The sequence below is a fragment of the Grampus griseus genome (genome assembly GCF_964374135.1).
Source record: "Grampus griseus genome assembly, chromosome: 7".
Lineage (NCBI taxonomy): Eukaryota > Metazoa > Chordata > Mammalia > Artiodactyla > Delphinidae > Grampus > Grampus griseus.
The window spans coordinates 46,768,976-46,894,368 of NC_139001.1; the positions used below are offsets into that span (position 1 = coordinate 46,768,976).

At 37.2% G+C, this 125,393-nt stretch overlaps 1 protein-coding gene across 1 annotated transcript; it reads right to left on the reverse strand.

The window, feature by feature from the left end:
- Positions 1-58,126: 58,126 nt before the first annotated feature.
- On the reverse strand, positions 58,127-120,395 carry FAM171B (family with sequence similarity 171 member B; the record flags this gene model as incomplete). The annotated part of the gene is made up of 8 exons (XM_082658870.1): positions 58,127-59,471; positions 59,716-59,839; positions 65,156-65,272; positions 68,436-68,606; positions 76,939-77,097; positions 80,067-80,159; positions 85,009-85,242; positions 120,173-120,395. 8 exons carry the CDS (start codon positions 120,393-120,395, stop codon positions 58,127-58,129), a joined length of 2,466 nt encoding a protein of 821 aa, XP_082514996.1.
- Positions 120,396-125,393: the final 4,998 nt, after the last annotated feature.

Genomic DNA, 125,393 nt, shown 5'->3' on the forward strand with positions numbered 1-125,393 from the left:
TTAGGATTACTTGTTCTAGTTCTGTGAAAAATGTCATGGGTATTTTGATTGGGATTGCATGAAATCTGTAGATGACTTTGGATAGTATGGCCATTTTAATAATATTAATACTTCCAATCCAAGAGTACAGGATATCTTTCCATTTCTTTGAATCATTTTCAATTTCCTTCATCAATGTTTTATAGTTTTCAGAGTATAGGTCTTCCATCTTCTTGGTTAAGTTTATTCAAAGGTTTCTTTTATATGATTTTAAATAGTATTTTTTTTTACTTCCTGATATTTCATTATTAGTGTATAGAGATTTCTTGTATACTGCAACCTTGCTGAATTCATTTATTCTAATAGTTTGGGGTTGGAGAATTTAGGATTCTCTATATAGAGTATCATGTCATCTGCAAATAGTGACAGTTTTACTTCTTTCCAATTTGGATACCTTTTATTTCTTTTTCTTGTCTGACTGCTGTGACTAGGACTTCCAGTACTATGTTAAATAGAAGTGGTGAGAGTGGGCATCCTTGTCTTATTCCTGAATTTAGTGAGAAGGTTTTCAGCTTTTCACCATTGAGCATTATGTTGGCTGTGGGTTTGTCACAAATGGCCTTTATTATGTTGAGATATGTTCTCTCTATACCCACTTTGATGAGAGTTTTTATCATAAATGGATTTGAATTTTGTCAAATGCTTTTTCTTCATCTATTGAGATGATCTTGTGACTTTTATCCTTTCTTTTGTTAATGTGGTGTGTCCACTTTGATTGATTTGAGTATGTTGAATCATCCTTGTGACACTGGAATAAATCCAAGTTGATCCTGGTGTATGATCCTATAGTTGAATTAAGGTTACTTATAGTTTGTTGAAGATTTTTGCATCCATATTCATCAGAGACATTGGCCTGTAATTTTCTTTTTTTGTAGTGTCTTTGTCTGGTATCAGAGTACTGGTGGTCTTGTAGAATGAATCTGGGAGTATTCCCCCCTCTACAGTTTTTTGGAATAGTTTGAGAAGTATAGGTATAAGCTATTCTTTATATGTTTGGTCAAATGCCTCTGTGGAGCTGTCCAGTCCTGGACTTTTGTTTTCTGGGATTTTTTAAAATTACAAATTCAATTTCACTTCTAGTGATTGGTCTGTTCAAATCGTCTTTTCTTCTAGACTCAGTCTTGGCAGGCTATCTTTTCCTAGAAATTTGTCTATTTCTTCTAGGTTGTTCAATTCATTGGCATATAACTGTTCATAGTATTCTTATGATTTTTTTGTATCTCTGTGGTATCAGTTATTATTGCTCCTCTTTCATTTCTTATTTTGTTTATTTGGGCCCTCTGTCTTCTTCATAAACCTGGTTAAAAGTTTATCAATTTTATCTTTTTTAAAAAGCAGCTTTTGGTTTCATTGATCTTTTCTGTTTTTTATCTCTATTTTATTTATTTCCTCTCTCATCTTTATTATTTCCTTCCTTCTGCTGACTTTGGGCTTTGTTTGTTCTTCTTTTTCCAATTATTTTAGGTGGTAGAGTAGGTTGTTTATTTGATATTTTTCTTGTTTCTTGAGTATCACTATGAACTTGCCCCTTCTATGCTTTTGCTGCATCCCATAGATTTTGGAAAGTTATGTTTTCATTTTTATTTCTCTTGAGGTATTTTCTGATTCCCTTTTTGATTTCATTGTTGATCCATTGATTTTCTAGTAGCATGATGTTTAGTCTCCACTTTTCTGTTCTTTTCCCATTTTTCTTTCTGTAGTTGATTTCTAGTTCATACAGTTGTAGTTAAGAAAAATGCTTGATATAATTTCTATCCTCTTAAGTTTGTTGAAGATGGTTTTGTGACCTAGAATGTGGCTTATCCTGAAGAACATTCCATGTGCACTTGAAAAGAATGTGTATCCTAGTTTTTTGTTTGCTTGTTTGTTTGTTTGTGTGGATGTAATGTCCTGCAGATGTCTATTAAGTTGAACTGGTCTACTGTGTCATCTAAGAACACGGTTCTCTTACTGATTTTCTGTCTGGATGATCTATTATTGATATCAGTGGAGTATTAAATTAAGTCTCCCACCACTATTATTGTGTTATTATCAGTTTCTCCTTTTATGTCTGTTTGTATTTGCTTCATGTATTTAGGTGCTCCTGTGTTGGGTGTGTGTATGTTAATGAGTATAGTATCCTCTTCTTATATTGATCCCTTTATCATTATAGAATGCCCTTCTTTGTCTTTTGTTATAGCTTTCGTTTTAAAGTCTATTTTGTCTGATATGAGTATTGCTACCCATGCTTTATTTTGTTGTTTCCACAGGTTTTTGATTGGTGGTTACCATGTTGTTCACATATGCTAACCCATAATTATATCAACTTGCTTTAAACTGATAATCATTTAAGTTCAAACACATTCTAAAAGATCTACATGTTTTACTCCCCTCCAGCACATTTTGTGTTTTTGATGTATCTTACATTTTCATCTTATCCCTTTACTGTTTATTGTAGTTATAGTTGCTTTGCTATTTTTTTTTTAATCTATGTACTGGCTTATTTAAGTGACCTCAATCCTTATTATGTATTTACCTTTCCCATTAGGATTTTTCCCTTTCCTGTAGATTCTTACTTCTTTTCCATTTAGAGAAGACTCTTCAACATTTCTTTTAGCATAGGCTTAGTATTGCTGAATTCTTTTAGTTTTTGCTTCTCTGGGAAATTCTTTATCATTCCTTCTATTCTAAATGATAATTTTGTTGGGTAAAATATTCTAGGTTGCAGGGTTTTCCCTTTCAGGACTTTGAATATATCATGTCACTCCCTTCTGGCCTTTAAAGTTTCTACAGAGAAATCTGCTGATAGCCTTATGGGGTTCCCTTGTATATAGCTCTTTGTTTTTCTCTTGCTGCCTTTATCTTTAACTTTTGCCATTTTAATTACATGTCTTGGTGTGGGTCTGTTTAGGTTCATATTGTTTGGGACCCTCTGTACTTCCAGTACCTAGATATCTCTTTCCTTCTTTAGGTTTGGGAAGTTTTCAGCCACAATTTCTTCAAAAATATTTTTGATTCCCTTCTCTCTGTATTCTCCTTCTGGAACCCCTATATTGTGAATGTTGGCATGTTTTATGTTATTACATAAATCTTCTCTGTTTCTTGTGCTTTTTTTATTTGTATTTGTCTGCTGTTCTGATTGAGTGATTTCCATTATTCTATCTTCCAGATCACATGTGCATTCTTCTGTGTCATTTAGTCTGCTATTAATTGCTTCTAGAGTGCTTTCTATCTCAGAAATTGAATTATCTATTTTTAATTAGATCTTCTTTATAGTCTCTTATTCCTTGTCAAAATGGTCTGTGCTTAGATTCTCTTTCTTAATTGTTGACATTTTTATTACCAAATTTTTAAACTCACTGTCTGGTAGGCTGATTATCTCTTTCATTATTTGTTTTTCAGAGTTTTTCTATTGCTCTTTCAATTGAAAAGGCAGGTAGTTCCTCTGCCTCTTCATTTTACTTAACTTTATCTGCCTTTATGAATTTAGGTGAAACAGTTATTTATTTTGGTCCTGAAAGAGTTTTTATGTGGTAGCATTCCTCTGTAGACTGCTTGTGACTAATGACATTGGTGTGAGTGCTGGATTTGACATGGATGCCAGCCATGTCACTTCTCAAGGTGTACTGTCCACTATCACCTTGATAGGAGGTGTGGCTGGTGTTAGAGGAGCTGGAGTGTGTTCAGGGTCTCAGGAGGGACTTCCTCTCTGGTCAGTGACATTTGCCACCCTGTCAGGAGTGGGGTCTGCTCCCAAGTTGCTGGAATGGAAGCCCTGAGGGTCAGGCTTGAGCTGACTCTATTCCCTTTAAGTGTATGTTTTTCCTTCTCCCCACATTGGGACATTTGCTGGAAAGGAGGGGAGTGCTGAAACAAGTGGGGCTTGTGCACTACAGAGTTCCAATGCACTGCCTGTATAGGCATCTTCAGCTCCACTCAGATACAGCCCAAAGTTGCATCTTTTCCCCTTGTTGTCATCTGACATCAAGTGTGAGGTTGCAGTGTAGAGTGGGTAGAGCCCAAGGATTTGCTCAGCTGAAGGTGGGATCATGGTGTGTTGGTCACAAGAGTTCAAGCAGCCATGCTGCTTCAGAAGTCTGGGCTGCTTCTGAGGCACAGTCTGAGAAAGTGTCAACAATGGCCACAGCTGCCCCACCTGGACCACTCCCTGGGCCCCCAGGTTGCCTCTGCATCCCTAGATCAAGTCTTTTCTCAGGTCTGGCTGCCCTAGATCCAGTGCCAAGCTGTGCTGTGGAGTAAGTGGGGCCCGGGTATTTGCTCAGCTCAGATTGGGGAGTGCAGCAAAGTGGCAGCCACTAAGGCAGACCTCTCTCTGCCATATCTGGTGGCAAGCCAGCACTCACACACTTCTCACAAGTGGAGTCTAGACTTCTCCAGCCTTTCTCTCTGTCCCAGCGGTTCCCCAAGCAGCCGAGAGTGCTTTTCTCCTCAGCATAGGGCCCCAGGACTGGGACTTGACCCACTCACTCCCAGGGTGGGTGTCTACCCATGTGATCACCCTTTTCCTCTTAGTTCCCTTGCAGGGACACAAGTCCTGACCCAGTGCTTTTCTTCCCATCCTACACAATTATGTGGGAATCTTTCTTGCAACCTTGGATGTATAGGAGTTCTTTTGCCGGTTTCCAGTTAGTTTTCCATGAGAATTGTTCCACATGTAGATGTATTTTTGATGTGTTTGTCAGGGGAGGTGAGCTCCATGTCCTCTTACTCTACCGTCTTGATCCCCCCCCAAAAAAATTTCTTATTATACAATCACTATTGAAGGATCTGTTTTTTTTTTAACTGGCTCTATTTCCAAAATAATTAACCATTGTTTCAAAATGTTCATTTGAAAAATATAAGCCTTAGATTCTTACTTTTTCATTTTTAAATTTTGTGGCTCCGTAACTTTTTAATTTTATTTTTTTTTAAATTGATGATTTCATTGATTTTATTATCTATAGCAAAGGAAAAAAACCTTACATAATATTTGTCATGATGGTAATGGAATACATAGTTCTATGAAACAAATCTTGAAGAGATCAGAAAGGGAAAGTTCTTTGAAAACAGCATTTGAATTTAAAGAAATGATTGATTAAATTGAGGTTAATTACAAACAAATAGTAATTACTAAAATGTAGTTAGTCACAGTAACTAACTCTAATTAACAAGAGTTAATTAGAGCATGAGCAGAATTTTAAAAACAAATGGAAAGTTTGACTTGTTTCTGATATATAAAAGTAGGGCCAAAAATATACATTGTAAGAATTCTTTCTCACCACTGTCTCTTGAAGCCACTAGTGAGGCTACAGGGCAGTTGGCCCTCCATCCTCAATTTGTACCCACATATTCAGCCAAACCATCCAGAAACAAAGCCCAGATTTTTTCTCTGTCAGCTGGTCATAGATATTAGCCAAAGGAGGGGCACTGGTCCAACATTATCTAACATTGCTGGCTAAAATGGAGGTCTGGGCCCTCTGTCATGCAGCTTGCCTTCTGATACTGCTCATGCCGTCTGGATGTACCACTTCCATCTTATGCTGGATTGCTGCTAGGCCTAACCAACTTTGTGACATGATGAATCTGACCCACCCCAGCTCATGACTGGCTTTTGTGGATACATGATCCATCTATTGGTATCTCATGGTCAGGGGCTCCATGTCTATCAGGGCATGCTGTGAGTTGTTTTCCAAAAGGCAAATTTCATGGCCTTGCTCCAAAAACCTCAGGAACCCACATATGATTCCCCCATGTGGGCTTGCCGTGAGTTCCATAGGTCATCTGTATCATCACCAATACCTCTAACACCTCGAGACTGCGTGGCCTTAGCAGCAGAACTGCTTACATTATACTCTAGACCTGTAGCAGAAGTCCTTCCTGCTCTAGGTCCCACCAAAGCTGGCAGCCATTAGTGTCATCCAGCATATGGGCCACCAGCAGTATTCTCAGGTTTGGAATAGTGGAATATGCTGCCTCCAGAACTCAAAGATACTGACCAGGTTAGTTAAGCTTCCTTTTTTGTTGTGCAAAGTGCAACACGTGATAATTTGTCTTTTATTTTGGAGTGGATATCCTGGCATGCCTCTGTCCATAGGAACCCTAAATGAGAAGGCTTTGAATCTCTTTCAGTTTATCTCCCATCCTCTAGAACACATATATCTTACCAAGGAGCATGATAGCAACATCTTGCTTATCTTCCCCAATTAATGTAATGGCATCGATGTAGTGAATCAACTAGTAATGTTCTGCAGGATGTTCAAATGGTGCAGAAGGCAGGAGAACTAACATAGCCCTAGAGCAAAAGAAGAAATGTATATTATTACCTATTCCATGTGAATGAGAAGTCCTTCTGATCCTTTTTTCTCTCTGGAAGAGAAAGGATGCATTCACCATATCAATGTCTTTATATCATGAACCTGAGGACATATTGATCTTCTCTACCAAAAATATCACATCTTGGCATGGCCATGCAATTGGGATTATGACTTTGTTGAGTTTGCGGTGGCCTGCTGTCATCTTTCCAAGATTCTTCCAGTTTTGGCAAGGGTCATAATGGTGAATTAAATGGAAATTTGATAGGGACCAACAACCCTGCATCCTCTAGATTCTTAAGGTTGACACTAATTTCCACCATCCCCCTTGGGATGTAACATTGTTTTTGTTTTATTATCTCAGCTGAGTTTGGGGAGCAGTTTTAGAAGCCTCTACTTGGGTGTAATTATCCTTATCCCATAGACCAAGAACTCAAAGTGGAGCTTGTGCTAATTATTTAGTATGTTATTCTCAATTATACTGTCAGGGACTGAGGAAAATAACTGCTGGATAGATCTGAAGAAATAATGGACCCATCACAAGCCAGATGTTTTTCAGGACTCAATTAATTACCTGACCCCCATGTGCCCTCACTCTAATAGAAGGACCATAATAGGGCTTCAAGCTTCCAGGTATCACTGTCAGTTCAGACTGTGTCCAACAGTTCTTGAAATATTGGCTATTCCCCTTTCTGCAACATATAGTACTGAAGTGACCAGCTCATCCCAGCTTGCTCAGGACTTTTCCCAATTAAAAAAAAAAAAAAAGTTCAATGTCCCAAAAAACCCCTGAATTCTGGGAAATCTAACAGTCACCCAAGTAAACAATTTGGGGGCAATAGTGGGGAAATCATTACTGAGCATATTTTCTGTGCTATTGCAATTTCCTTCCTATTAGGGACTTGGCCTCCTCTTCAGTAGGGGGGTTCTGCATCTGAAAACAACCTCAGATCCAGAAACTTGGCACTAGATTGTAACTTGTAATTAAGGCAATTGCCCTTGGCCTCCTGGTCATCTGTTCTTCATTTCTTATGATACTGCAAGCTGATTAGGATACCTTTGTTGGATTCCCATCTATTTTGCCCCTAGTGACAAAACAGACATTTAATCTGATTAACCATCTCCAACTATTGTGTCAGGCCTCCTGGCTGCTACTTTGATGCTACCAGTTATTACAATATTTTTATCAACCTGGATTTTGGCAGTTAAGTGCTACCACCTGGTCTTTATTTGGGTCCAATCATCCCCATTGGTATAAGTGATCCTAATAGTAGGAGCCTATCCTACCATCAGCCTTGGGTTATAGAAGAGAACCACCACTGAACTCTTAGTGATCCTAGTGCCCCACACCAACACATTATTTATGGCTTTGGTAAATAATGTATTGCCTTCCCATAGAACATAACCATCTGGTAGGGTTCCTAGACTTACAAAGTATATTCATTCCAGCATGCTGGCTTCCATGGGTTTTTTAATCCCCTATTCTATTGTCTACTACGGCATTCTGGCATAGCAACTTCAATTAGCTTTAGCCATTGCTTTTTCTAGGCCTCTAGGAGTCATCTCAGTAGTGAGTATGCACCATCAGCTGGAGTCCTCACCAAACTGTTCAATCCAATATCAGTAGAAAGCTCCTTGACCAATCTTATTGTCTAGTCCACTTAATTAAGCACTCTTAGAATTCAGACCCACAGGTTCTCCTCCAGCACCTGACAATACACAATGGCTAAATTTTGTTTCTTCTTTAGGTTATTAGGTATAATTAACACCAGTGTATCAATGCTGAGTTATGCTATGACTTAACCCTAATTATATACACTAACGGCCACAACAGAAGGTAAAGGCAAATCCTGAAAGGCAGGAGGCACATGATATTTCTTGGGGAGAGAACTCTGCTCTGCCTTCAAGCAAGGGGGGGTGGGGCAGGCTAGCCCTCAAGACAAAGGAAGGAAGGGTGGCTCACTTCTGCATTACAGAGTTCAGAAGAGTCTGCAGGTTCAAAATGTTCAGGATCATCCACCCAGATGTTCTCTTTCCAAATGTCAGGATCCCATTTTATCCCAGCCAAGCCCTGATCTTGTCATAACCAACCTGCCTTGATTGGGCATTTAATCTTATCTGAAGCTCTACCACTCCATTAACTCCTGGTCTTCAGCTTCTTCTGCCTTCCTGCTGCAGGAGACTGTTTTTGTAAGCTATCAGGAAGGTTACTGCATTGACTTTCACACTTGGTGATCAATTGCCCACAGCTTTCCATGATCTTTTTCTAGGGTATCAATGGGCTTAACAATAGACATTCATTCTCATTATTTTTAAAGTTTGTTTCCCAGTTCTTCTCAGAGGTCTGATACTTTACACAAGCTAATGCATACTCCCCTCCCCCAGTGGTATACATCATAATTCACCAATGGAGAGAGTTTTAATAACTGGACATCCACCTTATGTCCGGACATGTCTGTGTTCCCCTTACCAGTGACAGGGTGCTCATCACCAGCGGGGCTGAAAGTGATCTTACTCCCAACCCTCATCGTATCATCTGTTTTCAGACACCTCCCATTACCAACTGGCATAAGTTATTTCATCCAAAAACAGATGCTTAAATAGAATCTGATGTACAAGCTATTTATTAAGCATTAACACCTGTGGGAAGGAGGCGTCTGATTCTGTTTTTATTTAAAACATTGTTGTTTTGTTCATCATCTTTCCTCACCCTAGTCCCTTCCCTGGGGAAAGAAAACCAGATTTGTTGGAGTAAGAAGTAGAACTGTAAAGCCTTGGTCATACTCCTGCCACAATCAATCATGGGATGTTGCCATAGCAGGAAGGGTGTGATCTTGGCCTAGGTAATACTCTGCAGCTGAGGCAGATTCGGGAGATGCTGACAGCTGCAGGCTGTCTTCTAACTGCAATCCCAGCAGCCCAGGCAACCAGTCCTTCCGGGAAGGCCGATTTGTGGGCAGTGCATCTCCTGTTTACTGTAAGTATAGATGGAGAAATTACTGAATTAAAGAAACATTTAGAGGTTGTTGGCAAGGGAAAGGAGGAAAAAGAAGTCTAAAATAATTCTTTTTGTGGTAGATATTACTCATGCTCATCAATATCTGGTTCCTTTCTGGGCCTTTGGGAAACCCTACTCCCCAGCCCCATTGTAGTCAGGTAGAGCTCTGTGACTAGCTCAGGACGAATGAAATGTGAGAAAAGCTGAAGTACTGCTTCAGTACTGAAGTACTGCCAACCAGAGACAGTCTCACCATCCAGTCTCTCTTCCCCAACTACGGTATTTGGGAAGCCACATATTCCAGGTGGTACAGCAACAAAAGAGTGGATCCTTCAGCAGCCTGCGTCCTTGAGGTAAGCACTTAAATGTAAGTTTGGAGCTCAGAAGAGGTCTGGGTTGAGATTTTAAATTTAGGCGTTATAGGCATGTAGACGAAAATTGTAAATTGTGTGACATCTAGTGTGTCAGGATCAGCTATCAGCTAAGGAGTGAATACAGAGTAAACAGAGGGCATTGGACAGAGCTCTAGAGAGCTCCAACATTTAAAACTCAGGAGAAGGGCTTCCCTGGTGGCGCAGTGGTTGAGAGTCCACCTCCCGATGCAGGGGACGCGGGTTCGTGCCCCGGTCTGGGAAGATCCCACATGCCGTGGAGCAGCTGGGCCCGTGAGCCATGGCCGCTGAGCCTGCACATCCGGAGCCTGTGCTCCGCAACGGGAGGGGCCACAGCAGTGAGAGGCCCGCGTACCACAAAAAAAAAAAAGAAAAAATCTCAGGAGAAGACTGTAGCAAAGGAGGCTGAGAAAGAGTGACAAATACTTTAATCTGGGATCTAATATAACTATTCTACTATTTTCATAACACTTTTGAAGGCTATATGACATTACTTAATCTCTCCTCCCTTAAAATATAAGGTACTTAGGGGCAAGGGTCTGGTTGTTTTCGCTGTTAACATGCTCAACATACATGCTTGACATACATGGATATTCTATAATATTTGTTGAACTATTGAATTATAAAGAAAAATGGCCAGATAAGAAGTGGAGGGGAAAGTAAAAATATGTGGTATTAGAAAACCAAAGAAAGAAAGTGTAGTCAGCTAGCAGGGACTGGTCAATAAGAACAGCACTGAGGGATGCAGTTTTGCTTTAGCCATTAAGAGGGCATTTCTGATCCTGGCTAGGAGACTTTTAGTGGAGTGGTGGGAGCAAAGTCCAGGCTGGGTTGGGGTGAAGACAGAATGGCAGGTGTGGACACAGAACAGGATGTATAGATAACTATCATTATGAATAAAGGGATAAAAGTAACTGGAAGAGGGTGTTTGTTTCAGGGGTTTTTTAAAACTGAGACTCAAACGTTTGAGTCACTGAAGATACAGCTGGTGATAATTGATACTAATGAGGATCTAGAGCACAGGTGCTGGGGTAGCCTATGGTAGGATGCAGGGACGTATCCCCTATAACAGAAGGAAGATGGGGGGCAGGGGGAGGGTATTACAGATGTAGGCAGGTTTGGATATTTGCTGGCAGGAGGTGGTAAAGTTGTAATCTAGGTCAACAGAGAGTGAGTAAAGAATGAAGAGGTTCACAGTCATCGAAAAAGATTAAAGAACCTTTTACTTTCCTCAGAGAAATAGAAAGTGAACTGACTACTGACCCATGACAGAAATTCACGCGATTTTAAAGTCCTTTTAAGTTTGTTGGCTATGAATTTATATAGTTACCAATTTGACTTCCTTGCAAGATTTTTAGCTGCCGAAACAATCTTTGTGCAAGCACAGAGAAGTTGAAGAGTTGGAGTCACTCACAGTTGCAGTTTTGGTAGGCAGTTGGAATTAAAGGAAAATGGACAAGAAAGTTTGGGGCCTCAACAAGGGAGTGATTGAAGAGAGAGACTCAAAATCTAAACTGGATTAGAAGAGAACCCAGAAGAAGGCTGACCCATAGGTAAAATAAATGAGCAAATGAATCAGAGGACAAAGATTGGTCAAAAAAGAGTGCTTAGGCAGGCAAGCTGCAAAAATAGGAAGTTTGGATCAGAGAAGGTAATGCCTGAAGAAGAGGTTTCAGTGGTGGGGCAGGTTTGAGTGAGGTCCCAGGTGTGGCCATGGGTTGGGGGAGGTAACAGAGAGAGGGCTGCAGGGGTGAAAACACAAAGGAAACTGAGCAGCAATGGCGATAACTGGGTCAGCCTCTTGGACATTACATCCTTCTTGATAACAGGAGTTAGGGAGGAAAGAAAGTTTGTAAACAAGTTGCCAAAAATCCTCAGTGATGGAATGTCTATAATGTCTACAGATGAGGGGATATAAAGGGAGAGTAAAAAATGGTAAACCCCTCAAAGGAACTGGCTTTTTTCTTTTCTTTTTTTTTTTTTTTTTGCGTCACGCGGGCCTCTCACTGTTGTGGCCCCTCCCGTTGCGGAGCACAGGCTCCGGACGCGCAGGCTCAGCGGCCATGGCTCACGGGCCCAGCCGCTCCGCGGCATGTGGGATCTTCCCGGACCGGGGCACGAACCCGTGTGCCCTGCATCGGCAGGCGGACTCTCAACCACTGCACCACCAGGGAAGCCTGGAACTGGCATTTTTATAAGAATGTCTGGAGCTGTGATCTGAAATAAAAGGAAAGAAGATGGGACTTAACTTGAGAAGTGACGGAGAAATGGGAATTTGAGGCAGAGAGAACAGGTCATTTCAAAGATTATTAAGAGTTTTAGCCCCTGCTGGGTTGTGGCTAGGTGGAGAGATCCACAGGTGGATGTGAGCTTTAGCACTGTATGCTCCTGACCCTCAGTCTGTCGGCAGCAAATATGAGGCCCAGTTGTGTTGCCAAGTGTTACGGCAGAAAAACATAGAGAGAGACAGCAGGAGCCTAAGTGAACAGGAGGCTGGTGGTCAGCAGAGCTGAGCAACGGTAAAAAGGTCCAAGAGAGGATCACAGTAGGAGACTTGGGTGAAAGAAGACTGGAGGCCAGCGTCTGGCTCAAACCCTTTTCTGTGGTCTCCTGATTTCCCTTAGCCTTTCGCCAGAGTCACAAAGTTTAAGAGCTGAAAGAATTTTTGGAAATCCTGTTTTCTTTATGAGGAAAATGAAGTTTAAAGGGCTTTAATATTTTACCCAAGATAAGTAGCCAAAACTATACCCCAAAAATCCACATTTCCTTGCTCCTAGTTTGACGTTCTCTCTCTCTCAACTTTTTCCTTCTCCCTCTTTCAATCTCTCTCAGCTTTAAATTGAGGGAGTGTTGTATTATCCCATTTTAAACTAATCTTTCTTATTATGGCTAGATAATGTTTTCTGGAGTTTGTAAAGGCAAAATTTTGCTCTTAACAGTGGTGTGTAGTTAACTTTTATAGAGTCAGTTTTATAGTGAATAAATACCTTCATTATCATGATTAGTAACTACATATATATATATACATATATATGCTTGTACATATGGTAATAAATATTTTATTCAAATAAGCCACTATAATGAAATATTCAGTGACATGATTGCAGGAACATTTCAAAAAAGCAATTAGAGGATTCAAAACTGAGGGAAATGCTTTTTTCTAAGTGATGACTACTGTGAAACAAGTTCTTTTAATGTGTTCTTTAAAGAAGATGACCAATTTCTTTTAAGTTAAAATGTCATTATTATTGGGTGAGTGGCTAATCTCCCTGGAGTAGAGGAAGCATTTTCAAATTTGAGTAGAAAACACTGATTCATCTAAAAGACAATTTGGCCTACCACAGAGGTTTAAATCACTGAAAAGGCTCTCGTGTTTAAAAGCTGGATTTCAGTTTCTAAATAAATTATACTGTTTTGCGGCCATCTGTTTCATAATTAAAATACATTTCCAAAATGTATGCTTGTTCAAACATTAAAATCCTCAGAATAAGGACTAGAAGATGTAATACTAAGGATGAAATTGTGCTTCAGATACAACTTTAATTTAGTAGTTATGTACTAGTATATTATTCTTATAGTATAAAGGAGCAAGATAAGAAAGGAAATGTAAATTTTTTAAAGTAATTGCTTTTATTTGAAAAATGTCAACCATGGACTAGAGGTATGTTTCAATGATATTTCAGTAATATCTGAGTAAAACAATCAAAGTATACTAATAAAAATTCCTCTCTCCAAAAAAATACTACTATATGAGTTATAAATTTAGGAGAAACATGTTCAAGCTAGAAATAATAACATATGTTCCTTTTATACCTTATAAAAACACTAGACTATAATAGTTAATTTTCCAAAAATTTACATGCCTGTCACTGGTTAATTAAAACAGAAATAATTTGCTTATTAGTTTTTTCTCATTATTATGAATAATTAATAACTAAAATGCTAAAATTCTAAATGTTCATTACAGAAGAAAAATAGAATAAGAATCTAATAGTCAAAGTTTTCAAACACAAAATTTCAAAAATCAGTTATTTTGAACAAAAGATTATTAAAATACTAGATGCTGATTATTTCAATTTGTAGTACTAATTATATAATTACTTTAAAATAAAATAATAAAACCATTATAAATACGACACAGATTTTGAAAATAAAATATGGAAACAGCACTAATTTGTATACTTTTGTTTATAAGAAAACTTTCAAAAAATGTAATTTAAAAAATCGCAATTCCTGATTTTACTGTACACTGTAGACTGCTAAGGGATCTTGCGTAAAAAAAAAACAAAAAAAAAGAATATGATCATGATAATTCTCAAATGTAATATTTTTAACCTTCCATTGATTATTTTGGCAATAGGGAGTTTTAAAATGTATTATTTTTTTGAAATATAGTCGATTGATTTACAATATTATATCACTTTCAGATGTACAACAAAGTGATTCAATATTTTTATAGATTATAAACCTTTTAAAGTTATTATAAAATATTGGCTATGTTCCCTGTGCTATACAATATATCCTTGTAGCTTATTTATTTTATACATAGTAATTTGTACTTCTTAATCCTCTGCCCTTATCATGCCTGTCCCCTGCTTTCCTCTCCCCACTGATAACTACTAGTTTATTCTCTATATCTGTGAGTTTTTTTCTGTTTTGTTATATTCATTCATTTGTTTTGTTTTTTAGATTCCACATATAAGTGATAACATACAATATTTTTTTTTGTCTTTCTCTGTCTGACATATTTCACTAAGTGTAATACCCTCCAGGTATTATGTGGACGGCCACATTGTTGCAAATGGCAAAATTTCATTCTTTTTTATGGCTAAGTTGTATTCTATTGTGTACATGTGGTATGTGTATCTTTATCCATTTATCTGTTGGACACTGAGGTTGTTTCCATATCTTAGCTTGGCTATTGTAAATAATGCTGCTACGAATATTGAGATGTATGTATCTTTTCAAATTAGTGTTTTCATTTTATTCAGGTGTATATCCAGGAGTGAAACAAAAACAAACCTATTTTTAGGTTTCTGAGGAATATCCGTAATGTATTCTACACTGGCTGTACCAATTTATATTCCCACCAACAGTGTACTAGGGTTCCCTTTTCTCCACATCCTTGCCAACATTCATTATTTGTGTTCTTGATGATAGCCGTTCTGATAAGTGTGAAGTGATATCTCATTGTGGTTTGATTTGAATTTCTCTGATGATTAGCAGTGTTGAGCATTTTTCATGTGCCTTTTAGCCATCTGTATGTCTTCTTTGGAAAAATGTTTAGTCAGGTCTTCTGCCCATTTTTTGATTGTTTGTTTATTTGATACTGAGTTGTGTGAGTTCTTTATATATCAAGGATATTAACACTATATTAGTTATATCATTTGCAAATCTTTTCTCCCATTCAGTAGGTTGTCTTTTCATTTTGTTGATGGTTCCCTTTGCCATGCAAGCTTTTTTCAAAATTTTTATTGAAATATAGTTGATTTACAATGTTGTATTAGTTTCAAGTATACAGTAAAGTGATCCAGTTATACAAATATATATTAATATATACTTTTTTACATTCTCTTTCATTATAGTTTGTTACAAGATATTGAATATAGTTCCCTGTGCTATACAGTAGGTCCTTTGTTGATTATCCATTTTATAGATAGTGTGTATATTTTAATCCCAAACTCCTAATTTAACACCCCATTTTTGTAACCATAAGTTTGTTTTCTATGTCTGTGAGTTCTTCACAACTATATGATTTATAATCTATCATTTTATAATCTGACCTTAAACTACTTGTTCTGCCTACATTCCCATCACTCATTTTCTCAATCAGCCTTTATTCCACTCCTGTTTAACATCTTATTATTTCCAAATATTCATTGTTCATGTTTTAGCATGTGCTACTCTCCAGGGTTTTCACTGCCCCTTTTGTTTTGTGTGTATATTTTAATCCCAAACTCCTAATTTAACACTTTCTACCTCCCCTTTGGTAACCACAGTTTGTTTCTGTCTGTGAGTCTATTTCTGTTTCGTAAATAAGTTCATTTGTATCCTTTTTTTAGATTCCACATATAAGTGATATCATATGATATTTGTTTTTCTCTGTCTGGCTTACTTCACTTAGTGTGATAATCTCTAGGTCCATCCGTGTTGCTGCAAATGGCATAATTTCATTCCTTTTTATGGCTGAGTAATATTCCACTGTATATATATACCACATCTCCTTTATCCATTCATCTGTCAATGAACACTTATGTTGCTTCTGTGTCTTGCCTATTGTAAATAGTGTTGCTATGAACATTGGGGTGCATGTATCTTTTCAAATTATGGTTTCCTCCTGATATATGCCCAGGAGTGGGATTCCTAGATCATATGGTAGCTCTATTTTGACTTTTTTAAGGAACATCCATATGGTTCTCCATAGTGGCTGCACCAATGTACATTCCCACCAAGAGTGTAGGGGGGTTCCTTTTTCTCTGCACCCTCTCCAGCACCTACTGTTTGTAGACTTTTTGATGATGGCCATCCTGTCTGGTGTAAGGTGATACCTCATTATAGTTTTTTGTTTTGTTTTGTTTTAATTTTTATTTATTTTTGTCTGTGTTGGGTCTTCATTGCTGCACGCAGGCTTTCTCTAGTTGCGGCGAGCAAGGGCTACTCTTCATTGCCATGTGCAGGCTTCTCATTGCAGTGGCTTCTCTTGTTGCAGAGCATGGGCTCTAGGCATGCAAGCTTCAGTAGTTGTGGCTCATGGGCTCTAGAGTTCAGGCTCAGTAGTTGTGGCACACAGACCTAGTTGCTCTGCGACACGTGGGATCTTCCCAGACCAGGGATCAAACCCATGTTCCCTGCCTTGGCAGGCAGATTCCTATCCACTGCGCCACCAGGGAAGCCCCTCATTATAGTTTTGATTTGCGTTTCTCTAATAATTAATGATGATGAGCATATTTTCATGTGCTTTTGGCCATCTGTATGTCTTCTTTGGAGAAATGTCTTTTTACATCTTCTCCCCATTTTTTGACTGGGTTGTTTTTTCTTTTTTATACTGAGCTGTATGAGCTGTTTGCATATTTTGGAGATCAACCCCTTGTTAGTTGCATTGTTTGCAAATATTTTCTCCCATTCTGTAGGGTGTCTTTTTGTTTATGGTTCCCTTTACTGTGCAAAAGCTTTTAAGTTTAATTAGATCCCATTTGTTTATTTTTGCTTTTGTTTCCTTTGCCTCAGGATACAGGTCCAAAAAAAAAAATTGCTGCAATTTATGTCAAAGAGTGTTCTGCCTATGTTTTCTTCTAGGAGTTTTATGGTTTCCGATCTTATGTTTAGGCCTTTAATTCATTTTGAGTTTATTTTTGTATATGATTGAGCAAATATTCTAACTTCATTCTTTTACATGAAGCTTTCCAGTTTTCCCAGCACCACTTGTTGAAGAGACTGTCTTTGCTCCATTGTATATTCTTGACTCCTTTTTCATAGATTAATTCACCATAAGTACCTGGGGTTATTTCTGAGATGTCTTTTCTGTTCCACTGACCTATGTGTCTGTTTTTGTGCCAGTACCATGCTGATTTGATTACTGTAGCTTTGTAGTATAGTCTGAAGTCAGGAAGCATGATACCTCCAGCTTTGTTCTTTTTTCTCAAGATTGCTTTGGCAATTTGGGGTATTTTGTGGTTTCATATAAATTTTAGAATTGTTTGTTCTATTTCTGTTAAAAATGTCTTGGGTATTTTGATAGGGATTGATTGCATTACATCTATAGATTGCTTTGGGTAGTATGGACATTTTAGCAATATTAATTCTTCAAATCCATAAACACAGGATATCTTTTCATTTCTTTGTATCATCTTCAATTTCCTTCACCAGTGTTTTATAGTTTTCAGAATATAAGCCCTTCACCTCCTTGATTAAGTTTATTACCAGATATTTTATTCTTTTTGATGCAATTTTAAACAGGATTGTTTTCTTGTTTTCTCTTTCTGATATTTCATTATTAGTGTATAGAAAAGCAACACATTTCTGTATATTAATTTTGTATCCTGAACCTTTACTGAGTTCATTTATTAATTCTAATAGTTTTGAGATGGAGACTTTAGAGTTTTCTATATATAGTATCATGTCATTGGCAAATAGTGACAATTTTACTTCTTCCCTTCCAATTTAGATGCCTTTTATTTCTTTTTCTTTTCTGATTGCTGTGACTAGGACTTCCGATACTATGTTAAATAGAAGTGGTGAGAGTGGTTATCCTTGCTTTTTCCTGATTTAAGAGGAAAAGCTTTCAGCTTTTTACCATTGAGTATGATGTTAGCTGTGAGTTTGCCATACATGGCCTTTATCATGTTGAGATATGTTCCCTCTATACCCACTTTGATGAGAGTTTTTATCATGAATAGATGTTGAATTTTGTCAAAAGCTTTTTCTTCATCTATTGAGGGGATATGTGATCTTCATCATTCCTTTTGTTAATGCAGTGTATCACATTGATTGATTTAAGTATACTGAACTATCCTTGCATCCCTGAGATAAATCCCACTTGAATATAGTGTATGATCCTTTTTATATATTGTTGAATTAGGCTTACTAATATTTTGTTGAGGATTTTTTGCATCTAAATTCATCAGAGATATTGGCCTATAATTCTTTTTTGTAGTGTCTTTGTCTAGTTTTGGTAACAGGGTAATTGTGGCCTCATAGAATGAATTTGGGAGTCTTCCCTCCTCTTCAGTTGTTTAGAATAGTATGAGAAGGGTAAGTATAAGCTCTTCTTTATATGTTTTGTAGAATTCACCTGTGAATCCATCCAGTCCAGGACTTTTGTTTACTGGGAAATTTTTTATTACTAATTCAATTTCACTACTAGTGATTGGTCTGTTCATATTATCTGTTTCTTCCTGATTCATTCTTGAAAGGTTGTATATTCTAGAAACTTGTCCATGTCTTCTAGTCTGTCCAGTTTGTTGGCATATAACTGTTTGTTTTATTCTCTTATGATTTTTTGTATCTCTGTGATATAAGTTGTTATTTCTCCTCCTTCATTTCTTATTTTGTTTATTTTGGGCCTCTCTTTTCTTCTTGATGATCCTGGTTAAAGGCTTATCAGTTTTGTTTATCCTTTCAAAAGTCAGCTCTTGGTTTCATTGATCTTTTCTATTGTTGGTTTTTTTTGGGGGGGTACCTATTTTGTTCATTTCCTCTTTAATCTTTATCATTTCCTTCCTTCTGCTGACTTTGGGCTTTGTTTATTCTTTTTCTAATTCCTTTAGATTATATGTTAGGTTGTTTATTTGACATTTTTCTTGTTTCTTGAGAAAGGCCTGTATCATTGTAAACTTCCCTCTTAGAACTGATTTTTTTCACATACCATAGATTTTGGAAAGTTGTGTTTTTATTTTCACTGTCTCAAGTTATTTTTTGATTTCTTTATTAACCCATCAGTTTTTTAGTGGCATATTGTTTAGTCTCAACATGTTTGTGTTTTTCCCACTTTTTTTTTGTAATTGATTTCTAGTTTCATACCATTGTGGGTTAAAAAAAACGCTTGATATAATTTCTATCCTCTTAAATTTATTGAGACTTGTTTTGTGGCCTAGCATGTGATCTGTCCTGCAGAATGTTCCATGTGCACTTGAAAAGAGTGTGTATTCTGCTGTTTTGGGGTGGGATGTCATGTAGATATCTTTAAGTCCAACTGGTTTAATGTGTCATTTAAGACTACTGTTTCCTTGAATGTAAATTGATGCAGACACTATGGAGAACAATATGGAGGTTCCTTAAAAAAACTAAAAATATAATTACCATATGATCCAGCAACCCCACTACTGGGCATATATCCAGAGAAAACCATAATTCAAAAAGACACGTGCACTCCAATATTCATTGCAGCACTATTTACAATAGCTAGGTCATGGAAACCATCTAAATGCCCATTGACAGAGGAATGGATAAAGAAGATGTGGAACATATATACAATGGAATATTACTCAGCCATAAAAAGGAACAAAACTGGGTCATTTGTAGAGACATGGATGGACCTAGAGACTGTCATACAGAGTGAAGTAAGTCAGAAAGAGAAAAATGAATATCATATATTAATGCATATATGTGGAATCTAGAAAAATGGTACAGATGAACTGGTTTGCAAGGCAGAAATAGAGACACAAATGTAGAGAACAAACATATGGACACTAAGGGGGGAAAGCGGGGGGGTGGTGTGGTGGGATGAATTGGGAGATTGGGATTGACATATATACATTAATAAGTATAAAAGAGATAACTAATAAGAACCTGCTGTATAAAAAATTAAATTTAAAAAAAAGACTACTGTTTCCTTGTTGATTTTCTGGCTGGATGATCTGTCCATTGATGTCAGTGGGATGTTAAAGTTTCCTATATTGTTATATTATTGTCAGTTTCTCCCTTTATGTCTGTTAATATTTGCTTTATATATTTAAGTTCTCCTATATTAGGTGCATATATATTAACGAGTGTTATATCCTTTTCTTGTTTTGATCGCTTTATCATTACAGAGTGCCCTTCTTTGTCTTTTTGTATAACCTTTGTTTTAAAGTATGTTTTGTCTAATATGAATATTGCTATCCCTGCTTTCTTATTGTTTTCATTTGCATAAAATATTTTTCCATCCCCTCACTTTTGTGTGTCTTTCTCTCTGAAATGAATCTCTTGTAAGCAGCATATAGGGTCTTTTTTTTTTTGTCTAATCAGCTACTCTATGTCTTTTGATTGAAGCATTTAGTCCATTGACATTTAAAATAATTACTGATAGCTTTATACTTACTGCCATTTTGTTACTCATTCTCTTGTTTTTGTAATTCTTCTCTGTTCTTTCCTTCTTTTAGTTTCTTCCCTTGTGGTTTGATTGTTTTCTTTAGTGGTATGCTTCTGTTCCTTTCTCTCTAGTTTTTGTATATCTATTTTAAGTTTTTGATGTGGTTAATGTGGGGTTTATATATTTTGACATAAAACTATATTTGTGGTCTTCCCTGGTGGCGCAGTGCTTGAGAGTCTGTCTGCCGATGCAGGGGACACGGGTTCATGCCCTGGTCCGGGAAGATTCCACATGCAGCAGAGTGGCTGGGCCCGTGAGCCATGGTCGCTGAGCCTGCGCATCCAGAGCCTGTGCTCTGCAACGGGAGAGGCCACAACAGTGAGGGGCCCACGTACCGCAAAAAAAAAAAAAAAAAAAAAATTTGTTTTAAACTGGTAGTCATTTAACTTCAAGCATATTCTAAAAGATCTACATGTTTTTACTCCCTTCCCCCACGTTTTGTGGTTTTTATGTCATATTTTACAGCTTCAACTTTGTCCCTTCACTGTTTATTGTAGTTATAGTTGATTTTCAATTTTTTTGTTTTTTAATCCTTATATTAGCTTATTTAAGTAGTTGATCACAGCCTTTACTGTATATTTGCCTTTTCTAGAGGGATTTTTACCCCTTATATAGATTCTTACTTCTTGTTGTAGCCTTTTCTTTTCCACTTAGATAAAACCCTTTAACCTTTCTTTTAGAGTCTGTTTTCTATTGATAAACTCTTAGTTTTCTCTTGTCTGAGAAGTTTTTTATCTCTCCTTCAATTCTGAATGATAATCTTGCCAGGTGAGTATTCTAGGTTGTAATATTTTCCCCTTTTCACTTTAAATATATCATACCACTCCCTTCTGGCCTTCAAAATTTCTGCAGAAAATCAGCCGATACCTTCTTGGGGTTCCCTTGTATGTGACTCATTGTATTTCTCTTGCTGCCTTTACAATTCTCTCTTTAAGTTAGCCATTTTAATTATGAAAGGTCTTGGTATGGGTTTCTTTGGGTTCATCTTGTTTGGGTCTCTCTCTGCTTCCTGTACCTGGATATCTGTTTCCTTCTTCAGGTTCAGGAACGTTTCAATCATAATTTTATCATATATGTTTTCAACCCCTTTCTCTCTCTCTTCTCCTGGAACTCTTGTAATGCAAGTGTTGGTATGCTTGATATCCCTTGAACTGTTCTCATTTTTTTTTTAATTTGTTTTACTTTTTGCTATTCTGACTGGGTGATTTCCACTATTCTATCTTCCAGATCACTTATGTGCTTTTTTGTATCACCTAGTCTGCTGTTTATTCCTTCTGGTGTGTTTTTCATTTTGGTCATTGTATTCTTCAGCTCTGACTGATTCTTTTTCATATTTTCTAGTTCCTTATTAAAATTCTCACTGTATTTATCTATTCTTTTCCCTGGTTCAGTTAGCATTCTTATTACTAATGCTTTGAACTCTTTATCTGGTAAATTATCTCTGTTTCATTAGTTGTTTTTCAGGTTTTTTTTTTCTTTTTCTTTTATTTGAAACAAACTCCTTTGTCTTCTCATTTTGTTCCACCTTCTCTCTCTCCATGAGATTAGTTGAAAGAGTTACCTATCCCAGTCTCAAAAGGATGTCCTTGTGTGGGTACATCCCTATACAGTCTGAAAGTGCCCAGTGTCTTTGGTGGGAGAGCTGGATCTGAAGTGAGCAAGAGACATGTCTTCCCCCAGGGTGTGCTAGTGGCTATCACCTTGCTGGGAAGTGGGGCTGGAGATGGAGGGGCTAGAGCTAGAACCAGGTGTGAGTCAGGACTTCTCCTATGCTTAGTGGCTGACACCATCCTACTGGGGACAAGGTCAGGTCCCAAGGTGCTGAAGCAGAAGCCCTGAGGGTCAGGGCCTGGCTCTGTTCCCTCTGTGTGCTCTCCCCCATCCCAGCATTGGCACCTTTGCCCCAGAAGAGAGCAACATCTGGAGAAAGAGGGGCTGGATTGGGCACCCAGTGCATGCTACTGCACATGCTGGGGTGGCCCCAGCACACCAGTCAGAATTCCAGACTGCTCCTGATCTTCTGCCTCCTAGCATGCCAGCAGTGGCCACCCCTGCCCCCTTCAGATGTACTGCCAGGTCCTAGACAGCACTATCCCTCACAAATGAGCACTCTCATCAGCAGTGACAACCTTCACCCTAGTGGGGAGCTGCATCATGGAGCAGGAGGGGCAAGACTGAGCACTTGACATGGGCAAGAGCATGCGCTGGGGCTATCACAGGAAACTGGCCAGAGTCCCAGGCACTCTCAACCTGCTTCCTCCACCTTGTTTTGGGAACAAGCAACCATGTGTATGCTCTTTATGAATGAAGTTCATGTTGCTCAAGCACCCCTGACAATCCCACTAGTTGGCAAACTAGCCAAGGGGACTAGTTTCCTAGTGTTGAACCCCAGGGCTTGGGTACCCCATATGTGTTTCAAACTGCTCACTCCCCAGGGAGGATATCTGAACCCGTGTAATCCCCCATTTCTGTGACCCCTCCTAGAGGTGCATAGCCCTACATGATCACTTGTCTTCCCTTCCTACCTGACTCCAAGTGGATATTTCTTTACAGCTTTCTTTGTATAAGAGTCTTTCTCCCAGTTTCCAGTTTGCTTTCAGTAAGAATTGCTACATATGTAGATATATTTTTGATGTGGTCATGGGGGAAGGTAAGCTCAGCATCCTCCTACTCTGCCATCTTAATCTCCTCCCCTAAAATATATTAACTTTATGTTGTAACCAGTGTAAATTCACTCATATTACCTCTAGAAAATTAGTATTTTATCTGATGTTTAAAGCATTAAAAAAAATTAAATCTGAAATGCATCATATCTGCATGTATTCTCTAACTATCCAAATGCCTTCAGTATTTTTGAAGGATGGTATAAAAATGACAATACCTGATTTCCTAGAAGCCAGGGAGTCCTGGACTTTAATGAGAGAGTATTACATAATTTAATGGGAAAGAATGTTGTCTAGAGAAAAATATAACCAAAGGAATATGCAAGAACATATCTTTAATATTCTATATGAGAATTTAGCTATACAATTCCTAGTAGTTCTCCACATAATTCACTAAAGATTAACTTTCTTATTTTTCAGCTTTATTGAGATATAATTAACAAGTAAAATTGTAAGATATTTAAAGTGTACATCATATGTTTGTCAAGGTATATGTATTGACAGACATATATATTGTGAAAGGATTCCTCCCATCTAGTAATACATACATATATATGTATGTGTACATATATATATACACTTATGTGTATTTACATATACACATACATATATAAACATTTAAGTTCTACTCTCTTAGCAAATTTCAATTATATGATACAGAGTTATCAACTATAGTCACCATAACATGTTATTTTTGAGGAACCTCCAAACTGTTTCCATAGGGACTGCACCCATTTAATCCGAAAACAGTGCACAAGGGTTCCCTTTCTGCTACAACCTTGCTAACACTTGTTCTCTTTTTGGTGATAGCCATTCTAATAGGTGTGAGGTGATCTCTCATTATGACATTGATTTGCATTTTCCCTGATGATTATTGATGTTGAGTCCCTTTTCATGTACCTATTGCCCATCTGTATGTATTCTTTGGAAAAATGTCTATTCAGATCCTCTGCCCATTTTTTAATCATATATTTTGTTTTGCTCTTGAGTTTTGTGAGTTCTTTATATATTTTGAATATTAACCCCTTATCAGATATATGATTTGCAAATATTTTCTCCCCTTTAATAGGTTGCCTTTTCATTTTATTGCTGGTTTCCTTTGGTGTGCAGAAGCATTTAGTTTGATGTAATCCCACTTGTTTATTTTTGCTTTTGTTGTCTTGTCTTTGGTATCAAATGCAAAAAATTCATTACCAAGATCGATGTCAGGGAGCTTACCACCTATGGTTTCTTCTAGACATTTTATGGATTCAGGTCTTACATTCAGGACTTTAGTCTATTTTTGAGTTGATTTTTGTGTATGGTGAAATATGGTGTAACATAGTGGTCGAGTTTCATTCTTTTTCCCAACACCACTGATTGGAGACACTGTTATTTCCCCATTGTGTATCCTTACCTCTTTTTTCATAAATTAATTGACAATATATGAGTAGATTTATTTCTGGGCTCTCTGTTCTGTTCCACTTATCTATGTGTCTGTTTGTATGCCAATAACAAACTGTTTTGATTGCTATAGCTTTGTAATATACTTTGAAATAAGGAAGTGTGATACTCCATATTTGTTGTTCTTTCTCAATATTGCTTTGGCTCTTCAGGGTTTTTACTGGTTTTATACAAGTTTTACAGTTATTAGTTTTATTTCTGTGGGAAAAATGCCGTTTAATTTTTATAGGGATTGCATTGATTCTGTAGAATATTTTGGGTAGTATGGACATTTTAACAATATCCTTCCAATCCATTTGCCTTATCTTCAGTTTCTTTCATTAGCATCTTATAGTTTTCAACATACAGGCCTTTCACCTCTTTGGTTAAATTCATTCCTAGGTATTTTATTCATTTTGATGCAATTGTAAATGGGATTGTTTTCTTAATTTCTTCTGACAGATTGTTATTAGTGTATAGAAATGCAACTGATTTTTGTATATTGATTTTGTATCCTAAAACTTCACTCAATTTGGTTATTAGTTTTAACAGTTTTCCGGTGGAGTCCTTAGAGTGTTTATACATAATATCATTTCATTTGCAAACTATGACAGTTTTGTTGCTTCCTTTCTGATTTTGATGCCTTTTATTTCTTGCTTAATTGCTCTGGCTAGAACTTATAATACTGTACTGAATAAAAGTGTTGAGAGTGGGCATCCTTGTCTTGTTCCTGATCTTGGAGGAAAAACTTTCAGCTTTGCATCAATGAGTACAATGGTAGTTGTGGGCTTGTCATATATGGACTTTATGTTGAGGTATGTTGCCTATGTATCCACTTTGTTGAGAGTTTTAATTGTAAAGAATGTTGAATCTGATCAAAAGGTTTTTCTGTGTCTATTGAGATGATCATATGATTTTTATCCTTCATTTTATTAATGTGATGCATCACATTGATTTTGTGGATATTGAACCAATCTTGCACCCCTGGAATAAACCCACTTGATCATGGTATATCATCCTTCTAATGCATTGTTGAATTCAGTTTCTTAATATTTGGTTGAGGAATTTGTATGCCTTTTGTCCAGTTTTATTAAGATATAATTGACATACAACACTGTATAAGTTTAAGGTGTACAGCATAATGATTTGACTTACATACATGGTGAAATGATTACCACAATAAATTTTGATAACATTCATCATCTCAGATACAATAAAGGAAAGAAAAAGAAAAAATATTTTGTGCCTTGTGATGACAACTCAGAATTCACTCTCTTAACATTTTTCATATATACCATACAACAGGGTTAACTTTAGTCATCATGTTGTACATTATATCTCTAGTACTTTTTAATCTTATAACTGGAAATTTGTACCTTTTGACACCTTTCATCCAGTTTCCCCTCCTCTCACCTCTGGTAACCACAAGTCAGATCTCTTTTTATGAGTTTTGTTTTTGTTTTTGTTTGATTATACACATAAGTGAGATGACACAGTATTTGTCTCTTTTAGACTTGTTTCATTTGGCATAATGCCCTCTATGTCCATCCATGCTGTCACAAATTGCAGGATTTTCTCTTTTATTCATGTTGGATTAATATTCTGTCATATATATATATATATGTCTCACAATCTCTTTATCCATTCATTTGTCAAAACACTTAGGATGGTTTCATGTCTTGAAAATTGGAAAGAATTTTCCTATAAACATGGAGGTGCAGATATCTCTTCAACATAGTGTTTTTCTTTCCTTTCAGTATATTTGCAGAAATAAAATTGCTCGATCATATGGTAGTTCTATTTTTAGTGTTTTAAGTAACGTCCATGCTGTTTTCTATATTGGCTGGGATTGGCCACTTTGCAATCCCTCCAACAGGCATAAGTGTTCCCTTTCTTCCCCATCCCCACCAGCCATGTTATCTCTTGTTTGTTTGATGTTATCCATTCTAGCAGGTATTAGGTGATATCTCACTGTGGTTTTGATTTGCATTTCCCTAATTTTCAGTAATGTTGAGCATCTTTTCATGTACCTGTTGGCCATTCATATATCTTATTTGGAAAAATATCAATTCATGTCCTTTGCCCATTTTAAAATTGGATTATTTGGGGGGGGTCTTTGCTATTGAGTTATATAAGTTCTTTTTATATTTTGGATATTAAGCCCTTATCAGATATAGGCATACCCCAGAGATATTGCAGATTTGGTTCCAGACCACTGCAATAAGGCAAATATCACAATAAAGCAAATCACACAAATTTTTTCGTTTCCCAATACATATAAAAGTTATGATTATGATCCAGTAATCCCACTCCTGGGCATATACCTGGAGAAGAACATGGTTCAAAATGATACATGTCCCCCAATATTCACTGCAGCACTATTTAGAATAGCCAAAACATGGAAGCAACCTAAATGTCCATCGACAAAGGAATAAATAAAGAAGATGTTGTACATATATACAATGGAATGTTACTCAGCCATAAAAAAGAATAAAATAATGCCATTTGCAGCAGCATGAATGGAATTTTCATACTAAGTGAAGTGAGTCAGACAGAAAAAGACAAATACCATATGATATCACTCACATGAGGAATCTAATTTTTTAAAAAATGATACAAATGAACTTATTTACAAAAGAGGAAGCAGATTTACAGATATCGAAAACAAACTTATGGTTACCAAAAGGGAAATGTGTGGGGTAAGTGTGACTCAGGAGCTTAGGATGAACATACTCACACTACTATGTATATGATAGATAAAAAACAAGGATCTACTGTACACCACAGGGAACTCTACTCAATATTCTGTGACAACCTATATGAGAAAATCTGAAAAGGAATGGATATATGTATATGTATAATTGAATCACTTTGCTGTACACCTAAAATTAACACAACATTGTAGATCAACTATAGTCCAATAAAATTTTTTAAGTTATGTTTACACTATATTGTAGTCTATTAAGTGTACAATACCATAATGTCTAAAAAAAGTATATACCTTAATTTAAAGATATCTTGCTAAAAAGTACTAATCATCATGTTAGAATACAGGGTTGCCACAAACCTTCAATTTGTAAAAAAAAATCCATATCTCCTAAGCATAACAATGTGGAGTGCAATACAATAAGATATGTATGTACATGGGTTGCAAATATTTTCTCGCATTCCATAGGATGTCTTTTCATTTTGCTGATTGTTTCTTTTGCAGTGCAGAGGCTGTTTGATGTATTTCCAGTTCTTCATTTTTTATTTTGTTACTTGTGCTTTATATGTTATGTCTAAATTATCATTGCCAAAACTAATGTCAAGGAGCTTTTCTTCTTTTCTTTTTCTTTTTTTTTTTCTTTTTTCTTCTTTTCTACATTTTCTTCTAGGACCTTCATGGTTTTTCATCTAACATTTAAGACTATAATCCATTTTGAGTTAATTTTTGTAAATGGTGTACAATAGGGGTCTATTCTATTTCTTACATGTGAATATCCAGATTTCCCAGCACCATCTATTGAAGAGACTTCTACTGAGTATTCTTGGTTCCCCTGTCAAACATTAGTTCACCATATATACATGGTCAACTAATATTGACTAATATTATTTCTGTGCTCTTAATTCTATTTAATTGGTCTACATATCTGGTTTTGTACCATTACCATATTGTTTTAAAAACTGTTTAAAAATTGTTTAAAAACTGTGTTATAAAACTGTAGTTTTATAATATAGTTGGAAATAAGGAAGCATGATGCCTCCAGCTTTGTCTTTTCTTAGTATTGCTTTGGCTATTCAGGGACTTTTGTGATTCCATACAAGTATTAGAATTGTTTGTTCTATTTCTGTGAAAAAAAATATTGGAATCTTCACAGGGATTGTATTTAATATATAGATGGCTTTGTGTAGTATGAACATTTTAACTATATTAATTCTTCCAGTCCATGAACATGGTATAAATTTTTGTTAATTTTTGTCTTCTTTGATTTCTTTCATCAATGTCTTGTAGTTCTCAGTGTAAAGTTTTCACATTCTTGGTTTAATTTATTCCTAAGTATTTTATTATTTTTGATGCTCTTTTAAATGGGATCATTTTCTTTATTTTTTTATCAGATTATGTATTGTTATTGTATAGAAATGCTAATGATTTGTTTTGCTAATACTGTATCCAACAACTTTACTGAAATCACTGGGTAGATATAATACTTTTTCTGTGGAGTCCTTAGAATTTTCTCTAATAAAAATCATGTTGTCTGCACATAGACACAATTTTACTTTTTTCTTTCAAATTCTGACCTTTTTAAATTTCTTACCTGATTACTCTGGCAAGGGCTTCTACTACTATGTTGAATAGGGGAGAGTAGGCACCCATGTCTTGTTCCTGATCTTTGCAGAAAGGCTTTCCTACTTTCACCACTAAATATGTTAGCTGTTGGCTTGTCGCATGTGGCTTTTGTTATGTTGAGGTACATTTCTTCTATACATAATTTTTAAGAGTTTTTACATTAACTGATCTTGAATTTTGTCAAATTTTTCTTCTGCATCTATTGAGATTATATAATTTTTTTCATTCATTTCATTAATGTGATATCACATTGATTCTGTGAATGTTGAATCATCCTTACATTCCAGGGATAAATCCCACTTGATCATGGTGAATGATCTTTTAAATGTGTTGCTAAATTTGGTTTGCTAGTATTTTATTGACAATTTCGCGTCTATATCCATCAGGGATACTGGCCTGTAGTTTTCTTTTCTGGTAGTGTCTTTGTCTACTTTTGGTATCAACTTGCCTTGTAAAATCAGTTTTGGTGTATTCCTTCCCCTTGGTGTTTTTCTATGTCTATGAGTCTGTTTCTGTTTTGTAATTAGGTTCGTTTGTATCATTTGTTTTAGATACCACATATAAACAATATCATATGATTTTTATCTTTCTCTATCTGACTTACTTCACTTAGTATGATCATCTCTAGGTCCATCCATATTGCTGCAAATGGCATTATTTCATTCTTTTTTAATGGCTGAGGAATATTCCATTGTATGTATATGTATGTATGTATGTGTGTATATATATATATATATATATATATATATATATATATATATATATATACACCACATCTCCTTTATCCATTCCTCTGTCAGTGGACATTTAGGTTGCTCTCATGTCTTGGCTATTATAAATAGTGCTGCAGTGAACATTAGGGTGTATGTTTCCTTTCTTTTTTAAAAAAATATTTATTTATTTATTTATTTGGCTGTGCTGGGTCTTAGTTGCGGCATGCAGGATCTTTACTTTTGGCATGCAGGATCTTCTCTTGCAGCATGCAGGATCTTTAGTTGTGGTGTGCGGGCTCTTTTAGTTGTGACATGTGGGATCTAGTTCCCTGACCACAGATCGAACCTGGGCCCCCTGCATTGGGAGCACGAAGTCCTAACCAGTGGACCACAAGGGAAGACCCACATGAATCCTTTCAAACCATGTTCTCTTCTGGATATATGTCCAGGAGTGGGATTTCTGGGTTATACGATAGCTCTGTTTTTAGTTTCTTAAGGAACACCCATACTGTTCTCCATAGTGGCTATACTAATTTACATTCCCACCAACAGTGTAGGAGGGTTCCTTTTTCTCCACACCCTCTCCAGCATTTATTGTTTGTAGACTTTTTGATGTTAGTCATTCTGACCAGAATGAGGTGATACTTCATTGTAGTTTTGATTTGCATTTCTCTAATAATTAGTGATGTTGAGCATCTTTTTATGTGTCTGTTAGCCATCTGTATGTCTTCTGTGGAGAAATGTCTATTTAGGTCTTCTGCCCATTTTCTGATTGGGTTGTTTGTTTTTTTAATATTGAGCCACAAGAGCTGTTTGTAAATTTTGGAGACTAATCCCTTGTCAGTCACATCATTTGCAAATATTTTCTCCCATTCTGTGGGTTGTCTTTTTGTTTTGTTTGTGCTTTCTTTTGATGTGCAAAAGCTTTTAAGTTTAATTAGGTCCCATTTGTATATTTTTATTTCAATTAATCTAGGAGACGGCTCAGAAAAGATATTGATGTGATTTATGTCAAAGAGTGTTCTGCCTATGTTTTCCTCTAAGAGTTTTATAGTATTCAGTCTTACATCTAGGTCTTTAATCCATTTTGAGTTTATTTTTGTGTATGGTGTTAAAGAATGTTCTATTTGGTTTTTTACATGTAGCTGTCCAGTTTTCCCAACACCATTTATTAAAAGAGACTATCTTTCCTCCATTGTGTAGTCTTGCCTCCTTTGTCATAGATTAATTGACCATAGGTGACTGGGTTTATTTCTGGGCATTCTATCCTGTTCCATTGATCTGTATTTCTGTTTTTGTGCAGTACCATACTGTTTTGATGACTGTAGCTTTGTAGTATAGTCTAAAGTCAGGGAGCCTGATTCCTCCAGCTCTGTCTTTCTTTCTCAAGATTCATTTGGCTATTTGGGGTCTTCTGTGCCTCCATACAAAGTTTAAGATTTTTGTTCTAGTTGTGTGAAAAATGCCATTGGTAATTTGATAGGGACTGCATTGAGTCTCTAGATTGCCTTGGGTAGTACAGTCATTTTCACAATATTGATTCTTCCAATACAAGAACATGGTATATCTTTCCATCTGTTTGCAGCATCTTGGATTTCTTTTATCAGCATCCTATAGTTTTCAGAGTACAGGTCTTTTCCCTCCTTAGGTAGGTTTATTCCTAGGTATTTTATTCTTTTTTATGTGATGGCAAATGGGATTTTGTTTTCTTTAATTCCTCTTTCTGATCTTTCATTGTTAGTGCGTAGAAATGCAACAGATTTCTGTGTATTAATTTTGTATCATGCAACTTTTCTGAATTCATTGATGAGCTCTAGTAGTTTTCTGGTAGCATCTTTAGGATTTTCTATGTATAGTATCATGTCATCTGCAAACAGTGACAGTTTTACATCTTCCTTTCCAATTTAGATTACTTTTATTTCTTTTTCTTCTCTGATTGCCGTGGCTAGACTTCCAAAACTATGTTGAATAAAAGTGGCAAGAGTGGACATCCTTATCTTGTTCCTGATCATAGAGGAAATGCTTTCAGCTTTTCACTGCTGAGTATGATGTTAGCTGTGGATTTGTCATATATGGCCTGTATTATGTTGAGATATGTTCCCTCTATGCCCAAATTCTGGAGAATTTTTACCATAAGTGGTGTTGAACTTTGTCAGAAGCTTTTTCTGCGTCTATTGAGATGATCATATGGTTTTTATTCTTCAATTTCTTGATGTGGTGTGTCACACTGATTGCTTTGCATATATTGCAAAATCCTTGCATCCCTGAGATAAATCCCAGTTGCTCATGGAGTATGATCCTTTTAACATATTGTTGGATTTGGATTGCTAGTATTTTGTTGAGGATTTTTACATCTACATTTATCAGTGATATTGGCCTATAATTTTCTTTTTTTGTGGTATCTTTGTCTGGTTTTTGTATCAAGATGATGGTGGCCTCATAGAATGAGTTTGGGAGTATTCCTTCCTCTGAAATTTTTTGGAATAATTTCAGAAAGAGAGGTGTTAACTCTTCTCTAAATGTTTGATAGAATTTACCTATGAAGCCATCTGGTCCTGGACTTTTGTCTGTTTGGAGTTTTTTGTCACAGTTTCAGTTTCAGTACTTGTGATTGGTCTGTTCATATTTTCTATTTCTTCCTGGTTCAGCCTTGGAAGGTTATATACCTTTCTAAGAATTTGTCCATTTCTTCCAGATTGTCCATTTTATTGGCATGTAGTTACGTGTAGTATTCTCTCATGATCCTTTGTATTTCTGTGGTGTCAGTTATAACTTCTTTTTCATTTCTAATCTTATTGATTTGAGCTCTCTTGCTTTTTTTCTTGATGAGTCTGGCTAAAGGTTTATCAATTTTGTTTATCTTTTCAACGAACCAGGTTTTAGTTTCATTGATCTTTGCTACTGTTTTATTTGTCTCTATTTCATTTATTTCTGCTCTGATCTTTATGACTTCTTTCCTTCTATAATTACTAACTTTGGGTTTTGTTCGTTCTTCCTCTAGTTACTTTAGGTGTAAGGTTAGGTTGTTTGTATGTGATTTTTCTTGTTTCCTGAGATAAGATTGTATTCCTAAAAACTTTCCTCTTCAAACTGCTTTTGCCATGTCCCATAGGTTTCAGATTGTCATCCTTTCATTTTCATTTGTCTCTAGGTATTTTTTGATTTCCTCTTTGACTTCTACAGTGATCCATTGGTTTTTTAGTAGCATATTGTTTAGTTTCCACATGTTTGGTTTTTTTACAGTTTTTTTCTTGTAGTTGATTTCTAATATCATAGTGTTGTAGTAGGAAAAGGTGCTTGATATTTCAGTTTTCTTAAATGTACCGAGGCTCGCTTTGAGGCCTGGCAAGTGCTCAATTGTGGAGAATGTTCCATGTGCACTTGAGAAGCATGTTTTTTTGGATGGAATACTCTATAAATATCAATTAAGTTGATCTGGTCCAATTTGTTATTTAAGGCCTGTGTTTCCTTAGTGATCTTCTACCTGGTTCATCTGTCCATTGATTAAAGTGTGGTGTTAAAGTCCCCCACTATTATTGTGTTACGGTCTATGTCTCCTTTTATGGCTGTTAGTATTTGCCTTATATATTGCGGTGCTCCTATGTTGGGTGCATATATATTTACACTTGTTATATCTTCTTGGATTGATTCCTTGATCATTATGTTGTGTCCTTCTTTGTCTCTTGTAACAGTCTTTATTTTAAAGTCTACTTTGTCTGATATGAGTATTACTACCCCAGCTTTCTTTTGATTTCCATTTGCATGGGATACCTTTTTCCATCCCCTCACTTTCAGTCTGGATGTGTCCCTAGATCTGAAGTGGGTCTCTTGTAGACAGCGTATATATGGGCCTTGTTTTTGTATCCATTCAGCCAGTCTATGTCTTTTGGTTGGAGCATTTACTCCATTTACATTTAAGGTAATTATCTATACGTATGTTCCTATTACCATTTTCTAAATTGTTTTGGATTGTTTTTTGTAGGTCTTTTTTCTTCCCTTCCTCTTTTGTTCTCTTCTCTTGTGACTTGATAACTAACATTAGTGTTGTGTTTGGATTCCTTTTTCTTTTTGTGTGTGAATATTTATTGTAGATTTTCAGTTTGTGGTTACCATGAGGTTTTGATATAGCAGCCTGTATATAAACAAGATTATTTTAAGTTGCTGGTCTTTTAATTTCAAATGAATTTCCAGTATCCTGAATTTGTGCTCTCCTCACAGTTGCTGATTTTGATTTATTTTTGTGAAGATGATTTCCTACCTTTACTTTATGTTTGCCTTTACCAGTGAGCTTTTCCATTCATAATTTTCTTGTTTCTAGTTCTGGCCTTTCCTTTTCCACTTTAAGTTGCTTTAACATTTGTTGCAAAGCTGGTCTGGTGGTGCTCAATTCTCTTAGCTTTTGCTTGTCTGTAATGCTTTTGATTTCTCTGCTGAATCTGAATGAGAGCCTTGCTGGGTAGAGTATTCTTGGTTGTAGGTTCTTCCCTTTCATCACTTTAAATATATTGTGCCACTCCCTTCTGGCCTACAGAGTTTCTGCTGAGAAATCAGCTGATAACATTATGTGAGTTCCCTTGTATGTTACTTGTTGCTTTTCCTTTGTTGCTTTTAATATATTTTCTTTGTCTTTAATTTTTGTCAGTTTGTTTACTATGTGTCTTGCTGTGTTCCTCCATGTGTTATCCTGTATGGGACTGTGCTCTTCCTGGACTTCAGTGACTGTTTCCTTTCCCATGTTAGAAAAGTTTTCAGCTATTATCTCTTCAAATATTTTCTCAGGTCCTTTCTCTCTCTCTTGTCCTTCTGGAACCCCTATAATGTGAATATTGGTGCATTTAATGTTGTCCCAAAGGTCCCTTAGACCAGCAGCCCCTAACCTTTTTGGCACCAGGGACTGGATTCGTGGAAGACAATTTTTCCACGGACCAGGGCAGGAGGAATGGTTTTGAGATGATTCAAGTGCATTACATTTATTGTGTACTTTATTTCTATTATTACTACATTGTAATATATAATGAAATAATTATACAACTCACAATAATGCAGAATCAGTGGGAGCCCTGAGCTTGTTTTCACTTTCCACTCACTGATAGGGTTTTTATGTGAGTCTGCAAGCAATTGATTTATTATGGTCACTATGCAGTCAAACCTCTCTGCTAATGATAATCTGTATGTGCAGCCACTTGCCAGCACCAGCATCACTGCCTCAGCTCCACCTCAGATCATCAGGCATTAGATTCTCATAAGGAGCATGCAACCTAGATCCCCTGCATGCACTGTTTACCGTAGGGTTTGTGCTTCTATGATAATCTAATGCCACCACTGATCTGACAGGAGGTGGAGCTCAAGCGGTAACACGAGTGATGGTGAGAGGCTGTAAATACAGATGAAACTTCACTCACTCACCCACTGCTCACCTCCTGTTTTGCAGCCTGGTTCCAAACAGGCCACGGACTGGTACTGGTCCATGGCCCAGGGGTTAGGGACCCCTACCTTAGACTGTCTTCATTTCTTTTCATTCTTTATTCTGTTCCATGACAGTGACTTCCACAATTCTTTCAGCTCATTTATCTATTCTTCTGCCTCAGTTACTCTGCTATTGATTCCTTCTAGTATATTCTTCATTTCAGTTACTGTATTGTTCATCTCTGTTAGTTTTTTCTTTAGTTCTTCTAGGTCTTTTAAAAATATTTCTTGCATCTTCTCAATCTGTGCCTCCATTCTTTTTCCAAGATCTTGCATCATCTTCACTATCATTACTCTGAATTATTTTTATGATAGATTGCCTATCTCCACTCATTTAGTTGTTCTTTCAGGTTTTATATTGTTTCTTCATCTGGGACCTATTCCTCTGCCATCTCATTTTGTCTAACTTTCTGTGATTGCAGCTTGCATTCGGTAGACTGCAGGATTGTATTCTTCTTGCTTCTGCTGTCTGCCCTCTGGTGGATGAGACTAAGAGGCTTGTGTAGGCTTCCTGGTTGAAGAGTTCCTCCCCACTGGTGGGTGTGGCTGGGTCCTGTCCCTTTGGTGGGCAGGGCCATGCGCAGGAAGACTTTAAGGAGCCTGTCTGATGATGGGTGGGGCTGTGTTCTCACCCTGTTGGTTGTTTTGCTTGAGGCACCCCAGCACTGGAGCCTACAGGCTGTTGGGTGGAGCTAGGTCTCGGGAAGGAAATGGCAGCCTCCGGAGGGCTCATGCCAATGAGTACTCACCAGAACTGCCATTGCCAGTATCTTTGTCCCCACAATGAGCCACAGTCACCCCCCACCTCCACAGAAGACCCTTCAATGCTAGGATGTGGGTCTGGCTCAGTCTCTTATGAGGTCACTGCTTTTTTCCCTGGGTCTTGGTGTGCATGGGACCTTGTGTGCACCCTCCAAGAGTGGAGTTTCTTTTGCCCCCAGTCCTATGGAATTCTTGCAGTCAAACCCAGCTGGCCTTCAAAGCCAGCTTCTCTGGGGTCTCTTACTCCTGTTGCCAGAACCCCAGTCTGGGAAGCCTGATGTGGGGCTTAAGACTTTCACTCCTATGGGAGAACTTCTGTGGTATAAATATTTTCCAGTTTGTGAGTTGCCCACCCAGTGGGTATGGGATTTGATTTTATCATGGTTGTGCCCCTCATACCATCTCAATGTGGCTTCTTCTTTGTCTTTGCATGTAGGGTATCTTTTTTGGTAGGTTCCAGCATTTTGTTGTTATTGTTGTTGATGGTTGTTCAGCAGTTAGTTGTGATCTTGGTATTTTTGTAAGAAGGGGTGATCTCACGTCCTCTACACCACCATCTTGCTGGCCACTGTAGCACATCTTCTTTATCCATTATGTGTTGATGTATATTTAGGTTGTTTCCATGTCTTGGCTATTGTAAATAGTGCTTCTATGAACATAAGTGTGCATGTATCTTTTTGAGTTACAGTTTGGTCCAGGTCTATGCCCATGAGTAGGATTGCTGGATCATATGGTACTCTATTTTTAGTTTTCTGAGGAACCTCCAAACTGTTTTTCATAGTGGCTGTACCAACTTACATTCTCCACACCCTCTCCAGCATTTGTTATTTGTAGACGCTTAATGATGGCCATTCTGACCAGTGTGAGGTGGTATCTCATTGTAGTTTTGATTGCATTTCTCTAATAATTAGTGATGTTGAGCATATTTTCATGTACCTACTGGCCCTCTGTATGTCTTCTTTGGGGAAATGTGTCTTTAGGTCTTCTGCCCATTTTTCGATTGGGTTTTGTTTTTTTGTTGTTGAGTTGTATGAGCTGTTTGTATATTTTGGAGATTAAGCCTCATTGGCTGCATCATTTGCAAATATTTTCTCCCATCCCATAGGTTTTTGGTTTTTTTAATTGTTTCTTTTGCTGTGCAAAACTTGTAAGTTTTATTAGGTCCCATTTGTTTGTTTTGGTTTTATATATATTGCTTTGGGAGCAATTCCTAAGAAAACATTCATACAATTTATGTCAGAGAATATTTTGCCTATGCTCTCTTCTAGGAGTTTTATGGTGTCATGTCCTACGTTTAAGTCTTTAAACCATTTTGAATTTATTTTTGTGCATGGTGTGAGGGTGTGTTCTAACTTCATTGGTTTACATGCAGCTGTCCAACTTTCCCAGCACCACTTGCTGAAGATAATGTCTTTTTTCCATTTTATATTTTTGCTTCCTTTGTCAAAGATTAATTTACTATAAGTGTGTGGGTTTATTTCTGGGTTCTCTATTGTGTTCCATTGATCCTATGTCTGTTTTTGTACCAGTACCACACTGTTTTGATTACTGTAGCTTTGCAGTATTGTCTGAAGTCTGGGAGATATATGCCTCCTGCTTTGTTGTTGTTTTCTCTCAGGATTGTTTTGGCAATTCTGGGTCTTTTATGGTTCCATAAGAATTGGGGGATTATTTGTTTTAGTTCTGTGAAAAATGTCATGGGTAATTTGATAGGGATCACATTAACTCCACAGATTGCTTTGGATAATATTGCCATTTTAACAATATTAATTCTTCTAGTCCCAAGAGCGTGGGACATCTTTCCATTTCTTTGCACCCTCTTTAATTTCCTTCATTAATATTTTACAGTTCTCAGCATATCTTACCTCCTTGGTGAGGTTTATTTCTAGTTTTTTGTTTTGTTTTTGGTGCAGTTTTAAAAGGTGTTGTCTTTTTACATTGCCTTTCTGATATTTCATTGTTAGTGTAAAGAAATGCAACTGATTTCTGAATATTAATCTTCTATCCTGCTACTTTGCTGAATTCATTTATCAGCTCTAGTAGTTTTTGTGTGGAACCCTTAGGCTTTTCTATATATAGCATCATGTCATTGGCATATAATGAAAATTTTACCTCTTCTCTTCCAATTTGGATATCTTTTGTTTCTTTTTCTTGTCTAATTGCTGTGGCTAGGACTTCCAATACTATGTTAAATAGAAATGCTGAGTGTGGGCATCCTTGTCCTGTTCCAGATTTTAGTGGGAAGGCTTTCAGGCTTTCACCATTGAGTATTATATTGGCTCTGGGTTTGTCATAAATGGCTTTTATTATGTTGAGATATGTTCCCTCTATACCCACTATGGTTAAGAGTTTTTATCATAAATGCATGTTGAATGTTGTCAAATGCTTTTTTCTGCATCTATTGAGGTGATCATGTGGTTTTTGACTTTTCCTTTTTAATGTGGTGTATTACATTCATTGATTTGCTTTTTTTTGTTTTTCACGGTATGTGGGCCTCTCACTGTTGTGGCCTCTCCCGTTGCGGAGCACAGGCTCCAGACGCACAGGCTCAGCGGCCATGGCTCACGGGCCCAGCTGCTCCACAGCATGTGGAATCTTCCCGGACAAGGGCATGAACCCGTGTCCCCTGCATCGGCAGGCGGACTCTCAACCACTGTGCCAACAAGGAAGCCCGTGATTTGGATATTTTGAACCATCCTTGTGAAATTAGGATGAATCCCACTTGGCCGGGGTGTATGATCTTTTTTATGTGCTGTTGGATTCAGTTTGCTAATATTTTGCTGAGAATTTTTGCATCTATATTCATAAAAGATAATGGCCTGTAATTTCCTTTTTTAGTGGTATCATTGTCTGGTTTTGGTATCAGGGTGATGCTGGCTTCATAAAATGTCTTTGGGTGTGTTCCCACCTCTTCAGCCTTTTGGAAGAGTTTCAGAAGGATTGGTATACATTCTTCTTGGTATGTTTTGTAGAATTAGACTGTGAAGCCATCTTGTCCTGGAATTTTGTTTGTAAGGAGTTTTTTTGTTTGTTTATTACAGATTCTGTTTCACTTCTACTGACTGGTGTGTTCAAATTATCTATTTCTTTTTTATTCCGTTTTGGTGGGCCGTATGTTTCTAGGAAGTTGTCCATTTCTTCCAGGTTGTCAAATTTGTTGGCTCATAATTGTTCATAGTATTCTCTTATGGTCTTGTATTTCTGTGGTATCAGTTGAGATTTTTCCTTTTTCATTTCATTTATTCATTTTCATTTATATTGTTTATTTGGATTCTCTCTCTTTTCTTCTTGGTGAGCCTGACCAGAGTTTTGTCAATTTGTTTACCCTTTCAAAGAACCAGCTCTTTGATTTTTTTGATTTTTTTCTATTTTTTTTACTCTCTATTTTATTTATTTCCTCTCTAATCTTATTATTTCTTTCCTTCTGCTGAATTTAAGTTTTATTTGTTCTTCTTATTCTAATTCTTTAAGGTGGTAGGTCAGGTTGTTTATTTGAGATTTTTCTTCTTTTTGAGGAAGGCCTGTATCGCTATTAACTTCCCTGTACAAACTGCTTTTGCTGCATCCCATAGATTATGTACGGTTGTGTTTTCATTGTCATTTGTCTGAAGGTATTATTTAATTTCCTTTTTGATTTCCTCATTGAACCATTGGTTTCCTTCTTTTTAACATCTTTATTGGAGTATAATTACTTTACAATGGTGTGTTAGTTTCTGCTTTATAACAAAGTGAATCAGTTATACATATACATATGTTCCCATATCTCTTCCCTCTTGCATCTCCCTCCCTCCCACCCTCCCTATCCCACCACTCTAGGTGGTCACAAAGCACCAAGCTGATCTCCCTGTGCCATGTGGCCGCTTCCCACTAGCTATCTATTTTACATTTGGTAGTGTATATATGTCCATGCCACTCTCTCACTTTGTCACAGCTTCCCCTTCCCCCTCCCCATATCCTCAAGTCCATTCTTTAGTAGGTCTGTGTCTTTATTTCTGTCTTACTCCTAGGTTCTTCACGACTTTTTCTTTTTTGCTTAGATTCCTTATATATGAGTTAGCATATGGTACTTGTTTTTCTCTTTCTGACTTACTTCACTCTGTATGACAAACTCTACGTCCATCCACCTCACTACAAATAACTCAATTTCGTTTCTTTTTATGGCTGAGTAATATTCCATTGTACATATGTGCCACATATTCTTTATCCATTCATCTGATGATGGACACTTAGGTTACTTCCATCTCTTGGCTATTGTAAATAGAGCTGCAATGAACATTTTGGTACATGACCCTTTTTGAATTATGATTTTCTCAGGGTATATGCCCAGTAGTGGGATTGCTAGGTCATATGGTCATTCTATTTGTAGTTTTTTAAGGAACCTCCATACTGTTCTCCATAGTGACTGTATCAATTTACATTCCCACCAACAGTACAAGAGTGTTCCCTTTTCTCCACACCCTGACCAGCATTTATTGTTTCTAGATTTTTTGATGATGGCCATTCTGACCGGTGTGAGATGATATCTCATTGTAGTTTTGATTTGCATTTCTCTAATGATTAATGATGTTGAGAATTCTTTCATGTGTTTGTTGGCAGTCTGTATATTTTCTTTGGAGAAATATCTATTTAGGTCTTCTGCCCATTTTTGGATTGGGTTGTTTGTTTTTTGTTATTGAGCTGCATGAGCTGCTTGTAAATTTTTGGAGATTAATCCTTTGTCAGTTGCTTCATTTGCAAATATTTTCTCCCATTCTGAGGGTTGTTTTTTGGTCTTGTTTATGGTTTCCTTTCTTGTGCAGAAGCTTTGAAGTTTCATTAGGTCCCATTTGTTTATTTTTGGTTTTATTTCCATTTCTCTAGGAGGTCGGTCAAAAAGGATCTTGCTGTGATTTACGTCTCAGATTGTTCTACCTATGTTTTCCTCTAAGAGTTTTATAGTTTCTGGCCTTGCATTTAGATCTTTAATCTATTTTGAGTTTATTTTTGTGTATGGTGTTAGGGAGTGTTCAAATCTCATATGTTTACATGTACCCGTCCAGTTTTCCCAGCACCACTTATTGAAGAGGCTGTCTTTTCTCCACTGTATATTCTTGCTTCCTTTATCAAAGATAAGGTGACCATATGTGTGTGGGTTTATCTCTGGGCTTTCTATCCTGTTCCATTGATCTATATTTCTGTTTTTGTGCCAGTACAATACTGTCTCAATTACTGTAGCTTCGTAGTATAGTCTGAAGTCAGGGAGCCTGATTCCTCCAGCTCCATTTTTCGCTCTCAAGATTGCTTTGGCTATTCGGGGTCTTTTGTATTTCCATACAAATTGTGCAATTTTTTGTTCTAGTTCTGTGAAAAATGCCAGTGATAGTTTGATAGGGATTACATTGAATCTGTAGATTGCTTTGGGTAGTAGAGTCATTTTCACAATGTTGATCCTTCCAATCCAAGAACATGGTATATCTCTCCATCTATTTGTATCATCTTTAATTTATTTCATCAGTGTTTTATAATTTTCTCCATACAGGTCTTTTGTCTTCTTAGGTAGGTTTATTCCTAGGTATTTTATTCTTTTTGTTGCAATGGTAAATGGGAGTATTTTCTTAATTTCATTTTCAGATTTTTCATCATTAGTGTATAGGAATGCAGGAAATTTCTGTGCATTAATTTTGTACCCTGCTACTTTACTAAATTCATTGATTAGCTCTAGTAGTTTTCTGGCAGCATCTTTGGGGTTCTCTGTGTATAGTATCATGTCATCTGCAAACAGTGACAGCTTTACTTCTTCTTTTCCAATTTGTATTCCTTTTATTTCTTTTTCTTCTCTGATTGCTATGGCTAAACCTTCCAAAACTATGTTGAATAAGAGGGGTGAGAGTGGACAACCTTGTATTCTTCCTGATCTTAGAGGAAATGGTTTCAATTTTTCACCACTGAGTACGATGTTGGCTGTGGGTTTGTCATATATGGCCTTTATTATGTTGAGGAAACTTCCCTCTATGCCTACTTTCTGGAGAGTTTTTATCATAAATGGGTGTTGAATTCTGTCGAAAGCTTTCTCTAGATCTATTGAGATGATCATATGGTTTTTCTCCTTCAATTTGTTAATGTGGTGTATCATGCTGATTGATTTGCGTATATTGAAGAATCCTTGCATTCCTAGAATAAAACTCACTTGATCATGGTGTGTGATCTTTTTAATGTGCTGTTGGACTCTGTTTGCTGGTATTTTGTTGAGGATTTTTGCATCTATGTTCATCAATGCTATTGGCCTATAGTTTTCTTTCTTTGTGACATCCATTTCTGGTTTTGGTATCAGGGTGATGATGGCCTCGTAGAATGAGTTTGGGAGTGTTCCTCCCTCTGCTATATTTTGGAAGAGTTTTAGAAGGATAGGTGTTAGCTATTCTCTAAATGTTTGATAGAATTTGCCTGTGAAGCCATCTGGTCCTGGGCTTTTGTTTGTTGGAAGATTTTTAATCAGAGTCTCAATTTCAGTGCTTGTGATTGGTCTGTTCATATTTTCTATTTCTTCTTGGTTCAATCTTGGCAGGTTGTGCATTTCTAAGAATTTGTCCATTTCTTCCAGGTTGTCCATTTTATTGGCATAGAGTTGCTTGTAGTAATCTCTCATGATCCTTTGTATTTCTGCAGTGTCAGTTGTTACTTCTCCTTTTTCATCTCTAATTCTATTGATTTGAGTCTTCTCCCTTTGTTTCTTGATGAATCTGGCTAATTGTTTATCAATATTGTTTATCTTCTCAAAGAACCAGCTTTTAATTTTATTGATCTTTGCTATTGTTTCCTTTATTTCTTTTTCATTCATTTCTGATCTGATCTTTGTGATTTCTTTCCTTCTGCTAACTTTGGGGTTTTTTTGTTCTTCTTTCTCTAATTGCTTTAGGTGCGAGGTTCAGTTGTTTATTTGAGATGTTTCCTGTTTCTTAAGGTAGCATTGTATTGCTATAAACTTCCCTCTTAGAAGTGCTTTTGCTGCATCCCATAGGTTTTGGGTCGTTGTGTCTCCGTTGTCATTTGTTTCTAGATATTTTTTGATTTCCTCTTTGATTTCTTCAGTGATCACTTCGTTATCAAGTATTGTATTACTTAGCCTCTATGTGTTTGTATTTCTTACAGATCTTTTCCTGTAATTGATATCTACTCACATAGCGTTGTGGTCGGAAAAGATACTTGATACGATTTCAATTTTCTTAAATTTACCAGGGCTTGATTTGTGACCCAAGATATGATCTAACCTGGAGAATGTTCCATGAGCACTTGAGAAAAAGGTGTATTCTGTTGTTTTTGGATGGAATGTCCTATAAATATCAGTTAAGTCCATCTTGTTTAATGTATCATTGAAAGCTTGTGTTTCCTTATTTATTTTCATTTTGGATGATCTGTCCATTGGTGAAAGTGGGGTGTTAAAGTCCCCTACTATGAATGTGTTACTGTTGATTTCCCCTTTTATGACTGTTACTACTTGCCTTATGTATTGAGGAGCTCCTATGTTGGGTGCATAAATATTTACAATTGTTATATCTTCTTCTTGGATCAATCCCTTGATCATTATGTAGTGTCTTTCTTTGTCTCTTGTAATAGTCTTTATTTTAAAGTCTATTTTGTCTGATATGAGAATTGCTACTCCAGCTTTCTTTTGATTTCCATTTGCATGGAATATCTTTTTCCAACCCCTCACTTTCAGTCTGTATGTGTCCCTACGTCTGAAGTGGGTCTCTTGTAGACAGCATATATATGGGTCTTGTTTTTGTATCCATTCAGCCAGTCTGTGTCTTTTGGTGGGAGCATTTAATCCATCTACATTTAAGGTAATTATCGATATGTATGTTCCTATTCCCATTTTCTTAATTGTTTTGGGTTTGTTATTGTAGGTCTTTTCCTTCTCTTGTGTTTCTTGCCTAGAGAAGTTCCTTTAGCAGTTGCTGTAGAGCTGGTTTGGTGGTGCTGAACTCTCTCAGCTTTTGCTTGTCTGTAAAGGTTTTGATTTCTCCATCAAATGTGAATGAGATCCTTGCTGGGTAGAGTAATCTTGGTTGTAGGTTTTTCTCCTTCATCACTTTAAATATGTCCTGCCAGTCCCTTCTGGCTTGCAGAGTTTCTATTGAAAGATCAGCTGTTAACCTTATGGGGATTCCCTTGTGTGTTATTTGTTGTTTTTCCCTTGCTGCTTTTAATATGTTTTCTTTGTATTTAATTTTTGACCGTTTGATTAATATGTGTCTTGGCATGTTTATCCTTGGATTTATCCTGTATACGATTCTCCGTGCTTCCTGGACTTGATTAACTATTTCCTTGCCCATATTAGGGAAGTTTTCAACTATAATGTCTTCAAATATTTTCTCAGTCCATTTCTTTTTATCTTCTTCTTCTGGGACCCCTATAATTCGAATGTTGTTGTGTTTCATGTTTTCCCAGAGGTCTCTGAGACTGTCCTCAGTTCTTTTCATTCTTGTTTCTTCATTCTGCTCTGCAGTAGTTATTTCCACTATTTTATCTTCCAGGTCACTTATCCGTTCTTCTGCCTCAGTTATTCTGCTATTGATCCCTTCTAGAGTATTTTTAATTTCATATATTGTGTTGTTCATCATTGCTTGTTTCCTCTTTAGTTCTTTTAGGACATTGTTAAATGTTTCTTGCATTTTCTCTATTCTATTTCCAAGATTTTGGATCATCTTTACTATAACTATTCTGAATTCTTTTTCAGGTAGACTGCCTATTTCCTCTTCATTTGTTAGGTCTGGTGGGTTTTTATCTTGCTCCTTCATCTGCTATGTGTTTTTCTGTCTTCTCATTTTGCTTGTCTTACTGTGTTTGGGGTCTCCTTTTTGCAGGCTGTAGGTTCGTAGTTCCTGTTGATTTTGGTGTCTGTACCCAGTGGCTAAAGTTAGTTCAGTTGGTTGTGTAGGCTTCCTGGTGGAGGGGACTAGTGCCTGTGTTCTGGTGGATGAGGCTGGATCTTGTCTTTCTGGTGGGCAGGTCCACGTCTGGTGGTGTGTTTTGGGGTGTCTGTGAACTTATGATTTTAGCCTGCCTCTCTGCTAATGGGTGGGGTTGTGTTCCTGTCTTGCTAGTTTTTTGGCATAGGGTGTCCAGCACTGTCGCTTGCTGGTCATTGTGTGATGCTGGGTGTTGGTTTTGAGATGGAGGTCTCAGGGAGATTTTCGCCGTTTGGTATTACGTGGAGTTGGGAAGTCTCTTGTGGACCAGTGTCCTGAAGTTGGCTCTCTCACCTCAGAGGCACAGCACTGACTCCTGGCTGCAGCACCAAGAGCCTTTCATCCACACGGCTCAGAATAAAAGGGAGAAAAAGTAGAAAGAAAGAAAGAAAGAGCCTAAAATAAAATAAAAGATATTAAAATAAAAAATAATTTTAAAAAATTTCTTTTAAGTAAAACAAAACAAACAAACAAAAAAAAAACGGACGGCCAGAACCCTAGGACAAATGGTGAAAGCAAAGCTATACAGACAAAATCTCACACAGAAGCATACACATACATACTCACATAAAGAGGAAAAGGGGAAAAAATAATATATCTTGCTCTCCTCCTCCTCAGTTTGGGATGGTTCGTTGTCTATTCAGGTATTTCACAGATGCAGGGTATATCAAGTTGATTGTGGAGATTTAATCCGCTGCTCCTGAGGCTGCTGGGAGAGATTTCCCTTTCTCTTCTTTGTTCGCACAGCTCCCGGGGTTCAGCTTTGGATTTGGCCCCGCCTCTGCATGTAGGTCGCCGGAGGGCGTCTGTTCTTCGCTCATACAGGACGGGGTTAAAGGAGCCACTGATTCGGGGGCTCTGGCTCACTCAGGCCAGGGGAGGGAGGGGCACAGAGTGCGGGGCGAGCCTGCGGTGACAGAGGCCGGCGTGACGTTGTAGCAGCCTGAGGCGCGCCGTGCATTCTCCCAGGGAAATTGTCCCTGGATCCTGGGACCCTGGCAGTGGCGGGCTGCACAGGCTCCCCGGAAAGGAGGTGTGGAGAGTGGCCTGTGCTCGCACACAGGCTTCTTGGTGGCGGCAGCTGCGGCCTTAGCGTCTCATGCCCGTCTCTGGGGTCCGCGCTGTTAACTGCAGCTCGCACCCGTCTCTGGAGCTCCTTTAAGCAGCGCTCTTAATCCCCTCTCCTCGCGCACCAGGGAACAAAGAGGGAAGAAAAAGTCTCTTGCCTCTTCGGCAGGTCCAGACTTTTCCCCAGACTCCCTCCTGGCTAGCTGTGGCGCACTAGCCCCCTTCAGGCTGTGTTCACGCTACCAACCCCAGTCCTCTCCCTGCGATCCGATCGAAGCCCGAGCCTCAGCTCCCAGCCCCGCCTGGCCCAGCGGGTGAGCAGACAAGCCTCTCGGGCTGGTGAGTGCTGGTCGGCACTGATCCGCTGTGCGGCAATCTCTCCTCTTTGCCCTCCCCACCCCTGTTGCTGTGTGCTGTCCTCCGTGGGTCTGAAACTCCCCCCCTCCGCCACCCGTAGTCTCCGCCCGCGAAGGGGCTTCCTAGTGTGTGGAAACCTTTCCTCCTTCACAGCTCCCTCCCACTGGTGCAGGTCCTGTCCCTATTCTTTTGTCTCTGTTTATTCATTTTTCTTTTGCCCTACCCAGGTACGTGGGGAGTTTCTTGCCTTTTGGGAGGTCTGAGATCTTCTGCCAGCGTTCAGTGGGTATTTTGTACGAGTTGTTCCATGTGTAGATGTATTTCTGATGTATCTGTGGGGAGGAAGGTGAGCTCTGCATCTTACTCTTCCACCATCTGCCCCCTCTCCCATCCCCACTGGTTTTTTAGTAGCATGTTGTTTAGCCTCCATGTAATCGTTTTTTCTCATTTCTTTTCCTGTGGTTGATTTCTAGTTTCATGCCGTTGTGGTCAGAGAAGTTGTTTAAAATAATTTTATACTCTTAAATGTGTTGAGGTTAGTTTTGTGCCCTAGTATGTGGTCAATCCTAGAGAATGTTCCATGTGCACTTGAAAAGAATGTGTATTCTGTGGTTTGTTTCAATGTAATGTTGTGAAAATATCAATTAAGTATACTGTTCTATTGTATCATTTAGGATCTATGTTGCCTTATTGATTTTCCATCTAGAAGATCTTTCCATTGATGTGAGTGGGGTGTTAGTCCCCTACTGTTATTGTATTCCCATCAATTTCTCCCTTTTTGTCTGTTAGTATTTGTTTTATGTATTTGGGTGCTCCTCTATTAGGTTCATATATGTTGACAAGTGTAAAATTCTCTTATTGATCCTTTTATCATTATATAGTGTCTTTCTTTATTTTTCTTTATGGCCTTTGTTTTAAAGTCTATTTTGTTTTAAAGTCTATTTTGTCTGTTATGAGTATTGCAACTCCCACTTTATTTTCATATCCATTTGCATGAAATATCTTTTTCCATCCCTCATGTCCAATCTATGTGTGTCCTTTGCCCTAAGATGCGTCTCCTGTGGGCAGCATATTGCAGCCTCTTTTTTTATTGTCAGCCAGTCTGTCTTTTTTTTTTTTTTGGCTGTGCCATGTGGTTTGTGGGATCTTAGTTCACTGACCAGGGAGTGAACCCATGCCCACTGCAGTGGAAGCGCAGAGTCATAACCACTGGACTGCCATGGAATTCCCCACTCTATGTCTTTTGATTGAAGCATTCAGTCCATTGACATTTAAGGTAATTATTGATACATATTTATTTATTGCCATTTCAAACCTTGTTTTCCAGTTGATTCTATGTTTATTCTTTGTTTCTTTTTCTTTGTTTCTTTTTGTGGTTTGATGATTTCCTTTTATTTTATGCTTGTGTTCTCTTATTTTTGGTTTTTGTGAATCTATTGCATGTTTTTGATTTGTGGTTGCCCTGTTTTTCAAGTATGTTAACCCCTTCCTGTATCTCCTTGCTTTAGACTGATAGTCATATAGGCTCAAACACATTCTTAAAAATAAGAATCTATATTTTCATACTCTCCTTCCCCACAGTTTATGATTTTGATGTCATTTTTTACTTCTTTATATTAATTCTTTTGCTGTTCCTTGTGATTATCATCGCTTTCACAAATGGTTTTTTTTTTTTTTTCTGATCTATATACGGGCTTATTCAAGTGATGTTACTGTCCAACTGTGATTTCCTCCTTCCTGTATCTTCTTCTTTTCTATTTAAAGAAGACATTTCAATATTTCAACACTAAACCTATTAGGATAGGTTTAGTATTATTGTATTTTTTTAGTTTTTGCTTGCCAGAGAAATTCTTTATTTCTCCTCCTATTCTATTCTAAATGATAATCTTGCTGGGTAGAGTATTCTGAGTTGAAGATTTTTCCCTTTCAAGACTTAGAATATATTTTGCCATTCCCTTCTGGCCTGCAGAGTTTCCGTAGAGAAATCAGCTGATCACCTTATGGGGGTTCCCTTGTAATTAACTCTTTGTTTTTCTCTTGCTGCCTTTAGAGTCATCTATCCTTAACTTTTGCCATTTTTATTATATGTCTAGGTGTAGGTCTTTTTGGGTTCATCTTGATTGGGACTTTCTGTGCTTCCTGTATCTGGATATCTGTTTCCTTCTTTAAGTTTGGGTAGTTTTCAGCCAAAATTTCTTCAAATACATTTTAAATCCCCTTTTCTCTTTCTTCTCCTTCTGGAATCCCTGTTATGCATAGATTGGCATGCTTTATGTTATCCCATAGGTCTCATATTGCTTTCTTTTTTTTTTTTTTCATTTGGCTTTCTATCTGCTGTTTTGATTGGGTAATTATTCTATCTTACGGATCACTTATTTCTTCTGCATTATTCATTCTGCTATTCATTGCCTTTAGCTCGGCTTTCGTCTCAGCAAATGAATTTTCTAATTTTTCTTGGCTCCTCCTTTTAGTTTCTAGTTCCTTTTTACATTTCTGTTGATAGCCTTTCTTAATTTCTTCAGTATTTTCATTACCTCCTTTTCGAAATCAGTGTCTGTTAGATTGAAGAGGTCTGTTTCACCGTTTGTTCCTCCAGGGGAATTTTCTTGGTCTTTCATCTGGGAGTGGTTCCTCTGCTTCTTCATTTTGCTTATATTTCTTTTACTCTGTGAGCTTAGGAGAGACAATTATCTACTGTAGTCTTGTGGGGCTATTTATATGTGGGAGCGTCCCTGCCTAGCTTGTGTGGGTTTAATTATTTTTTCACATGAGGGCTGTTTTTGGTTTGGATGCTGGCTGTCTCTCTCCTTAGCATGTGCTGGCCATTATTCCCTTGATAGAGGCTGTGCAGGTGAGTGACCTGTGCCTGCCCCCGGGAAGGTGGGGGCAGCAAGTGACACCTACTCGCAGGACCCTTGGCAGTGACAGCAGTCTGTACCCACCTCTGGAGTCTGAGATGGCAGCGGTGTCTTGCACGCACCCCTGGAGCTTGTGTAGGCAGTGCCCTCCTGCCTGAGAGCACACACACGCAGAAAAAGAAACTCTTATGGTGGTCCCACCCCTCTCCTTGCACACCCTCCTCTCCTTGCCTCTCTGGCGGGCCCAGGCTTCTTCCCATACTCCCTTGGTTGGGGCGCACCATACCCCAGGCCCCTCAGGCTGTCTCCACACAGCCAACCCCAGTCCTTTCCCCAGGTCTGACCTCCACAGCCCGAGCTTCAACACCCAGTCCCCACCCACCACAGTAGATGAGCAAGCATCTCAGGCCAGGGAGTGCCAGGCGGTGACACAGACCGTCTCTGCAAGTCTCTCTCCCCTTTGCCTTCTGCAAACTGGTTGCTGCACCCTCCTCGGAAGCTCCAAAGCTCCCCCTCTGTCCTAGCTGATCTCCCCACCAGTGAGGCAACTTCTCAGTGTGCAGAAACCTTTCTTCTTTCACAGCTCCCTTCCAGGGGTGCAGGTCCCATCACAATTCCTTTCTTTTTTTTTTTTTTTTTCTTTTTTCTTTTGTGCTACCCAGTTTCATGAAGATTTTCTTGCCCTTTTGGAAGTCTGAGGTCTTTTGCCAGCATTCAGTAGATGTTCTGTGAGAACTGTTCCACATGTAGATGTATTTTTGATGTATTTGTGGGAGAAGGTGAGCTCCATGTCCCACTCCTCTGCCATCTTGATCTGATCCAAAAAAGAATTCTTATTCCCACCTGGTGGCATCACAATGCCATCTCCCACAGTACTTTTCCCCCACTTGCACTAGGACAGGACAGCAATCCAATCATAGAAAGAGATGTCTGTGTCCCCTTATTGTAGATACCCCCAAACTTCACTGGTGATCCTCTTGTCCCCCCACTGAAACTTCTGGGAGGAGTACCAGTAAAGTGCTCCTTTCACCACCACAGGGGGTAAGGTGAGGGGTAGCTCCCTTCAATGACAACCTCTCCCCAGAAAGGGCACTTCTCTGCTTCCCCATCTTCCTCTTGCATTAATGAAATGGGGTGGGGGGTGAAGTTAGCACCAATTCTGCAAAAAAACTGCTCTCAACAGACATTTTGAAGAGATGGTTGACCTGATAACTGAGGGTTCTCTGGACTGAAAACACACGTGTTTTATTCTTCTTCTATGGACTTGATCCTTCGGGCTACCAGGAAATCTCCTACTCAATGTTTTGGTCCAGTTTTTACAAGTTTTAGAATACATTAAAAATGTCAGTGAAGAGATCAAGAAAAAGTTTTCTAGAAACAATCTGTTTCCGAAGGAAACTGTATAATTAAATACTTCTAGTTTGTATAACATATTTCAGATTAATAAAAATGTAGGAGAAAACTACTAGGGTGAGGATGTTTAGAAATAACTCAGGTTCCTTTGATTCATGAATCACTGAATAATGGTGATTTTTTTATGCCTCTTTGATGGTTGTTGCTAAATCATTCTAGATAGCTGAGCAGTTATTGAGTTATATGAGACAATATGAAGTATGGGAGGCAGGGTATGCATGAGAGCCGTACCCCAATTTATCAAATTCCCTAAATAATTTGAGTGGTTCTCTTCTTTCCCCAATTCCTAATGGTCCTAAGTGAAAAAGCACAATAGTGGCTGTAAGGAGAACTCTGGCATCTGGAGGCTACACTCTGATAATTAGCTATCAGTGATATAGGTGTTAGTGTGCAGTGATAATCAGCTCTTAACTGGAGATAATCCTATTGGTTAAAAAGGATTGAATCACAAAAGTGACCCCTTGTAATTTGTAAATTCATCAAACGTAGTGCCATAGGTCAATAACTAATATTTGCCAGGTCTGTGCTTTTCCTTTGTACCCCCTTCAGTCTTACAATATTACTGTTCTGAACATTGTCAGAGCCAGGTAACGAGGAAACTGAAGTTTACTAGCAATGTGAAGTGTCATGGCTTGAACCCAGATCTCCTAACGTTTGCTCCACTACTTGTAAAATATTTATTGAAAATCTACATTGTGAAAATGCAAGATAGAAAAAAAGAACAAATTTAGTAATGAAGAAATTGACTTATTTGCCACTTATTTTTAAATAAGATTCTACTTACAAAAATTAAAATTATATTCAACTTGAGATGTAAAGTGAAAGTCGTATCTATGAAATATAAAAGGAGGTGCTGAAGTCACTGTCTTTTTACTTTCAACTTAAATATATACACATCAATTTGTTTGTAAAACCAATATTCTTAAATAGAATTGATATTTTACTTATATTTTTGTTATTTTTTACATAAATAATTTAATGACATCAGTGGGAGTCTTTTCTCACCATACATACTCTTTCTTGACCATCTCACCTTTGCCTGTAGCTTCAAACAACCATCTGAAATTCTCCAAATCTCTACTGCCTGCATATCTAACATCTGATGTGACCCTAATAGCTAACCCAAGATGGATTCAAAGGTGCACAGGAAATCTCCTAGATACCACACTGATCCTTTTAACTTGGAATATCCAAAAGAAAATGACAGATCTCCTCTCAAGCCTTCCTGCAGTCACCTAGTTACCCAAATAATCAGTAACAAACACCAAATTAAAAAATTAATAATGAGAATATATGTAAAAGTACATGTTAATAATTAAACATTTCTGTATTTAATGGACAAGTCTTTCAGCAGTTATCTAAGTTAGAACTCAGGGTTTCAAGATAGTATTTATTTCAGAATGCTGGATGTTAGAGATAAATTTAAGCTGAATAACCTTACTTTAAAAGTATTTTCTACATAAAACAAAAAAAATCTTTATTTTCCAGACTGAAATATGGGGATATATAAAATAAAAATTATTTTGAAAAAATATCTACTGCACATTACTTAATAGCTACAATTCTACTTTTCAATACAGTATTTAGGAAATGTTCTTAACCAAGATGTTCAAGTGTAATAAGGCCAGAGACTCCTGGGAATGTAATTATCTGGTTTCTTTTGAATTAGAATGTCTGCAGTTAGCCTAGTGTTTTAATAAGGTCTATAGGGATTAGAACCAGTCAACATATGAATTATGAAACTTCTAGTCAACCTGAAGAATATAAGTAGAAAGAAATAGACTAAATCATTTGGGAAACTGGAGGATCCCTACCGGACTGTGGAATGTTATTTACAATTGTAACAAGTGTAGGTTTGAAAAGCAGGAAATATAGCGTTCAACCAAGAAAAGTTTTGCCACCAAAGGTTAAAAAAAATACCATATGCTTCTTCTCAACACGTGAACTCTCCCAACAGAAACAGGCAGATATTCATCTACTATAGCAAACACAAAGTGGAGAAAAGTTTTACTGCAGTGTTTTGACAAACACCACAGGTAATTTTAAAATGTGACCTTTAAGCTTAGCTATCTTAGGAAGAAAGTATTTATCAAGAAAAATAGTTATTTTTCCCTTAAGAAATTTTTCATATATATCTAATGAAAATGTTTCTCCATCATTTGTAATTGAGTTAACTTTTGGTATTTAACATTATAAATTGTGATTGTCTAGAAATCAATTTTTTTTTTAATTTTATTTATTTTTGGCTGCATTGGGTCTTCATTGCTGCACGTGGGCTTTCTCTAGTTGCAGCAAGCAGGGGCTACTCTTCGTTGCAATGTGGGCTTCTCATTGTGGTGGCGTCTCTTGTTGCAGAGCATGGGCTCTAGGCACATGGGCTTCAGTAGTTGCAGCACACGGGCTCAGTAGTTGTGGCTCATGGGCTCAGTAGTTGTGGCTCGTGGGCTCTAGAGCTCCGCCTCAGTAGTTGTGGTGCACAGGCTTAGTTGCTCCATGGCATGTGGGATCTTCCTGGACCAGGGATGGAACCCGTGTCCCCTGCATTGGCAGGTGGATTCTTAACCACTGCACCACGAGGGAAGTCCTAGAAATCAATTTTTCTCTAGTCAAACTGAAAATGTTCTTATAACGAAAAATACTAAGTCAATGGTGAGAAGTGCACAGTCCCAAATTAGAGGCCCAAAATAAAGGAAAAAGATAAGAAAACAAGTCAAAGGAAAAATATTTATTTATTTATATAAATTTATTTTATTTATTTTTGGCTGCGTTGGATCTTCATTGCTGCATGTGGGCTTTCTCTAGTTGCGGCGAGCGGGGGCTACTCTTCGTAGTGGAGCACGGGCTCTAGGCACATGGGCTTCAGTAGTTGTGGCTCGCGGGCTCTAGAGTGCAGGCTCAGTAGTTGTGGCTCATGGGCTTAGTTGCTCCGCGGCATGTGGGATCTTCCTGGATCAGGGCTCGAACCTGTGTCCCCTGCATTGGCAGGCGGATTCTTAACCACTGCGCCACCAGGGAAGCCCAAAAAGTATTTATTTTGATGGAGAAAACATATCCAAATCTAAGACAATAGGGCTGATTTTGCAAAAGGAATTAACTCAATTTATTTAGAGAGAGCTTACTGTTGGAATCAAGCTATCTCACTGTAGCTTATGATAAAGAAATCCACCTATAAAAAGGCCAAAAGATGATTTTATGAAGTCTAGATAAAGCAACACTACCATATAGTTTAACATTTTTCCAGCATGTAGTTCAAAGGAAGGGTCCCTGATTAGCTGTCACAATTATCAAGAACTGATGAGTGAAGACTTTTGATAAACTTTAAAAAATACCTACTAACTCCATTCACTTTTTTTCCTGTAGTTCCTACATATCCGTCTTCCCATATTAATTTCCCTTGAGAATGTGATGAACAGTTCATGAACTTCAGTCTGTTTGGAAGCTAAATTTCTGATTGTGATTTATGAAATCTCTTTTCTGTTACATCCAATTCCATGTGAGGTTGGGTCCTGCATGATTCTTCCAGGGGCTACATCATTTCTATTAAGACTCCACCCTCTCCTAGATGGAGACCAGGCCCTGAAAAAGGTGGCCATAGCCTGGCTTGCACTTGGGGATCCAAGCGGAAGTGTCTATTTCAACACCAGTGTTGAGGGTCATAATCTCCACTGTGTTTGTGAGTAGATTCAGAGCCCAATTCCCATTAGAACTGACCACAGGTATTTCTAGTACCATATTTATTTAAGTTGTACAAAATGTCTAAAAACATGAAGTCAGGATAATCATTCTAAAAGATCTAAAGCCCCAAAATACAGACTGCATGAACTTGGGCATTGTTCAATTAACTGAGCAGAAAGCGTCTTGAAGGAGATCTAACTCTCTAAGTGTAAACAGCCTTTGTGTCATCATTTAGTCTTTGGTTTAAAGTCAAAAGAAATTTTTTTGCAGGGGCTGTGGGAGGGTGTATTGTATCATTTCTCCTTTAGAATATAAAACTGCAACTACCTAAATATCTATCAGATTATCTTGAAAAGTATTCTCATTGAATGGAAAAATAATGTCTATACTCAGCTTTAGTAGTAAAAATGTGAACCTTGGAGAACGTGAAATACAAAGAGAAATCAAGTTCATTATATAAACAAAGGGTATTCAAATATGTTTATTTTACTATAGGGAGTGTAATAAAGAAAAAATAATTGAATATCCGCTATATTAAACAACAGTTTGGGAAGGAATGTTTCATAGTTTACCCAAAATAAAACAATGCATCAAGTACATTTTTAGATTTATTTTATTATCTTTACTGAACTATGTTTAACATTTTTCAAATCTTCAGATTGTTAACAGTTTTCAGCAGTAAATATCCTAGTAATGGCACTAAGTACACTGAAATGTGAGATTCCTCTGATGAAAAAATACAAAAGATAGAAACACTTGGAAACAAGAGAGCAAAATGTCAACTCTAGGTCTGAGATGGAAATTAACATAGTCAAATTCTTTACAACTCTAGTACATGGAGAAATGAGTACTTCATTCCCTATAAATGAATACGTAACTTTGAGCTTCACCTTCCTGGGAAGTTTTGAGGGACACAATTTGACCCACAGACCCCTAAAACTCTATACTATGTATTGATACCAGAGGATTCAAACACATAGAAAGTGATCTGAAAATGACTGCCAAAGCAAAGAAGTGCTTTTATTCCTCAATACTGGTGACCTTCGTGCTATACTGTGTATTATAAAAGGGCGTAATCCCTATACAACTGCATAAATGTCATAAAAATGGATTTTATAAATTCAAGAGCATAATATGTATTCAAAAATACATATAGCTGTGCTTTAGTAAATGAACCCATCAGTTAATTAAGGGATGATTTTGCCTTTAAGATATATCCAAAGTATATATAAAGGATCCACAGATGTTAACATTTGTGACCAAAATTCTCAAGGTTTTCATTTGCAAAAAACTGTTGGTTTTCAATTTAAAAATTTTAAGAAAGTTGTGAATATTGCAGGTTTATTATCACTTGGGTTAAGAAAAAGTAGATGGCTTCAGCTTTTTAACAGGAAATCTGTGAACTACTCACATTTTGTTTGGATCATTAGAAAAGATAAATTGCCTATACTTCCCAATTGAGAACAGAATGTGCAGTGTATAAAAAAATAAGACTTTATTCTGAAACCAAAAACAGTATTTCTAGAAAAGCCCTTGGGAATACATCTTCTCATTTCCTTTACACAAGAATGAGTAAGTGGCATACCTGAATGGTATACCCTTATATCAATGTGTGTATTCCATTACCAAGATAAGAGATTAAACATTTTTAAGGGTGGGGAAAATATACACTTAAAATATTGAAGTGCAATATATTACTATATAGTTTCTAACTTCATTCCAACATAAACAATGTATCAATATAAACTGGATTCAAAAAATAATTAAACACACAAAGAGATGTCACTGGCATGCAAAATTCATTGTTCCAACGTGAAACACGAGGTCTATATTTTTAATTAATAAAAACGGCACATCTGTTTAATTTGGCTAACAGAAAGAAAATGCACATTTAAGAAAGATGTTATCATATCCTTCTAATAAAGCAAGTCTATATCAAAGGCACTTCAGCAGAGCACTAACTCCTTAACCTTTTCCAAATCATTTTCATTTATGCCGCTTTTGCTACATCTTTCTGTGTAAACCAATAAGAAGCCGCTTCTAATTTTGGACCTTATCACTCCCCCCCCCCAAAAAAAAGTAAATCTAGGTATTATCCAAAACATTTATCTGTTTCATGGATTGGGGTAGAATATAGCAAACTTCTGCCTAGGTCTTAAATTCTTCGGGTTAATACAGAAAGGTAGGAGTGTTATATCTGACATGTTAGATGCTTCAGAAATGGTTGCAGGAAAAAACTGGCTGAAGTCTACTGTCTTGGGGAAAAAGCTGTTGCCTTTTGTTGTATATCTATATAATTTGACTGAAGCTAATGTGGCTAATTTTAGTTCTTTCAACTTGTTTATGTGCCTTGGGTCTCTATGTTGCTTCCAAGTTAATTAGTAGGGCATGAGAAATAAAGCAGTTCAGTTTCATTTTTTCCCCAGGGGAAAGGGGAAGCTGCTTCAGACATCTGTCTTTATGGAAATTAAGAAAAATGGGATGAGCTGATTTTAATTAACAAAGAGCTTCATTTTTAGGACATAGGAATGATAATTTGGAGTTGAAAACACATAATTAAAAAGAGCTGTTGAATGTGTTCACACTGAATTCTTTGCTATGATGAAAAGAATATGAATATATGACTTCCAAACTTGGAAAAAATGTTATATAACTTAAAGCATTTAAGTGATTTAAGAAAAATCTTTTACTTTTCCCATGAAATTGAAACTGTTTTTCCCAAACATTTTTTATGAATGTCAACTGAAGAAAAAGATCTGGATATACACCTACTATCATGAAGGTATTTTTGAGTCTCTCTCAGGGAAATGGCATTTTTTTTTCTGCTTGACATTTCAGAAAATATTGAAATATTTACTTCCTTTAGCTCCATATATTTTAATTTTGAGTGTTCATAAGAAACTTTCAATTCATTGATTTTTTAAATCAAGTTTAATAGTGTTTAAGTGACTAAATTTTTTTAAATAGAAGAAATATCTTAAAACTGATTTTAGCCTACATGTATCAGTGAGTCTTAAACTAAAAATTGGGGAGGGGGAGGAATGTTTGGGTTTTTTTTTTTTTTTAGATTGGTAAAAAGTTTTCCTTGACAGCTAAGCTCACTTCACTTTTGGTGATGGGGAAGGGGGTAAGAAATTTTTAAATAAAAATTCAGTATCAGGGCATTCATTTCTCAGATTTCTAAATAAACTAACAACACCTTTTTATTCTGTGACGTTGTATCCAAAAACAACCAAAGAGCTGGCATTTCCCTCTCTAACAACCAAGTAGCTTCTTGCCCATCTTATGTGAGTATGGAATTTACTTTTGGGTTGATAACAATACACATGCTGTTTAAAAAAAGAAAGAAAATGAGGTTTGGCCTTTGAACTCTAGAATAACATCAATCCAGAATATTTATCAAGTTATTTTCAAGTATAGGCAGTGGAGAACATAATAGTAACATTTCACAAGAATATGATGCCTGAAGAATACAGTTTCATTTCTAAACATTTCACAGGGTTGGTCATCAAAGCAGAAGCAACATTTTTGGAAGCAACTTTAGGAGTACACTTTTCACTGTTATTCTTCAGAGTCAGGACTCAACTTGCTGACTGAGCAACATTTTTGGATAACTAACATCTTGAAGCTATTTCACATTTTGAACTCTTGGATACTTCAAATTCATCACCCAAAAATAAATGAAAAGAATAGGCCAGAAAAAGCATTCCTTGGTATCTTTCTCTCACTACTGAATTACCATTTTACTATTTACTCTGCTTGAGACATGTCCAGGGACCATGAGATTGCTCAGTCTCAACTTCTGCAGAAGTTCATACGGCAGTTTACAACAACAAGCAAGAATAAACAGCACGAGACAGCAGAGACACAACCACTCTTGCTGTTAATTGATGGGAATCAGTGGGCGTTCCTCTCGCTTCTTCCAGATATTAGTCTTGCTATCTTTTTTGACTAGTGGTGGTCTTCCCCTTTTTTTAGTGGGGGATATATTGGCTTCAAAATCTTCAACGGTGCTTTTTCTTCCTGGGGACTCTTCCCCAGGGTGCTCCATGATAGCTCCACTCCCTCCATCTAGGAAGTGCCTTAAAGCTGGGTCCTCGGGGGAGCAGACAGTGGTTCCACTCTCACTACTGCTCAGGTCTAAATCTTCTAAGTAAAGGATCTTAGGCTGATGCATACTTTTGATGAACGTTTTTTCCCTCTCCAGTTTTCTACTTGAGTGGTGCTCATTCATGTCTACCCCAGAGTCCAGACTCGTGTCGTTGCTCTGGGCTCTCTTGCCCTTTTTCAGGTCTATGAAGGAATGCCTCACTTGTGCGACTGGCTTTCCATCAAGAGACACAAACCAGGCTCTGGGATGGGGGGAGGGCTTTCCTTTGGACAGTTCTAGGAGGGTCTGTTCTGAAATTCCTTGAAGCTCTGATGAAAAGGGAGTCATTACAACAGCTTCATTTAGTGTTCCAGGAACAGAAACAGATTCTAGTAGGCTGTTTGAATACCGGCTCCAATCTGCAGTTTGGGATGGCAAGCTCTGTTGACCTTCGAGTGGGATATTCTCTTCCCTGGCATCTGGTGGCTGTACATGAGAATGCACTGGCATTTTGGGCAATGTCTGCGTAAAGTTCTCTCTATTTACTGGTTCCATCAATTGGCCATAGACTAACTGTCCCTTTCTTGGCAAAGTAGCTGACTTAGCAGTATGTAACTGCTCTGGAGTGGAGAAGAGGTCAGATGTCTGAAGGATGGCAATGGGCTGGCTGTAGATATGCATAAGCTGTTCTGGAATGTGAGAATGCCCATACACATCTTCACTACCTGTGAGATACCTCTTTTCCTCTTGAGCATCACCTAGAGATGAAGATATATTGTTGTTAATATGTTTAGGTTGTTTGGACCCTACATTGGGCTCCAAAGACTGAGCTGGGTTTCTTGAGTAATTATTTTGATTGACTGACAGAAATGAAACATCTTCATTGTAGATTTTTAAACTGTCCCGAGTTTTTACCATGGAAACTCTTTCTTCTGCTTCTACCTTTGATGGTTCCTTTTTCTGAGGGTTGTACGAGGAGCTTTTGGCACTGAATAACTGTGACTTGTCCTCGGTTTTTAATGCAACTTTGACTGAACTGATGTGATTTATGTGAGTTGTTGAAGTTGTCTGGTCTCTCTTGAGGACCTCAAGTTTAGTGATATTTCTTTCTCTTTTCTGTGGAGTACCACACTTATCCCTAGAGTAGAAGAGAAGGCAAAAAAATGTTTAAAACTTATCTAGAAGGTTTCATTTAAAAAAATCGTCTCATAATATGTTTATTAATATATGCAATGCTACTCTAAGAATATATCCATTTTTATTTTAATCTACATATTTTAAAGATCAAACCATTGATTTCTACTAACATTGTAATACACAGAACTGACATGATACTATAGTCTGATAGTTTCTGTGTTCATACACATTAATACTGTTCTTACCTGCAATAACAAAGAAGTACAGCAAAAAATCCAATGACAATAACTATTGTTCCTCCTAATATGGCTGAAAGAAACACTGTGTGGTAGGCAGTTATGTCCTTTGAATCTCCATTTATACCTGACCCTAAATGGTTCAAAATAAACAAAGAGAAAATATATTATTTTAGGTCAAATTTTCAATGTCCTATCTTGGGCAAGGCAGACTAAATATGTGTATACACAGTTGTATTTATTTGCTCCCCTCCCATGGCAGGCTTCTTTGTGGGTGGAGATTACTTTCCCTACCCTCTTTGGGCTTAATCAATTGACTTGCTCTGCCCAGTGAAATGTGAGCATCTTAAATGAGGCCGCCTGAATGGCCTGTCCTCTTGCTAAGGCCCTCTATTATGTGAATAGTATATCCCAAAGTTTTGCTATTCCTTCAACCTAGGTTCTGGAACGAGAAAAAATGTTGAGCTGAACCAAGCCAAGCCCAACAGTCATGAAGTGAAAGCAACAAACAAGTGTTTGCTATCGTTAGCTGCTGAGATAACAGGTTTATTTGTTACTTATGGCTGAGTATTGCAGACAGTGGCAGCGAGATGCTGAAGTGCTGCTATGACAAAACCTAAAATGTGTGACACTGGCTTCCAAGCCAGGCAGTGAGGAAACTGTTGCAGGAGGCAATAAAAATGGTGGCCCAAGCCATGTGGTAGCAAAATATTTGCTGGAATAAACTGGGAGAAAATATTTCTAACGAGAGCTTTGTGCAAAGAGGTTTTGAGATAGAATGTAGTGAGTGTTGACTATGATTAGCTGCATTTGATTAAAAAAGAAATTTTAAAGATAAATCCAAAAAGAATTTGCCAAAGTAAGCAGGGATGAAAAGGACCAAAGAGAATGCAAAAACTGGGGGACCTGAAGAATTAAAAGTTGCAACTTTTAATTGCAGGCTGGACTCCAGAACAAGATGACGCTATGATCCCAGCAAGCTAAGCCCAGCAACGGCACAGGTGAGCCATTATTCTTCTTCATGAGCACATATATACAATGAGCACACATACACAGTGCTGTTGTAATTAGCTTAACTGCGGTAAAAGCAGACTAAGCACTGGGATGATCAGGGCAGGCTATGAATATTCTGCATGAAAATAAATGCAACTTATCTTGAGGTAATGTTTCAACGTCACTAAGACCCAATTTTGCTCAAAAATGTATATAACAACAACTCCACAGATCAGTATCAACTGGATTTTAATATGTATTCAAGGTGATGAGACACCCGATTTTCTGGTCATCTTGACCATGAGAAGATGTCCAGCGTGACGCTTTCAGCTTCACCAAGGACACTGGAAAGACTAAGGATCATGAGGCCTTTAGATCCTTTAACTTTTGCATCATCTAAGTTGATTAAAGTAATAGTAATATTAAAGGATTTGGAGAAGCAGTGTTGTGGTTATGCATTCAGACTTTAGAGCCAGAATGCCTGAACTGGAATCCTGGCCTCACCCTTTCTTCCTGTGAGGTATTGGGCAGGCTTCATTTACTTGTGTCTCAGTCCATAACTGTCATACCTCACCCACGTGGGTTGTTACGAAGATTAAATGGGTCAATACGTATAAATATTTACGACAGTGCTTAGCACGTGATAAGCACTCAGTAAGTGTTAGCTATATTATACCACTGTTGTTAAATGAAACATCAAGGTTATAGAAGAACAGGCACTTCAGTATTGACCATGCTTTCCTATATGGTAACTGATAATAAAATGTTTATCATATTGAATAGGCAACCAAGCACAGCATCGCACAATATGAAATTTCTTCAAACAAAAAAGAGATAAGAGTAACAATTCTACCTACAGATTCTTATTCAGGAACCAGAGCTGCAACAAAGTTCGGCTATTCACTGGGTGAAATTCAACTTCTTCTCCAAAAGAATATTGAATATGTATTTCCACAATAGAGTAATGCTAACAATTTTCACTCCACAGAATTCCAACAGAACTCACTTTTGGAATTAAGAGGCTGACATTGTTGCATTTGTCCCAAATCTTATATGTATGACAATAGCAAAAAAGCATACATCTGCATGTGTGTGTGGGCGCACTGGGTGTATATGCGCATGCCCAAAAGGGGTTAGAAAGGTAGAAAATTACAATATATTTTCATTCAAATATACCTGAAAATGCATATTTAAAAAAAGTAATGGTACTTGTTTAATAAATTCTATACTCAGCCACCTACTTACCTGTAGCAATCTGTGAAAAACCAATTGATTTTAATTTCTTGCACTTAAACAGATTTCTAGAATTCCTTGAAAAAATATTAAGATTTACTTTAAAAACAGATTTAGTATATTATTAACCAAATTATAACTAAAGTAGCTCTAGCACACCAGACGCTAACTGGCCCATCATAGGACCAATTTTGAGTTTACTGTAACACTCGCATCCTAAAATGTTTAGGGACATTAGTGATCCTCATATCCAACTCCCGCAATTTAGAAAAGAGAAAACGAATACTCAGATGGGTAAGTACCTATTTCAAGCTTACCCTGTTAATTACTGTCAAAGCCAGAACTACAGTCAAGTTATCAAGTTATCCATATTTCTCATATGGATTTTTCAAAACCATCACTAGAAGGTATCTAATTCAAACTGAATGGGAATCCCACACTTCTGTGTTAGTACTCTGATTCACACAAAATCATTCCTGACATACAAGCTAAAACAAAACTTCCACCTATTTTAGAAAATTATTTCAGCTTTTAGAATTCATAGTCATCTTGTATAGATTGGTTGCTTCAGGTATATTTTCAGTGGAAAGCACACTTCTCTATAAAACTCAAGTGCCCCTTAGGTCATTTTTATTAGAAATGAAAGAACTTGGATTTAGCTGAAGTATTAAATATTGTTCTTTTTCATCTTTTCATCATTTTATAGTTGCAAATCTAGAATTGGATATGGTCAGATAGCTGGCAAGATTGCATGATATTTTGCACCATGAAAAACAAAAGTAATCACCCTCTGGTTTCTGAATAAATCTCATAAGCACTAAGTTCAAACAAAAACAGAACATCCTCTTGATCGTAATGGTTAATATTAATAGCTCATATTTCTTCTATTGAAATACTAAATTTTAGCTTCAATGAAAAAAAGTCTTGTTACCTTGCATGGTTTAAAATTCAAAGGTTGTCAAATGTAAAATGAAAATATCAAACTATTTTTAAAATTGCAGAAAAAAATCAAAGCCTAACAAAGTTAGCAGATAAATTGCTAACAAAGTTAGCAGATAAACTGCTACAGAGAAATGTATGTAAAATATCATCCACATCCTGGATCAGGGTGTGCACTGGGACTATTCCTGAACAGCATGAAATAGCCAGGTTGCAGCTGCCTTTCAGCTGGGAACCAAGACACTAGATAAACCAAAAGAATTTTCTCTGACACATGATTAAAGATGAAGGAATGACATACGCATTCGGCTTTCACACTTTCCCTAAACTTTACTAAAATGACACTGAAAGCTTTGTTTTGTTTTTTTTATATTATTTTATTTTTTTCATCTTGGAGTACACTTGCTTTACAATGCTGTGTTAGTTTCTGCTGTATAACAAAGTGAATCATCTATATGTATCCATATATCCCCATATCCCCTCCTTCTTGCATCTCCCTCCCACCCTCCCTATCCCACCCCTCTAGGTGGTCACAAAGAACCGAGCTGATCTCCCTGTGCTATGCAGCTGCTTCCCACTAGCTATCTACCTTACGTTTGGTAGCGTATATATGTCCATGCCTCTCTCTCGCTTTGTCACAGCTTACCCTTCCCCCTCCCTGTGTCCTCAAGTCCATTCTCTACGTCTGCATTCAGAACCTTTTTTTTTTTTTAGATTCCATATATGTGTGTTAGCATACAGTATTTGTTTTTCTCTTTCTGACTGACTTCACTCTGTATGACAGACTCTAGGTCCATCTGCCTTGCTACAAATAACTCAATTTCATTTCTTTTTATGGCTGAGTAATATTCCATTGTATATATGTGCCACATCTTCTTTATCCATTCATCTGTTGATGGACACTTAGGTTGCTTCCATGTCCTGGCTATTGTAAATAGTGCTGCAGTGAACATTGTGCTACATGACTCTTTTTGAATTATGGTTTTCTCAGGGTATATGCCCAGTAGTGGGATTGCTGGGTCGTATGGTAGTTCTATTTTTAGTTTTTTAAGGAACCTCCATACTGTTCTCCATAGTGGCTGTATCAATTTACATTCCCACCAACAGTGCAAGAGGGTTCCCTTTTCTCCACACCCTCTCCAGCGTTTATTGTTTGTAGACTTTTTGATGATGTTTTGTTTTTATAAATAGACAAAAACCCATAGGTTAAGGCAGACTGAGATAAGAGACAAGAACAACAAGATGCTGACTGCTGGAAAGTTGACTTAGCAGAGCTGGCAGCAGGGAAAGCCAAGAATTTATACCAGTGAACACCCAGATGCCCTAGAAAGTGGTAGCAGGTCCATGATGCAACCAGTCTACACTACAGTAGGTTAGAGTATTTCTTTTTTTAAGATGAATTAATGGATGAAACATGCAATGTTTGAGTATTTCGAGATAGAAATCCTACATCTTGAGTTGTGTTTAAGTACAAAGTAAATAGATAATTTGATACCATGTTAAATCTAGGAAAAATGAAATACTTATTTCTCCTAGAATATGAATAGGCCATTCCTAGCAGATAGCTCTTGGTTTTTGTCCACCTTCTGTGCATATGTCAGGCCACTCTCCATTTGAGCTATCACTTGTCTTATCTCGGAAACAGTCTGGGGACACTATTATTCAACAGCCCCTCCTCCTCCCCACCACAGCCCCACCAAGGAGAATGCTCATGACCTAAGTCTGGGCCCATCTAAATTCCACATCTCTAGAAAGATCAGGACCAGTATGAGGAAAGGACTGCAAAGGGTTAGTATCAGCTGTTATGAAGCAGCAGTCTTCCAAAGACAGTCAAGTAGGTCTGCTAACTAGGCCCTCTAAGATTCCTGCCTTTTATAATCTGCTTCTTCAGCTTTCCCTAGGATCCTGCAAACCCCCTATATCCTAACACATTTTTTTAATTATCTAAAATCTATTCCTGTTTTTTGCAACCAAAAACTCTAACTGATCTGGGTAGAATTTATTCATAAAAAGTAAACTAAGGAAATTCTTGATTTGAATACACTTCATACTTCAGATTCATCAGATATTACAGCTATAAAGGACCTTAGAGTTCATGGAATTTAATCTTTCTTGATACACATGGAAAAAATAAAATAAAGCTGAGATCAAGAGACTAAAAGCTTTTTCCAGTGTCATACAGTAAGTGGCAATGCTCAGAATAAAATAGGAATCTCCTAATATCAATTTCAGCATGACTATTTGGACTTTTTAAAATTTACTCTCTGTTTCATTTTTACCATACCTCTAGTTCCTGGAAGTGGAGCTGCTATCCAGTAGCCCAAATGAGGTGCCTCGTATGTCCAAATTAAATGATTGTTATATTCCTTGACCATTCCCCGGCCATGATTTACCCAAGCACCTACAAAGGAAGGCAAGTAAAAAATACTAATCAATTAGTTTATATATCTTTAATGCTGATAGGAGTTTGCTGATAGTCATGTATAGAATACTTTGCAAGACTTTTTCAAAGATTATGAAAACTGTGGCAATATATTATCATGGGATAATATATATATTACATCATAATACAGTACATATTATAATATATTAAATAGAATAATTTGATTTGTTAAGACTAAAGGAAATAAAATCAATACTAATAAACTAAGGATATAGATCTATTTAGGGAAATCATGACTCCAAATAATGTCTACATTGTGCATATTGAGATATGTCTTAATAAGAATGTGAGTAATTAAATCCACATTTATCAACAGGTGGTTGTTACCTATTCTGGGATTCTGATTAAACACTTATAGTCTATGTTTTATGGCCTTATTATTTATTAAATACTGTTTTGTTCTAGTACTGCTGGCATAGCTCTTTTAGAGCTCAATTTTTTAAAACTTTAAAAAATGCTATTTGGATTCAATTAAATGTTATCCACAGAAAAAAGCATTCAGTAAAGCCAGTATCTTTTATGAAGTCCAGCATAACAAAGCTATTTATAAGTTTGGTGTATAGTTGTATTTGGTTTATTGATTCCTTGTAATGATGTATATCTATAACATGTAAAACAGTGTTTTTAATAAGGTAGACAAACTTGGAATTATCAGAATAAGTCAACCTACTGCTTTTTAAATAGTCACATTAAAACTAAGCATTACATATGTGACAAATTAATTCAAAAATTGTGCCACTGGAAGGTACATTAGAGACAAAAGCCTTTTTCAGGAGAAACAATCAGAAAGCAGAACTCAAAGCAGATATTCTTCTTTAAAGTGTCTTAAAACAATTCTCTCATTCAACAAATCAGGAAATTGAGGCCGGAATAAATTGATTTGTTCAAAATCACACTGCTGGTAAATGGACCAGAATCCAGGTCTTAGAGCTCTTAATCCAATGTTTAACAGTAGTATACCACTGTGACATTGTGATTTATAATAAGAAATATATATGTGGTTTTAATCCCCAGTCCTGGCACAGAGCTCCTAAAACCTCGGAATTTCCTATGTGATAAGGTCCAAAAAGGTGGAGAGTGTCTTTTGTTGTTCGTAACAAGCTGCTTTCAATGACACCTGAGTTTATGTTAATGAGATGAATTTTGGAAAGTCCCTGTGGATAGGAGGCTGGTTGCCAGAGGAGCCAACCACGTGATCAGAGAGTTGGACCTTTCATCCCCACCCCTACGCACCCCTGTAGAGGAGGAAGAGGGGCTGGAGCTTGAACTCAATCACCAGTGTTCAACGATTTAATCAAGCATGCCTACATAATAAGGCCTCCATAAAAATCCCTGAACTCCAGGGTTTAGAGAGCAGAGTTGGTGAACACGTGGAGGTGCTGGGAGGGTGGAGCACCCAGAGGAGAGAGCACTGAAGCTCCAGGCCCCTTCTCCCATACCCTGCCCTGTGCAGCTCCTCCATCTGGCTATTACCAAGTCGTACCCTTCTATAACAAACTGATAATCTAGTTGGTAAACTGTCTTCCTGTGTGCTGTTCTAGCAAGTTATCAAACTCGAGGAGAGGGTCATGGGAACCTCCAATTTATAGCCAGCTGGGCAGAAGCATGGGTGACAAGCTGGACTTGCAACTGGCCTCTTGAGTTGGGGGCTGCAGGACCGAGCCCTTAACCTGTAGGATCTGACACTAACTCCAGGTAGAGAGTGTCTAAATTGAATGAAATTTTAGGACACTTATTAGCTCGTGTTAAGAGGCCTTCTTGGTACAGAAAAAACACCCTCACATTTGGTGACCAGAAGTGAAGTTTTGAGTGTAGAATAGAGTTGAGAGAAGAAGAGTTTGTCCCTTACAACTACCATTGTTACTTATATAGTTTCCAGTCTTTCTTAAACAATAATATATCCACGTTTTTATCTTCTATAGTGAACATGTGTGTGTTTGTGCCTCACTACCTACCCTTCCAGTTACAGTGAAACCTCATTCCAAATCTCCTTTGAGGATCTACTGCTCCCTATTCTCAGTCCACATGACTAGTTTAGGGCTCCAATCCCAGTTCCAACACATGACTTAAGCCTAAGTAAATTTGTGCAATCTATTTGCGGACCACAAAGATTGGTTCCAAGATGGGCATGCAAACCCCATTCTACAAATGCAGTGAATCCAAGGGCTTAGGTAATAGCTACTAGGAAAAGAATTTCTCTTTCCGTTGGACTTTAACCTGGGTAGTATAAAGTGAGAGCACCTACAGCCTTCTTGATACTCAGAAGGGAAATCCTATTCCAGAAAGGTATTAACACAGGAAACAGATGAGAAAGAAATCAAGTCCTGTAAAACTGTCTAGGTTGTGTAACATGACTTAACCCAAGACAGTTCTACCCCTGGACCCAGTTTTGGACTGATCATCTTTTCTTATTTTTGTTTTTTGGTAAAGATTCCCACCTTATTTACATGGAAACACAAGAAAACCGAGAGAAGCAGAAGGGAAAAAAGTGCATCCAGCTGCTATTTAGGAGGCTAAACTCAGGGAACAAAATTGGTACGAAAGATTTTTTTTTGGAGAATAATCTCTCTACTCTCTCTCTCTCTCCCTCTCTCTCTCTCTAAATATAATACACATACATATATACACACACATACGTATAAAAAACAGTGTTATTTTCATGAAATTAGCATATATTTATCAATTGCTTTAGCCAAGCTTTTATATATAACTTCATATTTCCTATCAAAACAAAAATAAACTCATAAGAGCAGAAATAATTTTAAAAATTTTATTTATGCTCAAAATATAAAAACATGGGAATGTGAGTAAATAATGCTATCTTAAAATGTAACAGTGATATCCTTTTCCCCACAATTGTATTATATTAATCAAAGTAGGGTCACTTTTCGTCATTAACAAAGTGCTTAAAATTATAATATTACTGATTTAGTACTCTACTAAAGATAAAACATTCAAATATAAATATTTTAATGTTTTAAATAATGCATATTAAAATTTAATATTGTGTATAAAATATAGAAAGTTTGTCAATTATACCTCAATAAAGATGAAATTTTTAAATAAAAATATAGAAACATATTTCTAAAATATTGAGAACCTTTTCACCTAGCTCACATACCTGTGTTCATATCAAATGTCCAGGCAGGTATGTGATCCCCTGCACTTATACCATTTGTACGTAGAAGTGGGAGAGAAATTTGAATAGAGCCATCCACCTTTAATTCTTTTCCTCCAGAATATATTTTCACACATATTGCTGCAAGAGGAGTCAGTTCATTGCCTTCAAAACCTAAAAACAAGACAGTTCATTAAAATCATATGTAAAACACAAACTGTAGTTGTGTATTAACAACAGACTAATATAGGCCTAAAATATCTAGCTCCTCTATTTCACCCAGGGTTACCCATTTTAATATCAAATAGATACTGGATTCTACTTAAGGATTTTTAAAGTATATAATATATCATAAATAAATGCTATACTTATGTAACATTGACAAATCAGTATGAGCCTAAAGATCAAATTCTGAGTCCTCTGATTTAAGGTCACTGGAATCTAATTCAATGTTTTTAAAAACCTACAAAACCAACAGGAAGGCTGCCTCTTTGAGGGGGAGACATTTGAGCAGTGGCCAAATGAGAAGGTGCCATCCATGCAGAGACCTCAGAGAAGAGCCTTCCAGGCAGAAGAAACCAGCATAAAGCTCCCAAATCGGAAGTGATCTTGGCATGTGTAAGAAAGAAAGAAGCCTGGAGGTCAGAGAGAGATGGAAATAGCATAGCGCCTTGGAGGCCATCGAAAGGAATCCTTATTATCGCTGCCACCATTAACCTTTGCAAACGTCCTGAAACTCTAACCATAAGGTAAGCAAAATAATGCCATACATATTCTGTAGACTAGTTGCACTGGTCAGTAATGCACTGTAAAAAGTACTATGTAATCTGTAAGTAATTATAATCTCTTCTATCAAACTATTTATAAAGCCAGCTGGCTTTCTTAACTCCACCCCTCAGTTCTATACAGTCGGTGGCTTCACATCGTGAATGCAGCTGAAACTGATGAAATCAGCATCCCACCATTTGGGATAAGGCCAACTCAAAGAAGAAAGAAAAAAGAGTCTGAAAAACAATGAGGAGGAAACTTTCACAAAGAATTTTCATACTCGTAGAGCTCTAGAACTGTACAATCCAGTAGAGTAGCCAGAAGCGCATGCAGCAATCTAAATTTAAATGAAATGAGCAATACAGTTTCTCAGTGCACTGGTTATGTGTCAAGAGCTCAACAGCCACATGTGACTCAGCAGCTACCAGACGGGGCAGAGCAGAACATTCCCATTTGTCAGCACAGCTCTAGAACTTTGAAAATGTTAGCAGCATTCTCAGGACAATTGAAATGTTTAATGAATAATCTCAAAAGCAGGGGGTAGAGGAACGCTGAAGGGCACAGCACATTATGACTCCTTCCCACTGAATCTAATGAGTGTTGTTCATAAAAACCCTCCAATGCACCATGAGCTTCATTTGCAATAGTGTATATATTGGTACCATTCTTGTGATGTTTTTATTTTGAAAGCATCCTGTAACTTACAACTGGAAAACTTTGGCAGGTATCTTAGATTGGCTTCCTCAAGAAGCAAACCCTGAAATAACAATATGGAGGAAGCACCCACCACTGAGGGAATGGAGGAGTAACACAGAAGAAGGAAGCCAACACAGGATGTGTTAATGAACAGGTGTGTATGCGTTATGTGTTCTTTATCTGTCATTGGTTGAGAGCTTGCCCCTTGTGAGGGCCAAGTCTGCATCCTGGACCAGGGAATGCCCTTAGGCAGAGTCGCAGTAGGAAACATAGGCTTGTAACAGAAGACAGGGTCATCTGGCTGGGGTATCAAAAGCATCAGCTACAGCAAGTTAGGAAAAAAAAGAAAAAAAAAGCCTATCTAACCATAACATCTATATGCTTATTACTCTAATTTCTGACTACTCCCCAAACGATATGGACCAAAAATTTGACTCAAGGGAAACCATAAAAATTACATATTGTCTGAGGTGATTTTAAAAAGAGTGGAATAAATAGAAGTTAAAAAAAAATAATTGCCAGGGGACGTTCAAGATGGCGGAGGAGTTAAGATGTGGAGATCACCTTCCTCCCCACAAATACATCAAAAATACATCTACATGTATGTAACAACTCGTACAGAACACCTACTGAATGCTGGCAGAAGACCTCAGACTTCCCAAAAGGCAAGAAACTGCCCACGTACCTGGCCGTGTAGCTAACAGGGTCTTGGTGATCTGTCTGGGTGTCAGGCCTGAGCCTCTGAGGTGGGAGAGCCAAGCTCTGGTCCACCAGAGACCTCCTGGCCCAGCCTCATGTAATATCAATCAGCAAGCGCTCTCCCAGAGATCTCCATCTTAACGCTAAGACCCAGCTCCACTCAATGACCAGCAAGCTCCAGTGCTGAACTCCCCATGCCAAACAACTAGCCAGACAGAAACACAACCACACCCATTAGCAGAGATGCGGCCTAAAATCATAATAAGTTCACAGACACCCCATAACACACCACCGGACGCAGTCTTGCCCACCAGAAAGACAAGATCCAGCCTCATCCACCAGAACACAGGCACCAGTCCCCTCCACCAGGAAGCCTACACAACCCACTGAACCAACCTTACCCACGGGGGGAAGACACCAAAAACAATGGGAACTACAAACCTGCAGCCTGTGAAAAGGAGACCCCAAACACAGTAATATAAGCAAAAGGAGAAGACAGAGAAATACACAGTAGATGAAGGAGCAAGGTTAAAACCCACCAGACCAAACAAATGAAGATGAAATAGGCAGTCTACCTGAAAAAGAATACAGAGTAATGACAGTAAAGATGATTCAAAATCTTGGAAGTAGAATGGAGAAAATACAAGAAACGTTTAACAAGGACCTAGAAGAACTAAAGAGCAAACAAACAGTGATGAACAACACAATATAAATGAAATTAAAAATTCTCTAGAAGGAATCAATAGCAGAATAACTGAGGCAGAAGAATGGATAAGTGACTTGGAAGATAAAATAGTGGAAATAACTACCACAGAGAAGAATAAAGAAAAAAGAATGAAAAGAATTGAGGACAGTCTCAGAGACCTCTGGGACAACAATAAATGCACCAACATTCGAATTACAGGGGTCCCAGAAGAAGAGAAAAAGAAAGGGACTGAGAAAATATTTGAAGAGATTATGGTTGAAAACTTCCCTAATATAGGAAAGAAAATAGTCAATCAAGTCCAGGAAGCACAGAGAGTCCCATACAGGATAAATCCAAGGAGAAATGCGCCAAGAGACATATTAATCAAACTATCAAAAAATTAATACACAGAAAAAATATTAAATGCAGCAAGGGAAAAACAACAAATAACATACAAGGGAATCCCCATAAGGTTAACAGCTGATCTTTCAATAGAAACTCTGCAAGGCAGAAGGGAGTGGCAGGAAGTATTTAAAGTGATGAAAGGGAAACACCTACAACCAAGATTACTCTACCCAGCAAGGATCTCATTCAGATGCGACAGAGAAATTAAAACCTAAGAGAATTCACCACCAACAAACCAACTTTACAACAAATGCTAAAGGAACTTCTCTAGGCAGGAAACACAAGAGAGGAAAAGACCTACAATAACAAACCTAAAACAATTAATATGGTAATAGGAACATACACATCAATAATTACCTTAAATGTAAATGGATTAAATGCTCCAACCAAATGACACAGACTGGCTGAATGGATACAAAAACAAGACCCATATGTATGCTGTCTAGAAGAGACCCATTTCAGACCTAGGGACACATACAGACTGAAAGTGAGGGGATGGAAAAAGATATTCCATGCAAATGGAAATCTAAAGAAAGCTGGAGTCACAATTCTCATATCAGACAAAATAGACTTTAAAATAAAGACTATTACCAGAGACAAAGAAGGACACTGCATAATGATCAAGGGATCAATCCAGGAAGAAGATATAACAATTGTAAATATTTATGCACCCAACATAGGAGCACCTCAATATATAAGGCAAATACTAACAGCTATAAAAGGGGAAATTGACAGTAACACAATCATAGTAGGGGACTTTAACACCCCACTTTCACTAATGGATAGATCATCCAAAATGAAAATAAATAAGGAAACACAAGCTTTAAATGATATATTAAACAAGATGGAATTATTGATATTTATAGGACATTCTATCCAAAAACAACAGAATACACTTTCTTCTCAAGTGCTCATGGGACATTCTCCAGGATAGATCATATCTTGGGTCACAAATCAAGCCTTGGTAAATTTAAGAAAATTGAAATTGTATCAAGTATCTTTTCTGACCACAATGCTATGAGACTAGATATCAATTACAGGAAAAAATCTGTAAAAAATATAAACACATGGAGGCCAAACAATACATTATTAAATAACCAAGAGATCACGGAAGAAATCAAAGAGGAAATCAAAACATACCTAGAAACAAATGACAATAAAAACATGATGACCGAAAACCTATGGGATGGAGCAAAAGCAGGTCTAAGAGAGAAGTTTATAGCAATACAATCCTACCTCAAGAAACAAGAAAAATCTCAAATAAACAACCTAACCTTACACCTAAAGCAAGTACAGAAAGAACAAAAAAACCCAAAGTTAACAGAAGGAAAGAAATCATAAAGATCATATCATAAATAAATGAAAAAGAAATGAAGGAAACGATAGCAAAGATCAATAAAACTAAAAGCTGGTTCTTTAAGAAGATAAACAAAATTGATAAACCATTAGCCAGACTCATCAAGGAAAAAAGGGAGAAGACTCAAATCAACAGAATTAGAAATGAAAAGGAGAAGTAACAACTGACACTGCAGAAATACAAAGGATCATGAGAGATTAATGCACGCAACTAATTATATGCCAATAAAATGGACAACCTGGAAGAAATGGACAAATTCTTAGAAAGGCACAACCTTCTGAGACTGAATCAGGAAGAAATAGAAAATATAAACAGACCAATCACAAGCACTGAAATTGAGACTCTGATTAAAAATCTTCCAACAAACAAAAGCCCAGGACCAGATGGCTTCACAGGGGAATTCTATCAAACATCATAGAAGAGTTAACACCTGTTCTTCTCAAACTCTTCCAAAATATAGCAGAGGGAGGAACACTCCCAAACTCATTCTGCGAGGCCACCATCACCCTGATACCAAAACCAGACAAGGATGTCACAAAGAAAGAAAACTACAGGCCAATATCACTGATAAACATAGATGCAAAAATCCTCAACAAAATACTAGCAAACAGAATACAACAGCACATTAAAAGGATAATACACCATGATCAAGTGGGGTTTATCCCAGGAATGCAAGGATTCTTCAATATATGCAAATCAATCAATGTGATAAACCATATTAACAAACTGAAGGAGAAAAACCATATGATCATCTCAGTAGATGCAGAGAAAGCTTTCAACAAAATTCCACACCGATTTATGATAAAAACCCTCCAGAAAGTAGGCATAGAGGGAACTTACCTCAACATAATAAAGGCCATATATGACAAACCCACAGCCAACATCGTTCTCAATGGTGAAAAACTGAAAGCATTTCCACTAAGATCAGGAACAAGACAAGGTTGCCCACTCTCACTACTATTATTCAACATAGTTTTGGAAGTTCAAGCCACAGCAACCAGAGAAGAAAAAGAAATGAAAGGAATACAAATCGGAAAGGAGGAAGTAAAACTGTCACTGTTTGCAGATGACATGATACTATACATAGAGAATCCCAAAGATGCTACCAGAAAACTACTAGAGCTAATCAATGAATTTGGTAAAGTAGCAGGATACAAAATTAATGCACAGAAATCTCCTGCATTCCTATACACTGATGATGAAAAATCTGAAAGAGAAATTAAGGAAACACTCCCATTTACCACTGCAACAAAATACCTAGGAATAAGCCTACCTAAGTAAACAAAAGACCTGTATGCAGAAAACTATAAGACACTGATGAAAGAAATTAAAGATGATACCAACAAATGGAGAGATATACCATGTTTTTGGATTGGAAGAGTCAACATTGTGAAAATGACTCTACTACCCAAAGCAATCTACAGATTCAATGCAATCCCTATCAAACTATCAATGGCATTTTTCACAGAACTAGAACAAAAAATTTCACAATTTGTATGGAAACACAAAAGACCCCCAATAGCCAAAGCAATCTTGAGAAAGAGTATCAGAGCTGGAGGATTCAGGCTCCCTGACTTCAGACTATACTACAAAGCTACAGTAATCAGGATAGTATGGTACTGGCACAGAAACAGAAAGATAGATCAATGGAACAGGATAGAAAGCCCAGAGATAAAGCCACGCACATATGGTCACCTTATCTCTGATAAAGGAGGCAAGAATATACAATGGAGATAGACAACCTCTTCAATAAGTGGTGCTGGGAAAACTGGACAGCTACATGTAAAAGAATGAAATTAGAACACTCCCTAACACCATACACAAAAATAAACTCAAAATCGATTAAAGACCTAAATGTAAGGCCAGACACTATCAAACTCTTAAGAGGAAAACATAGGCAGAACACTCCATGACATAAATCACAGCAAGGTCCTTTTTGACCCACCTCCTAGAGAAATGGAAATAAAAACAAAAATAAATGGGACCTAATGAAACTTAAAAGCTTTTTCACAGCAAAGGAAAGCATAAACAAGACCAAAAGACAACCCTCAGAATGGGAGAAAATATTTGCAAATGAAGTAACTGACAAAGGATTATTCCCCAAAATTTACAAGCAGCTCATGCAGCTCAATAACAAAAAAACAAACAACCCAATCCAAAAATGGGCCGAAGACCTAAATAGACATTTCTCCAAAGAAGATATACAGACTGCCAACAAACACATGAAAGGATGCTCAACATCACTAATCATGAGAGAAATGCAAATCAAAACTACAATGAAGTTTCAGCTCACACCGGTCAGAATGCCCATCATCAAAAAATCTACAAATGATATATGCTGGAGAGGGTGTGGAGAAAAAGTAACCCTCTTGCACTGTTGGTGGGAATGTAAATTGATACAGCCACTGTGGAGAACAGTATGGAGGTTCCTTAAAAAACTAAAAATAGAACTACCATACGACCCAGCAATCCCACTACTGGGCATATACCCTGAGAAAACCATAATTCAAAAAGAGTCATGTAGCACAATGTTCACTGCAGCACTATTTACAATAGCCAGGACATGGAAGCAACCTAAGTGTTCATTGACAGATGAATGGATAAAGAAGATGTGGTGCATATATACAATGGAATATTACTCAGCCATAGAAAGAAATGAAATTGAGTTATTTGTAGTGAGGTGGATGGACCTAGAGACTGTCATACAGAGTGAAGTAAGTCAGAAAGAGTAAAACAAATATTGTATGCTAACACATATATATGGAATTAAAAAAAAAAAAAAAGGTTCTGAAGAACCTAGGGGCAGGACAGGAATAAAGACACAGACGTAGAGAATGGACTGAGGACATGGGGAGGGGGAAGGGCCAAGTGAGAGAGTGGCATGGACATATATACACTACCAAAGGTAAAAGAGATAGCTAGTGGGAAGCAGCCGCATAGCACAGGGAGATCAGCTCAGTGCTTTGTGTCCACTTAGAGGGGTGGGATAGGGAGGGTGGGAGGGAGAAGCAAGAGGGAGGGGATATGGGGATATATGTATATGTATAGCTGATTCACTTTGTTGTGCAGCAGAAACTAGCAAACCATTGTGAAGCAATTATACTCCAATAAAGATGTTAAAAAAATAACCTTGTAAAGTTTTTAAAGTTTTAGCAAAATACACGGTAACTCAAAGTGAAAAAATAATAATAAAAAAATAAAAACAGTGGAGTTTGTTAATTGCAACAACTGGTAGAAATGGTAGAACAAGTGTGGATGTACAGAGGGAAGATACAGTTTTTACAGGTGTCATTCATAAGTTAATTGTTAAATAAAGTGTAAGATTCCATCATCTTCGTAATGTAGGTCATGACAGCCTTATGTAAGTGTACTAGTGCTGCTGAATGTAAAAAGTACTTTTCAATATTACCGTTTTACTCAGAGTATATCAAATATATTTGAAAAGAAAAATTTCCAGTTGCTTACTCTAATCTATAAACTTTTTTATATCTAACGATTATTGACACTGCTGATCAATTTGATAAGAATGAATAGGTCAAATTATAATATATATGTAAACTTCTTAATCAAATTTCTACTTTCAATATTTTTTAATTTGCAAAATTATACAATAATCATTACTATTTTCTATACCTTGATTACCTCCTTTGGATAAAAATATCCTGTAAATTAAACTCTCTATTAATTTGAAATAATGTATGCAGAAGACTGGTATAATCTTTCATTGGATCAAAGGGACTGCCTATAAACACTTTAATAACTATATTTATGTTTCAAAAGTGACATGTCTCCTCCAAAGCTTAAATGAATTTCAGACATCTAAATAAATAGTACTTGATGAGAGATTTATGTGCTGTTTTTATAAATAGATTAGATTATAAAAAATTAGAAAATACCTGACTTATTGAGAGTAATTCCAGTCGTATACAGAAAATTATCCACTTTCAAAAACTGTTGTAGGACTGTAAGGTAGCCTGTAACGTTGCTAATGTGATGGCTGTTGGGTAGTCTAATTAAGGCTTTTGAAAACTGAACACTTGGTTGAGATTTGGCATCTGGAAAAAGGAAACCTCATTAGCAAATAGACAAAACAAATGCATATTAAGCACAGCACTATTGGTCAGGACATTTTACTCTAAGTGAACCAGTTATTTCTAAAACATTACTGACATTTCCTAATTATAATTATTATTTTATATTCAGATCTGAATAAATAAGAAATGCCCCTTTCTTTAGATCATACAAGGCACCTTTAGCCTAGAGAGTGCTTGATTCACTCGCCCAGAATTTCTTCACCCTTTGAGTTTCACTTCTAGGGAACCACACATTGACCCATGTGGTTCACTTGGGGTTTCATTTCTGTAACAAGAGTAGAGGTAATGGTGCATGCCAGAATGGGCTGAAACCAATCAAAAGCATCTCATTATCCTGTTGGTCACAGTGATTTGTTGAACTATGGGACTTGTGACAACCACAGTTAATGAGATAAAATGTGAGTTTTGCTTGGACTTCTAGGGGAAAAGACCTTCTATTCCCCACTAGATTTTATGTGAGCAGATATATGTCTGGGAGTTGCAAAAGCCATCTTGTGACCAAAAATGAGAGCTCCTTTGAAAATGAGACAATATTTAAGGACCGCAGAGTTGAGAAACAGAAAGAGTAAAACTAGTTCTCAATTATTTCAGCTGAAGCCCTGATCAAGCCATGTCTAAAGGTGGTCCCATTCCTACACTTATCAATCATTTGAGCAATAAATAAGTGCTTCCTTTGGGCTTAAACTAGTTGCGGGTTGGGTTTTCAGCAACTTGCAACAGAAAGTATCTTTGATGATAAGCCATATACTTAAGTGGGTAGGTTTCTGCATCAGGCAATTAAACATGCATTAAAAGTTTTTCAAATGCCAGGCATTCAATTTATAAATATTATCTCATGTAAATAACTTTGAATTGACTATCCTCTAATTTATCGAGAACCCAGGGACAATATTGATTTTTTTCTGTATTCAGCAGATCTTTAACAATTCAAGGGTCAACTCATATCATTAAAACTAAAAATTATCAGAAACAATCAGTTAAGTTCTTAGGATGAAAAAAGTATCCATTTTTAAAGAGTTACATGACAATAAAAAATAAACTATACACTGACTGAGAATTATCTTACATTGTTTTATTTATCATTTATGTATGAAGCTAGAAAAATGGTACCTGGAAAATAAACAGTTAAGGGATATAAAGAAAAAAACAACACATCTATATTATCCTTGTTAAATTGCTTTGAGGGAACAATGTAATACCTTTTGATCCCTTACAGGTACTATCTACAACTTACTTTTTTAAAATGTGTGGCTTAATTATGATGAAAATCCAAACTTCTTTACAACTGAAAACATGTACACTAAAGGAAATGTCTAACTGAACTTCTCTAAGGTTTTACACATTCCTGAAGTTCCCAATTTTTGCTGCTCCTTTTACTACAAATATATTTACACACAGGCCTAACATACTTTTCACTACACAAAATGAACAACTTCCTGATAAAAATCTTAGAAGGAAAAATATTAACGTTTTCTGGAAGTTAAGAAGTGAGGATGCGTACTTTCCTAAGGAAAGATTTAACATCATCAGAAACATCCATCCCTTCTTGGTTGGCCTCACCAATAGGTCAACTCTTAGGGAAATGAGGCAGTAAAAGGAATTCCAGAGGGCTCACAGTGTTCTCACAGAGATGGGCACGTGGGATGTGCAGTGCCACCCAGACAGAGGAGAGCTCACCACAGCTTCGTACAGTGGCAAAGGAGTGGTACATGAACATGCTCACGCTGACCCTTTTCATATAACCCAGCAGAAATTACAATTTGTGATGGGGTTTGAAGAATCCAGGAAGGAGTAGGATGTGTCAAGATAAAACCAAAACAAACAAATGAAGCAGGACTGTGGAGAACCTGATTTCACTAAGGTCCCAGCAGTGTACAATGTGGCCTCTCTCTGCAAACATGTACTTCCTATTTACTTTCCACCTTTCATACTCAACGCTACATCCACCCATTCTGCCATGCACCGGCAAACTCAGTGCAAGAGTAAGAGATTCTACTGCCTTGCTCAGTAAATTACTCTAAGATTAATCAAGCCCTAGTTAATTTTTTCCAAATGATAGTGTTAGGCTTTCTTTTTTAATACATTAGGACTAAATAAGATAAGCTTCTGAAGATGAAGAGAACTTCAAAAACAGTTCTTTTTACCATGACTCTTGTATTGGACTTTGAGGTTTTCTGCCTTTACCAGTCATTCTTATTATGCTTTAGTTCTCAACATTAATTTCCCAAAAGAAACAAAAAAGCCAATTATTGTCATTTATAGAGGTTTTACATAATATGCAGTTAAGAGTCACAAAATGCTGGGACTAGTTAAGGGGGTAAGGAGGTGAGGTAAGGATAAAACTGTCATCTTCGTGGTTGGTAAAGCAGAGCTGGAGGACACAGCTTGAATCAGACCCCAAATCACGCTTCCCGTATTCCTGCCCTTGGGATATGTGAGTGGGGCAAATCATGTCTGCCAAGCAGATACTTAACTCCCCAGCCTCAGACCCTTCCCACACAGGCAGCAAGATTAATGTCAGAGGCAGGAATGAAGGTGACCTGCAAACTAGAAAGCCCCAGAGATCTGAGTCCTTTTCCCAATTTCACCAACCACTAAAGCTCAGTGAGAGATGTGATTTGGAAAGCAGTTCAGGGACTCTTTCCAGTACTTCTGCAAGTCAGATGTTCTACCGGGGGTGGCTAAAATGGTAAAAGAGAGAATGATTCCCACTACACACACACACACACACACACACAAATGCCATAGTTTGATAGTGAAATAAGAATCAGTTCAGATCAACTTATAGTCAGTACTAATCATCCCTGATCAACTTAGATTTTTCCCACCTTATAATCAACACTGATCCACTGGTGAAGAAGTACAGTTATACAATATAGTCACAATATAGTCTCTTTACTTACTAGCTAAGTAAGAAGTGGTGTACTTACCAGCTAATTTTCCAGTAATTAAAACAGTGTCTTCAAATAGCCATATATTTGCTTGGCTTTGCGGGAACAGTGAAAGTGTAACTGATGAATATACTGTGAAATATAGCATAATTAGGATATTTTATTAGACATGGGGGGGAAAACTGGGACAAATATAGTTCTGCTCTGGCAGGTCCTAAAATTGTGGGGAAAAAGAAGTTCTGTGATGGGAAAAGCAATTCAAAACAAAGGAAGAATGCATGTATAATATGATGGAGGAAAAAAAGGAACATAATAAAGTGAGACGATTTGGCAACACTATTTTACTAATTTTTTAAAATTTTGTAAGTAGTTTGTACCAAGGTGACTAATAATGTTCTCTAACTAACCCCAGATATATTTGGTCAAGTTAAATGCTTAAACAACCCTCTGCTATTTTCTCTATATAATCGTTACTTATTTCCTTCTTATACTGAATAATTTTTAAGCCGTTTTTTCCTGGCCCCACGATTCAAGGTTCTCTCAGATGGGGAGTATATCCACTCTTCTTTTTTAACTTCCCATACAAAGGTGCAGTGCTCTTCTTCACAGTGTGGTTCACCAAACAGACTGTGCTTTGCCAAAGGAAGAAACAGTTTAACACATAAAATGATCCAGAGGCAACTTTTAGTAGTAGGGAGGATGGGGCTGGACCCGCCTACAGGAGTAGGCACCTGAAATGCCTGGTGGGATGAGTAAGTGCAGATCCCCTGAAAGACAACTAAATTCTTTCAAGATCAGGAACAAGAGGCAGGGACAAAAGACCATCGTTTTATAAGCAAGACCAAATCAAACAAGCTGACCAATCCTGCGAAAGAAAAATAAGTTCTGAGGCATCACCTAGAGTTCAAGTTCTCACTGATCTCTCTCCTCCATGCAATGCAAGTAAATATCAACAGAAATGATACAATACCCCTAAGTCACTTAAGAAAGGATAAAACACACTTGCATGAGAATACTTTTAAAATTTGGAGATATTTCAAAGAGCTGTAAAGGAAATACGGAAAAGACAGGATAAAATATTAAAAGTATACAATGATGTATAGGTGGATGTAAAATAATATACTTTTTTCTTAAGTAGGAATAGAGGACTACCAAATGAAAGTAATTTTAATTGAGAATACACTAACATTTAGATGGATTGTTAGATGTATTAGATTGGAGAGGAGGTGGTTAGGGTAGTAGCTTGGACCCGAGATGATTGTATCCCATATTTGGATACTTTCTTAGTCCCAGGTAGGTTAAAAAGGGCTTTTCTATTAAACCTGAGGAGAATCTTTCAGAAAGTCACTTAAACTTGGATTCAGATTTCCTTTGACTTTAAAAAATGTTTCTGATTATAAACGGGATATATATCCACTCTGGAAAAGTTGAGAAATACAGAAAAGGAAAGAAGAAAATGATGGTCATCACAATACCACCACAGAGACAACCACTATTAGTATTTCAGTGTAGCTCTTCCTGGATTTTTCCTGTGATTTTGTTTTTAAAAAGAGGGAGTATGATACTGTATACAGAATATTTTCACCCTGCTTTTTCACTTAAAATAATATTGTAAGCATTTCTGTTCCTCAATAGAAACTTTCATAACATTTTCAAGGTCACATATTTCTTAAAGTATCAAGATTCACTTAACCACCACACTGTACAATACTGTATATTTAGATTGTTTCCATTTTCACTATTACAAAATAATATTTGACTCCACATCCTTGTGCACAGATATCTGTCCACTTTATTTGCATGTTTGTTTTTAGGATATATTCCCAGCAGTCAATGATGATGAAGATTTCGAAGACACTGACACACACATTTCAAAGTTGTTATCCAGATAACACTGCCGACTTCTCCCACCAGCAGTGTTTGAGGATGGCCGTCTTGCCCAGCTTGTCAATATTGAGTATGTTCACTTTTTAAAAATGTTTCTAAAGTGAAAAAAATCTAAGAAATGTGTATTTTGGAGGCGTACTTGGATTATTAGGAAGGTAAAATATTTTATCGTATTTACTAATCATTTGTATTTCCTGTTTTGAAAACTAAGTCATGATTTTATCCATTCACCTTATTTAGGCAGGGCCTTGGTTTTTTACTGATGTGTATGAATTCTTAACACATTAAGGATATCATTCCTTATTATTTCATATATTTTTTTACTACTTTTTAAAATTATGGGGAAATCTACCTTTTATGACATCTTTCATTGCTTTTCAGTTTAAAAAGACCATCCTAAAAAAATAAGATAGTTTATTAAATTTAATATAATTTAATTTTCCATATTTTAACTTTCTGAGCAATATATTTTGGAATATGGATTCAAATTAATTTACTCCAAATAGTTAACCAAAGTATCCCAATATTACTTTTTGAATATTCAGCTTTTTCCTCAATGATTTATGATTCCTATCATAGATTATATTTTTTATGCCTACTAGTATCTGATTTGTACCACATTACAAATCATAGTACAATATCACTTAATTCTGTAGCTATATATTTTAGTTATCTGGAATGGCAAATTGCCTCTAGTAAATCGTCTTTTAAAACAAGATTTCAGGTATTTTGACACATCTGTTCTTTAAGGGTTATTTTGCCAAGTGTTTTGTTAATGCATTAAATCTATAAATTAATCTGGGAAGAATTCAAATCTTTACAATGTTCAAGCTAAGAAAAAATATTTTTCCAGTTTCTGGTGCTTTAGTTGATTTGGTTTTTTTTTTTTAGGTCTATCAGTAACATTTGGTAGTTTTATTTTCCCTCCCCACAGTTACTTCACTTTTTTTTGTAGGTTTCCCTGCATATTTTGTTTGTTCTTGTTGTTCTGAGAGGGATTTCATTATTTTTCCTAATTGGTTATTACTTCTGGTATATAAGAACATGTATTGATTTGTAGCAATACTTATTTGTAGTTTTCCAGGGATATGATCATAACCAGAAAAGATGGTTTTGATTCTTCCTTCCTAATAGCTATTCCCTTTTTTTAATCTGTTAATATCTTTTTGCTCTGATAATAACTTCTACTACAATGTAAAATAATATAGACATCTGTGTTTAGTTTCTTATTTTAGTAGGATCACCTCTAATATTTTACAGTTAAGTATGATTTTGAGATACCTAAGGATATCTTTGTGGTCCTAGTTTTTAAAGAGTGTGTTCTTGGTTAGGCATGAATGGTGAACTTATAAAATGCATTTCAGGCAACATTTCAGGCAATTGTTGATATTATCACATATTAGTTCTAATTTGTTCTACTAATATGATACATAAAATTAATGAAGTTTGACATCCTTATAGTTCTGCAAAGAAGAAAAATCCTACTTGGTCTTGACAGTATCCTATATTTAAATAATGGTGAAATTCTTTTCTGTATTGTTTAGGAATTTTACATTTAGAGTTATAAGTATGACTGGTCAATAGAGAGGTGTGTGTATATGAGAGACAGTATGCACACATGAGGGCATTTAATTTTGTATTACCTTTGTTAGGTCTCAGAATCAAGGCTGTACTGATTCGGTAAAATGATCTGGGGCACTTTTCCTTATAGCCTTTGAAGTTATTTTTACCCAGAACATTTTACCCATGGTTATTAATCTACCTCATCTAAAATCAATATACCATTTATATTATCACAAAATTGTTTGTTTTATTGGATTTTTAAGATTATTGCCAAATTTTTTGATAATTTTTATGATTTTTAAAGCTTTTATATATTTTTATCTTTTATTTCCCTCATTTTTGTTTAAATTAGCTAGATGTATGTATAATTTACTTCAAAGAACTAACACTTTGTCAATTATTTCTTTATATTTTTCTAATATATGCCAATCTACTTCAATCTTTTTATTTCCTTTTTCCCATTTTAGTTGGTTTCTTCTTTCATTATTTTTCTCACTTTTGTTGAATGAATAGTTGTACTTAATTTCTGTCTTTAAAAAAATTTAAAGCATTTGATACCATGAAGTCACCTCAAATACATCCTTATCTGGATTTTCCAGTCATTTTATTACAATTTTATTCACATGAGTCTTATTAAATTATCTAATTCATTTTTCATTTTCTTTCTCATTCTAAATTTAAATAGTTCAGGAATTCAAATGTTTCCATTATGAAACTAAATAAAATATCTAAAACCTAACAAGAACCACCACAATAAAAAATAAAATTTTTAGAAAGATTGACTACCTAATGTATCATCCTTCCAGTCAATCAGACTTGTATTCTGGTACCTTGTATGGCCAATTTTCCCAGTATTCAATTAGTTATAATCACTCCTACCAATTTTTTTCCAGCTTTATTGAGATATAATTGACAGCTAACATCATGTAAGTTTAAGGTGTACAATGTGATGATTTGATATGTTTTTATATTGTGAAATGATTGCCACAATAATTAATAATTCTTTCTCCAGTATGCCTCTTGTACTCTCACCTCTCCTTTCCATTTCCTTTCTTACATCAGGCTACTGTCCAGCAGCACAACCACAGCTTCATAGCCAGGCTCCCTGAATCCATTTTAGCCCTGCTGTTGCCCTGTTCTTTATACACTGTAAATTCAGTTTCTAAATTATTCGTCACGTAAATCTAAACTGTTCATCTTATCTTTTGAGACTGTCCTTTAATTATCTGGCCCTTTACTTTACTTTGGGCCAGATAATTTACTTTACTTTACTATCCTGCTTCTAACTAATTCTTTGGGCATGCCACACCCCTCTCCGCCACCTGCAGACAAGCTTTGTGCCAGAGCAGAGCTGTAGCTCGGGATTCCTTCAAGCTTCTGTAGAAGGAAAAAGACCTTCATGTTTTCTTCAAACTGGCACGCCTTTCTACCTCCTTATATTGGCTTCACATAGTCTCATTTTCGGTTTATCAGAACAAGAGAAAAAAATCATTTACATTTAGTGAAAGCAAAACATTGTTTAACTGCTTACTTGGCATTCTTCCAGTCTTCCAAGGCAGAGGTGTCAACACATAGCCATCTTTGTAAGCAATAATGGTTAGGCTGAGTCCTAACTTGTAGGGTACTCTTATCAACACTGCTCCATTGTTTCTAGTTACTGTGGAATTTGTCTTCGTGTAGTTTACAAACACTTCTACAACTGCTTGACTCAGGTACTGACGACTGATGATGTCATTCACCTGGACCTTCAGCATAAATACAGACACTGGAAGAGAAAAAGAAAATCGCAGCACGTTATATCCTAGAAAGCATATGTCACTATACTTTAAAATGTCATTTAAGGCACCTGAACCAACAGTACAAAACTGTTGAAAAATTTAGGAAATACATACACATGGATGGATAGAAAGAGGTGTTAAACATTCCAACAAATTCATTATTCTCCCTAAAACTGAATAAATTTGAATTTATTATTAACACGGCGCAGGATTATCACTCCATTTTCTCTGCCATTTAGAAGAAGAAGGGAGAACAGTGAATAATGGAAAGAGTTTCTGGCTTTAGGAAAATAATTTTTACTTTATGTTACTAATTTCTAATATTATCAAGTTATATAGATTTAATACTAATTTAAAATACAGTCAAAGGTCTTAGAATAAAATGCCATCTCACCAAACCCCTTAGTGCATGGCTAGCTCCTTTATTTTGTTCTGTTGTCTGGAAAGCAGGGGATGCGTTTTAGTTCCAAATTACAAAATATCAAAACAGAATCTCAGATGCACCTAGAGAATATTATGCTTAGTGAAATAAGTCAGAAAGATAAATACTATGATGTCACTTATATGTGGAATCTAAAAAATAACACTAATGTATATGCAAAACAAACACATTCACAGACATAGAAAATAAACTTAAGGTAATCAAAAGGGAGAGGGAAGGGGGAGGGACAAATTAGGGGTATAGGATTAACAGATACAAACTACTATCTATAAAATAGATAAGCAACAAGAAGGTATTGTATAGCATAAGGAATTATAGCCGTTACTTTGTAATAACCTATAATGGAACATAATCTGCAAAAATACTGAATCACTATGCTGTATACCTGAAACTAAGATTGTAGATCAACTATACTTAAGTTAAAAAAAAAACCCTTTTTCTAAAATATAAAAAAACATTATCCATTAAATATATAGATACAACATGTGAAAATAATAAAGTCAAGAAAATAAGAATTAAAGCTTTTTCTACTTAAACCTCCAGCCTTATAGATCTTGACAATGTGTCCATGCATTTACCAATGATAATGTTTGGCTACAAAAGAACTTTTACCATCATGGAAATGCCTTTGCAAAGCCTGTATCACCTGTAACCTGTAACACCTTTGCTAAAGATGCCTTATCTTCTACCATAATGGGCTCTGCAGCCAGTCAAGGTCCATCTCTGCCATTCCCTAGACATGTGACTTTGGGTGAGTTACTCACCTCTCGGTCCATTTGCTCATCTGTAAAATCAGGAGATAGCAACTATTTTGAGCTAGTAAAATAAAATAATGCAAATAATGTGCTCAGTACAGTGTTTGGTTGTCACATCTAATGTTAGTATCGTTATTTATAACAAAAATTATTACTTCACAACTGGAGACCACTTCATAAACATGAGTACTTCAATAAGAAACATCTCATAAGGATTAATTATGCTGTTATGCATTTGTGTAAACAAACCCATTTTTTAAAAAGAATTTTTAGCAAGAACATCACGTCAGGTAAAAAATCCTAGTCAACAATGATTGAGTTGCAATATTGCTACAAAACTGTTGTCACACCGTATCTATTTTTTGTTAAGATAAGCTAGACTTTAAATTGCTTTTGACCATACAAAGATATTTTAAATACAAATAGAACCACTGTAACTGCCCAGTCCTAGGAAAGGTATCATTCAGCAAGTTATAAAATAGTCCTTAACCTTTTAAGAATCAAAAAATGAGGTTAAATGTTATCCAAACACAATTCTTTACATATTTAGACACAAACATATTTTTCATATATTTCCTCATACATGATAATAATTAACTCTAATAAGAACTAAAATGTGTTGGCGGTTAATGAACCAGGCATTGTGTTAATTTTTAAGTGCATCATTCCATTTTCTCTTCAAAACATCCCCGTTAGATAGATACGACTGTCTTCATTTCATATATTGGTAACTGCAGGTTAGCACGGTTTGTAAGTTGGCCATGGAGGAAACCAGACACAAACTTGCCGCAGTCTCTCCTCAAAGCTTGTGCTCTTATTGCACTACAATTGCCTGATTATACCCTTAAAAGCTACTCTAGTCCCACTTTAGAGCATGGAAATGGGAAGAACTGGGGGAAAAAATGACTCCTGTAGAGTCATACCTTAAAATGAGGTTCCATTAGTATATCTAAAAATGGTTAATTTCCAAAACAACTTTGTATATATTCAAATGTAAATATGGAGAACAGATTACAAGGAAAAATATAGATAACTGATGTTCATCCACACCTCTACTTTCTCGGCATTTTTAATAATAAAAAGCCTTTGTGGGAGGTTAAATTATTTGTGAGCAGTCCTTACTATCATTACTTTTAATAGAAAAATTCAGGAGCATCTGGTACTAAAAGGTCAACTAAGCCTTTGGCTGTAACTCCAAGCTTTCCTCAAATTATTTAACTACCTCCCCATCATATAAATTCACACTAAAATAAATCATGTTGCTAACAATTTAAAATCAAAATATGAAAAAGGGCTAGGAATAAATACATGTTCCTGTTGCCAAGCCTTGTGTGTATATTATCAAAAAACATCTCAATATACCTTTGTAAAATATATAATATCAAGTCCATTTTACTGATGAAGAAGTGAGATTTCAGACATTCAGGCAGCTATGCAAACTGCCTCAAATCTCACAGTCATTAAGAAGATGTGTCAATACAGCAGAAACTAACACAATATTGTAAAGCAATTATACTTCAATAAAGATGCTAAAAGAAAAAAAAAAGAAGCTGTGTCAGCCTTCAAGTGTCCCCCCCATGCATGACTCCAAAGCCATCTTTATATCATGTTATAGTGAGTCCTGGCGTCACATTACTCAAGTTAATTCAAGGAATGTATGATTGCAATCATCACTGAGAACTTAAATTCTTATACAACATCAATTAAAAAGAAAAAAAGTAATTATACATACATGCTGATGCCAAACCATGGCTTCAAATTCAAATGGGAAATACAACTCTTAGGCAAAAAAGTAAAAGGTTGCCATATGTAAATAGGGCATGATGGGCTTCTAAACCAATGTCCTTGAATAGAGCCACCTAGTACAAAACACTAGTTATGTGTAGAGGACAAGTAGCTGCTGCTCAATTCAAAATAATTCCCCCAGTCACTTGCCCCTAATCCCCTAGACAAAATGTATTGAGCCACTGGCATAAAGCGTCTAACTAACGCAGGCCAGACAGTCTGTCAGGCCCTCAAAATGTGAATAAAGATACACAGAGGCTAACAGTTGCTGGAGCTGAATCATCTGAGAGAGTCTATGAACTCCTACTCTCTGTGATTTCCAGTGCTTACATGTCCCTCTCCTTCCAGAAGCTTGGTTGTACTGTCCCTCTGCTGATTGAGCTATATCAAAATCCCTCCCCCGAATCTTGTAGCCAGAGTTGGGTTCTGTTGCTTGCTTCCAAAGCAAGTACCTTAAATGACATGGGATACAACTGTAAATATATGATATTTTATTTAATAGGCTACCCTATCTTTTATAAGAGAAGGCAAAGGAGGGAAGGCTAATGTACCAAAAATATGAGAAACCACATAAGAGGGAGACTGCACATAACTAGAAGATAAGGAATTAACATTTCCTATTAAAATTTGGTAATGGGTCTTATTCAAATCAAATGTACCTACAATGGTTCCTTCAACAGCATTTTCAGGAATGGGACTCAACAGGGAATTTTTATTAATTTGTTTGCTCCAAAGATTTTAGAAATTCTCAGAGCCTTTGGATTTATAGACAAAGTCCAATGTGTAGTAAGATCTTAAGCTAAACTCATTAAAAAAAAAAAAACCTCTGCATATTCCATATGTTTCATCTTTGTAAAAGTACAGTTGCCAAAATAAGACACCCTAAAGCCTCCTGGCATTCTGAAGCTGGGTTTGATTCATAAAATGTTTTCTAATCCAGAATGGACGATTTTTTTCCACATGTGCTAATAATGTTAATGTAATAAATTTGATGAGAAAATGAGTATCAAATTCAGAAAAAACAATTTGCAAAGGTCACATCTTGGCTATCAAACTCATAGCCTGTCTGTGGAGGTCCCCTATGTCTGTACCTTAGATTGCCTAACAGGCTTAAGACATACTGTAGGCCTGACCAGCACTGTCCTCTCTAGCTCAAATGGGAAAAACTAGTTATTTGTATAATACACACACATTCACACACACACCCTGCTCCCTCAGGCCCAGTTCTAGAAACTTCACACATGTTGTCCAATTTCATCCTAATACAAACCTGCAAAACTTCCCCCTTTTAAGGCAAGGAAATCGAGGCTAAAGTTGAGCAGCTAATAAATTACAGGCAGGATTAACAGGTTCATTTTACTCCAAGTTCCATGTGTTTTACTCCACATTCTCTCTCATTGAAAAGCCTTAGGAATTTGGTTTCCATCCTATTCACTAGCTCACTTATTTCCTCCCAACCAGTGCAGAGAAGGAAGTGCTCATTTGCTGATTCTCTGACCTGCTCATCCCCTCTCTCAGCCTGGTTTTTCTGGCCCCGACATAAGCAGCAGCAAAAATAGCATTAAAATAAAAAAAAAAAACCCGAAAAACAAAATCTTGGCTGAAAGCCTGGTTACAGCAATTAAAGAGGCACAAACAACTCTTTTTCCTTCAAATAAAAAGTTATAAAGAATTACCTGCCATTGACTTAAACAGGATGCCTCTGACTTCTGTGATGTCAAGTTTGACCAGGCAAACAGCACTGGCAGCCAGAAGTAATATATATCCATAATAATCCCCCTCACTAGCTCTCTTCTCCAACAAAAATACTCTGGCATTTAGACGGGGCAGATTGTGTGATTAAATATATGATTCTCAACCAGAGGTGCTTTTGTCTCCATAATCTACCTACTCTTCTCCATTGTATTTTTCAGCTTTCCATGCCCATATTATTTTCTCTGTCATGTAATTATAATCATTATGTCTTGCCCACATAATTTTCTTTTCAGTATGTCACCATTGGTTTAAAAATGGTTCAATATCAAATGGTTTCAACTGCACCCTAAGAAAACATATAATCTAAATGTTGAGAGAAACAAGGAAAAATAAAATACACACCCATGAGCGAGGTCTGAGGTTGCTGACAAAGATTTAACTATTTAGCACATGATTAGAAGCATTAAGGAATGAGAATCACAAATTCAAAGGACTACTAAATAGGTATAAAGAAATGTTCTTGCAAAAGCATATTAGAATCAACACTGTATTATGGTTTTGCTACAGGATATAGATAGGTAAATCAAAGTCCAAAATAGCTATTTATTTGACGACATCTGAAGTGGGGTGTGCTGAGAAATTACAACCCCACTTCTTTTCAAGAGAATCTGACATCATCTTATTATGTTGTTACTATTATGTAGGTTACAACTATACCCATGGAGAAACTTTTTCAGATTTCTCCAGTACAAAAACAAGCCTACTTCTTTTCAATTATGTTTCAAGCATCTACAATAATTTAGTATACAACTTTTTTCCTCTCTAGGAATATAGTGCTAAAAATATACTAGGTAGATAAAGTTTTTATAAACAGATCACAGATAAAATTTAATAAAATATTTTAACAATGAAAATTTTAAAGCTTTGAGGTTTATGCATTCTAAATGAGAGCTATAAAAAAATAAAGAACACAAAAATATAGTGAAATTAAATAATTGGTTGGGAACAATTAGAAATGTTTACCTACATTGATTCATTCAACAAATATTTATTGACTGCCTGACTTTGGCCAGATCCGCACTAGCTAGGTAATGGGGCTGCAAACATTAATAGGATACATTCTTACCTTGAGGAAGATTCTAAGGAAACGTGAAAAAACAGTACTGCAGAATTATCTGATATTACTATAGAGGAAGTTTTAAAAAGGCAATATTGAAACCAAGAACAACTTTCTATAGTACCTAATACAATCTTCTATGAAATTATGTAGAAATTCAGAATCAACATGTGTCACTATTCCTATAAGTATCAGTCTCAAAGAGAGATGCCTGCACTCCCATGTTCACTGCAGCATTATTCCCAATAGCCAAGATATGGAAACAACCTAAACGTCCATCAGCAGATGAACAGATAAAGAAAACTCGTATATACATGCAATGAGATATTATTCAGCCTTTAAAAAAAAAAGGAAATCCTGCCACTTGCAACAGCATGGATGGAGCTGGAGGACATTATGCTAAGTGGAATAAGCCAGACACAGGAAGAAGATAATGTATGATCTCACTTATATGTGGAAACTAAATACTCAAACTCATAGAAGCAGAGATTAGAATGGTAACTGCCAGGGGCTGAGAGGAGGGGGAAATGGGGAGGTGATGGTCAAAGGGTGTGAAGTCTCAGTTTCTCAAGGTAAATAACACTAGAGATTTAGTATACAGCACAGTGCCTATTGCTAACAATACTGTACTATATATTTAACATTTCCTAAGAGGATTGATCTTACTTTAAGTGTTCTTACCACAAAATAATAATAATAATAGGGGCGGGAAGAAACTTTGGGAAGTGATGGATATGTCTATGGTTTTGATGGTAGCGATGTTTTCACAGGTGTATAGTTATCCCCAAACTCATTAAGTTACATACATTAAATATCTACAGCCTTTACATGTCAACCATGCCTCAATAAAATGGTTTTTAAAAAATGTGGATCTCATATCTATTTTGGAATCAGTTCACATTATCATTTCTTGAACAGGGAAACTGTGGACATTGTGAGCTCAGATCTCCAAAGGGCCTGCCCATTCATTCTCTCCTGTTTTCCATGATCTGACTTTTTGGTCCATTCCAGTGGAGACTTTATGTTATGACTCAAAGACGTTATGACTCAAATCAAACTTTACTGGGGGCATTCAGAGGCCTAGAGTTTGTTCTCCACCCACCATTTTCATACAAAATATTCAGTCAGAGAAACCTTGGAATAGAGCTAGCTATACAGATATCTTAGGATGTAAATAGAAAACATCTGGTTCCACATTTAAATGTTAAGGTATTTAAAGCCTTTAGTAGAGACATCATCATGGTTTCACTAAAGAGAGTTTCAATTAATTCCCAAGCCTTTAGCCTAGCATTCAAAAGCTGACATCTGGCTACCACCTTCCATTCCAGCCTTATTTCCCACTAACCACTCTTTTATGGGGATTAGCAAACTACAGCCTGCAGGCCAACTCTGACCTGCAGCCTGTTTTTGTAAATAAAATTTTATTGGAACACTGCCAATATACTCATTTATGGATTACCTATGGCTGCTTTTGCTTCAACAGCACAGGCCATAGGGTCTACGAAGAAATTATTTGCTCTCTGGCACTTTACAGAAAAAGTTTGCAGAACTCTGCTTTATATCGTCACGTGAATGGGTCACTAGTCACTATCCAAGACCAACCCACTCTCTTGCTATATCATTCCTTTCTTCTATCTGAAAAAAATCTTAATTTTAATCTCTACCCATCAAAAATCCTAAGCTATCCTTCGAAGTTTAGGTCAAACGACACTCTTCAAATAAATGTGGCCTTATCCCAGTTAGATGGGCTCTTTTCTTCTGTACTGATTCGTCTGATAGCACATAGTATTTATGGTGTATGTTTTACTTTCTGTGCATTTGTCTTCTCTGTGAGAACAATCTCCTTGACAGCCGATACTGTTTCAAACTCAGCCTTGTGTTTCGCCAGAGTTTAGCATGTAGATTCTAGATGAATGCAACAGGGTGGGGAGGAAGGGAGGGAAGATGAGAAGAGCAGGAAAGAGAAGAAATGAAGGAAGAGAGGAAGAGATGATCAGAAGTGACCACGAACTGGGGAAAGAATGATAATTATAGGATTTCTACAGAAGCCACTTGAAATTACAGCCAGCTTTCCGGCCCCAGTATTTGGTGAAATTTTGAGCTTAATCCCACAGTTGCCAATAAGAAACATTTTACATTATTACAATAATCACAAAAACAAATATTAAGATTCCTTTTCCTTTTGGAAATTAATACGACTTTTCCTTCTTTCTAAGAATATTTAACTTGGAAATTTTGACTAGAGAACACGTAAGTAGCAAAACTTGCTAAATAAATATAATGCAATTGTATTACATCAAAGATTAACTTTACTTTCACTATTACAAAACAATACCAACAAAGTAGTTTTAAACTTCTTTCTCCCGGGTACCAGCACAATTTCCGTATTTAATTGGAAGGAGGGCCGAAAGTTTAGGAAAGAGTGAGTACAACAAAGGGGCTTGTGAAAGAAAGGAACATATTATTCCACATTCTGTAAAGCAGGGTGGAAAGGGCTTCAACAGTTTAATCTTTACAGCATTTCAAATATGGACACACAGCCTCCTTCTTTTAAAGGAACAAAAGGGAGCTGAATTAAAGAAAAAGTTCAATAAATTAGAAAAGCCTCCTTTTCATTGCTTAAGCATCAGATTGGATCCAAAATTCTTACTGGCTGTGGAGTTTAAGAGAAAAAAAATCTGTGCCTGTTTGAAGCAAAAAAAAATTTATTGTACTAATATTCATTACAGAGAAAATGTCAAATCTAAGAAGAAATTACAGAGATAGAATAAGGACATGATCTCCAAAGGTGAAAAATGTTATAGACCAAGTAAAATGCACATTTTCTCCATTAGGACCAGAATCTTAAATGAGTGTGATTCACCAAAACTAATGAAATGAATGACATAAAAAAGAGTCCTTATAACTTAAGAACAAGCACATTGCAGATGACTGAATAGGGAACAAATGAGAAAGTGAACCATTAGTACTTGGACTCAGTTCCTTCTTGCCTACCCAAAGGGCCCCTTCCCTCAGTAGAAATAAATCAGTCTGATAAATAAACAAATCAAAATCCTAAAACATATTGCCCTATTGCCCAAGCTCACTCCACAGGCATTTCTCATCCTAACTTTTATCTTGTCTTCTCAATTTTTCATCCTGCCTCAGAATCACAATTATTCATTCACTCACAAATTTCGCCCAACATGCATTAATTACGTACACTATATACGAAGGTGCTAAGTATGGAGTGACAGAAGAACTGACAGCCCAATGGCATCACAGATGAAAAGACTGAGACAAAGAGAGATTTCTTTTCCTGAGAAAAATCAGCAAAAAAAATTTTTAAGACTGAGGAAAGAACAATGAGGTTAAACAGAATATGTGAAGTCTCCACCAAAGACAAATGATTGAGCTAAGAAAACGTGAGAAGCAGATATTCCTCCTTAGAGGAAAGATGGGAATTTAGTGACTTACCCAGCAAGCATATGCTGACTGACATCATCCCCTTCCCTCAAGAAGGTCCTTGCCTGAGATGACGTGTCCCACTGAGTCTTTGAGCTTAATCCTCGCCACTCCATCCTCACTCCTCTGATCCACATCAGCCCCTTGCACTTCCTTGAGCCAGGCAAGTGCCCACCTTTGGGTCTTTGCACAGGCTGTTCCTTCTGCCTAGAGTTCTCTCTCCCACCCCCCGCCCCCTCCCACATATCCAAATGTCTTAACTCTCACCTCCTTAAAGTCTGTGTCAAAATTATACTTCTCATGAGTCCTACCCTCCCAGTCCTTCTTGCTCTATGTCTCAGGGGTCCCAAGACCACTTTCACGTTCAGTGATTCAGCAGAAGGCAAAAGGTACCACTTACTGGCAGGTCACACTCACAACTAAGATTTGTAACAGCAAAAGGATAAAGAGTAAAAAACAACATGAAAAATAAACGCATCAGCCATGCCCAGAGAGGTCAACTTAATAACTGCAAGGGAGGATGCAAGTGTGTGATATGAAGTACATAAGTCTTGCAGTGGAGGGAGGGGCAAGGAGATAATGTGTAAGCAACCATTTCTGTGCAGAGAACATTCATAAGTTATGTACTTTAAGCAAAGTACAGATTCTTTGATTCTTTACCAGTTGTTCTTTCAATAACTTCTTCAACAGATATGTTCACTCTTGTGATGTTGAGAAAGAACTTTACAAAACAAGATTAGGGCAACCATTGTGGCTTTTCCTTAGAAAAGCAATTAAATGACGATTAAGTTCTACCAATTATTGCCCAATTCTAAATAATTAATTGGAAAAATCTCTGTAGCAGATCATCAAGGAGCCAAAATTGAAGTTGACAATAAAAATGGAAACAAGTAATATGGGTGAAAACAAGAGACTGCTATAAGGGAAAAAAACCCATTTGGGAAAATAATTGAATCTAAAAATATAAAGTTGTTACAAAATCTATTTCACACAGACTTAGATTTCTTAATAAAACGCTATTTAAAAGGAAAAGTCCATTAGGAATCTGTGAGTGGTAATGTTTTTCCCTTAGGTATTTCAAATATATTAATGATCGTATATAGGAGAGAAGACCTTTAGAGAACCAACAATCAATGAATGTTCCCTCTCGTGAATGTAACAATGGAAATCGGGTTAGCTGGTGTACAATACCCACTTGGGAATGAATTAAGTATGAACTCTTTGAACTGAATACAGAGTACTCTAGCCTCCTTTGCAACTTAATGACTCAATTTCCTTAAGTATCCCTAATTTAGTAAAATTGATGGATGAAGTCTGGAAAGGACTATGTCGTCCAGGCCAAAAGGAGAATCAAGCTATTGCTATTTATATAATTAATATCCTGAAAAAGATTTAGCGTACCAAACTAAAAATGCCTCCCTCAAATTATTCCCCCAAAATATTCCCCACCAAGTTCCCAGAAAGGATGTAATACTCCAAAGAGCAAATAATTGTAAAGTGGGATTATTATTTTGGGCTGCACAACTCCAAGCCAGGGGACCTGGCGTAAGAGAGAACTCATTCCTGGAGCCCGCGTTAGCACATTTCTCCAGAATGGGCTTTCAGGTAGGGTCACGGTCCATCCCAACTGGAATGGCCAGCACCCTCCACCTCCTGCCAAGAGAACAGTCAAGCACTGCCCAAAGACCACCATCTCTAAGCCCAACACAACAGGACAGACAGCCTATTCCTCTCTGTCCTGCATCAGGGAAGTTTTGTGAGATCGTTCAGTTTCAAAAACATGATAGAATCAAAGAATATGATACTATAAAGTACTTATTAGTACAGTGCCTTGAATCCAAGTGCTTTTTCTACGTATCTATTTTTAGTGGTTCCACATCTTAATGCTATAAAAAAGAAAGACTATGATTAGTCTTCTGTTAGAATGTACGCGTCGGCTTAGCAATTGGATATCTAAAGCAAACAACATAAGCAACAAAAACTTGGTAGACAAATCCTTTGTCATGCCTATAACAGAAAAACATCAGAAGCCCCAGATTTGGGGCCACAAAAACCTAAACTATGCTCGAAGCCACCAAAGGTGATACAACAAACTCAGAGGTGTCAGAAGATATTTTAAATTTTCATGAAAGCAAACTAATTTGAGAGTCCATAATTCAACATTCTATACTCAAATCAATGACATGAGATCTTTGAGAAGTTGAGTGCTCAGTGATTGTTCTGCTAAAAAGTAAACACTGCATGAAAACCAATGTTGAACAGAAATGAGGATGGCAGTGTTCCATCTCACTCCAGGGTCAGAGAAGTTGTGCAGTGTCTAACAGATAAGTACATCCCATTAAGTAATTAGCAAATATGGATTATTTTTTTCAAATGACTACTAAGTTGTTAGAAGTTGCTGTCCAGCCACAAAAAAAAAAAAAAAATTACTGAGGCACTAAAAGGACTATGAACCAAGAAAGTTCCAGAGTCTGGGTTTGAGCAGTCATTTTATGCTACACATGCACCTACAATATGCATGATCTGTACTAGTCACTGTCAGAGATGCAAAGAAATTAGTTGCCTTCAAATATCTACCTGAGAGAATCAAATGAAAAGAGTGATAGTGCCAAAAAAAGTGCACATAAGATGTTTGAGTTAAGAGAATTGTATGATTAAATTATTCTGGTTAACAATGTTAGGCAAGAAACGAGTCACATGTGAACTCTTAGCATCCATCTTTCTAAAAGTGCCTGTTCACTTTGTCTTAGTAAGAACATTCCAGAAAACAATTGTTCTTTGGAAAAAACACATTTAGAATTGTAAACATGCATGTGTCTACTCAATTATTTTCTGAATGTGTGACTGATTGCTTGAATAAACAAATACATGAAATATTAAATGAAAATCTAACAAAACCTCAAAATTATCAATTTGCATGATGTGTTACTATTGTTACCTTTTCCAGCATGTGCAACTCTCTTGGCCTAGGACAGTGGTTCTCAACCCTGTGTAGATACCAAAATTACCCGGGGAACCTTTAGTATATTCCCAGGCCCCACCCCAGTCCAATTAAGTCAGAATCATTGCAGATGCAGTCCAGGGAATCAAATTTTCATAAGGTCCCAGATGGTTCTAATGCACAGCCAAGGTTGAGAACCACTGACCTAAACAATAAGTATATCTCAAGGGGATAGGGTCATGACCTAAAGCCATCCTCTTCAAGTATTCTGTTTCTTTTACTACAAAAGAATTTAAACTTCTTATCTTTGAAACCGGCATGCACATTTATTCCATGGCTTGCATAAGCACCCCAGGGAATCAGAGACGTGGGATACTGACATGAAAGAAAGCTGACCTTGGTGGCTACGTCTACTAATAGTTATTGTTGGTGGTTTTGGGTATTTTTTAAATCACTGATATCTGCTATTTTTTAATCATTTACCTCTGTGTCCTCACATTCAAAATACCTGGTTAACTCAGGTATGGCTTCACTCAGTGTTTTTTTTAATGTTCTATATAGATAATTTGGAAAATACAGAAAAATAAAAAAAATTTCCTAATCCAATTTCTCAGAAATAACTTGGATTCCATCCAAGTTACTTACAGATTTTAAAAGTACTGGATTCCATACAGTACTGGATTTCACCCAGTACTTTTAAAATCTATAAATAGATTTATAAAATTAAAAACATACTGTATATATGTATATAATTGTGTATATGTTTATATAAGCATGAAGGTGTGAAGGAAACTGACCAAATTGTTAACACTATTATTATTATTATTTTATTTATTTTTTTTTGCGATACGCGGGCCTCTCACTGCTGTGGCCTCTCCCGTTGCGGAGTACAGGCTCCGGACGCACAGGCTCAGCAGCCATGGCTCACGGGCCCAGCCGCTCTGTGGCATGTGGGATCCTTCCAGACCAGGGCACGAACCCGTGTCCCCTGGATCGGCAGGCGGACCCTCAACCACTGTACCACCAGGGAAGCCCAACACTGACTATTATTAATTGGGTCATGGGGTGATACTATCTGACTTACTACATACAACATGTGATGTGACTTACTACAGTGAGCATGCATTATAGTAAGAAGAAAAAAGAAAAAGAATGTTATATGCTGTGTTTTTCAGTTAAGATTGTGTTGTGAACATGTATCCATGCTATTAAATATTTTTCAAAATTACCATATTCATTAGTGAAGAATATTCTATGGGTTGTTATTCATTTACCTATTCTCCCATTAGTGTATGTTTAGTCATTTATAATTTTTCACATTTGCAAACAATGCTTTAATTAAAATCCATGTACATATATCTCCATCTGAATTTTCAATTATTTCCTTGGGAGGAAAAATAATAGGCCAAAATGTATAAACTGTTTAAAGCTTCTTGATATGTATTATTAAACTGCTTTCCAGAATATGATACCAATTTATAGTATAAACAGAAGAGTATTCATATTTTATTTTGCTGTAGTCAATATATCAATATGACTGCTCCTGTCTCCCCAGGGAGTTACCATGAAAACTATTCAGTAAAGTTTTGAAATCATTTATTCTATTTTCCTTTTACTTTAAATTTCATTCCTAACACTGTTAGTTGTTGTTTTTTTTCCTTCACACCCTCTTGATAGGTTGAGAGAGCTTTCTTACGAACAAAACTAAATAGACAAACAATAGCCTGACAAAGAGCCCAACATATACTACGTATTTTGTTGTTCTGGGATGGCATTGGTGAATTTATAGACTTTATTCACGGGAAAATAAAGTGGAAAGGACTTAATAAAACATCCATTTTCCCTTTTTCAGAAGACATTCTCCTTGTTCTCTCCTTGTTCTTTCTACATGCAAAATATGTCTAAAGCAGTACAGAGAAAATGGAACTTATTTAGAACCTGCCAGATACATGCTTCAGCATGGCTTTTTTAAAAGGGTCTTAAACTTACTGTCAGCATTTCGTTTAAGCAGATGAGACCCACCCTGTGGGGAGGGTGGTTAGATTTAAACAGAATAAGTACCAGAATTTTCTCCAATGCTCCTCTGACAACTTAGTAAAATGTAGCAATTTCCCTTTAATTAGACATCTGAAAGGAATACTGACCAGTAAACAGAAATTCAGGTGTTTGAAGAACGAGTGCCTAAAGCATGACCGTAGCATGACTACTACAGCCTGAATGGGATGCAGTTTACAGTATTAGCAGAGAGGCAATATACTGGCCTGGAAATTTCAAGCAGAACAAATCATTAATTCCTTTTTTCAGTGAAAAAAATAACATGAAATCAAAAGATCTTAAAAGGTAAAGCAGTATGCATTTTGTATGAAAGAAAGGTCCATAGGTAGCGTCACAATATTTTCAAAACTCCAGATGAAATTCACTTGAGTAACCAGTTATTGAATATTGACCAGGCATCAGGTTAAATGCCAGACCCAGTGGAGCACATATCATAACTTTTATTTATTCAACACCATCTTTGTATCAGAAACTATGCTCTGCTAAATTTTTATGTTATTCTATTTAATAGTACCTAGTTTCAGGTCTGAAACAGTTCAAAATCTAGCAGGAAAGGCATACAAAAATGATATGAACAAAGTATTATAGGTATGCAGAAAAGGGAAATATGAATTCTAAGTGAGAATGTGAGGTATTTTCAAGCAGGAATTAACTGAGGCTAAACTCGAAAGAGTAGCTAAATTTTAAAATACAGACTTGACGCAAGGTCACATCAGGAAGAAGGACTGGCATGAGAAAGGGCACCAAAGTTAGGGGCCTTCAGTTTCACAGAATTGGTTTGCAACTCCTTTAACCAATCCAACATTGACAAGTTGCCTCAGTGAACGCCCCTCTGTAAGGCAACCACTCAGCGACCAACACTCCTAAGCATCAGCCTATCGGGAGCAGACTCACTCCAACGACTGTGCCTCTGCCCTGCCACCCAAACACCAAAAGGCTCACCGGAGAAGCCAGATTCCCCTGCCAACGTCATCCCACAACACCTCTGAAAGCCCGTCCATCCCAGAACTCAACACTTCCTCAAAAACCTCCATGTAAGGTCAGTTTCCTGCTCTACTGAGAAAAACTGTGCCCGACCAACATAGCTCTCCCTATCAAGCATGCGACAAATTCAGCATTTTGCTTTTGTCTCAGATATCGAATGGTGGTCTCATCCTTCGACACAAAGCATGCTGTGTCAGGCCTAAGCAAACATCGAAAGTAATATTTACCACATTAAAAAATAATTTTGCTAACACCCTTCCAAGGCTAAGACCGCATCCTTCACACCAATACTAGGTATGACATGAATCGTTTTCCTTATGAATTGCTTTCATTTTGAATGCTTTGAAAGCAGTATTACTTCATAAATAAAGAGAACAGAATACATATTTAAATAATTATTATGCACCAAATACAAATAACTGTATATATTGAATAAAAAGTATAGGTGCTTTTTAAATTTTCTCATATTTCTTGAAGCTTATTGAAAACTGAAAAAACACTAGATAAAATCTAACTGCCCATCAGTGTGGCTTTTTTATACAATGGGATATTATGTAGCAATTAAGCTGAATTAATGAGATGTTAATGTATCAACAATGAACATGATATTGAGTAAAAAAAAAAATCAAACTGCTAAAGGATATGTATAATATGTATGCACATCTGTTCCAGTTTTTGAAACAGATTAACACCAGTTTCAGGATAGTGATGAATTCTGGATAATGAGGGAAAGGGGATGAAAGTGGGGCTTGATTTGACCTTTAATTTTTATTTCCTAAAGAAAGACGGAGAGAGAAATCTGAAACAAATAGAGCAAAAGGCTAATATTTGATTAATTTCAGTGATGAAACTATATAGACTATATTTCTATGTTTGAAATCTTTTATAATTAAGATGAAATTGTAAAAAATAAAAACAGAATAGAAGTGGGAAAATGTATTCCTACAGTGAATAGGTGAGTAAATACAAAAACACAAACCAAAATCTTAGTTTCTATTTCCTCCTTCTACCATCTGGCCTTCTACTAAGAGACAATCAGCACAAAAAACATTCTCCTTATTGCTTTCGAGCCACCCCCTGTAATGTAGGCTCTAAAACTGTGGTGACGAAAAAGCAGGTAATTAAACCATAAGCAGTTGGGAAATCAGTCCCTTAATGATTGAAAGTTTGTCTCTCCTTCCCTTAGGTTCCCACAGCACTTTGAAACTCATAATGGGGCATATTATGGCAACTTATGTTAAATTATATTTACATATGTTTATGCCCTCTCCATCAATTAAATGTTAAGTATCTTGAGAGCAAAAACCTTACTTTTCAAAGTTCCTTCAAAAAGTCAAAGAGACTTTGCATAATAAATGTTCACCTGCAGTTGCTATATTGACTTTGAGTGTTAGACTATATACGCCCATCTCTCTATCTGACTGAATAATTTTCCATCTTAGAACTTCAGTATATCATTTAATTTTTAACTATTGGACTTAATAGATTAAGAAACTACCACTTCTAAACTAAGTGCTTCTAATTCTTTCTCATGACAATGCCTGAGAAGATAGCAAAAGCTGCTTTAGGTAAAGAACTGAGCAGTAGAAATCAAATCTTATATTTAGCCAGCCATCACTTTAGACACAGCTGCCTTATTAGCCTTTGCCACACCGGTCAATCAATTCCACCTAACCCATCAGGAAGCATAAATTTATCCACTGATCCAACCATTCAGGAAGCTATTACTGTGAACCCAACACAAGTCCAGGGTTGATAATGCCTTCCTGCCACTTGCCAGGCTCTGAAAGTACAGAGAAAAAAAAAAAAAAAATCAGTCTGACATAGCTGAATCCTTTGTTTCCATGTACGTTCAAAGTGGACTAAAAATAATTCCTAAACTACTTGCTCTGATTTATTTTTGTCCTACGAACTTTGTAAACCTTCATCTGGTTTACTACTTAAATTTGAACATAACTGTATCATCATGACTAGGAATTTTCAGTAAACTCCTGATGAATCCTATTTGGCCTTTACAATTCATGACTGTCTCCTGCTTCCTACTTATAGAGAGAAGAATGGCAAATAATTTCAGAATCCTTTTCTCTTAATGTGTAGTTTATAATAATTCTATTTCATTCTTTCATCCCATCTTTTAATGAAGACTCCTTAAAATGTTGTTTTACTTGTGAATGTTGTTAACATTAGAAAATTTTAAACTGGTTAGATGCAACTGCCATACCAATCGAGAATTCAATCAGCCTTGAATTTTACAGAACACAATCTTCCAGATCTAATCAATAACGTTAATCAATCAGCTGGCTCCACTAGGATGTCAATGCCCTTCTCTGCTGTGGGGCAGTAACCGCAATACTACAAAGAAACATAATTTACTACTCCTCTGAGACACGTATTCAAAACTAAATTAAGATTTCATCTGCTTTGCAGAATTCTTTTCTAAAGAGAATGTTTCAAGACACACCATTTTAATGGACAGATCTGACGCCCCAGCACAATGCCAAGGCTAGCAAAAAGAGAAAGGAGGTGAGCTGCAAAACATTCCTGTTTGTTCCATAAAGAAGAAACACTACCTTTTCCATACAAAGTTTTCCAAAGGACCACAGCCAGTATCCGTTGGCTTATTTGTATGCTGAGAATATTCCAGCTCATGTTAAGATTTTCTAGACAGAAGAAAGAATAATAAAAACTACTGTTTGAATTCAGCCTTTCTTAAGAGCCAATTTGTCTTCTCAGCAAAACAAAAGGAATCAATATAGTAGTGAAAACATGAAGCTCACAGATGAATACCCTCCCTCTGATTTTTGGCTTTCAAATATATTTTGCTTGCTTGCTTGAGGTAACGTTCCAAAGACAATGTTGTTCCTAGGTTGCTTTAAAGGAAAAACAGAAATTTTATTCCACGATATGTTTTAATACTTCTTACTATATAAACATATTCTCTTTAGAGTCAATTTATAGGAAACGCAATAAAGCAATGAGAAGAAATCCAGCCTCATTTACTAGAAAGTGGTAAAACTGACACGTTACCTTTTCTGTCTACTTATTCAATCCTTACCACCATAGAATATAAATCAAGACAGAATATTTATATTTCTGAAATATTTAATTTACTAAAAATCATCTCTAATACTAGCAGTAATTGATAGGTATCTGTTAAGTTCTAGGTATTTCACATACATCAACTCTAATACTTAACAATGCTGCAAGGTAAGTATCATTATCTCTGTCTCAGAGAAAGTTTAATTAGTTTGCCCAAGAGCATACCTAAGAAGAGGCAGAGCAGATTTTGAACTCCAGTTGCTCAAACTCCAAAGGCCATGGTCTAGCCACCAAACCACGCACCCTAGAAGGATTCCTCTTCTGGTAAAGACATCAACCACAGAAGCAAGTAGGAGTGCACGGAAGCCAATGTGCTGCCATAACCAACCATACCTGCATCCCTTAACCACCCCATCCCCCCACCCTCTCATCTCACTCTCCCCAGGGCAGCCACACAGGCCTTCTTCCACAGCTCAAACTCACCAAGGCCTTTCCTCTCCAAAATTACAATCATGAACCGCAGTTCAGCTAGTCGCCCAGTTTTTTAAAGTGCCAAAAAATAATCTTTAACGACTACCCTCATTTATTATGCTTTTTGTGACACAGAACTTTTATTTGATAATTATTGAGGACTAGATTAATTAAATGTACTTGTTTGCAATGTAGATTTAGAAATTTGCTTCTGTGAGTCAGAGGCCTGAGGGCAATATTCGGAGAAAATAAGATCCCTTTATGGAAACCTAAGGACATCTAAATTAGTACTGTGAAGTGAGGGGGAAATGTAAGTGAGAAAAAATGGGAAGCGGGAGTGAGAGGCATGATGTTTTTTCATCATGGACCAGAAAGTGACAAAACTAAGTGCTAATGAGAGATAAAAAATAAAGGTAGAAGTAAAAGGAAACAAAAATATAGAAAAGGGAAAGAAAATGGCTCTGACAAAGTACTCTGGGTTTAAGAACTGTACATGGTTGACTGACAGTTCACAATCTTAAAGCATCATAAAGTATTATTCAAATCATCATCCTCAAATTCATTTGAATATCATCAGCATTTACCCCAAACTCATAAATCTAAGAACAAATATTTTTTCATTAACATGAATTTTAAAGCACCTACCCTGTGTCTAGCACCGTGATAGGCATGAGGAGTAAATGAATAATATGAATAACAAAAGATCCTTGGTTCTTAGATAGTTCTCTTATATATACTATCATAGCATGTTATGAATCAACATGCCATGCTTTTATTGAGCACTTACTGAGTGTTAGGTATTCTGGAATGTAAAAACGAATGAAGGAATATATCTATGCTCTAAAGGAACACCATATTATCAAGTACTGAATCACCAAATAGAGACTGACTGATGTAGTAAGAGAAAATAATTGTGGACTGAAAAAGCTTCATGAGAAAAGTAGAGCTGGGCTTCCCTGGTGGCGCAGTGGTTGAGAGTCCGCCTGCCGATGCAGGGGACACGGGTTCGTGCCCCGGTCCAGCCCACATGCCATGCAGCGGCTGGGCCCGTGAGCCATGGCCGCTGAGCCTGTGCATCCCAGGCCTGTACTCCACAACAGGAGAGGCCACAACAGTGAGAGGCCCACGCACCGCCAAAAAAAAAAAAAAGGAGAGCTAAGTTGGTTTCTGATGGAGTTAGAGATAAAAAAGAGATAGGGCAGTGCCAGTGGGGAGGGAAAAGAGTCAAAGGATTTAAAATTTCCTTGGAGCTAGGACTTAGCTTGGGAAATAACATATTAAGCTATTAAGCTAGTTACGACTTTTTCGACTAAAGTTATAGAAATCCAACCAGAGTTTCCTGAAGCAAAATGGAAATTTATCAACTGATGGATACTAGAAAGGGTTGTACAAGAAAACCACAGGGATGGCAACTATCCAGCCGATCTGGAGAATGACTGGGACCAGGAACTCCATCTCTGAATACTGGCTTCATCATTTCCATTCATAGGCTTTCTCCACATGGTGGGCAGCATGGCTGAAGACAACTCTCAGGTTTTACATCTTACCATTTCCAACATCAAATGTGGATGGAGAAGGGCAGCATAAGCAGAAGAAAGGGGAAGATAGGTACCAGACAGACAGTTCTATATACGTCCACCATAAACGTTACAAGTAAAAATTTGATTAATGGGAATTGATCCTAGATTGGTGGGAAACGACCAAAAAACAAAGTAACTTGAAAGCCTGGCAGAACCTCCCATTTTGTAGCATAATGTAGCTAAATTGCTACCTTTATACAAAACTCAGTCCTATCACAACCTGGTGGATGTGTAATGTGTTATTTGCACAAATATAACAAGCCAAAGTGAAACCTTCTTAAAAATTCCATATACAATCTATAAGATTCATTTACTCATTCATTCTTTACTTGAAGCTCTATACCTTTTCTTCATTGATGTTATACAGTTCAATTAAAAGTTTTTAATAATTGTTTTACCATTTCAAAAAAAGTGTTACTTGCCCACTGAATGTTCCCCAGATCTTAAGAGAAGCATGCTAAAGCTTTTAGGGATGTGTGTGTGTGTGTGTGTGTGTGTGTGTGTTGTGTAAAGACAGATAATAATAGAGATAAAGCAAAAATGACAAATGTTAACAATTGTTGCATCTTGGAGGATATATGGATACCCATTACACTAATTGAATTTTTCAGTATACAGTATTTCAAAGTATTCATTATAAAAATTTGGAGGGAAGTAGAAGCCTGACAGAAGACTTCAAATTTTAAATGACAATATAATGAAAGCATAAAAAATGAAAGTAGTGTTTCTGAAAGATAATGTAGAAAGGGTATGGTTTGAATTAGAAGTAGTAAAAAATAGAGAGACCTAAGAGATTACTGTATAAGTCCAAACAGATGGGGGGCGGGGCAGCAATGGGCTGGACTGAGAAGGAGGCTGTGAAAATGAAACAGAAGGAATGGATACTAAAGACTGTGATGAATACTTAAAAGAACCAGTGAGTGACAGGTGAGTGTGGGAGAGAGAGAAGACAGAATCAATGATGATCTCTGGTTCCCCAAGTCAAATGATTAGGGAAGGGATAGAAATAGATAAGGTCTAAATCAGGGAACAGATTTGTCGGGTTAAGACAATGTCTTTCATTAAATATGTTAATATATTGCCTCTTCCATGTAAATATAGTTCATATTCTGACTATGTGGTATAATCTCCTCCTATAGTCTGTGAAAACCCAAAGACAACGTACCACACAAGCACCCTAAGAACGAGAGGCAGACACACTGGGCTAGAGCCTGGGGGAAAACAGCCAGAGTCAGCCCATATGCTCCCCCTGTTAAGCCACCTGTTTCAGTGTCTCAGTTCCCCTAGCCTGGAAGATTTACAGAATTTCAGGGATTTTTTAAAAATGCAAAAACTGCATGATAGGGTGCTTTAAAGTGGTAAGAGCAAACTTCGACTGTATCCACAAAAATACCTCAATGTATATAGCTTCAAGTAAATGTGAGAACTTTTCTCATGCATTGGTAATTTCAGCTAAATGGCCTCTTGCTATGAGTACACCTCTAGATTAACCTTAATGGAGAAAAAGTTCATGAATATATAAAATTCCTATCTATTATTTTTCATATACTTTCTGATTTAGCAGAAAACCAGGCAACTGCTATGTGCAATTACATTTTTTTAAAGTCTCAATTCGGATGGTGCAAACACAATCATTAACAAAATAAATCTTAAATCACTCACTGCCTTGTGGTGGGGTGTGGAAATAAAATTTGGGGTCACTGAGGAGGAAAGAAGAGAAGCCAAGTTGTTCCCATGATAGGGTGGGGAAATGGCCAACAGGCTGGCCCAGATGGGAGACAGAGGCTACAGGAGACGTCAAGACACAGCTTTCTGTGCTGTGTTCATGTGGAGAACTGAGATGTTAAGAAAACAGCACAATTTGGTCAAGGTGGTGATACCGCACTGTTAAAGGCAGGGGAGAGTTATTTCTGCTATATATCAATGTAAAGGCAAGACACAGTCACTGCTAATTCACAGCAGACCTAAATTGATAGAAATGGGGCTTATCTTTGAATCCTGAATTCAATTCCTTTGTTTAGAAAGGAGAGGGCACATCCGGTGTCTTCAAGAAATGAGGAAACGGTGGAAGAACTATGTTATTTTTTTCTAACAGCATGGAATGATGAGCGGTAAAAGTATGAAATAAAGAGAAATTAAAGAAAAAAGAATTCTAGAGGATACTAAAGATAAAAGGAACAGAATTATTATACTGTTAATCACAAAAGAAATGGAAAAAATAGATCTAAATCAAAAATAATAAATAATTTCCTTTTGCTTTTCTATATCACTTTGGGACAGACTTTAAATGTGCATTCTTCCAAGAAACAGGCCAAATTATTTCCCCTCAAACCTGTGTTCCCACTGTCCCCTATATACTCCTCGAACAAAGCACTTATCACACTCTGTTATGATTTGTGGTCTCTCTTTGTCTCCACCAAGTGTTCTCTGCAATTAGTGAGATTTAAAAAAAAAAAAAAGAAGAAAAAAATGAAATCATTTACTGTATGAATCTTTATGTTATCTCTAGCCCCACATATAAACCAACATATGATGTGTTAACTCCAAATAAATACCAGTTCCTCTTTCAGTATATTTTTTTCAAATCATGGAATTGCTCTTGATATAAAACCTGCATACTTTGGCCACTCATTCTGCATGTCTTACAGTCTTTTCCCTATATAATATTCTTTTCATATATATACTCTCTAGAGAAGTCCACTCAAGCTTGGGGATGAAAGAAGATAATCAACTGCACAAATATCTATCTATATTCAGTCATTCATTTATTCACTCAACAACGATTTATACAGGAATACAGTCCCAGCCAAAACAGTTATTGCACCTGGCTTCATCTTGCTTCCAATCTAGAGGTGAAGACAAATATGGAATTATGGAATAGATGCCTAGCTACAGATCAACTACAGACCATGAGTGATTAGGAAGTGCTTACAAGAGCACATTAACAGAGGAACCTAGCTCAGACTGGAAAGCTAAAGAAAATCTGTTTAAACGAAGTGGCACTTAAGCTAATACCTGAAGTTTAAATGAATTTAGCCAGGACAGAGAGAGAGAGTGAGTGTGCATGTGTGTGTGTATGTGTATGTGTGTGTGTGTGTGTGTGTGTGTGTTGGATGGATCAGGGAAGTACTGCAAGCAGAGATACAGAGGAACAACCTGTACAAAGGCCCTGAGGTACAAAACCTGTCACACTCAAGGCACAGAGAACTGGAGCTGAGACTGGGGTGGGAAAGCATGCAGGCCCTTATAGGTCACTGGTCTCAATGTCATGGGAAGCCTGATAAAACTTGTTCTTAAAAATAAACACTATTTGTAGGGTGTTGGGGGAGGATTCCCATAACTGGAGTATGGATTTTTAGAGCACCAAGAATGGAACAAGGAGGCCAGTTAATATGCTAACCTGAACTAGAGTGTTAAGAGTGACCTGGGCTAGAGCAGGGGCAGTGAAGATGAAGAGAAGTTAACAGATGAGGAATATTTAGGAGATAAACTTGGTGGGTTTGGTGATGGACTAGGAGAGGAAGGTAGAGGAAGCGGCAAGGACAGCACCCTCAACTCTCCTTATTGGCCAGAGGGGCACTTTAATAACAGTGGGGTTTTTAGTAACAAAAGGAAGAATGAATGGTGAAGGTGGTCGAAAGCTGAAAACTGCCAGTTATAAGTTCTGGAAGGTAATGTACAGCATGATGATCCTAGTTTAAAAAAAATAAGAAGGGGACTTTTTTTTTTATCCTGGAAGGTCTGGTGAGAAATGAAGAGTCCAGACTTAGACATGCTTAAACTGAAATACCTGTGATCTATCCACATAAAGATGTCAAAATAATTGGTGGGTATATTCAGGAGTGCACTCTGGGAAGTCTTAGCATATAGGTGGTATTTAAAGCAACTAGAGTGGATGAGATCACCTTGTGAGAGAGGAGAATGAGAAGAGAGAATGTTAAATTAAATGGAAAAAATTTTTTTCTACTTTTAGAATATAAAGATATTTTAATTACCTACATATTACACTATCAAATATTTTATGCCTATAATACTTAAGTATAATTTTACAATATAATGTAATTATTGCATAGCAAATTATTTAACAGTTACAGACTTGAGACTGTATTACTGACAAAGGATATTGATAGGGAAGAAAGGGGAGTAAATTGGGTCACCATATTTTCATCTTCCTTTGTCAGATCTATCTCTAAGCTGCTGGATCCATGAAGGGCCCCATATACAGTCCCTGCATACAGTTCCAGTCTGTGAGCCAGTCCTTACATACAGGAAACACAAAGGCCACAGTAAGATGGATTTGTCAGGGGAAGCTTATGTCTTTTTTGACCTCCCTGTCTGTGCCCCCGTGCCATTCTCTGAAGCTGTAGCTTTCCAAGTCTCAGCACATGCTATTATTTATCTTTGGAACATCAGAATGTGTTGAAATACAAATTTTTCCATTTGGACTTTCAAATGAAAGAAAAATTTTGCAATATAAATCCATTCCTCAAAACAAGGAATCGCTCTGCTATTCAATCTTCCTAGCATCTAGCTTTTCCAATGTAGTCAGTTATTAGTGAAACCAGGAGAGGTGTGAATCAAAAAAAGTAAATAAGGAAAACATGAGTTTCAATGAGTTTAGAGATGATATTAATTCTGAAAGTCGAGAAGAGCACTGGTGATGAAAAGAGCAAGTTCAATCACAGACGTAAATCACAGTAGCCTGAAATTACTATTTTGACCCCCAAACTGTTAAAAAACCAAAGATTAATACTTGCTTCAGCAGGTGGGAAATGGCTTAGGTTTTTATAAATGCCTTCTCTGAAGGCTAATAACAACCAGGGCAGGCCCTCATCTGCTAAAATGCATTGAAGTTTATAATCAGGCCTGAGGGACTGGATGAATCACAAAGTAATCAGAGCCCTTATTAAGATTATTAACTTGGTCTTAGTGACCCTATCCTTCAGTGCAAGAGCCAGGAGCCAAGATGCAGAGAGTTTCTGGGTTGACTGCCAAAAAATTCTGAACAGAGGGTTTTTTCAGGTATAAGATATCCCACTAGGTTATTATATAATGAAACCTGGATATAAAACAATTCAGAGTCATATGGTTTATCAAAAGATAATTATTGCATTTTGGTAGACATTATACAAACAGAATGGAAAAGCCAAAGGTTGAAAGAAAAGCCAAAGGTTGAAAGAATCGACCAAGGTACGTGCATCCCACACAATCAGTTTCTTCAAGGGTTAAGGCCTTCTGGCAGGACGGGTTATGTTGCTGTCACGCTTACTAATTCTACCCATCACATGTACACAATAACAGAAACCTCACATGTTAAGAAAACACAAAAATGTTATTTGAGTCTGAACGTTACCTTTGTTCTTTTCTTATTGAGTCCACTTACAAAGGTCTAATCAACCATGGCAGGTTTTCTTAACCTTTTGGGGGTGGTCAAGGATTCCTTTGAAAATCTTACAGATGATCTCAACACTAGATAACTGAGATTGTATAATTAATTTCAGGGTGCTCATAAACCCTCTACACCCTTCCACTGGTTCCCTAGAACCTCTGCCATATAGGGTATAAGGGACAGTGAGTCCCTTACACAAACAGGGGAGAAGAAGATTCACCATTTGTGAGTACTTTCTCTCCCTATGAACTTACTTGACCTCCCCTCAAACTTGTCACAGCGAATTATATTACCTCTCTCTTCTTTGCTTATGAGCCTCCAAAATCTTCACCTTTTACATCTTGACACCCTATATTTACCAAACTTTATGGATTCACAAGACTTCTTTCCTATTAGAAATACTATGGCACAGAAGCAATTTAAAAAGGCACATTCTTTTGACTATTCTGATTCACAAAATTGAATCCATTGGTAGGGAAAAACTATTAAAAAGCTCACTTACCTTAGTTATATTTGCTATGAAGAAAATCATCAAATTATCCTTAAGTAACAGTTTTATCAGAATCTGTAACTGCCAGGTGGTACCACAATTTCTTTTAAGATGTGAATGTGGCACCTAGAGATTATCATACTAATTGAAGTAAGTCAGAGAGACAAATATCACATATCACTTATATGTGGAATCTAAAAAAATGATACAATGAACTTATTTACAGAACAGAAATAGACTCACTGACATAGAAAACAAACATGGTTACAAAAGGGGAAAGGCGGGGGGAGGGATAAATTAGAAATTTGGGAATAACATAGAAATTTAGGAGTAGCACATAAACAACAAGGACCTACTGCATAGCACTGGAACTATATTCAATATCTTGTTAAGAAACTATAATGGAAAAAAATCTGAAAAAATATATATATATTCAATATATGTGTATGTATAAATGAATCACTTTGCTGTACACGAGAAACTAACACAACATCGTAAAGCAACTATACTTCAATAAAAATTTTTAAATAAAAATAAAACAAATAGTACTTCAGATATAGAGAACAAACTAGTGTTTACAGGGATGGAGGGAAGACAGGGGTAGGGGATTAAGAGGTACAAACTACTATGTATGAGATAAATAAGCTACAAGGATATATTGTACAGCACAGAGAAGATAGCCAATATTTAATAATTATTATAAATGGTGTATAATAACCTTTAAGAATTGTGAATCATTATGTTGTATACCTGAAATTAATATAACATTGTAAATCAGTGACACTTCAATAAAAAATAAAATAACTGTCTTTAAAAAAAAGAAAATTTACAAATTACCAGATTAAAAAAAAAAGAAAAGACGTGGATGTGTTCCAGCTTATGTTATATACTTTTAAAACACTGCCAGAGCAAAGCACTTAGGAGAAGGTCATTTCTACCTCATCCCAGTTCCAGGAGCCTATGATTCCAAGTCTTATTTTAATCTATGAAGTGAAAACTTTTGGTTTTTTTAAATTACTGCATATTTTAATTGATATTAGACATCATTTCGTTATAAATAGCATTAGAAGATCAGATTAGTTGTTTCATACATTAGTACAGAGATACTTTTCTTGCATATGATTATGAATGAGACTTAAATTCTGATTACTTTAAAGAAACACTGGAATTTGGGGAATCATTAAATCATAGCTTTTCTGCTAAAAGTCCAGAATCTAACAGCACAAAAATATTGTAAAATATATTTTGGAATGTACTTATTTTATGAGGAGAAGTAATTTGTTTTTAAATGCAAATATTTGGAATACACCAATTCATTTAAAAGTAAGTGACCAGATAGATTTTTTTTTAACTTCAGGCACACAACATGAATTAATCATAATCTGTGCTTCATGACACACTTATTGATCCATGCATGGTTCATTTTACTTAGTAAAATAATTAAATAAGTCGTACTATACCCATTATCCTTGGTGACATTTTTCCCCTTACGCAAAAAGTGTGGCCTCCCTCTACTTCATTTTTACAGTAAATGGATATTCTTTTGGTAATCCTGTCTCAGTCACCCAGACATTATAAACAAATCCTACTCATACAAATATGAAAACATTAGCAGCATGTTTAAAGTTTTGAAGAAACATAATCCATTTAACTATATAGAGCCATATTTTGACAGCTTAATTTCTATCATTTTCAAAAACACTGGCAGTTGGGGGCAGGGGTGGGAAACAGGCAAGGGTGGAATGGGTCACAAAATCCAGGACCTTTGCAGCTTCTATTCAACTCCTGGTTATAGTTAACCCATTAGAAAAAACAAATTATCCATCTACCCATGCTGTTTCTGTTTGTGTCACATTCCTATTACAAAACAGTGGCAGAACAGGTAGGTGTGAATAAAACCATGGACACTGGTCTTATTTTATTTTAGAAAGAACAATGAATATGGAATTCTACAACATCCCTGGAGCACTTACCCCCGAGGTAAGCCAAAGGCCTTACAGCATGAGCCCCAGGTGAGGCTGGACATTTCTACGAGTTTCCAATTGATCAAGTGGTCACTGAAAGCCCAACTAGTATTTAGGTCCACAGATATGAACTGCTAATGGCTTAGCTATATATGTGTTCTAAATTTTAGCAGAGCTAACAAGTGAACTAAAACTATATAGTTTCTAAGTGCTGTTTCTCTAGGAATAGGAACAAAACTAAACTAAGTACAATAACTGATAATACTGGCAAATGTTTAATTTTAAATTAGACCCTCGTGTCATGATATAGAAACCTACTTGAGAAAAAAAACCACATTAAATAACAATTGAAATCTCTGTCACATATAAATAAAATTAATTTTAAATCTTGGTTTTTGTGCAAGACACAGAAACTGAACATGGAGAAATTAACAGGCATTATCAACTCAAGGCTTCAGAGAAGCCCAAGACGTTGCTGAGACATTTTACAGTCTAGGTTCACTAGGTCACAGATTTGACAAGTTATTAACATGGAAAGCAATTGCCATTTCCTTGACACCCTCTACCCTACATGAAAGGGCACCCAGAAACCATTCCTCATTTCAGGCCCAAGTGAACTGGCCTAATTATACTCCGAGACATTATCAACAAGTAGTTAAGAATACTGCCTAGTCCTCATAACATAGACAGTCATAAAAAAAAAAATTTAAGGGTTTCCCTGGTGGCGCAGTGGTTGAGAGTCCGCCTGCCGATGCAGGGGACACGGGTTCGTGCCCTGGTCCGGGAAGATCCCACGTGCCGCGGAGCGGCTGGGCCCGTGAGCCATGGCCGCTGAGCCTGCGCGTCCGGAGCCTGTGCTCCGCAACGGGAGAGGCCACAACAGTGAGAGGCCCGCGTACCGAAAAAAAAAAAAAAAAATTTAAGAGGCACAGAATCTGATATGTCTTGGACAGATGGATTGTGCTTACACAAAAGGGCAATTAAAGAGACATCTCCAAACAGAATCTTCAAAGCAAACAGAAGCTGTTTTCTTAAGCCTATGATGTATTTCACTACAATGCATAGCTTTCATAGTTTTAGAATTTTCCAGGTAACTATTCCAAAGCATACTTTTTATCAATAGCAGATGGAAAATATTATGTCCATTTCCTAGCTAAGGCAACTTAGAGGAAAGGAAATTAAGACACATTACACTAAGCCAGGTCAATGAATGACAACAATACTGCAGCTAGTACCTAGTCAGAATGCTGAAAGAGAATTAAGTTCAATATTTATATACTTAGGGGGAAGAGTTCTGTTTCAGAAAAATATTTGGTTGTTTCTGTTCAGGCACATTAAGAACACTGAAAAACCACCACTAAAACAAACTGGACTGAAATTCAACACAATGGCACCTGTAATCAACACCAAGAAATAGCTCCCTTTGGTTATTAAAATCCTGGAAAGAAATCATAATTACCCCATCTGGGAATACGGCCTTCAAAGCATGAGTACTTTAGATAAAACAGCCAATGTCTAGTACCACTCTATTGATTTTCAAATTCCTTGAACGGAAAAAAACTAAACAAATGCTTTCATGGATAGGAGATTTTCAATCAGGTTTGCTTAAATCAAAGTTTAAATCAAGTTATTTGAATTTAATAAAAAGTATACAGTAATACTCTCTACTGAATTTCAGTATTTTCAAATTTTGTTAAGTAGGTCCCAGCTACATAGAATATGAAAAAAATCTTTAACTTTAAAAGTACAAGAATGTAGCAGCTTCATTTACAATAGCTAAAACTGGAAATAACCCAAATATCCATCAGAAGTGATAAACCAAACTGCAGTAATTGATACAATGGAATACTGCTCAGCAGTAAAAAGGAATAAACTACTGAACATCCATGCAACAACATGGATGAAACCTATGGAAATTAGACTGAGCCGAAGAAGCTAGACACAAAAAAGTACATGCTATATGGTTCTATTTTATGAAGGTCTAGAAAACACAAAATTAATCAGTGACGAAAACAATCAGAACAGTTGTCAATGGGTCAGGAGCAAAGATTGCCTGGGGGCATGAGGGAACTTTCTAAGGTGATATAAATGTTCTATATCTTGATATGGTAATGGTTACAAAGGTATATCCATTTGTCAAGAGAATACAGTTTATGTTAATACCAGAATCTGAAGTATGGACATCCATTAAGTAGCTTTTACAGCTTTTTTTCATTTTATGACTTTTGATATTTTTAAACCAATACTTACAAAATGTATATAATCATAAGCTCACTTGAAAATTACTTTTGAATATTTTTGTAAGGCAAACATAGAGTGATAATAAAATTCTAACATCAATTAAAAGATATATATTTTGGGCTTCCCTGGTGGCGCAGTGGTTGAGAGTCCGCCTGCCGATGCAGGGGACACGGGTTCGTGCCCCGGTCCGGGAAGATCCCACATGCCACGGAGCGGCTGGGCCCGTGAGCCATGGCCGCTGAGCCTGCGCATCCGGACGGCAACGGGAGAGGCCGCAACAGTGAGAGGCCCACGTACCGCAAAAAAAAAAAAAAAAAATATATATATATATATATTTTTACTATTTAAAAATATATTTATATAATGTGGCAACTCTGTAAATCAAACACCACTTTCCCCACCCAATAAACTATAGTTTATTGTTAAAAAAAAAAAAGGAGTACAGTTTAGGTACGTACATTTTAATGTATGTACATTTTACCTCCCCGCTCCCCCCAAAAATCCCACATAATGGAAATGGATGGAGGTGTGAGTGAAATAGTCACAGCAGAATTTGATCATTGTTAAAGCTGGGTAATGGGTATGGGCTGTTTTTAATACTATCCTGTTTACTTTCTATATATTTGACGTTTTCCAAGGTAAAAGGTTTAAAAATATAGATCAGTGAAACGTACAATCAAAACTGTTTATACTGTGAAAATATATCCCTCAAGAGGCTTTCTCTGTATTCAGAAGACTTTTATAAAAATCCACTGAGATCCCCAGTGTCTGTGCTTCGCATGGAGAATTTGAAATGGAGCTTGTTATTTTCTCCAGCTCCCCTTGCCCCCATCCCCAGCATGCCTCCCATCTAATGGGCCATCAGACTGAATATGATATGGTTGTCTCCGCTACCACCAACCCCCAAATTAATTCTTCCCTCATCCCTCGAATATTTATTTCTAACAAATACTGGTGCAGATGGAGAAATCAGAGCTGCTGCAGACACCGGAGAAAACAGATCTCAACCTTAGTCTTTATTCTCATTACTCTCTGAGGATGGTGTTTTAGAAGTTAGTGAGAAAATGAAAATTTACTTTTTTTACATCCTGATTTTTTAAAATCTCATATTCAACTTCTTTTAAGCTCACTTTCTTATTTCTCAGCAATATGAAGAGACATAAATTTTCAAAATAATAAAATCCAGAGTAACCAGAGTCAGCAGTCAGTTTCTCTACTATGGACTTATGAGGCTCAATCATGTATCAGTCACTAAACAAGTCTTATTAGTTTTCTAAATATTGCCTGAGAAAAGTCCTATAGCTTTTCACAAAACATGTCCAAAGAATCAGAAGCACCACACAGAGGCAAAGAATGAATTAAAGCTCAGTCAGAGCTATTTAAAGGTATGTTAATACCCTCCTAGAGCTATTTAAAGGTATGTTAATACCTATAAGAGGATTATAAGTGCACCTGGGTAAAGAATCTTCTTGACAGAACCTAAGAAGTGGACTTAAGTATTGTATCTAGCAGTTCTCTGTAGTGAACACAAGATAAACACTGAAATTAGCTAAAATTAAAAGTCCAAAATATATATACTTTATAACCTCCACTTACAAATATTTCTACCTAACATTTCTTTATGTTTATATGACCCTGCTAAATTCCAATGAAGAATTTCACAAGATGTGAAATAACAAACACTCATAAAGTAAAGGAGATCCTTGATGCCAGCATTTTTGTTCATTCATTCATTCATTCAAAAATATGTGTTCCTACGAGTAGCAAGTGCTCTTCTAGGTGCTAGAAATATATGTAATAATTCAATGTAATAACGAACAAAGCAAAGTTCATGCCCTCAGAGAGTTTACATTCTAGTAAGGGGAGACAGGCTTACAAGAAGGGCTGAGGATAGTAAGTGCCATGGAGGAGAATCAGTAGGAAAGAGCATGCAGATGGCTATTTAATACAGCTGTCAGGAAAGGCTTCTGTTAGCGTGACTGGAGCAAACCTGAAGAATCGAAGGTCCAGAATTCCAGGCAGAGAAAATGACAAGTGCAAAGGCCCCACACCACAGCCCACTTGCAAACTGAAGAAACAAAGAGCCAGTGTGGCCCCAGCGCTGAATTAGTGTCAGAGCTGAGGGAGATGGGAGTGAGAGGGCCGCAGAGGATCTCAGCCTTTGTGGGCCATTTTCAGGGTCTGGGCATCTAGTGTGAGGGAGATGGGAAGCTATTGGAGGGCTGTGAGCAGAAATGATCCTATTTAATGTTTTTAAAAAGATCACTAGGAAAAAAAAAAAATCACTAGGGCTTCCCTGGTGGCGCAGTGGTTGAGAGTCAGCCTGCCGATGCAGGGGACACGGGTTCGTGCCCCGGTCCGGGAAGATCCCACATGCCGCGAAGCCGCTGGGCCCGTGAGCCATGGCTTCTGAGCCTGTGTGTCCGGAGCTTGTGCTCGGCAACGGGAGAGGCCACAACAGTGAGAGGCCCGCGTACCGCGCAAAAAAAAAAAAAAAAAAAAAAAAAAAAGATCACTAACTGTGTGAGGAGAACAGACAGAGGAGCAAAGGTTGAAGCAGGAAGACCAGTTCAACCTAGAGATCACAATGTGCTCAGACGAACATTTTAAGTTCATTTGTTTATAGGTTATGTTTCATTATACAACCCAAATACTCCTGAAACTAAAACAGCAGTCAATTGAATTGCTCTCTTGTTTGCCACTGGCTTGGAGGGTTAGAGTTTTTGAGGGAAATGCAAGAGTCATCTTATGTTACTTTTCAGGCTGTAGTTTGATCTGTTGGCTAATGGTTCCTTTACCTCCATTAATAGGTAAATAAGATAAAAACTGCTAGTTTCCCCCAAAATAACCCTTTTCAAAAATATTACATCACAAATATCAGAAAACAAATATTTTCACACGTACACTGGATACAGATGTTTCTCATATTATTTCCGTTATTCGTAACCTTCATCACAACCTATCTATATGGTAGTAGCCAAAACCCATTTAACTAATATTCCTGAAAGACGATAAATCGAAATAAAAATATACTGCAAATCATAAAATCCATCACCACTCTGACTTCTGTTTCATCATTTATGAAATCCCTCCCATAATGAAGACAGGCTCTCGATCACTCTCCTATCTCTCATTTCCTTAAGTTTACCCAACAGCATATCTAATCGCTGCCTCGCCCGTACCCTGTGGTTAGCACTTTCAGTTATAAAAAGCCAGGTAGGAAAACCACCACACACAGCACATCTTTCAGGAGTTTCAGCCACGCTCAAGTGTTATTAAATGGTTTGAGAGGGTGTCAGAAACACATGCTTTCCGGCACACTTTGGTGATTTCATCCTACGCTCAGAGCACTCTGATAAATTAAATCATTCTGGCTGTGTCAGGAATCGCAGCTGGTGTACCTGAGTATTGCTCTTTGATGATGAGCAAACAGTACAAAATAAGATACCGAACCCTACTCTTTAAAATCTCATTTTCGGCATCTCGTATAACGTTACTAGGCAGGATTTTAAAGCGAAAACAAATGTTATAATTCACTTTGGTTTTGCAGAAACCTAAGCCCACTTGCCAAAAAAAACTGATGGCTTTTTTTCTTTCCAAAGAGCAGGCAGCTTCTACAGTAGGGAAGGGGACTGGGGTTGGGGGGTAGGGAGAAGCTATTAATATGGATAATCCAGCTTTTTGCTTACCGGCGTAGCTTTAATGGAGGGGAACCAGGCAGGAACTGAGGGACTGTTACAGCCACGTATACCAAAAGGGCTTTCCTCACCCTCAGCTGAATAGTGTGGAGAATCTGCCTCATTACCTTCTACTAACAAGTAAGGAGATTCCCCTCTCTGGGGGCAGGCTTTGCTGTACTAACATCCGCTACAGACTTCACCTCATCCAGCCCCCTCTCCTTTTCCCTTTCCTTCAGCCACAAGCTCCTTTTTCTTTTTTGGTTTGTTTCATCTTATTATACTGAAGGCATTCTTGCAAACTGCCTTCAACCATTCCCGGGATAAGAAGAGACAGAAATAAATAATAAAATAAATTAAGATTTCTTTTCTCCAGAGCTAAATTTAAATATATAGGCGGAGTGAGATGGTGAAAAGGGGTGTGTGGGTGTCTACTGCAAGATTTTTCAGTCTCTAGGAGAGAAAAGGATAAAGAACAGAAGGCTAAAAGGATTTGAGAAGTGTGTGTGTGTGTGTGTGTGTGTGTGTGTGTACAATCATTCCCAGGGCGGAGGGAAAAATTCAGGAAGGGAGGGAGAAGAAAAAAATCAATCCAGGCACTCACTCCCATCCCTCCCGACCCCTCCCCACCTCACTGCAGTGCTCTGCGCTTCCCAGAAAGCTCACCACCCAAAGGGCAGATTCCCAAAACCAAAGCAGAGCCCGAATCCGGGTCACGCAGGCAGGCGTTTAGGGGGGTGGGGTGGGGGGTGTAGAGGCAGGCAATGGGAAACCATCTGGCTAGGGAAGCGGCGAGGAGGCCAGCAAGACCAGAGGAGGAAAGGCAGGGCCGGGCTGCCGGGACCTACCGGGAGCAGTGACGGTAGAGGATGCCCCGGGCACCTCTGGCCTCTCCTCCTCAGCTTCCTCCCGCTGCCGTTGCTGCTGCTGCTGCTGCTGCTGCTGGATGAGGCTGAGGTCGGAGCGGCTGAGCTCAGCTCTGGCGGCCGCAGGGACCAGCCTCGCCTTCAGCAGCACCGCGGCCAGGCCGAGGAGCAGGGTGCAAGGGACGCGCCGGCTGAGCCTCGCCATGGCCGAGAGCCAGAGGGCCGCGGCGGCATATTGCGGCGGAGGTCCGGGCGGCGGCGGCGGGCGCCAGGGCTGCGGGCTCTGGCAGCGCCCGCCCGCTCGGTCCCCTCGCTCGGTCTGCCTCGCACACCCTCACCAGAAGGAGGAGGCTGTGGCGGCGGAGACGCCGGGGGAGGAGGAGGAGGGGGAAGTTAGCATCCTCGCGCACGTGACGCGCGGGGCGGGGTGGGGCGAGCCCCACGCCCGGCGCCGCGTCTACGCTCTCACCCCGGGCTCAGCTGCTCCGGACGCGCGCGCTCGGCGGGGTGCTGGGGCGCAGTGCTGGTGGTGGCTTCCTAGGGTAAACGAAAAAGGACAGCCTTTCTGGGGGCTGGTAGACCTTCAGATCCTCTAGCCCCTACCGAGACACCGGGAAATTTTGCAGAAAGTGGAATAAAATTCCCTCCACCTGACCGCAAAGTAGAAGAGAAGGTGGTGTATTGATTACGCTCCCACAACACTTAACGCAGCACCAGCGGATCAAAAAGCCAGGATCTCTTAACCATGTGGGCTTTGGGGCATCACAGCCATCACTGGTTAGCTAGAAATTAAACTGCGGCTCTCCAGATTTTGATTAAATTCCTCTTTCTGCCCAAATTGGAATTTCTTTCTATATCGTAAAATATTCTTAATTACGTTTTGTCTAATATAGTCTATACTTTTCATTTGCTCAAAAAATATTTTTCTAAATGCCTGCTAGGTGCTTACCACGTGCCAGTATTTAGTCCGGTGCTTGGAATAACCAACATACAATCCCTAAGTTCTAGGAGCTCATTACCTGTTAGGACAGAGGAACATATAAACAAATTATAATCCAGGGTGGTGCCTGCCACTGGAGAAACACTACAGCATTCAGAGATTGCACTGAATTGGAAGAAATTAACTATGTGGTATATGGATGGGGGCTATGAAACACTAGGAAAGGTGGGGTTTAAAGAAGAATAAGAGTTCCACACATAGGTGGGTGTAACCAGGTCATCTAAAAAGTGTAGCTGTCTGTGTGTGTGTATGTGTATGCCTGTGCACACGCACCTAGAGGTGTGTAACAGCACAGTGTTACACAATTGGAAAATTGTCAGCAATGATTGTGACAGAGTGACAGTGTTTTAGATTGAAAAGGAGAGTGGAGATCAGGTCATTAAAAAAATAATAGCAGGGACTTTCCTGGTGCCACAGTGGTTAAGAATCTCCCTGCCAATGCAGGGGACACGGGCTCGGGCCCTGGTCCAGGAAGATCCCATATGCCGCGGAGCAAATAAGCCCGTGTGCCACAACTACTGAGCCAGCAGGCCACAACTACTAAAGCCTGCACACCTGGAGCCGGTGCTCCGCAACAAGAGAAGCCACCCAATGAGAAGCCCACGCACCGCAACGAAGAGTAGCTCCCACTCTCTGCAACTAGAGAAAGCCCGTGCACGGCAACGAAGACCCAACGCAGCCAAAAATAAATAAAATTTAAAAAAAAATAACGGCAAACACTTCTATAATACTTACAGTGCCCAGGCACTGTTCAAGCACTTTATATACATTAACTCCTGTAATAACCTTGGATGCTATATAAGGAAACTGAAATTTACATTGCAAGTGATTATGAAATAGTGAAAGAAATTAATCAGGGAAGGGACTTGCTACCAGTCTGTGTTTTCACTTTGCTATCGGTATGGAAGAGGAAGAGTGATAGATTGGCGGAGAGGAGGCCAGTTTAGTGGTGTCTGCAAAAGCCAGTGAGGAGATACCAAAGTCTTGTGAGACCAGAAAGGAGAAAAAAGGAGTGGGAGATTCAGTATGTGGGGCTAGAATCAGCAAAAATGGTTGATTGTTTGGGTGAGGAAGAGAAAAGGAGAAAGATGGGCATGTCTAGTATGACACTTAAATTGCCAGATTGAGATCTTGGGTGGCTGCTTATGACATTATCAAGATTAGCTGGTACTACTGACTACAGAATAAGTGATAAGCCATGGCTTGTTCAGTTGTAGTCTCTTTGTATTTGGAATGTCTGTGGGACATCTCATAATATATGTAAAATGTGATAGTGACATCACATCCTTTACCATCATGGTTGATTCAGATGATTTGACTGATTGGACAGTCCCTTTCCACACTCACCACTCTTTTGTGTGTTCGTCCCAATGTTTCCAACATGCTGGAAAAGAACAATTTCTCACTAGTGGAAAGTTATTCTTTGGTCAAGGATGTGAAACTAGTGCCTATATAACCATAACTATATAGTTATAACTATAACTAATAATAATAATAGGCATTTTACATACATTATCTTGTATCCTCAAAGCAGTCCTACAAATTAGCTCTCATTATTCTGTTTAGCAAATGGAAACACTGAAGATCAGAGAGGCAACTGTCTTGCCCAAGGCTACACTAATAAGAAGTGACTTTACCTTTCAGCATTGTTTGAAACTTTCGCCATGAGCTTGCATTGTTTTTTAGTGATTTTTAGATGAAAATAAACCACATAATATGGGCTACATAATTTTTTGAAGAGAGATGCCAAAGTGAGGTCCCTCACACAAAACACCACTATTCCATCATGGCTTTGCCTCACCTGTGTGAGCAGGAATTATGGGGGGCGGGGGAGGCTGAATGCAGAGAGTCTTCATTAGTTTCATCAAGCTGTTTTTGTTGCATTTTCCTCCAATTTACCTCTGCTCCTGGAGAGAAGAAAGGAGAAAATGGAAATGGCTCCAGAATCCTGACTGGCAGATCAGAAGGAAAGGAATGCTGCCAGGATTTCTGTCATCCTGCCTTACGGTGGCCAAGTCATCTTTAATATATTAGAAGCTGACCTTCCAGAGGCAAAGTTGCTGATTTCACAGCCCTCAGTGGAGGGTAGACGTGAAATTCTTCAATACTACAGACTGTTTAAAGAAATAAGCTTTGCTAATCAAGATGGGTTTTAGATGGTTTTTAACTGCTCCATTACTCATATAGTTTATGCTTAATTTCTGTGCAATATACAAAAGCCATATTATTGGATGCAATCAGGGCTAGTAGTTGGTGAATCAAAAAAGCAGGTCAAGAGACAAAAAAAATCAATATATTTTAAATATATTTATGCTGCTTATTTTATCTTAAAATAGGCAAATATATATTCATTTACCAATCTTTTGACGTAGGGCCAATAATTTTTTTTAAATCTAACCACATCCTAGGGTTTGAAGTAGTAAACCACAATTACAATGCATTCCTATTATTAATTGCAGTTTTCGATTAAGTGGAAGGAGTTCTTAAAAACTCTTGACAAACAATTCGAATGCCAAATCCTTCTATTTTCAATTTTTCCCCAATTTTACCATTTTCTCACCCACTTAGTATTAAACTTAGTTTTCATAGAAAAATATACTTCATTTAAATTTATATTTCATCCATACCTTATAACACATAGAACTGCCAAAAACAACTGTGTAAACAAACATAACTGACTTTCGGCACAGACACAGACCAACTGGTGGGGGCAAAACCAAGCAGATGTTCAGGAAAGGGTATCCTGCTAATTTCATGTACTTTACATGTCAGCCAGTGTGTTTTACAAAGGAATGGAAGATGCCGGTTGATCTAGGAAGTTATTTTCAGGTTCCTAATCCATGGTACTGTTCATGCTTAATACAATGTAATCATTAATGTTAGAATGTCTTCATTTTTATAAATATACTGCAAGAGCCATCGGAAAGCAGATTGTAATACCATACGTATATAATAATTCTTCCCTGCTTAAGATCTACTGGTACCTCCTCATTGCTCTTAGCATAACGTCCAAAATCCCCAACAGATTTACAAAGCCCTTCACAATATATCCTCTGACTATGCAGGCTCACCTTTTAATATTTCCTACATAAACACAGAGATGGTGGTTGGTGGGGGGAGGGAAGGGAAGGGAAAGGAAGGATTTCTTTTATTCCCTTGAACTAGACTTATTTAGGTTGCACATACTGATTTCCTCGCCTGGAACTCTACTCCCTCATCTCTAACTGACAGGCTCCCACAGAGCCTCAAGGTTAGTTTAGGTATTACTTCCTCTAGGGTACTTTCCCTGACACCCTTGGCTTTGATTAGGAGCCCTTGCTATGAACTTTCATGACCCTTGTATTTCCCCTTAGGACTCTGTTACTTAAAGTGGATATTTTCTTGCCTGTATCCTCACCAGTGTAGGCTCCACAAGGGTCAGGGCCATCATGTTCACAGCTGTATCCCCAGCTCCTGCCACAATGCCCAACAGTGGTTGTCTGATTACTTGGTTGATTAAATCAACAAATCGATTTTAAAGCGGCAGAACTGTTAGTTAATGGAGAAGAGCCCGGAGTCAGACAGCTCTGGTATCCACCCCTCACAGCTATGTGATTTACAGAAGATTCTCGGGCTCAGTTTTCTCAACTGTATAGTGGGAGAAATAACAGAGCCTAAAGGAGATAACAAAATAAGATAACATATAAATACTTAGAGCTTCTTGCTATAGGAACTGTTCAGTAAATGTCAGCCATTACTTCTTTTATTAATGTTATGTAGTATTGTTCTGTTTCATTTGTATATTTTTATAATGTATATAAAATTTTATACGTAATCAATTCTTATTTTTCTTGTTATATTTTATATAGTCACTGCAAACACTCAATTAGCAAATACTGAACCATTGTTCCTAGAGGAACAGAGTGAGTTAGATTTAATAACATATTAAACATATTAGATATATATTTATGTAAGGGGTAAGAACGTTTACCTTTTTGGAAATATGATTTGCAAGGTTTAGTAACTGACTGTTTCCTTAAATTATGACTCTTCCTCCAACACTGCTGCCTTCATTTGATAGTGAGCCATTTAATTTCAGTTTGAAAACCAAAGGACTAACTGTTAAAGAGGGTTGCACAAAGTTCAGATTTGTATTTCTTTGACTAAGAACCATTTATCCGGGTAGGGTTATCCATAGAGATAGGGACAGTTTGGGATTATTAA